This window comes from Ixodes scapularis, unplaced genomic scaffold (assembly GCF_016920785.2).
Source record: "Ixodes scapularis isolate PalLabHiFi unplaced genomic scaffold, ASM1692078v2 PGA_scaffold10__122_contigs__length_95168666, whole genome shotgun sequence".
In the NCBI taxonomy this organism is placed as follows: Eukaryota; Metazoa; Arthropoda; class Arachnida; order Ixodida; family Ixodidae; genus Ixodes; species Ixodes scapularis.
Window position 1 is genome coordinate 58438057 of NW_024609836.1, and position 142265 is coordinate 58580321.

General features: G+C 46.4%; 5 protein-coding genes and 1 non-coding gene across 19 annotated transcripts in view; 2 read left to right on the top strand and 4 right to left on the bottom strand.

Moving 5' to 3' along the window:
• Positions 1 to 1597: 1597 nt before the first annotated feature.
• Positions 1598 to 65440, top strand: LOC8044016. 6 transcript variants are annotated; one of them, XM_040209070.3, is made up of 31 exons: positions 1598 to 1686; positions 3942 to 4013; positions 19427 to 19525; positions 20729 to 21619; positions 22469 to 22575; positions 22683 to 22763; positions 23564 to 23741; positions 24050 to 24143; positions 26626 to 26838; positions 27528 to 27680; positions 30051 to 30157; positions 30703 to 30869; positions 32160 to 32284; positions 32826 to 33014; positions 35953 to 36125; positions 36749 to 36883; positions 43006 to 43110; positions 43739 to 43849; positions 44391 to 44634; positions 45437 to 45653; positions 47380 to 47430; positions 51569 to 51796; positions 52615 to 52831; positions 53879 to 54088; positions 56427 to 56671; positions 58152 to 58346; positions 59368 to 59464; positions 59545 to 59577; positions 60263 to 60390; positions 62554 to 62864; positions 65239 to 65440. In XM_040209070.3, the coding sequence occupies exons 3-31, from the start codon at positions 19433 to 19435 to the stop codon at positions 65409 to 65411; spliced, it is 5271 nt and encodes a 1756-aa protein (XP_040065004.1). In that variant the 5' UTR covers positions 1598 to 1686; positions 3942 to 4013; positions 19427 to 19432; the 3' UTR covers positions 65412 to 65440. The 6 variants fall into 6 exon arrangements, with proteins under 6 accessions (XP_040065004.1, XP_040065001.1, XP_040356447.1 ...); XM_040500513.1 differs by lacking the exons at positions 1598 to 1686; positions 3942 to 4013 and adding an exon at positions 15261 to 15457 and having other exon boundaries at positions 24053 to 24143; positions 62554 to 62644; positions 62726 to 62864; XM_029993787.4 differs by lacking the exons at positions 1598 to 1686; positions 3942 to 4013 and adding an exon at positions 15267 to 15457 and having other exon boundaries at positions 62554 to 62644; positions 62726 to 62864.
• On the bottom strand, positions 5668 to 14159 carry LOC8044017. 2 transcript variants are annotated; one of them, XM_029993793.2, is made up of 3 exons: positions 14026 to 14159; positions 8403 to 8720; positions 5668 to 6995 (listed from the first exon to the last, which is right to left on the bottom strand). In XM_029993793.2, exons 2-3 carry the CDS (start codon positions 8700 to 8702, stop codon positions 5907 to 5909), a joined length of 1389 nt encoding a protein of 462 aa, XP_029849653.2. In that variant the 5' UTR covers positions 8703 to 8720; positions 14026 to 14159; the 3' UTR covers positions 5668 to 5906. The 2 variants fall into 2 exon arrangements, with proteins under 2 accessions (XP_029849653.2, XP_042144379.1); XM_042288445.1 differs by lacking the exon at positions 14026 to 14159 and having other exon boundaries at positions 8403 to 8964.
• A 73-nt stretch (positions 65441 to 65513) lies between the features above and the next one.
• LOC8044025 (BRO1 domain-containing protein BROX) lies at positions 65514 to 79782 on the bottom strand. The gene is made up of 11 exons (XM_002416517.5): positions 79572 to 79782; positions 76413 to 76616; positions 75387 to 75482; positions 74739 to 74811; positions 74085 to 74190; positions 73693 to 73782; positions 72042 to 72127; positions 71019 to 71100; positions 70580 to 70730; positions 69247 to 69415; positions 65514 to 67665 (listed from the first exon to the last, which is right to left on the bottom strand). Exons 1-11 carry the CDS (start codon positions 79670 to 79672, stop codon positions 67561 to 67563), a joined length of 1263 nt encoding a protein of 420 aa, XP_002416562.2. The 5' UTR covers positions 79673 to 79782; the 3' UTR covers positions 65514 to 67560.
• A 32825-nt stretch (positions 79783 to 112607) lies between these two features.
• On the top strand, positions 112608 to 136746 carry LOC8044013 (serine/threonine-protein phosphatase 4 regulatory subunit 3). 5 transcript variants are annotated; one of them, XM_029993784.3, is made up of 16 exons: positions 112608 to 112672; positions 113047 to 113269; positions 113771 to 113826; positions 119286 to 119384; positions 122091 to 122375; positions 122697 to 123050; positions 123654 to 123803; positions 125100 to 125144; positions 125718 to 125834; positions 126218 to 126272; positions 126673 to 126749; positions 127407 to 127500; positions 128645 to 128973; positions 130466 to 130877; positions 133821 to 133987; positions 135241 to 136746. In XM_029993784.3, exons 2-16 carry the CDS (start codon positions 113128 to 113130, stop codon positions 135343 to 135345), a joined length of 2487 nt encoding a protein of 828 aa, XP_029849644.1. In that variant the 5' UTR covers positions 112608 to 112672; positions 113047 to 113127; the 3' UTR covers positions 135346 to 136746. The 5 variants fall into 5 exon arrangements, with proteins under 5 accessions (XP_029849644.1, XP_029849645.1, XP_040356446.1 ...); XM_029993785.3 differs by having other exon boundaries at positions 112619 to 112753; XM_040500512.1 differs by having other exon boundaries at positions 112619 to 112753; positions 127410 to 127500.
• Trnap-agg lies at positions 124385 to 124466 on the bottom strand. Its single transcript has one exon. It is a non-coding gene; the product is annotated as a tRNA-Pro (tRNA).
• A 2300-nt stretch (positions 136747 to 139046) lies between the features above and the next one.
• Positions 139047 to 142265, bottom strand: part of LOC8044012 (cilia- and flagella-associated protein 36) — a 9352-nt gene continuing 6133 nt past the window's right edge. For 3 of the 4 annotated variants that reach the window (XM_042288466.1, XM_029993781.3, XM_029993779.4), the window contains 2 exons: positions 141396 to 141678; positions 139047 to 139501 (listed from right to left, as the gene is read on the bottom strand). In XM_042288466.1, coding sequence (XP_042144400.1) covers positions 139494 to 139501; positions 141396 to 141678 — 291 coding nt within the window. In that variant the 3' untranslated portion in view covers positions 139047 to 139493. The remainder of the gene's footprint in view (positions 139502 to 141395; positions 141679 to 142265) is intronic. The other variant, XR_005798122.2, reaches the window with a different exon arrangement.

The window sequence follows — 142265 nt, forward strand, 5'->3', positions numbered from 1 at the left end:
TGAAGCTCAAGGCACTATGGAACTATAACAGATATGAAGTGGTCAGGGGTATATGGAAAGGAGTGATGGTACCTGGACTGTCTTTTGGCAATGGGGTGCTCTGCATGAAATCAGAGGTTCAATCAGGATTAGAAATTCGGCAAAGAAGCGTAGGCAGACTGGCACTGGGAGCACATGGAAACACACCAAATGAGGGAGTGCAGGGGGACATGGGCTGGTCGTCTTTTGAGAGCAGGGAAGCAATCAGTAAGTTGAAATTTGAACAAAGGTTGACTGAAATGGATGATACGAGATGGGCACGTAAGGTGTACAAGTATTTATACATGAAGAGCATAAACACAAAATGGACAAACCGAACCCGAAAGCTTACATTTAAATACCTACTCACTAATGATGGGGCTGAGCAGACTACTTCAGTGAAAAAGGGAGTGAAAGAGGCAGAGAGGAAAATGTGGGAGGGAAGAATGCAGGAAAAATCGACTCTAACGGTTTACAGGTCACAAAAAAAGGACATACGAAAGGAAAATGTGTTTGACAACTCGCTGGGAAGTTCTTTACTTTTCGAGGCGAGAACGGGAGTTTTGAGGACGAAGACGTATAGGGCTAAATTTCAGGAGATAGACACATTATGCGCTGCATGCCGTGATGAGAGTGAGACACTTGAGCACCTAGTTTTAAGGTGCACGAGGCTTCGTCCTGCCCCTCCTGAGGGTGTAACGGGTTTGGCCGGGGCCCTGGGCTTTGCTGGCGACGATGGAAGGACGGAGGAGAAGAGGATCACAATAACAAAGAGGCGGTTAGAAGATTGGTGGAAATTATCTAGGGAAAATTGAATGATGCACAACTAACTAGCACAGCTGGGGACAGGCGGGACAGAGGAAAATTGGGACTCCCTCCCGCGTGGCTCAGGCCCAAAGTCTCAACCCTGTCCCCCAGTGGGTTGGGTGCAGGGGTAACGCCGACAAGGTTTGACCAGAGGAAAATTGGCGACTCCCTCGCCGGGGGGAAGAGGCGGGGTGTGATGTTTTTTAGTTTTTTTTGCCCGATCCCCCAAAGGTCAGCCTGGCGATATCCCGCACTACCTGGTGATAGTTAGGAGGGGGGGGAGAGAAAATTGGCTTAGAAGGGCGGGGGAATCAAATGTTTGTCTTTATTAGACGTAGGCTAGGTGGCGCAAGCTACCGCCCGATACAAAGGGTATAGCCAGTAGCATCCATCCATCCATCCAAACGCCGTGGAGCGCACTGGAGCGCACGCGCTCCGGCGCTCCGGCCCGCGGCACCGCAGAAAGGCAAAAGCCCGTACCAAGGAGGCCCGCGGTGCCGTGTCTAGGGATTGTGATTATGTGATGATGTAATGTACAGATGGAAGTGAGGTGATTATGATATGGTGTGTTAGGCCTAGCAGCAATCTTCGCGGTGCTGCCATGGGCTGCTTACTTCTGGCAGGCCGGTTGGGCCGGTCTCAAGCGCCTGGAGAGGCGCTTGAGATCGGCCTTTGCGCACACATCGTCTAGTTATCGGAGATATCGGGACGATCTACTAAAACTCTCTACTGACCCTTCAAAGACAGCATGCGGAGCTTAGGCGGCGATCGAGGGAAGCTGTTGTGGCTGCATCCGAAACCGTCGACGCCCGGTAGAACACACTGGCTCTCCAAACACAACAGTACGCAGACCGTTGCGAGGTTAGAATTCCCATCTTGCGCAGAGTCAGAACCGCCGCGCTAAATGCCAACGCCTTCTGTCGAGAATCAGCGTACCGACAGCAGCGATTTCAGCATAATTTTTTTCTGGGTACGACCGATTACTTTTTTAGTGGCTCTAGGGGTACGACCAAGCATTCTGAACAATTTCTCTTTTTATGACCTCTGATAAGCTTGGATTAGACTTCCTCTTGACCAGTGGTCAGTAACCTTAGGCCCGGGAGGCAATTAATACAATGCAGCCCCCGATGAACCCCTCGTTTCTTCCCCTCCCTCCCTCCTCTCTCTCCTCTCCTCCCCCCCCCCCCCCCCCGCCCCCCAGCTCAAAGTTAATTTAGCTGCAAATATGGTACAATAGGCCATATCAACTCTCAATTAATTCAAGAAATTCGCTACATAGTTTGCTGATCAATTAAAGTTTTTAGACACTAAATTTCTCAGCAGCCTTGATTGAAGTTTTCGCTACAGTATGTGTATCTGCAAACATAATTTTTCAAGCCTTTTCAAGATGAAGATCATACTGTCAAACAGGAGTCTTGCGAAATATGCTTACATCTATTAATTTTGTATACTTACATAGCAGATATAGTTATTTGCATGTGTTGAACTGAATGGGTTAATTAGACTTATTGAGCTAGAACACAAGCATGCCTTTCTTCAAACTTGCATTAACAGTAATTTCTTATAGATATATAGCAATAGTTGCTGCATAACTTTTTAATTTAATTCATATACATACTGAATGGGTTCAGTAGAGCTTTCCATTGAACAAATACATGCGCAATAAATGTTTGTCTTTTCTACTTAGATCGTCATACTGCCCCAAAGAGAAGCCAAATGGTCCAGTAGAGCTGCCTATACATATGCCCAATTAGTCCCATAAAGACTCCTATTGGTTTCATACAGTCCTATTGGTCCCCATAGAAGGCCTTACTGGTCCTATAGAAAGTCCTATTGGACCAATAGAAGCCTCTATCAGTCCCATAGACCATTCTATCGGACCAATAGGAGCCTCTATCAGTCCCATAGGCCCTTCTATTGGACCAATAGAAATGTCTATCGGTCCCATAGGCACTTCTATTGGACCAATAGAAACTGGTATGGGACAAATAGAAATATCTATCGGTCCTACAGAAGCCTCTATTGGTCCTACAGAAGCCTCTATTGGTCCTATAGAAGCCTCTATCAGTCCCATAGACATCTCTATTAGACCAATAGAAATGTCTATCGGTCCCATAGGCATTTCTATGGGACCAATACAAATCTTTATGGGACCAATAGAAACTTCTATCAGTCCCATAGAAATATCTATCGGTCCTATACAAATCTCTATTGGTCCCATAGAAATTTCTATCGGAATTTTTGCTAGGGTGATGAGTTCAGCACATCAAAAAATGAGATGTTTACAAATCTCTGTAACGCAAAATTAGAGCGCAGCTCTCGAGAAGGGGAGGGTACGCCCCACCTTTTCCTCCTCCTGTCATCCTCTGCTCCTCGTCCTCCCCTCCTCCCCCTTCATACCGTCCCCTCCTCCCAGCTTCCCCGCTAAATTAGACTGAAAAATGAATGCCATGTACGTCACCTCAACAGCAATTCAATTCTCCACTAGATTTAGCGGGGCATTGAATTACTGTTTAGGTCATGTGACGTCAATTTTCCTGGCAAATCTAGGAGAGAGTGGATATGTTTATGGGTGACGTGACACAAAGTCATGCGACGTCATTCCCCCCCTAAATTTAGTGGGAAAACTAAATTGGTGTAGAAGTCATGCAAGTTCAATCTTCCCGCTAAATTTAGCAGGGAATTGAATGGCTGTTGAGGTCATGTGACATCAATTTTCTCGCTAAATCTGGCAGAGAAACTGAATCTGTTCATAAGTGACGTGACGCAAAATCATGTGACGTCACTTTCCCCGCTAAATTTAGCGGGAAAAATGAATTGGTGTTCATGTCACGCAACCTCAATTTTCCCGCTAAATTTCGTGCAGTTATGCTGACTAAAGGGGTGTTCAAACAGGACACTACAAAACGCATGACTCCGACAAATCGTGAAAATTGAAGCGGACGCACCCGCTTCAATATTCACGATTTGTCGGAGTCGTGCGTATGTAGTGTCCTGTTTGGACACCCCTTAAGACGCCGTGAAACCCGGCATTTCATAGGCTGGACTGTAGTCCAGCCTCTGAAATGTGTTCCCCAGAAGGGGGAGGCATGACAACCGTTCACCTTGCCCAGCAGGCCAGGCGAGCCCTCAATTCTGCCTGCAGGGCGAAGCGTCATCTGCAAGTCGACAGCAGAGAAGCAACTGCAGTGAGTGATATACTCTATTTCACATTAAAGGGACACTTCAACGAAATTTGAAATATTCCCGTCTTGTTCAAAAATAAGTTGAATATGATCCACAATATCCGTAAATGACAATCGCACGTTTGTATTTTGAGCCTGGTGGCTGTATCTTTCGTTATAAATGGCCCACTATGGCAAGCGCTGGAAGAAGGCCCAGCGGAGACCACGTGACATCCAACGTAATTGTGACGTAGGTCGTCTCAGGACGAGCAAAGCTACGGCGAGGCTGGCGTCGAGAGGATGACCTAGTCGTTCCAGCCACCGAAGCGGCTGCTTTTGTACGAATTTTGAGTAACGGGTTAATCTTCTGTAATCTTGAGGGACAATAGCAACTTCTGCGACATACAAAAGGCATTCTCGGGAAGAGGGGAGTTCCTCCTTCCCCTCTTCTCTTGTCGTGGCCGGAGGCGAGACAACCTCCGTCACTAGCTGTCAAGGTTCCTAGACGGGCATTACAAGCGAGGCGTTAGCGACATCCACCAGGTGCTCTTTGCTGATCGTTTAATTCGTTTTAAAATTTCTTTTCGTGACTTTTTAAAAAGATATTGGTATGTTCGATGTGATGCTGCTCCTTTGAACACACATAGACCAAAAAATGAGCGCCGAAATTTCGTTGTAGTATCCCTTTAAAGAAACAACCCCCCCCCCCCCCCCCCCCCAAAAAAAAAAAAAAGAAAAACTTATTTTAATTTTTTTGCCAGGCATTCTGTTATGGTGTTGCAAAACTACCCAATCAATGTTTGCTACAGCATCAGATATATTTTTAATAAAGTCAAAATCTGCAACTGCTCAAAACCGAAACTGGACTGGGAAGGAAGAGAAACATAGAGAAAGTTACCAAAAGTCACGTAGCTTTTTTTATTTTTTTAAATCAATGTATTTGCAGTTTTTTTAGAAGCCACAAAAAATGGCTATCATATTTTTTGTCTACTTTTAGTATTGAGTGTGTGCCTTTGATGACCCACAACTTTGATTATCTTTGGTGGTTGTGTCTAAACCAGAGAGAACGGAACGTGACGACGGAGAAGAGAGTGAGTGTGACTAACCGTCAGTTCTCGATCGGCAATTTTCGGGAGGAAGGAAAACAAACTTCGAGCCGCAAATTGTGTTCAGGGTAGTTGGGCCTTATATGTCGTGTACAAATAAATACCTTTGCGAGCATAAATACCCTGTCCCAGTTTAAGTACGACCACAGCCAAGGCTATGATTCAATGAAGCCGATCAAGCAGAACCGAAAGTGAAGGATCGTGGCACACTCGTTATGCGTTATTGGCTTAGCCGGTGACGGCAGACGGACAAAGACGACAAGCGCCATGACACGTGCTTTCAAGGCTGCTTGATTGGCTCCACTGCGTCGTAGCTGTCGGCTGCGATTGGACTTGGAACGATGCAGTGGGATTGCGGAGTGACACAGCTATAGATTTATGAATGATACTCCACGGATCTGTAGATCGAATTGGGGAACAGCTCTCGCGTGCCCCAATTCAGCAAATGCCCCCTTCAAGTCTGCCGTACTAAGGATTCCTTAAGATTAGCAAAAACATAGAAAAGTAGAAAAAATGAAGGTGCACACACAAACATGCTAATTCCAGAGTTGAGAGCGGGACGGCTTCGATTGTTTGTACATCAAGTTGAAACCTTTTATTTGTGATTGAACAAAGTTTAGGCAAGGCTCACTGCCCTAAAGATACACACCAGCAATTCAAGGTTAAAAAACTACATATTCCCGCTGCTCGTGGGAGGGCTTTCTTCCCCAACGTTTTACCAAAACGCTCTGTAAAAAACAAAATTGTATTACAATATCATTCCCAAGCGGTTTGACCATCTTCAACTGAATGACACAGTGCAATGAACAGGCTATGGCATGACCTGCAGAAACATGTGCAGCCTGTTGCTGCAAACAAACCCTCCGTCTTCAAGTTCGGTTGCAGAGCACAGGGGGACTACTCCGCACCCCAGTGCCTTCTTTATTTCTCCTCTCGGCCTTTGAAAGCAGGGGTTTTCTCGATCCACACCAGCGTCGAATTTGTAGCAAATATCCATTGACCTGTCCTGGGGATGAATGATCCCAAGCACAAAGGACTTATTAAAGGGCCATTCAAGGTCAGGATCACTGCTGCCAGGATGGAGTCTGAAGTAACAGTTGAAGTTGAAATTGTTCTCAAGCTCGAGGCAAAGACTGACACTGTAACCGAAGGCATTCCATGTGGGACTTTCTAGGCACGCGGTCAAACCTTCCAAAGCGGTTGTTTTCATGACTGTCCAATGTCTGGCATACCAGTGATAACTCTTGGATTCACAAAAACAAAAGGGGCTTTGAGACACCCTCTCTGCGGCTAAAATCGGCTGGCCTCTCGGTGCACGCAGTGCCTCGGTCAAGAATTCTCTGCCGATGTTGCCGACTGTCATCATGGCAATCTTCACATCTTCCGCAGATTTCTGAACCAGCTGTATATCATGTGCCTGCAGTTGCCCAATTAAGGTCTCTACCCCATTGTTTACATCTGCCAAAACTCTTCGAAGTAGCGTCAGTTTTACGATGGAGCCAGCAGTGCAGGTTACAGTGAGGTCATCGTGCTTACAAGCTTTATCTTCCAGAAGCCGTCTGCAGCTCGTATGTGTCGCTTTAATGCCTTCACAGCACAGGTTCAGGCCCCTCTGCAGCGAGATCAGGTCTCCAGATATCTTTCCCACAGCTTCTCCGAGCTCATTTTGCACCTGTTCAATGCTGCTGCGATCAAGGTCGAGGAAGTTGACGGCAGCTGTATCCGTGACTAGATGTAGGCTGCAGCCTTCCCTGCAGTGCCTAACGATGTCGCTTCGCAGCACAGAGGTGTGACACTGGGGGCAGGAGACAGTGTGGAAGGCGCACTGCTGAAAGTGCTCCAGGAGACCCGAGACAGGGCCGACAAACCTACAGCCACTGTGTGCGTTCCAGCAGGCCACCTTCAGAAAGCAAAGATTAGATGCTAGTTATATTATCAGGATATTGCAGTGTCACTGACGCCTATCGCATGTACGTCATGAGGGCCTGGTTCCACAAAATAAAAGAGGTCCCCTTTATTTTATGGCTCCCGATTTCTATGCATTCATTTCTCGGAAAAGGAACCAACCGTTCAATCCGTTGCATTCATTGACTCGCATGTTATTTCGGTTCTGGTAAGCTGACGCTTAATTCGCATAATGTTCCTGTGAACTAAAACTAACATAACAGATATGCCAAAAGCCCCATGACTTTTTCCTTACCACACAAGGAGCGAATGCTTTCCGAAGAGGCGACATTACTAAAAATAGGTCCACCCTTGCACGTAACTCTGCAACTACATTATCAAACAAAATGTGAGGTTGCAAATGAGATAATGGAGGCTAAATAGGACGAAAATTAACCAGACTGCCAGATTAATGCCACATTTTTCGTTGTAGTGTCTGGCCACGGTTGGTTGGAATAGATTACGTGCGTTACCATAAAGACAGTTCAAGCTGGCCCAAGTTTCATGATGACCAACTGCATCAAGGACCGCCAAGCATGTTCGGACAAGAGTCTGTACTTCTTCCTGACCAGGGCCCACTCAAACTTGGAAAGTTTACAGCAGACTTGATCTTAAGCTGCTAACTCTGTTCAAGTTCAATTATCCATGCCTATCTTCAGATTATCACATTTAAATTATCACGCTAGAACAGATGGAGTGATCAAGCTCGCAAAACCACTGCTTGGGGCACAATTTCTGCTTCTGGTGTCGCACGTCTAGTACCTTCGCCGGGCAACGTTAGCAATGTTAGTCTGACAGCTGAAGCTGCTCATAAGACCATTCCAATAATCGCCTTTTATGCATCGATATTCCTTCACTCATTACGTCCACCTTTTCTCTTACGGGATGGAGAGAGTACTCTGGTACGCCTTCAATGATGCGCCGCAGGAGGGGAGGGGATTGAGCGGCCGTGGCAGTTGTTGATCGTGTTCTAATCAATCAAAATGGCGCTCTGATGCAAGCTAGGGTACCTCATGCGAATGTCCACAACCCAATGACTGAGTATATTGTGCCTAGAAGTTAAGTATTTGGAAGGTGTATCTAGCTGCAACTAGTAGAGACAAAGATTGAAAAATGTTTAAAAGCATCTGTCACACAAACTTTATGACAGGCATGTGGAGAGTTGTGCATACCCTGATATCCCGCTACCATCATTTGCACATTTCGCATCGCCTGCAATTGACCAAACTGGTTGACTGAATAACCATCAGAGATGTGGGGTGCCACAGTTGCTACGGCATCGCAGGTAGTACAAAAATCTCGTTCGTAAGCTGGGTCCGCACTCCTCGGAGGCCAGGCGAAACTGAGCTTCTGGTCGACTCACCTTGCGCTTGCCAAGGTAGCCGGTGGAGTAGTTTAGATGAACTAGGTCGTCCTCACAGAAGGGCTTCTGATCCAGCGGACAGATGCCTCCTTGTTTGACGCACTCTGCGTGGCAGTCTGAGCAGACAGTGTGCTCACAGGACAGCCTGACCGCCCCCCTGCCCGCCGTGCCGCAGAGTATGCAAGCTCTCTCCGCAACAACCGGCTCTAAAAAAAGCAGTGGCCTCCAATCCAGGGCATTGGAGAAACCAACCATACGGAGGAAAAAGGCTTTCACAGGGCCACGGCCAACCGTCTCCATCTTCTCACATCAGAGAACCTGGAGGGTGCAAGTTCACGACTTTATGCGACAGAAGACCCAGCCTAAGGACTAAATGACAGGCCAAATCAGTCTTAACACAGAATGTGTTATGTGGCCTGCTCGTTTTGCACTCCCGTAACGGACTGAATTGCTTTTGCGACCCAGCTTCGAGTCTGGGCGCAACTACCTGATCCGCCTTGGTATGATAGCAGAGGGAACATACTTCCCCACCCACTAACATAATGTAGAAAGAAAAAGACAAGTCTTTTTCTTTTTACCCCACTTTTTTTTTTTTAACCCTGAATTGTGTTGCCCCCTTCCTTCTATTTATACTGAGTTGTGAGGGCACCCTGCAGAAAGAGCTTTTCTTGAGGTTGCAGGGTTATCGAGCCTCATTGTTCCGCTAGTTCCACCCGTAATGTATAATAATCAACTAGCTCAACTCATCCCTGTAGTAATTTTGAGCGCTAACGAAACAGACGAAACCGAAATGGAGGAACGGGAATGGGATGGCGTTCCATTTACCCTCGACAAAAGGAGAAAAAAAGTATAGTGTGTTTCGGTGTCTCGCCACAGCCGGTGCGCCTGTTACATGACTCTCCCCTTATTTGTTGCTTGCCGCTCTACTTTTTCACGTGACTTTCTGCCAGGCTTTGTCAGCACAAAAAAGGCTATTTTTGTGCTGACAAAGCCCAATTTTTGTGCTGACAAAGCCCAAAATTGGGTTGTGCTAACACAACCCAATTTTTTTTTTCTTTTTCTTTTTAGAGCGCAGCTCTTAGGGGCCCGTTCTGAGCTTGAGCGGCGTCGCCGTCGGCGTAACCAAGGTCATTTCAAGGTCACTTGACCCGCAAGGTCATCCCAAGGTCACGTGACCCCTCCCCAAGGTCACGTGACACGCAAGGTCACGTGACCCCTCCCCCAGGGTCAAAGTCACGTGGCTCCCCAAGTCACGTGACCCCGGGGTCACGTGACCCCCGATGACGTCATCAGTGACGTCACTGATGACGTCACCGGCATCCGCATCGTCATTGTCACTCATGACGTCACCGGCATCCGCATCGTCATTGTCCTCATTACTGATGACGTCATCAGTGACGTCACCGGCATCCGCATCGTCATCATCACTGATGATGTCACCGGCATCCGCATCGTCATTGTCATCATCACTGATGACGTCATCCGTGATGTCACTGATGACGTCATCGGTATCCGCATCGTCATCGTCACTGATGACGTCATCGGCATCGGCATCGTCACGTGACCCCCACCCAAGGTTACTTGACCCCCCCCCCTTCCCCCCCCCAAGTACCCTTGCCTCCTCCTCCTCAAGAGCTGCGCTCTAATTCGGCGTTACAGGGAGTTGTAAACGGCTTTCACTTTTTTTTACAGTCATTACAGTAGCCAAGGTGCTATGGGTTCGGATATGGATTTACGGCTAACCTTGGCCATCGGCGATAGGCTAACCTTGGCCATCGGCGATATCTGGTTCATGTTATCTTTTGAATGATTTTCCGTTTCATCAGTTTGCCAGTATTCCCTCTGCTCTCTTTTTCTACCCGTTTTCACTGGTAAAAGTGAGACTTGCTCCCTCTGCCAAATAAAAAAAAAATATATATTCTTAACTTATTGCCAGAGCCTTATATTGGGGGTGTCTGGCCAGTGGGTGTGGCGACGAAGGTACAGGAGAGGAGAAAAGTGAAGGAAAGGGAGGCAACCAAAAGAGTGGGAGAAAGAAGGGAGCAAAGAGGAAACAACGGCCATTTTGACGCAACGCTGTTGGCGCCGAGCACTGTTGAGGCTAAGCATCGTCTGCTATGGGCTTTTTTTTTTTTTTCGCCCGAGTCAAAGTTTGCGTTCAAACGAGGAGAAACTTAATTCCAAGGAATAACACTAGAGTATATCATTTTCTTGTCAGAGCCTGCCAAATAAAAAGAAAGAACCGAAATTTGGATGTCGATCCCATGCATTTTGCCGGGCGAATGAATGAAAATGGCGGCCCTCCCTGCTTAGCTGGGAGCAGCCTGAAGTTCACGCGCATGCGCTCGCGCCTCTCGCTCTGCGCCGCAGGCGGATTGGCTCACTCAGGACGGGGTCGTTACGGCGGCGAGATCATAGACTGGCCAAACTCTCCCCATACACGGCTCTGCTTATTGCTTCTTTATGAAGCCCTCTGTCGACAGAACTATTGCACACACAGAAAGAGATGGCACAAAGTCAGTGCGGCTGTGCACCGCGATCACACGGCTTTGGCCTGCCGACTCACTTGCGCTTGTGTACTTCCGTTTATGTTCACATAGTTGTGTTCACCCGTGTAAAAAGGTTGCACAAAGTTGGTGCAGCTCCACGACGCGATCTCCGACTGCGTTGTGGCTTGCCAACCTGCCTCCAGTTGTGTAATTTCATGTGTGCTCTGTAACTTCACTCATGGACTGAGTGATCTTTTATTTCATCTTTTTTTTTTTATCAGTCACATGTGTGACATTTTTCTTAATGCAATAAAAGTAACCCTTTCATAAATTTTTTGGGAACAAAAAAAAATCCCAATTGTGGTAATTTTGATTGAGCATTCTTGCTTAATTCACATAAAATAGAAAATATTTGTTTTATAAAATGTTCTTATTCAAAAATATTTTATTCAATTGACCCCGTAAGTGATGACGTCACAACATGGCGTCTGGGTCCAAACAAACCGTTGCTAGGGACGCTGCTATGGACTAATGCATGGAGACTCCACATGAGGCTAGATTTTTGCTTACAATTAAATAATTTTTCGTAAGCAACCTAACTTCTTGATATCTAATTATGAAAATGTTCTTGTCGTCTCAGTGTCGTATTGCAACAATGAAAGCCATTTCTGAAGTATTACCACTGATGTGACGACACGATAGATTCGCTGGCTTCTGTTGCAGCGGGTGTCTTCATTGAATTGCGTCAGTAAACAAGCGACAAAAACAAGTGCATTGCCGTGGCCGTAGAGGCCTCCGCAATGTGCGTTTCTTTCTGTGAAGAACCCAGCTTAGTTCAGAGGGATGAAAATGCCGTAAAATCAAACCACGTCATGCAGATCAGTTACGACGACGACCTGAAGTGCATTACCAGCGTAGTGCAGGCCAGCATGAGAAACAAATTGTACGCCGTCAAAGTAATTCGTTTATTATTATTATTATTGATGTTGTCAAGTTATTATAAAATTCCATGTCTATTGCGATTTTTCACCAACCATTGCAGCGATGGTTACAACGAGGTGCGACGCACTTTTACATAGCGCGAGTCCACAAACAAAATTTGGGATCTCGACCGATAGCCTGAAGTGCTTTTCTCACGGGTCCAATGCAATCTTTTAGCAGACGATCATCTCGATCGACGCCTGGACTTACGATAAACCATATTTTGCATCGCACCCAACTATGAATTCTCTTAAGTTACTGAAAATCATTATATTTAGAACAAATGCAATATCAGAATATCGTCCTTATTCACACGATTCAAACGACGGCGCCGGCTTGTGGCAGACGGTTGCATTCATCGTCTGCTGCAGGCATCTTGAGGACCGGAAGTTGCAGTCGTAAATATTTCAGAAACAAGTGATTACTGGCACACCTCTGTCGAAATATATATGACATTCAAGCTTTCTATATCTGTGATTTTTAGAAGTTTAAATCCTACTCCCGATTTTTGAACGGTCGGGTTTTCGTAGCGAAACCTAGCCACATGTATTTGTCCATAACAACGACCCTAGCAACGGTTTGTTTGGACCCATGACGTCACACTTACGGGGTCAATTCAATTCATAACCTTTATTATGCAATTCGATTCGCTTTATCTCTAGGGTGTCGCAAACCGGCTAAGGTTCGTGTTTTTCAAACCTTTAGTGGAGAATTTGACGAACCCTGTATTAAGGTTCGACTCATGTGCGCATGCGCAAAAGGCTGGCCAGTTGGCTTCGGATTGGATGGTGATGGCTAAGCGATGAATTAAGGGCAGCACTGATTGGTTATTTCAGTTAATGCAGTACAAAAAAAATTAAGTTATTAACTTCTTCAGTGATTGAAATTGGTTTCTTTTAATTGCAACTGTTCATAAAATAAAATAACTCTTTGCATAAAAAAAAAATTCTCCAAACCAAGATATGCTTGTATCAAGGTTTGGCCACACTGCCCACAAAGCCGAACCGGTCGAATTTGGTGAAAAGTTCGAAGGTTCGTCGACCTGGTTTAACTTAGTCGAACCCCGAAAGTTCGACCTAAAAGTCCGGTTCGACAAAAGTTCGCGACAACCCCTATTTACCTCTAATTCAGAAAAAAAAAAAATAATGGGCCCGTTTTTTGTAGCTGACAGCATTGAAATTGTCCAAAAATAGCTATAATCTAATTTTTGAACCGAAGCTCTGAAACTGCATTTGGTCCGGATTGCCAATGGGACTCCTGCACCGAAGCTTAGTTGGCGAGTATGTAGGCTCCCTAGCTTTGAACAAACTGTGGCGCCCTCGTTTTGGGTAGTACAAGGTCACCTGGTAGGGACTCCCACTATTGTGGCGCCTTCGCCGTGATTTGTTTCCTTCTGTGTAGTGCAGAAGAATGGAAAAACACCTTTCGACATTTGAAATCGGCTACATTCAACGCCGCAAGGCAATTGAAAGTTCCGGATTCATGCCACCACCACTAGGGTATGCATCTCGTATCTCTATGTGGTGACGTTAGAGCATCTGGCGTCCCAACGTTTTTGTTTTTTCTTCCCCATTAATGTTTCTTTGGGATGCGCGATACGTCGTTTCTTGGTTCTCGCTCTTATCGTCCTAGCTTTGGCCTGTGCTTCGACGGCGTTAGCATTTTTAGTTTTTTTTTTTCTATTTTCCTTGTTATCGTGTTCCGCGCCAGAGCAGGTATGCCTATATGTGTGGCAGTTTGAGTCCCTCAAGTTTGTACTACCCAAAACAAATCCTAACAAGTCATTTTTCGCAGCGCCTCCTGGGCAACGCAGGACGCCTATGCTACGTTTAAACAAACTTTTTTTTATGTGAATGAATGTTTTATAACTCTGCCATGTTGGAAAGCTCCGAACCAACTCAAAATCGCCGCCGAGAAAACGGAACAGGAAGGAGGATCAACGGGATGGCAGTTCCAACAGAATGCGGGAATGGGGCACTGGGTTTTATGATACTCAGGGAAGGTGAGACGACGATTTTTATGACGCTGCCTTTTCTACTCGGGGGACACGGCCCGCGGCGTCTGAAACAACGAAACATGTGCCACAAACTAGAAGCGAATGTTGAGAGTTTCGATCACTTCGTGGATGATCAGGAGAAAGAAAATACGCTTACCAATCCACGAACCTCACTTCTTAAAATGACAAAAGAGCCTCGGCACTACCGATGAAAGCAATTAGTCAATAACTCTTCTGATAGTCAGATAACGCCGGTCCACTCCTTTGAAAAAGCGAGGGGAAAAAAAAGGTAAAAATATCACTGTGGTAAAAAAGTAAAAAATGTATAAATGCGCTACGGCTTAGCTTTCTACCTCTCGACCCTGTCTTAAAACTTATTTTATGTTATTATATTTCAAGCTATTATTTTGTGTGCCAGAGCGTCTAAAATATTCTTTATTACATCTATCTTTGTAACCTGCCTTTAGCACATTAATAGATCTCTTAGCATCTTCGATCAACTCGCACCGGAATCGCCCTGAAACCAGCACAGTGCACAGCGCTCCTCGGTCGTGCAGCGCGATGTCAGTGCAACATCGAGGACAAACTGCGCCGCGCCGATGCACCGCGGCGAGCTCCACCTTGCGTCACTTCGCGTTTTGTTCGTTTTTTCTTGCGTAGGTCAGCGCACGGTGCCCGTCTGCTGTCAATTTCTTCTATTGTTTTACTCGCGGATTTGACGGTCCCACAGAAATAAACATCGTGGACGTGACTGTCGATGGGGTCACGAAGTGGGTGACAATTCCATATGTATATGTTGGCCATCATTATTGGTTCAAGAAAACGAAACACCAGATAATAGCCGTACCTCGCTGTCATCGAAACGCCTCGCGCCGCTTTCCACGAAGTTCGTGCTTTTCGGGCGCTCCTTGCCACCGAAGCAATCGCCAGTAATCGCGGCGATGGTGAGAAGCTCGTCGTCTCGACGTCAGAAGACCCGAGGAAATCATCTAGTACAGCTGCGAGGCGTGTTCGTTTTTGCAAGATCGCCATCTCGATAATCTGCGCGTCTGCTACTCCCGCCATCTTCTCGATTCCCGCTCCTGGGCGCAATGCCTGATGGGACTGCCCCCCGGCGCACCGCCGATTTTCTTGGTGCGCGTTGGGGCAACGGAAAGCCGCACCGGGAGGGTGCGCTTCGTTGATCGAGGACGTCCGGTGCGCACCGGTGCACTTGATCGAAGATGAAGGGGCGCACCTCAGTGCCCCGGTGCGCACCGGTGCGGGTGATCGAGGATGCTATCTGATATCTTGATACGTACACTAGCGCCACCAGCGACTATTATCCCATGTTTGTTTACTGTTTGCCATTGCTTCGGTTCGGTACTTAGGGCAGCTTAGGGCCTTTGGGGCCTTTGGGTACTTTGGTTGCACGTGCTTTGTGTTTACGCTAGGCTATGAGAGGATCGTGAACTTTGTGAGCACAGCCCGTGGGAAACAGTTAAAAAATGCTGAATAACGCTGACGAGGAGGCACTGGCGTCCTTAGACGTTCTGCTTGGTCGACGTAGCTGCGACGGCGGTGACAAAAACTTGCAGGCGAAGATTAGAGTAAGCGGACCCTTTCCATTAGTTACGTTATGCTCAGAGTTACTTGTTCGATGTTTTTTTTTAAATTTTATTATTAATATTATATGGTTATTAAGAGGATGAGAGCGGTAGGACCTAGGGAGGCTCCCTAGTAGGACCCTGCCTCCAGCACGCCCTCTTTGCCTTCCGTCGTGCTTTGACTGCGCGTGTACGCTCGAGGCTCATGAATCATGAACACCGAATCATGATGCGCCGAAACGAAGCTCTTCCTCCGTTCTCATCCTTCCAATAACTATTATTAGTTAGCTTTTTTTAATTTTCTTATGTCAGTTTAATAAGCAGATACTTGTTATTTGAATGCGCTCTAATCATAATAAAGCTGTACAGCACAAAAAGAAAAAAAAAAACGACTGTATGGCTGTAGAGCTACCGCAGACTGTACTTCAGAAAGTGGTCATATCGGTAGAAAAAGTGAACAAAGAGAGAATAAAATATTACTGCAAGCAGTATTAGCAACCAAAATAAAACTTCGCTATACAAAAAAAAGAAAAATCATTAGGAACAATCAACGAGTGCAATTTGTCTTTTTGTTGTAAAAAAAACAGTTTCTTTTTTCTTTTTGCTGCTGTGGCTAGCGTTACGTCCGGGCGGAGCACTGAAACGGGTATACCTAACCCTCCCCCCCGCCCTCCTCTCTTTCCCCCGTGAACCTAAGGAAGGCGAAGTTTGGACTTAACTTGGGTTACGCCAAACGTAACGTTAGACACTTTTTTTTTCTTTTTTTACATAGCGCAAATTTTAGAGCCAATTTTATTTTCGAAATGTCAACCACGTTCTGGCCACACCACGGAGACACCAATTTTTACAGCAGAGCTGTTAAGGGCTAGGTTCCCAAGGATCGTGTCCGGTACAAAACACTTGTCGACAAAACGCCTCTGGACAGCTATCGCCATCTATAAGCGACGGCAGCAAGCACAGAACCAGTATGGTTGCTGCCGTCGCTGGTAGATGGTGCCAATCTTTCCACCTATCATAGAAGAATGGATAGTTGGGCGGCGCGTTGGTGGGAATTCACCTTAGGAAACAGGCGCGAAAAACAGACAAAGAAGAAGCACACGTAATGAGCGCAGCGCTTGTCACGTGTGTTCCTTCGTCCTCGTTTGTTTTGCGCGCTGTTTCCTACGCTCTTATCAGTTTCGGTTTGGACTCGGGATGGGTCAGCCGTGTGCCCTTTTGGGGAAAGAAGACTGGCTGCGGAAGGAGCGGTGACGTACACAGCAGCGCGAACGGGTTCGTAACTGCCGCAAAGCCGCTGTCGCCTCGACTTCCATTGCGTCGAGTGCTTCGGATTCCCTCGCCAAAGAAAAGCACATCGCTCGCCGGAAAGCCGCCGCCGAGAACAGAACCAGCAATGTAAAGGGCGCCGGCGGGCCAATGCCATGGACGACGATCGTGCCACGGAGGCCAAGTGCAAGCGCGAGGCTCGGCGACGACTGCACTCCACGCCGGCTGAACAGTTCCCGGGCGTGATGGTGATGTTCCGGAGGGAGTTCGTGGATTACCCGTTTGGCGTCAGTGCGCCGTGTCGGACCGACTCTGGGTCGCCAGAGACGTATCCACGATCGGCGGCGTGTCGGACGAGAAGAAGCGGGAAACGGGCGCGTGCGCATTGTGGCAGTGTATCAAGTGCAGTTCCGCTGGTCTTTCTTCTTCACGAGAGTGGAAAGGCTGAATGTTTTTTCTTAAAAAAAGACTGCAAACATTTTTTAAAGGAATAAACCGAATGTCGTTATGTCGCTTTGCACTTAAAAGCAGTGCTGCTCCGTGGAAGTACGGCGGCAAGCTGCGTGTGTGTGAGTCCTGTCAAACCGGATTTCCTTCCTCTCCCGGCCTATTCAGCTCTTGCGGGGACTGGGCAGGGGCAACTAAAAACAGCCAGATTGTAACGCGTTGACTGCGCCAAGTGGCGGAGCTCGTAACCACGCCAGCCCCAAGAAGCTTTGCCCGTGTTGATTCAATTGACGTCGCGTCTGTGACGTCAATTGGTCTAGCGCCCGTGATGCATTGCACTCTTTAATAGCTAATCTTGGAGCACTTGCTGAAATCGGTTCTTTTGAACAAAAGGCAAAAAATGCAGCCATCCATTCAAAATACAAGTGTGCGATCGTCAGTAGCGGGTTAAGTGATTATGTGTTAACTTGTTTTTGGACGTGAGATGTATATTTTAAGTTTGGATTCGGTAGCCATTTAACCTGCAACAGACTGTTGTAGAGCATTGGCTCAAGGCTAACGTAGAAACATTACCAGCAGCGAGCGACTTCCGAGGTTCCCATGGGCGTATCCCAATGTTGCTAAATCTGAGGCAAGTATGCCAACCCACAAAGGGTTGTCCACCAACAGGCAACTATGCATTTCCCATTCAAAAGTAAACACCTACAAATTAGTCCATAAGCGTCAGCAGGATTATATTTTGGTAAAAACAAAATTTTTAGCACCCAACATCTTTTTTTTTTTTAGGCGGGGAGTTATTTAGCAACAAATATTTTTTTTATAATCTACAGAAATATATAATGACCAAATTGAGCAAGGAGGTTGTTTTTTACTTGATGCGCGCAAGCAAGGCCTCGGCGGTCGGCGGTTGGACTTCGTACAAGTTCTTATACGCCTAGTCGCGGTATATTCCTGGGCGCACCGCAGGATACTAGCAATATATATCAAAAAGTTAAACTGAAAAACTATCAATACACCAAATACAAATATCATAAAAGCAGAACCCCAATTATATAATTAATTTATGGGTACAAATACTTATCAACACCTACCTACTCAAAAGGAACCATTAAGGTTAAAATAAACCTAGGCTTCATCCATGGCATCAATAAAGTTATGACGGGATATTTCGACAAAGAGGTGGATGCAGATGTAAGAGTAGTACACAAAAATGAAAGGGCTTGTTTGTCGGGCAGTTTCACCAACTTTCTACTCACTGCTGTCTTCATCACTATTGAGTGTTCTAATGTGGAGAGTTGGGCTAGTTGGTATTCATTGATCAGAATGTAGAAACAGCACAAAAACACGGACGGAGCAGAAGAAACATGCAAACAAGGCAGCATTCGCCCTGTTTTTGTGTTCCTTTTGCTCCATCCATGTTTTTACAGCGAAGCTGTTTATGGCTAAGGTTCTGCGGAACTTTCGTGTGCGTCAACAAAAACTCGGGTCCTGAATTTGATGCAAAATCGCTTCATTCTATGCAAAAGCTTATGCGTATCATCACTTGGATATGCATTTTCAGTAGATGAGTTATCAATAGGCACCATTTTCAAGATCAGTAGACTGTCAAGTAGATAGTGAAGGTTTCTCAAAGATTTGCCCCTTTGCGACCCACGTCGCCCATGTCTACGCTCGCACCACCCTCTCTTGGCCGTCGTTCCAAGTGCTTGCGTGCCTAGTTCCCTTCCACTCTCCCAGGGTGGTGGTCTCGTCGCGCGTGTCTAGTTTTCTCCGGCTCATCAGGGGCGGGTCTGTGTCGTCCGCTAAACAGCTTCGCTGGCCATCCACCTTCACAGAGTTGAATGGCTGATGATTTTTGCTCTGTTTCTGCATTATTGTCACTGAGTGTTCATTGCGGTGATTGCGTTGTATATTCAGAAACAAATGCACCCCTAGCCAGGTAAGGGGTTTGGGAGGTCGCTAAGGCAAAAGTACAGCTTGGTTTCTTTTTTTCGTTTCATATGTTTTTTCTATGGAACATGGGGCAAGAAATCTCCTTTTTTACATGTTCTAGTAGTTACTTTTGATATATTTTTAAATGGCCTCGGTTTTAATTGCCTTGGGGCTGGCAACTGCCCCTTTTGCAACCCCCCCTGCCAACGCCCATGCATTAATCTGGTAACCTTGTTTGCATTTATGCCCACTAACTTGTGGCTAAATCGGTGAGTTGCATGTGTTTCAACGATGAAATACTGAAGGCGACCTCACTTTGTTTTTAAGGCTGTGATGAATGCAGTGGCGAAGCTGCCCAAGTCGAATCTCGAGACTGTGCCTTTTCCGAAGGTGGCTTGCACCTTGCTGGAGCACATCAGCCTGGAAGTAAGTACATGTTTTTTTCTTTGCACCAGCATTACTTTCCATTTAGCTTTCGTGTTGCCTACTTTGATACCTTCACCACCCCTAAAGCTCCTCAGTGTTTGACATTGCAGAGGGGCAAAAAAAACTTTTGGCAGTAGTGTATCAAAAGAAACCAGGAAAACAAAGCTGTATAAGCATGCCTACAGATGCAAAATTTATGCAAGAAGAACTCTCGTAGGACACATTTTGTGCCCTTCCTACTTCTCCAGCAGATTCCTCCCAGGAGTCTGTACTTTTCCACGTTACCTGGTATTTTCCAAAATTACCTTTTCCAAAATTACCTGGTATTTTGTTTTTGTTTTTCATTCATTCATTCATTCAATGCTTTATTTTCATACTTGCTTCCAAAATACACAAAAACTGTTTGGACCCATAGCCGTTCAGGCTATGGGTCCAAACCTCGGAAGCAACGTTGAGGGGTGTAGAAAATAAATAATTGTGCCGAGTACCTATATGAAATATCTCTTTTTTTCTAAGCACCCTTGACTAGAAGAGGTGGAAATGGTTCCTGCTATCTGGCCCAAAGAACTTATTAAAATCTAAACCTTTAGTTGGTAGCTGGTTACCTGTGTATCGGGCTCTTCGAATGAGGTGGTGTTTGCAAAAGCACCATGCTGTAGTTCTCCATCCTTTAGCGGTTGATTCTTGCTTTTACTATAGTAACTTACAAGGTGAGAGTGTCATCCCACCTTCAGCACTAGCTTTCTACCTTAGCCAATGCTTCGATGTCCCCTGCATCTCAAGCACGCGTGCGCAGTCAAAGCGCGGTAAAAGTCATGAAGCAAGTCCTGGAGGCCGGGCATTCGAAAGACGTGCCCTGCCGTTCTCATTTTGTCACCTGCTATAAAATTATTAAGGGGCTTTACCCATGAGTAGCAGTTCCATCGTTGTGTTTTTAGACGGCAAGATAACAAACACTACGCCTTGCACACAGTCCCAGATATAATTTGCCGTCGCAAACCGAAATCTAGTTCAGAGATTGACCACCGTTGCGGTGTGGCACTAAGAGATGCTTGTCTGCCGTTTGCTCCTCCTCCTTTTTTTTTTTTATGAGGGTGGCGTGTTCTACCTATTGGCCAGATTACCCACGTATAGGAGAGAATTTCTAAAGCAAGAGGACTTTTCGTGTTGAAACTAAGTCTACGGTTGTTGCTTTCATTGCAGGCTCGGAACTTGGATGTGGGCCTCCTCGCGGGTACCTGCGTTTTTCGTCTGCTTTCTCGCTTCCTCTCGCCCCTCGCCACCGCACAAGCAGTGGAGGACCTCATTCTCCGTCCATCGTGCCACTCCAATTACCCTCGTGCCCCGTGCGCGGACCAGACCTTTCCCGGCAAAGTTTGCGAGCATACAAAATCGATAGAGTGGGATGGCCTAGAATATCCGACGCACTACCACTTGTGTTTGATCCACGGAGCCCTCAGCTGCGGACCCGACGTCCGTTTCATCTTGACCCGGCATGAATCACGGAGCCGGAAAAGACCGTTGATTCTCGAATTCCTCCCGTTCTTGGTCTTTTTCGCGCACAGCTGTGGCGAGTCACACTTTCACGTGCTCGCCACTCTCGTGCTGTGGCTGAACACAGTGGAGAATCTTTTGACAACAAAGGTAGGGGTCGTCGACCTTGTGTCATTAAAGGATTGTGAAAGTTCCCAGAAGAATTTAGCACTGTCGGATGGTCTTCATGGGGCAGCAGACTCATCAAGTGAAACGTCTGTTATCACCGGTCCCTTGCCAGAGGTTCCATCAAAAATCCAGGGTGAATGTTTGGGCGTTGATGTGTTTACTCCGGGGTCGAAGCAAGTCGACTTAATCCTGTCGGTGTGTGATTTGTTTTGGGAGTCGTCGATCAGCGGCGTTCCGGAGCTCGTGAGGAAGGCGTTCCTGTCATTGCTTCGATTGGGTTGTCTGAAGGAGCATCGTAATGACGAAGGGAAGTTTTCGGAAGTTCCGGAGCTTCACAAGTTCCTGCTGAAGCGAACCATGCAGCTTGACTGGAGGACCAAGCCGAAATTTCTCAGCCTGTACTGTCTGTTGAAGTTTGTGCCTTTTGAGGTGGTAAGTATAGTGGAAACACTCTTCACACGAGTTTCGTGCTCTAGCTTTTGAAGAAAGATACTCTCCTTTTTTTTTTTACAAAACTTGAAAGTATAAAACAGTGAGGACGAGGACGGGAACAGGACATCTTTCATTTAGCAACAACATAGAATGGCACAACGATAAAAACCACCCCCCAAGGGTCTCCACGTTCTCAAAGAGGGAAAGAAGATACTAGTTAGAAAAGAAAGGGAATACGCTAAATAGAAAAGTTGGAAAGCGCATCAGTAATCTAGTTATCTCCGATTACTTAGAATTCAACCTTTGTCATTGTCAGTGATAATGCAGAATTATTCTTGTTTGCAGTTTTTATCGTTGTGCCGTTCTATGTTGTTGCTAAATGAAAGATGTCCTGTTCCCGTCCTCGTCCTCACTGTTTTATACTTTCAAGTTTTGTATCTATTAACCAACACGCTCGTTTTCAATTGTATCCTTTTTTTTCTTCCCTCATTTCTAATAAGCGCACTAAAACTGACCTGCCGAGTTGTAACCAAAGATGCAGGATAGTTTGAAGTGTCAAACGTTTCTTCATTTGATACGGCTATACCGTGCACCAACTTTTCCGTTTGATGTCGGGGGTAGTGCACAGTGTCCGCGGTGCTCTGATAAAAAGCAACACCATCTATACCATATTTCGTACGCAGCATAGAGCGCTGTCGAAGCTATTTGTGCGAGCTCATTGCTTCGTTCAGCATCTTGTCCCCTTGGGAGTGAAAAAACGTTTCCCCACGTATATTTCAGCTTTCATGTTTTACACTCATTCTAGCCATTTTGTGAATGCTGTTTTTACGTAACTCTTCTTCTCTTCAGTGTTTGGAGATGGATCCCGAATTTACTCGGAAGGCCATCTGTGGCCTGCAGGCGAACCACCTTGTGTCATCCGCTGCAGACGTTTACAAGGCGTCTCTTGAAGGGGGGTGTGTAGTTTGGTTTGATCTTGGCCGCCTTCGGGTGATTTGCGTTCTCGGCTCTTTCGCCAGGCGAAAATTCTTTGCTCAGAATCGCTCATCTTTCAACCTTGCAGAAGTGCAAATTCGGCAAGCAAAGAGTTCTGGCGGGATCACTGGAAGGACGTGATCGTGAGGACCATCAAATACTGTGACAGGTTTGCACTTTTATTTTTAACACAGAATCTGTTATATGGCTGGCACCCTACCGTATCTGAAATCGCGCACGCGAAGATTGAATCCCTGCTTACTCAAGCGTGTCATGGTGCCTAGGATGGTATTCACTGGTGGCCATAGTTTTGTCCTTTTGTAGTTCTTCTCTGAAGATAAGTGGAAGCACGTTCTGAGCCTGCGTTCATTGTGGCAAGTATGCTTTTTGACCGGCTGCTTTATGGATGCATATTGATCTTTGCTACAGGGATGAAGCAAAGCAGTATAAGAGCCTTAGGATCTTTCCTGACTGATCGGAACTGCTCTTGCAACTAGGCCAGTTTCATATATTGTAGTATTGTGGCACAAACTTTGCGTCACACAGTGGCCATGCAACTGATCACAAGGGTTGCCATCATGCTCAAGCCCGTAATTTCGGTTTCACTGTGGATCCCCGAAACAAAACTTTGAGATAAGATATTTACAAAACTACACAAAGCATCGAGAAAAAAAAAGACACCTCGTAATTCAGGGATGCTTTCTCGTCTAAAAACAGTCGTAACCCTAACATCGAGAAAATGCAACGGCGTTACCTTATGAGAGGAGGACAGAGTGCCCACAATAGCTGTCAAGTCATAAAATAGTCTTCCGTTTCAGAAATTATGCTATTGAAACTTTAAGCCTCTATTTAAATACTACCATGTTTTAGTGTGCATATGGGACCTGCATCACACCCAGAAAAAGAAAGAAAGCTAAGAACTTTTAAGGATTTTGCAAAGAATGCTCTTCCTACAATGTGGTTTTGCAGGGCATGCCTTCAAAACCTGGTGACACACATACTGCCGTGGACGGTGGCAAACGTACCAGGCAGTTTTGATGAGCTGAGGGCCGACCTTGAAGGCTGCCGCAGCGAGGGTGCTCTCGTGGCTCTCGTGGCCTTGATGCGAATAGCAAAGCAAGCAGGCAGCTTCTCACCAACTGCGGAGGTGGGTTCTGCCGCAGAATATTGGGCGCCTATTCGCAAAACGTTTGGGGCTGCAAAAATAAAGTGTTTTGCAGTAAATGGTGGCCCCTCTACTGCTTGTATACTGCCAGACTGGCACCTCCATGACCTAGATTAGACTAATGGTCCTATAGTTTATTAAAACTTGGTAAGGACTACTGATGCTAATCAGTGGCTATAATGCTGCTTGGCTAAGCATGTTTTAACATGTTTGTTTGTGGCGACATGTTTGAATGGTTTCGTGCTGTCTTTGATAACACTTCTGAAGATTTCTTGCTCTTTACATTTCAGCAGGAAGAGCTGATTGCAAAATGCCTGAAACATGAATCAAACATTGTTCGTGCAGAAGTGTTCAGCCTTCTCTGTTCGTGCCATTTTAAATCAAGTAAGCCTCCTGACAACTGTGATTTCTTTTATATAGTGTCTAGAGTACCATCCGACGCCACTCTAGCAGAGCGTTCAACTGCCGTCCGACGGCACTTCACTCACACCTTCAAGTGCAGTCCAAAAGTCTCGTATAAAACGAATTGTTAAAACAAGTTTTTTGGAGCTGTAGCGTAGCTTAGTGGTAAGATGTCTGCTTTATACGCAGCGGACCCGGGTTCGATCCCCAGTGTGAGCTTACTTTTTTATTTTATTTTCTGAAACATTTTTTGTCGAGGCGTTAGGCAATATTTACGACATTTCTTTTTTACAGTCAACACTGAAAAAAACTTCTGTTGTCGATGAAACTTTGCTGAACAAAATGGTGTGGGACTCCCTTTCTGGAGGTACATGGGGGACATCAGGGCTTGAGTTGCCAGCTGGACACCGTGAAGCGGCGTGTACGACAAGGCCAAGCGGGTTATCGGTTTTGTGATTAGCAGCCGCATACTGTCGCCGCGAAGCGGCGTGAACGCAGGCGGGGGGGGTGGGTTAACGAGCTCTCCAGTAACACACGCGCCGTCCAACTTCCTTTCGGACGGCACTTGTAGGCGCAAGTGGAGTGCCGTCAGACGGCACTATAGACACAGCCTTTCTTTTAGAGCGCAGCTCTTAGGGGCCCATTTCCAGCCTGAGCGGCGTCGGCGTAACCGGGGGGGCGGTCACGTGACCCCCTCCCCCTCCCCCGAGGTCACGTGACTACCCGCAGGTGACGTGACCCCCCTCAGTACCCTTCCCTACTCCTACTCAAGAGCTGCGCTCCAATTCGGCGTTACAGGGATTTGTAAACGGCTTTTTTTTTTTCCTCATTTATTTGTGTTTCTTTTATTCTATGCTTAGCGCGTATGCCGCAACCGCTACTAGAATGCTCTGAGCCAATAGCATTTTTCAATCAATGGTTTTGCGCATCATCTTCTGGCAACGTCATTGAGAAAGATCATGTGACTGTTTGTGCCACGTGGTTAGCCATGTCTTTGACAATGCAGGACCAGTGTAGCCCTTGAAAGCTGAATTTTTGGTTTCGGTTTCTTATCATGTCTAGGGCAAGGTTTGACGGAAATACTCTAACATCCTATTGAGGAAGAAATAACATAGATCTGTCCATTATTGCTTTTCTATGTGAAATTGCCCATAATCCCATACTGTATGGAACGGAGTAAAGTGACTCTTGCACAGCAGCAATTTTGTTTTTTGGCATCTGTCCAACTATATTGCATGCATCATAACCCTGATGTAATATTGAAATCATGTTTCCATCACATTGTGATTTTTACTAGTCTTGTGTGAATAGTGGATTTTGAGTTCGAAGCGAATTCGAAGCGAATAGCGGTTTTGGCCGAATATTTTCGATTCGAATATCGAATAGTTTTTCTACGCCTTTTAATACCATTGCATAATGCTTGGACGAAAACCCAGCTAAACTTGTAAAGGTTATTCCACTTTTTCATTCATAAGCTTAATCTATCGATATTTGTGAACTGTGATCTCAGAAGGTCTGGTGTCTTGGGATGGCAGGTAAACTACGGATTTTACATAAAATGAATCGTATATAGATGGCCAACAGTACCAAATGAGTGAATTTACGAATCTTGATATAAGAAATATTCTTTCTTTAATCTCAAGTTTAAAAAAAAATGAGTCGCGCATGATGAACACAGATTGTAAAAGCATTTCTGCTTAACATAGTATACTCTTCAATAAAAGCTTAATTTTGAAACTTTTACTACAACGTAGATATACACATTCACAAAGTTTCCATTTATTTTCAGATACAGCCGGCACAGGTACACTATCCCGCTTTGAATGTATGCTTTTATGGAGCACGCAATTACGATATTGTTTATCGCGGTGAGTTACCCCGTTAAGTGCGCTTCTTCGCGAGCACCGGTCTGATGCGGAGAAGCAAATCCCGCGGAACTCAATTTTACGGGTTTCGCTTCTCCGCAGCGCACTGGTGCTTGGTAAGAAGCGCACTCAATGGGGCTCACCCGCCGTAATAAACACTTCGAAAAACGCGAATAGTGCAGTTCTCTTCGAAGCGAATATCGAATAGTGTATTATTCGGAACTACTATTCGAAATTTTGAATATTCGCACAACCCTAATTTTTACCCTAGTTTTCGTTTGTTTGGGCATCCTCTAACAGCTGTTAATGATGAAGACAGTGCAAATTATAAATAAGGGCAAAAGAAGAGAGGTGAGTAACAACTGGAATTGTTTTATGTATACTGTTAAACAGGTGTCACTCTTTAGGGACACTGGAATTAACAAATGAAGGTTATGTCAACTGCTTAATTGTCTGTCATAACTCATATGGGAACAAGAGCCACTTTGTCCTCGTTTTACATTGTCATTTGGTTTAAAAATAATTCTAGCCTCCTGTGCACATTTGTGATTGATTAATAGCATACGCAGGCTAACATATTCCTTGTTCCTGTCTTCCAGAGCTTCCGAATCGGCAGGAACTGCAAGGTGTCTGCGAGTTTCTGGAGCACAACTTGAACATTGACGACGCTTGGTTTCGTACTCGGGTGACCGTGCAACTGGACAACCTGGTTGTGCGGCTCAGGGAGTGTCTGCTCACACAATACGTCCGGTCTAAGCAGTCGGATTTGAAGAAAAGAGTTGCCCTGGACGACTCTTTCTATCACACGCTAGGTATGTTGCGCTACTAGAGTTACTCTAAACGACTGTCCTTAGGTGCATGACTCGACTAGAGTTTACTCTAGGCAACTCTTACTACGAAGCTTTAGGACCGTCACTCCTCAAGTTACCGTGGGCGATCCTTTCTATCGTCCCTTAGGTGCACCATTTCTTTAGAGTCACTCTGGATGACTCATTCTATCGTACCTTAGGTGTGTCACTCCATTAGGATTAACTCTAGATCGAGGGTTTTTAACATTCTTTAGTCTCAAGGAACGCCTATTGTTCTGATTAATAGCTAAAGACTTCTTCCCGGCCTCAGCAGTGATGCAGTAAGGCAGTGCAGACCTTGTAAAAAAGTAACACACCTTGTAAACGATAATACACATTATTAAAGAGTGTTTGGTACATAGCTATATGCATCTCTGAGTGGCCCAGATCTGCTAAAATAGTGCTTGAACTGGAAGAACATCTTAACTGAGGGGTAGGCATCCCCGGGTTCATTTTAGATGACTCCTTGAATGTATCTCAGGCGTGTCACTCTAGTAAAGTTACTCTGGACGACCCTTTCTATGTTGCACCCTAGATCTGTAGCTTCCGTTAACTGCCAAGATTTGTGTCAATCAATATAGTGATTGTGCAGCTGCACACTGCTACAACGCATGTTGGTATTGAAACTGGTAGGAAATCCGACGTGATTGCAGACATCATGGGCGGCATCGTGTCTCAGTCGGTCAGCCACCTGTTCCCGGGGGCCAGCTACCAGCGAGCCGTCACGTGCCTCCACATCCTCGACGCAGTTTTCGGTACTTTCTGTCGAGCCCCGACTGGCAAGCGGAGAACGATCCACAAGGAAGGTAAGCGGCCTTGAAAGTTTAATTTTGGAGTGTTAAAGAACCCCATAAAAAAAAAATATATATATATATATATTTTTTTAACAATTTGGTTGGGACATGCGTGAAAAAATAATTTTTGAGGAAAGAAAAATTTTTTTAGAGCGATATTGACGGCGCGAGACATGCTTTAGTTGGCAGTCACCTCCTTTCCACTTGTTTTCTCTCTCGGCTTTTCGGGCGCGTGGAGGAGAGGTGGATCCTTCACTTTCATGACTGAAATGATCATTCGGAATGATCCATGACGTCATGGATTTCGCGTGCAGAATTTAAAATAAATCTCCCGCCGTCATTACTGCTCCCAAATGTTTTTTTTTTTTTTTTTTGCGTAAAATCAATTTATTGTTGCGCGTCTCCCACCCAGACTGTTTAAAAAATACTTTTTTTTTTCTTTTCAGGAGCCCTTGCAGGTCTAGTTCAAGCCACACTGACACCCTCCAAAATTTTTAATCTGAAAGCATTAAATGGTTTATGGAGCGGTTCGGCATCCTCTGAGCTTGAAGCTGGCGTTATCGTTGTTTGTAGCAGTGATAAACGGCGCCGAAATTTCCCTGAGTGAAACGCGACCTAAATTCCCATTAGCTGCGACGCGTCATGTGGCGCCAAAGCAACGGCGTCATCGTTGCTATTGAGCCAGCTGAACTGCCTGTGGCACAGCGGGAGGAGGGGATGCTGAGTATGCGCTGGATCGTTACGCTTTGATGCCTAACGTCGTCAACCGGTTCGCACAGCTGTTTGACGTGAAGGGGGGGATGTGGGTATGCGCTGGCCTGATGTTAGGGCTAACGTTATGCTTTGAGGTCTAACGTCGTCAACCAGTATCCGCGGCTATGGCGATGATGATGATAAGAGGACACGTGACTTCAGTCGCGCCGAGCTTCGCACTCCCATTGCTGCCTCACCCAGCGGCGCACCGCCATACTCCCTGCCGGTGCTGTGGCCGCTTCTGATCCATTCGGTGCCGAGAATGCTTTTGCATTCACAACTCATAAAAAGTGCTTAAATGTCCTCAAGGATTTCTCTTTTTTTTTTTCCTTTGCTTGGCAGTTTAGTCTGGTGTCAGAGGCACAAACAACGCACGGTGTCTGTGTGCAGATCGAAACCTAGAAGCCGACCGTGGTGTAATAAGCGACCTTAAAGTTCAATGAGGTCGGCCATCTTACAAGTATCTGATCATAATATCAGACGTCAGGTGTCATCCATTGACTTGTGTGCGTGACGTCATTATGCCGTCGCTGTTGGAGCGATATTTGACGCTCTGGCTTCACCCATGGAGTCCGGTCTATATTGCCATTTTGTGCAGACAACAAAAATTCCCTATTGGTTATCTGTCATGACATATTTGTGGAACTGAGAGGGAAGCTCCCCGGGAAACTAGAAGTTTTTTTATTCTGGTAAATGACTTTGGACGATCAAAAGAATTAATGTGGGTTGTAGAATAAAGGACAAGGATTCCAATTGACATATAACTCAAAATTTGAGAAAAATGTTCAACGACCACTTTGAAGGTTTTTGGAAGTACTTCAATTGAGGAATTGTATTCTTGGTCTTGCCAGGTGATGATGCAATGACTCTAAAGAAAGGACTTTTATCTTGAAATACTCTTAGTTTTTATTAAATACAGAGGGAAAGATTTGACGCTATATCCATTGCCATCTTTCAACAGCATTCTTTCCGCATTAAAATGTAGAACTGTGGAGAATTCATGTTGTTGGTAAAGTTTCAAGAGACCTTTTATGAACATTCTGCTCAGACTGTCAACAACCTAAATTATGTTCAACATCTGCATGATAGTCGGTGCACTAGGGCACCATTTTTCCAGAAAGTAAATGGCTACAACCGTAAAATACCGGGAGAGTACGTGAAAACTGAAACCCACTTTCACTTTTCACTGAAAGTGGGTTTCAGGGAAAACTGGGTTAATCTAGACTTGTGTACTTGTCCGGGAATTTTCAAAGTTTGGGGAATGTTAATACAGTTGAACCTCAATTTAACTAAGTCACCGGGACCCGCTAATTATTTCGTTAAATCGGGAACTTCGTAAAATCAGGGAAGGGAGACCTCGCTCATAGGCTCCGCCGGGAATCTGATTTTGTCCGTTAAGTCGGGAAATTCGTAAAATCGGGTTTCGTAAAATCGAGGTTCAACTGTAGTGGGCGCTTGAATGAAGTGGGCGCCTCCGCCGCATTTTACGATAATTAGTCTTAACAACTGTTCTGGGTTGATTATTGCATCACACGCCCACTCACACGCGTGCCAACCTTTCCCAAGCAAGTTCTGCATCTTTCAGAAATGAAGGTCAACATTGTTTTTTGTCGTTTATTCTTCATGCAGCGGACCTGGATGCCTTTCTTCGCCAGGAGGCAAACGGAAGACTTCAGCTGGGCTCCGCACGCATGAGGACAGCTCTCCTTCACTGCCTCTTTCATAGCGTAGAGGAAGTAAGTTATGCCAGTTTTGTTCACACCCAAAATTAGGTACTTTTTATATTATAATTACAAAAAGTGAACTGAATTCTTATTTGAGGACAGCTCTGGTAAGGGATTTTCTTGACTTTCCCCGATTCTGATAAGACTGGCCCAGAAGTTGTACTTTTTTGGGTTTTGTCTGTACATACTGGAAACATGGATCCCTGTAGTCTGTGACAGGTTAAAATTACAGGAAAAGCTACCCCTCCCCCTCTTTTCACTTTAGCAGAGCGAACGCTGGAGAGGAGGTTGCCTACTCTGCAGCATTCACTCTGTTGAAGTAGAAAAAAGTGGGAGCAGCTTCCTCAACCTATTTACCTGTAACCAACTATAGTTATTTCCCCATGTGTCATTGTGTGTTAGCTTGATTTTATACAGACAGGATTGGTTTAGGATAGCAATTCAAAAGGGTAGCTCGACGAAGTAGAGCAGAGCAAATCTTTTGAAAGTTCTCACGCATTTCTAACTTGGACGGTTCTAGTCGGTGAGGATTTGTCACGATTTGATGATCGCTTCAGATTCGCCTCAAGGCATTCAGCCTCCTCACGAACGAAGCGTCCCACTTTCTCGAGTCTGGCGGCGTCGTACATGAGGAGCTCTGGTCCCTGGCTCGGCGACACCTGTCGAGCCCGCGGCCCCAGGACGGCGCCATTGGTGCGCTGCTCGTGCGGCTGTCTCTCGTCTGGTATGCATACCTTTCTTTTCTTGACTTCGTGTGGTGAATCGTAATAGATATAAGTGCACCATGAAAAAGAAAAAGTACCATATTTTCCAAACGACAGTCTGCGCTCTATCTAAAGTCCAGAAAAAGAAATTTCGGCTGAAAAATAAAAAGCTTTTCCTTGGTAGGCTTAGTCTGTACCCTTTGCTTGCAACAAATTTGCATGCAAAGCGCACCTTGAAAAATATTTGCTTTCCGCTAATCACGAAATCTGTCTAGACTTAATGAATGATCTTGAAAAATTAAATACTTGTATACCGTTAAATCCCTCCTCCGAGAAATCGCCCATCCCGTTTTTCTGGCTAAATGTCTGTAACATAAAAATTCCGAAACATTGCCCACCACTGATTCCCGTCGGATGTCAAGCTATGTCCGGCGGGAATCGCGCATCACCGGCGCGATCTGCGGCACCGGTACGTGTGATATCGGCTCCCGTAACACGCAAGTTGTTCCCGCGTATATATTGCATTGTGAAATGCTATTCTGCTGTGTCTGCGATCTGTGATATTCGTTTCCGTGACAAGCGAGTTTGAATCAGATTTGCGCGTTTTTGTCTGCCATCTGCGCTCGCGATATCGGTTTCCATGACAGGCAAGATTGTAGCGGGTTCCTGCATGTTTCTTTCACCGTAAAACTTGAATCTGCTGCGTCTGCGATCTGCAGTATCCGTTCCCGGGAGATGCAAGTTCTTGGCGGGTCCTTCGCGAGTCCTTCGCACCGTGAGATGCGAATCTGCCGCGTCCGCAACCTGCAGTATTCTTTCATGTGACACAGGCGTTTGTAGCGAATTCCCATGTGTTTATCGCATCGTGAAACGCGAATTTTCCCTGTCCGCGATCTTCGGTATCAGTTCCCACATCATGTGGTTTATAGCGGCTGCACCGGTGCTTATTAATTTTCAATGAAGTTTTGCTGTGGCATCCCCAAAGATAGCCCACCCCATGTTTTTTACCATTTATCTCTTCATTTTGGGTGGGCGTTCTTACCGGATTTTACGGTAGTCCACACCTGTAGAAAGTTCATTGAAACATGTATAATCTGCAAACTGTAGTTCGGAAACAAATGGTAAGATAATTGTGAGATTTTTAGACCATTTGGTTGAAGCTTTGCGGGCTTTTTTTCTTCGCTAAGTCTTTCTAAACCCCTTCACTGAGCCCCAGATTATATATTTTTTTGCAAGATGAACTGCACTTATTTGGCTTGCTCCTGGAGCATTATACGACATCAGCTTCTTTTCGGCCTCTTTTGACTCAGCCTCAAACAGGTCAGCGATGCAGAAATGACAAGCAGACTGCTGGAAGTCTGCGATCAGGCTGTTACAAACTTTGTTGCCCTACAGCGTGACATTGCCTCATCATCTGCCGACTGTCCCATTCACGGTAAATATCACTTCATTTTTTTACTATTTGTTCTCATCTATGTTAATCTGGAACATCCTTTTCTTTCTTTTTTTAAGGATGCTTTTATTGATGTTGTTTTGTGTGAATCAATTGTTTGACGTTTTTGTTTCCGTTTTGTCCTTTCCTCGAGTGTTGTATGGTAGCCTGTTTTCATTCAATAGGAATGACAGAGCTGTAAAAAGATGGTTGGGCTGAAAAGAAGAGAATGAAGTTAGTAATGCCATTATGGTGTTACAAACGTATACATAGTCACGGTTTCTCTCAAAGAAAATAGAAACCGCATTACATTGCTAGTACTCGTTAGATATTGTGTAGTGTTGAGTTATATAGATGCCTTTTTAGTGGCAGTTGCACGTCAATTCTACACACGGTCTACGGCACACTTTGTGTATTACGAGTAGCACGTTAGAATTAGGTTTCTGTGTAATTTCTACGGATTACGTTTTGAATTAGCTTTCACGCTGTTCACAAGTTTTTCGGCGATTCACGGTTGGAGCATTTAGGAGTCTTTTGCTTGCAGGTTGGCTTCTCACCTTGACAACTTGTCTGAGCGACGTTGAAGGCATTCTGAAAGCGGTGGAGAGGCACAGCTCCCTCACCGGCGTCGACTACGGGGGCACCATTCTGAATGAGGCCCTGAGTCTGTCCCAGTCGGTTCTTCAGTATGTCTTGCGCATCATGGTTCCAAGAGACCAGCACAACGTCGCAGGTCAGTCCTTGTCGACGATAGCTCAGCACAGTTGCGAAACTCCCGTAGTAAAGCAAGACTTGCCCCTCCTCCCTCTCCCACAAAAAAAACACCTGTCGATCGAAGTGCCATCTAGGGACTGTGCTTCGAAACCTGTGCATTCTGTGGAGCCCACTGTAGTTACCATAACAGCCGTCTCCCAAACCGTGGCGCTTCGTACGACAGGAGACTAACCTTTGGGGGACAGGTGGGTACCGTAGATGAGACCAGAGTCTATGCGCAGTTCTGCAACCGAGTTGATTTAGTGGCATTAAGTATGTCAATTTTCTGTTGTTTATCTTGGCAGAAGTGAGAGAAAACGCTCCACTCTTCACCAGAGTAGGATACCGTGAAGCCACATTGTCTCCCAACCTGCGCTTTTATAGTTCTCGCGACACACATGTGAACAAAAAGTTATTGGTTCACAGTCTGTGCAGGCACCCACTAAAATTGAAACTGTTATTTCCTAAATTTAGTATATAGGTAGACAGAAGAAAAGTGCAACAAGGTCCTTGCATTATCGGAAGGGTCTTATGAAATTATGTTGTCGGTGGTGCCATTTGTTTGAAGTAGGTGAATCCACTCGGACATCTCGGAGAACACGGAGCAACTTTAGGAGGGATTCTGTCTGTCACACGACTGTTGCTAGAAGCCACTTGATACAGGAGACAGGACCAGAAGTTCTGCACTCACATGAATACTTTGCCACATGCACGACTCAAAGGCAAAGTCAAAGTTGAAGACAACTGAACGATTTAATTTGTCTTTTCTTTATTAGACCAAACCTAATGGTTGTAAGCAAAGGCTTTTCTGTTTTATGTTATAATGTTGTAAAGCAGACAACTGTGTGTTGTTGATAGTGTCATTTTTAGGTAGCTATGTTCTGATCTTGCACTTAGTGTCAAATTATCTCTGGAAAGAAGTGTGTGTGTCTTTCTCAAAAATGTCCCATGCACTTGAGTGCTTTGCAACTGTTAGAAAAGTGGTTCTCAACCACCGACATTTCATTGACCCCTTTTGGGTCGGCTGAAGGGGGAGGGGGTATTGGATGATTACAGTGGCAAAGGGGGTAATTGAAGAAAAATAAATGTGTGCAAGCACTCGGAAGCTCCAAAACGGACAATAATCAACCTACTGACTTGGCACACGTAGTTTGGTCTATTTGGCTTTGTGAGACAGCCAGCGTCAATTAAAAAAAAAGGCTCGAGGTACACGTAAGCACTTCTTATGAGTTGTGAATGGGAAAGCATGCACTTTGCTCTTCCACCTCTTTATTTTGTTTGCGGAGTACTTGTGTCGACCGCACGCTATCCTCGGCGTGCTGACCCTGGGCATGAAGCGGTGAAGCCGCTGCCTCGCGAACACGCAACGCCATGGGGTAGCGGTCGTTGAAACTGACGTGCAGCGGCCAAAGGGACTGAAGTCGAAATCCATCAGCTTCACTCCGCTCCTTTGGGATCCGGGAAATTATGTGCTATCTGGTTAGGCTTTTTTGCGTGGTTTCAAAGCTGGGAGCTGGCTTCACTTGGAGAAAGGATTTTAGGTGCCGTTTGGCGTGGCTTCAAAGCTGATGACGTCGGCTCGCGCCATGAGACAGTTAATGCTCTCGCATTAAAAAAGTATTTTTGCTCCGCTTGATGGATGGTAAAGGCTTTGAGGACTCCAAGAAGGCCTTCGGGGACTCCAAAGGGCCTCTGCAGACACCCACTTGAGAATTACTGTGTTGGAATTTAGTTGAGAACAACGAACCAAACCGCCATCTTTTTAAGAAACAAACAGAAGGATGATGTTTATTGCAGTGGTCATCTCTGTCTCTTCACAAGTTTCCCAGAAAGCTCGGTGCTGCCCGACAAGAAATGAAAACATCAAACTTGGGGACCTTGTTCAGCAACTGTGTGCAGACGTGCTCTCCTGTGTCAGCCACGTGGCTGGCAGTACTAATCAACTACCGTAAAATCCCGTAAGGATGCCCATCCAAAATGAAGAGATAAGTGGTGAAAAACACGAGGTGGGCTATCTTTGGGGATGCCACAGCAAAACTTAATCAAAAATTAATGATAAGCGCCGGGGCACCCGCTACAAACCACGTGACGCGGGAACTGATACTGTAGATTGCGGACATCGGCAAATTCCCGTTTCACGATGAGATAAAACACTCGAGAATTCGCTACAAACTTCTGTGTCACGGGAAATGATACCGCAAGTGGCCGACGCAGCAGATTTGCGTTTCACAGTGCGAAGGACTCGCGGGTAACTGCCGAGAACGCGCATCTCACGGGAACAGATACCGCAGATCGTGGACACAGCAGATTCAAGTTTCATGGTGCAATAAAGACGCGGGAACCTTGCCTGTCATGGAAACCGATATTGCACGCACAGATCGCGGACAGAAACATGGGAATACGCTACAAACTCGCATGTCACAGAAACAAATACCGCAGATCGCGGACACAACAGAATCGCATTTCACGATGCAATATACTTGCAGGAACAACACGCACGTGTTACAGCTAAAAATCGATATCACATGTACAGATCGCGGACAAAAACACGGGAATCCACTACAAACTCGGGAACGGATACCGCAAATCGCGAACGTAGCAGATCCGCATTTCACGATGCAATATACACGTGGAAACAACTAGCGTGTTACGCGAGCCGATACCGCCTGCAGATCGCAGATAAAGACGCGGGAACCCGCTATGAACTCGCTGCTCGGACACATTGGTATTGTTGATCACGCCGTTGGTGCACGATTCCCGTCGGGCATCGCTTGATGTCCAACAGGAATCGGGGCGGTGGGCAATGTTTCGGAATTTTTATGTTATAGATATTTAGTAAGAAAAACGGGATGGGCAATGTCTCGGGGGAGGGCGCCCTTACGGGATTTTATGGTAATGGAATGATTGAATGCCCATAGAGGAGACGGCGACCCAGCCCCTGCACCGGGTTGCCCCCTCGTTCGAAGACACCGAGCGCGCCTTCCTGGCCCTCGTGGAAAACAGCAAGCGAGCCAGAAGGACAACCTTCACCGAGGAGGAACGTCAGCTGGCGATTGAGAGGATAACCTCCTGCTGCTGGCTTGGCATCAAGGTGCTAGCTCGGTCCGTACTGCTAGCACGTTAGTTACAAAGGCTGGATTTCTTTTAGGCTCAAGGTCATTTAAGACCTGGCACACAAATGCTATTTTACAAACCGTGTTAACCGAGTAGATACCAAAGCTGTTTGAGTCCTTGGCGGTGGGAGTAAGCTCCTCTAGGCACTGGCCTGATTTTGGAAGTTACACTTTAGGCTGCTGCATGCTCCGAATACAAACGTGCCCATATAGAACCTCGTTATTGTAATCAAATCATGTATTGTCATGTACAATGTTGTATTAAAATTTACCACCACCCAGTCACCAATGATATTAATAATGTCAAACAAGTGCTGACAAAACTTGTAAAACCTTGTGACTGCTTCCTAAACTAAGAAGGGTGTAAGAGGTATTGCACAAATGAAATGTCTCGTAGGTTTTTTTCTCCCATCAAGATAGCAACAAATTGTAGCTCTCGTGTTGTTTCTTCTGTCTTCTAACTCGTGGCTACACCAGGTTCGTTGCACCGCTTATGTGTCGATAATTTGGGGATGTACATAGCGGAGGAAGCTTTTGGTAGCCAGATTCTTTTTTGAAATCGCATTGTTTTAGTTCTTTTATTTTGTTCCCGTTTTTGCAGAATGGCTGCTTGCTGCTGGAGCAAGTTGCTCGCATCTCGCTCGGAGCAAATGGGGTCAGCTACCCCCTGGACTATTCCTCGCTGAAAGGCATCATGGACACTTTCGTCTCCGTCATGACTGCGTGCCGGCATCGCGTAAGCTTGGGTCCTTCTCTATGTTGGCCTAACGTTTTCCAGACATAGTAAACATACGTAGGAAAAACTACCGTATTTTCCGGACTATAGTTTATGGACTAAACGGGTTTAAAAGTTGAAATTTTACCCGATGCTGACTTTCTACAGATGCAATCTTTACAAGGATTTTTTTTTTTGGGGGGGGGGGGGATGGGGGGGTTGTTTACAGTGACGAGACATGAAGGATTATATGAATAACGGAGTATATTAATGTTGATTTATGTATCATACAAGCTTGTTTCAGAGCTAATACAGCAGGCATTTGTCAAGGTGTGCTGTGAATGGTACTTTTTTGTTCGGACTAGGCACTTAGTGTGGACCATGCATCCGGTGCGGACTTTAGTCCGGAAATTATGGTACTTAGTTTTATCAGCAGAGAGGCTTTATGTAGTCCGTCTCATCTCATAAAGGGGCACGTTTGTAATGCGGACGTTTGCCGAGATTGCCACAAAAGGCGATTTTGTAGGCATATGCATATATTGGATTTTTACTTCGAAGCGAATAGTGGTTTCTGCTAAACGTTTTCAAATCAAATATTCAATAGTTTTGTCAAGCCTTTCACTAATGTTGCATCATGCTTAAACAAAAACCCAATTGAACTCGTGAAGGCTGTTCTCAAGCTTCCACTTGACCACTTCTATGCTATGTTAACTTTAATCTAACTGTATTTATTGACTGGGATGTCGGAAAGTTCAGTGCCTACATTAAGCTGGCATGTGAATGACACATTGGACATAAAAATAAACTTATAGAGATGCCTCGGTGCACCTAATCAAGTACATTTCTAAATCTTGATATATCCAATTCTTTCTTCAATCTCGAATGTGAAATAAAAAAAAAAAAAATTTGGCAGAGACATTTAAGATTGCTTACGTGTAGGAATGCGAAAGCATTCCTACATGCAGCGCATTCCTGCAAGCAGCGCGCCATGTCTTCCTATCGCACATGGCACTGAAGCGGTGACATCACGCTCTCTTACTGCGCAGGTGCGGCAAACTTTGCCAGCTTTGTGACTGCTTTCGTGACAGGCATTGCGTTGCTGTGCTTTTCTTTGTGTTTTAATGCAAAAGCATTAACTGTCCCATGGAGCGAGCCGACGTCATCGGCTTTGAAGTGGCACCAAACGGCACCAAAACTCGTTTTTCCAAGTGAAGCCGCTATCTCCCAGCTATGAAACCATGCGAAAAGCCTAGCCAAACAGCACCTAGTTCCCCCGATCCCAAAGGAGTGGAGTGAGGCCGATAAATTTCGGCTTCAATCCCATTGGCTGGCACGCGTCATAGTTTCTAGGCACGAGGTTCCCATTGGCCGCTGCGGGTCAGTTTTAAGGACCACTACCCCATGGCGCTGCGTGTCTGCACCACGAGCACACCGGTAACACGAAGCGTCCAAGGTCAGAGCGGTTAAGAGAGCTGGGAGAGCACGCGCTCGGCCGGTGCAAATACGCCGCAGACGAAATAAGGGAGCGGAAGAACGACAAGCATGCTTTTGCATTCACAACTCGTAAGAAATGCTTAGGTATACCTCGAGCCCTTTATTTCTGAAGCGTGTCCGCTTTAACTTTGAGCGCACCCGCCGGCTTCCGTGTCGAGACATCTGCATTGCTGTGCTTTTCTTTGTGTTTTATTTCCGAGGCGCATCCGCCCTGACTTCGTGCGGCCGCACCGGCTTCCGTGAAAAAGTATCTGATGTGACGCGTCGCAGCCAATTTAGGTGCCGTTTTTCACGGTTACGGGTTTTTAGGTGCCGTTTTTTTTTTGCGGTTACAGGCACCACCAACTCTCGCTTATTGAAACAGTTAATGCTTTCGCATTAAAAAAAAGACAACCACGAATGGCTACTGCAGGTTGTCAGGGTATCTCTGCCTAACATATGCTCTTGCATAGTTGCCACAGATAAATTAAAAATTTTTTTACTGCAGTGTGGATATCAACAGTCACAAAGTTTCCGTAAAATTTATTTACACTAGGCGCGCTCGCGCCATCTCAGTTTCAAAGGGCGCTTTTCTCGTAAACACACGAGTGCAACATTTGTACCTTTCGAAGCGCTTACTGCGTCAAGTTAGCTCCATCGAGCGTGCTTCTTACCGAGCATTGGTGCACCGCAGAGAAGCGACACCAGCAAAAGCGAGTACTGCAGGTGTTACTTCCCCACAGCACGCCGGCGTTATGTAAGAAACACTCTCAACGGGGCCGACGTGCCGCATTCTACACTTCGAAAAATACGGCCATCACAGTTCATCTCAAAGTGAACATAGAACAACATCTGATTCGGATATTTGCACGATCCTATTTTGCTTTGTCTACAAACGGACAATTGTATCCGTCGGGCTAGTTGAAGTTCACTGTAAGCAATGGCGTTGCGGTGTTGCTTTGAATTTGACGTTCTGGTGTTTATACTACCCAGAAAAAACACTTCCTGCAAAAAAAAAAATGTTCATTTTGAAAAATGTTATATTTACATCCACCAACATCGAGAGGGTAATCCCAGAAAGTTTCATTAGAGTGTACTGCATAGTTATTTTTTTATAAATTAATTTTGGTGTACCGATGCTAAAGAAAAGGTAGAGGTTGGAGCACTTTGAATGCATTTTTCTCCATTCCACTTTCTGGCATAAATTTCACTTTAGGAAAACTATTGTTTTGTTATTGCATAACTTGGATTCATTTTTATGAGTTTTTTTGGGGTGAAATTTTAAGGGGAAGATAACTATGAGCTTGTATTTTTTAATTTTGTCATTTTTCGTCCTCAGAAACAAAAATTTTGCACAAAAGATGGAAATCTAAAAAACTGTATTTGTGTTTATGTGGCTTTTTGGTCATAAAAGATGGTATAAATTAAAAATATAACTCCATAGTTATCTGCTCTGAGCTGTCCTAATGCAATATAACACATGAAAACAACAGATTTATAAGTAATTTCAAAACCATAGTTTTCCTACGCAGGCACGCCCACTTTCATCTTTGAACCTTTGCAGTTTTTTTTTGTACTTCACCCAGTTTAACAAACTTTGGCAGAAATGTTCTCAACATCAACAGAAACAAGCCCCTGTAAATTTAATTTAAATCAGACAAGTGGTTCAAAAATTTACTTTTTTGGGTAGTGTCCTTAAGTCCGACCGCAGCCAATATTACGACTCGAAGGGGCCAATCAAGCAGCACCAAACGTGTATCATCCTGGCACTCATAGTTTTCGTGTGATTACTATTGCCGGTTAAACCAATGACGTGTTGTGAATGCTGTGTGATCCTGCGTTTTTTTTGGTGCATGATGAGTGCCATGACGATGCACTTTTGGTGCTGCGTGATTGGCTCCGTCAGATGGTAGTGCTGGCTGCGGTCAGACTTAATGTGAAACAAAATGTAAAAAATGCAAATAAAAAAAAAATAAAAATTTTTTTTTTTAGTAGTATTAAGAAAAATTTATCTTCAAAAAAGGATCAGAGGCCAGATTCACGAAGAGCTTCTTAGTTTATGACAACTTAGCTAAGAAGTTCGTAAGTTAAGAACATCGTAAGAAGAGGAGAAATCGGTATTCACGAACGCATTCTTAAGTGAAAGGAGGAAAGCGACGTTGTCGTACGGAAAAACTAAAACTTACCGGTGCTGTTGCTATGGCGACGGCGTCTTCTGCAGCACGAACAACCAATCGGAGAGCTCGGCATTTGTTCGGAGCCGTTCGGAGCACGTGGATTTTTCATAACAAACACAGGCGGCCTTTCTGCCACCGCTTGTCTGGGGTTCGTATCCGTGCAGTGATATGTCGACGCTAACACGATTTAAACTCGCCCGAATGCCGAGGCCGGGATGCGTAACCACCCCCATTGACTGCTACGAACTCGATCGCTACCAAGTAAACACAACTGTCATCGTTGGTAAAAGACGGCCCGCAGTCATTCGCAAAGCGACGTAGATGGGAAGAAATTGCCGGGGCGTTTTTTGCGGCCTCGGAAATGCAGGAGCGAGCCGACGTTAAAAAAAGATACGTTTGAACTACGACAGTGTCAGGAAGAGCCACGTAAATGCCTGTTCACACTACGGAGCGGACGCGCGCGTTTCATCGAAATGCTGGATTTGCGCTGTTGGACCGCGAATTGATAAACGCTTCGGGACCGATCCTTTACAATTGCAACTCGATGCTGACGTGACACCCGGCGAAGAAAGGTTGGACCGGCATTGCGACCCACGAACTGTTACAGCGATCGACAGTGAGGTGCAGTCGTGTCAGAATAAAATGGAATGCTAATAACAAAGTGTACATACCATGTTGCAAAGGTAATCCATACGGCGTTTATTTGAGCTTGATATCACACAAAACAGAGATAGAATCGATGAGAGCCCCTTTTCGACGACAGCGTTCGTCACCGTTGCCTCGGAAAACAAGGGGATGGCAAGAGGAAGAGATTGACCTCTTAATCTAGAATTGAGATCAGCGATCAAACTATAATACGGGAAGAGTTCACAAGGGTCGTGCGGGCATATTCCATTCAGCACGCCAGCCGGTCGTGGGCAGACGGTCTTCGCCAAGGACCGTCAGATCATCGCTGCGCCTAGTCGGAGTGCCTGCTAGGCCTATCTGTCGATCGGTCGGAGTCCGTACTCGTGGCCCTTGAAGTTTTTCCCGGGTGTCCGTGGATCCAGCGTTCTTGTTCATTCGTCGTGGTCTGTTTCAAGTACTTTTTACTTGTTTCTTGCTGCTTGAAGTCGGGACGTGTGAGAAGCGCAGGTGGAAAAATAAACATCCGTTGGTTGCCGCGACCAACTGAGCGACGCTGTCGGCCATGCTGATTTGATCGTAAGAAGTGCGCAAGACAGCTTCGGAGCTGTCGTAGGATTTCGTCGTAACCTGCGCAATACTTACGAAGATTTCGTTTCGTGAATACGGATTTGTTCTTAAAGGGCCCATGAAACGATTTTTGGGTTGGGATAAATCAGTTTAGATTGGGATTTTACTAATAGCACATCGTTCAGTGGACCAAAAGAAAGAAAGTAGAAAGTCAAAAGCCTGACTTTCAGCGCGAAAATTTGAAAACAGAGCGGACTATTTCGTACCTCCTCCCCTTCGCAACCTCTCTGCCTTTTTACTGTGATACATCCGCGGTCCCAAAAGCGCGTCATCGGGTCCAAACTGACGTCACACGCAACCGGACCTCACTTATTCCCTTCACCCCTAAGCTGACATTTTGGTGGAAGCTACGCGCTTGCCGGACCAATCAGCCGCCTCTCTTTCATCACCTGACTTCATTCTCTGCAGCCACATTTGCCACGCTCACGTGGCAAGTGTGGCTGGCCCAACGAGCACGTAGCTTCAACAGCACTGTCAGCTTCGGAATGAACGGGGTGGGGAAAGTAACTTTTGTCTGAATTTTGAGCGACGGGCTAATCTTCAAGGGGGACAATGGCTATGTCCGGGTAGACAAACCAGATTCCGAGCGAGAGGGGCCTCCCTTCTTTTCGTCTTCTTTAACTGTTTGGTGGAATGCGCGATTTATGAGTTGAGGAGGAAAGCTAAACAGGAAAAAGTTGGAAAAGCGTTTCATGACCCCTTTAAGTTTTGTCTTACGCACATTTTTGGCGTAAGATCGTTTCGTGAATCTGGCCTCTGTTTTTCTTGCTGCAATAATATTTTGGATGAGGTTCAATAATATTTTGGATGAGGTTCACTTCATAGTGGTCAGCTTGAACTAAAAAGAAAAAAAGTCTTTACTCTGTCAGTATTTTGTAACGCTGGCAGAGGTGTTCACACACCACTGGATGGCAAATATGCCGACACTAGAGGGACTATCTGATTTTAATATTGTTTTGTCATAGAAAAGTTTTCTTTCTGTTTGTAATAAAAAAAAAAAAAAAAACTCTCTTCGAGCCCCACTTTTTTGTTTCATGCTTTAGCCACCAGGTCACTTCTCTTTTTGCTGCCAATATGGAAATTTTTGCCGCTTCAGAAACTTTCAACTGGATGGCACCGCCATACATTCAAAGTGGTGATTGCAGATCGTGCGCGGGTTACGTCTCGTTCGACGGACTGACTCGTGCTATTTTGTGCGGACGCAAACAAGCTGACTGATTAATTGATTGATTTATTCAGGGTGCGATAGAGAGCTGTGCTGAGTCCTTGCGACGCTTCTGCCAGCTCGTGTCCTCCTGCGATGACGCCAGCACAGCTGAAATGCCTTTGGCCGTCTTGAGTGAGGTATGTGTCATCAGTCCCCTTCTTAATTGCATTAGTGGGGTCAGATTTAAGTACAATGGGTAAATTGCTCGTGGGTTTTCAGATTACTCACTGTCAGGGAAGTACCTTTTAAAGCAGAATGCTTTCATGTCCTAGACTTGGCACGTTTTCATGAAGCATTACACAGCAATGTGTTACGCATGACCTTCGACCCTTTCCACGCGAGACAATTCTGCCGTAATATTTTTTGCAGATTGATATGCCGTAGTGCATAATTATGCACCAATTCAATTTTACAACTGTGCTAATTTAGGAACCAATTCCAAACACAAATACATTCTGCAGTCCACTGCCTTTACTTGGCTTGGGTCAATGAGGCATACATTTTTTATGTCCCTTTGCTTAAAAACAACAAACTTTGAGAAAAAAAAATTTTTTTTTCATGGACATTTTTGGAGCTGTTATCTTTACCTTTGTGTTCCGGTTGGTCGGTCATTCGCATTAATTATGCGGATGTGTTAACTAACAAGTATGTAACTGTCTACCATGGGTCTTCTCTCGTGATATATAAAGAAACCTTTAATCACTGCATGGAGTGCCATGCAAAGTTCAAATCTGCTGTTTTGTTTTTGTTATTTTTTTGCACCAGGCCCTTAAACACTGGTCGGAGAAAAAGAGCCGATCCTCACTCACTCGGCGGTCCGCCGGACTTCCCCTTCTCGTCAAGGCACTGATTGAAGGGGACAGAAAGGACGCACAGGTGAAAAGGGATTTTATTGCATCCGTCCAAGATCTGCGCATTCACGTTGGAACCAGAGAATAGAAAAAAGCTGTCTTTTTAATGGCTAAAATCACACATGCAGCCACCCAGTTCTATACTTTGTTTCATTATAACTTGGCGAATGAAAAAACCTATAACTCCAGTGAATAAGTCGGAACGTCAAAGCGGACCACGCGACAACGTACCGGCGCAGCGCACTACTCTCGCCAAGAGCTGTCACGTGCTTTGCTTCGTTGCTCTAATTGACATGAAGAGACCGTAGCATTTGCTTGTGCCAAGCAATATGCAGAAACAGAGCATAGCTTGTTCCATTGCATTGGTACGTACATACTCTGCAGCCTGAATTCTCTCTATTCCTTGTTCTTCAGTAAGGGGGAAGGTAGGGAAGCTACCATTGACAAGGTGCTCGAGAGACTTTAAGTCTTACGAAGAAGAACTCTGTAGCTCAACCAGCTTTCCTTTCTATTAACCTAAGAATGACTTCTCCCTCTCTTTCTTCCCCCCTGCCCCCGCCCCGCAGTCAAGCCTACGCAGAGCAGTGTTGTCTGTGACGCGACTCTTTCCCGCCCGGACCGGCCACCTGACCCCGGATAACAACCTGGACGTACCCGCGGCTGAGAAGCTGCACCTTCTGTGTGCCCTGGCAGGCTCCTCCCCATTGGGGGAGGCCATGCGGGTGCACCACAATGCAGTGTTCGAGGCCTGCCTCGAGGGCCTCGACTCCTCCGTCTGGGTTGTTAAAAATGCGGCCTACCAACTCTACGGTGAGTGATGATGTGGCGCCATGCACCTCCGATTAGGTTCCAGGAGCCCAGGGGCTCCTAAGAACCGAGTTTGAGAACCTGTGTTTCGGAGCAAAGCTTTTTTACCTCGAGAAACTCCCGTCTCTCTTGACTGACGGCCAAGGACCGTGAACGCAGCGGCGGGTGCGTTGCCAGATCGAAGTCAGTTGACAAGCATCTTAGAACGCCTAGCGCCTTGTGGTGGTGCGTCCGCCCGTTGGCGTTCGCTGTGCTATCGGACAGAAGCGGCGGAACCAGTGCATATTGCCTGCTGTGGAAAGTGATTCTATTATGATTTTATTGTTGGAAGCTGTGCAAAATTTTGTACAAAAAGAGCGTCGTTCAAAAATGGTTTTTCTCCAATGCCCGTGGGAGCGGTGCTACTGGTGGCGCTAGGATCGCTATCCGCCCATACATACTCTTGTGCAGGCAACAGAGAAGGACTGTCTTCAAACGACACTCTTTTTGGAGCTCATCAACTGGGAGTCCTAAGAATATTGGGCGTCAATGCAGTAAAGAAGTTCAGGAGCCTACGGACTTTTTAAAGAGTAATGTACAGAGTTATGCATCAATGGGTATCTTAAATCTGCTGAAACGGTGCTCGAACTGGAAACACTTTACATTGTGGCAGGGACGGTCGAGAAAGTTTGGGTGCTCAAGGAACTCGCACGGGTACTCTGGAGAACCCCTGCGTTCCTAGAAACCCGGTTCGTGAATGTTGTGCTCTAAAAAAAACGGCTTTTTGCGTGTCTCTTTTTTTCTTGTCCCTCTTGACCGTTGGCAGGTACGGTGGCGCCGAGGATGCTTGGACAAAAGAGGACAAGAGAGGAATTTGCGGGTCACGACACCCTCACCCCTATGAAGGTGTTCACGCAGTTTCCTTGCGTGATGGCCGCCCTGAGTGGTTTCGGCGAACGTCCACGGGGAGACAGCGAGCAGCTTTTCTTCATTTTGGACTTTCTCTCGCGCCTCCGACCGGCGAGCCACGACCAGAACGACAGGTCAGCATTTTTCGTAGGAAGATCCGATGAACCTGTCCCCACTTGAGATGGCAGTGCATACTAGAAAACACCCCCCGTCAGCAGACGTTTGTTTTGTTTTCCGAATTCTTGTCTGGTAGCATCACGATCACGTGTCGCGAAGCTGCTCGTCGCAACACTGACTGGCTAAATAGACTAGTGCCGAACTAATTAAGCACCCCAAGGAATACCTCAAGGATTAAGTACTTTAAGGAATATGCTAGAGAGTAGCAGAAAATGAATTTTCGTGCTCTTGAATGTCGAGGATCGAGACACGGGATGGAGCAGTTTTCGAGTCTTGAAAAGTCACTTCTGTCAGCGGCATGCCTGTCTCTGCCTGGACATACCAAGCAAGCTTGCACAACCGTATTCACAATTCCCAAAGCTGAGAATGAAGATAGCGGAGGTTTCCTCCCAAAATCGCCGTTCAAAGCTGAAATCCCACTGAATTAATTATTCTCTCGTCGCTCTCATCACTCTATCGGTTTTAAAATGTAGAAAAATGAAATACATAACCATATTATGCTTTATCTGTTCTACGTACATCATACCGTAGAATACCGTGCATCCGCTCAGTCCGTACCAAGTGCCCACCCCCAAAGTTTCAAACATCTGAAAAAATATGTGCAGTACATATATATGTAAAATTGATGACCTCATATGCGCCCATCCCCCATTTTTTCACGATTATCTTCAAATTTTGAGTGGGCGCTTGCTCGGTATTTAACGGTATGAACGGTAGAAAAAACTTGCGACAAAAAAGGAACGAAAAAGTGGCATTTTTTCTGTCGAACGCATCAGGAGGAGGTATGCTATTTACTTTTATTTTGACGCAATTTCTATAGATATTTCATATTTCAAGCATAGCTCTGTCAAGTATCCTGGATTTTGAATCAAATCATTGTTAAATGAAATAGAAAAGTACTTGTTCTTGGCTGAAGTGGTCCATTTGAGGAAACAGCCCTGTTACAAATTTTACTTGGGCTTGCTTCAACCTACTCCTGCAGTAACACTTTGAAGAAACAATAAAAAGCAAGCTTGGGTGATATGTCGAATGGAAAGCCACAGAACTGGTATTTCTTGTCAAGTTCAAGTATTATTATGAACACTGGAACGTTGCAACCTCCTAGAAAGTTCCAACATTCCAGATATATTTGTTTCCACAATGTTGTGTACAAATAATATATACAAGTTCTTTGCTTGTACACATGAAATCAATGGTGTACCATATTTTTCGGATTCGCACCCAATGCGTAGTCCGCAAAGATTAATTTAGAATAAAAAAAATTAAGAAAATTTACTCATAGTCCGCACCTGGTGCATGGTCTGCACGCCGTGCATAGTCTACATTTAGTGCCTAGTGTAAACATAAAGATTATTATACATGGCATACCTTGACAAATACCTGCTGTATTAGCTCTCAAAGAAGTTTGTACAATACATAAATCAACATCAAAATACTCCGTTATTCATAAAATCCTTTATGTCTTGTCACAGTGAATGATTCATAAAAAAAAAAAAATCCCTTTATAGTCCTCACCTGTAGATAGTCTGCGGACTACACACCAGAAAATACGGTATTTTTTTAAGCCCTGTTTTAGAGCAAGGACCTGTGTTGCACGCAGCCCATTAATCATTTCTATGCTTGGCCACTTTTTACCTTTTAGGTACCTCGGAAGTTTTCACTCAACGACCGTTTTATTTCCAGAACTGTCCTCTTCGATATGGACAAGTGTGACATCTACACTTCGTCTACGCGGTGAGGAAGTGATTCTATCCCTAAAATCTTACCGGGGTTGTAGAGACGTTAAACGTTTCTGTCATTAATAGTGCCAGAAAGCTTGGCTCTTGAGCACTGAATTGAATATTGAATCTGTGGCCATGCAATAAGTGACTCAAATTCTTTGGAGGCAGCTAGGTTTATGCTCTTTCCGTTTGATGCTCTGCAAGGAATAAGATGTACCGTATTTACTCACACAGTGAACGCACCCTCCACAGCGGTCATCAAAATTTGAATTTTCTTTTTCCCGCGCGTCTTACTTTTTGGCTCCGCAATGGAAGGGAGATCGGTGGTCGAGTGGGCTAGCACACGCCAGCTTTGAGTATGTGGAGCAAAAGTTTGCGCTGCAGAACCCAGGGACCCTGGGTTCAATCCCTACTTACTGATTACCAGCTGAACGTAATGAAAAGCGACGAAGAGAGAAAGAAACAAACTGCTGGACTATCAACCCTTTTAATAAACTTCCTTCTCCTCAACCCAATCCTTAACGGGTAGCTTCATCTTCTTCTGTAAGAGCTTAGACGTAAACTTCCTTTTTTTCCCCTCACGAACCGTGGAGTTCTCCCCTTCTTCGACTTTCCCCATCTTAAAAAGGTAGCTTCTTCTTCAGTAAGAGCTTAGACAGATCCGTGGAGTTTTTCTCTTCTTGGACTTTCGGATCTTGAAAAACTTCCTTCTTTTTGTCTTTTATACTTCCGGTGGTGTCACCCTCGTTTTACTCGGTCGGATCTCGGAGTCACTAGGTCCCAACTTGGTTCATCCGAGGTGCCGCTCTCCTCAGATACATTTTTTCTTTGGGCAAGAGCGCAATGGAGGCAACACTCACGCATTCTCCCTCCCCCTCGTCAATGGCCAACGCCTCAAGGAGCTCCCTTCCAAGCTGCTTTCGGTGTTTTGCTAAGACGGTAACGCTTGTGAAATCAGGAGCACATTTGCAGACCCGACAATGTGCCGAAAGGTGGCCCGCCGACGTTAGTGCGGTCACAGAGGCTGCATGTTCTCTGGTGCGGTCGTTGATGCACCTCAATGTTTGTCCTATGTAGCTTTTGCCACGTGACATAGGGATCTTGTAAACAACTCCTTTTTCGCATGGGGCGTAGGGTGTTCGATGCGCAGTGCCGCAGGTCGTCGTCCCGTTCTGGGCGGTTTTCCGGTTCACCCTACGGCACATGGCGTACGCCTTGTTGGGGGCGGAGCACACAACGTGGATGCCTTGTCGGCCGGCGATCTTTTTTAACCTATGGGTAATGCCGTGAACATATGGGACCACTGCAAAAGGCTTTGGGGGCTTCTTTTGCGTTGGTTGATTCTTCTCAGGATTTTGTCGCACCTGCCTACAAAGCTTTTCGCATACCGGTACGAGGAGGGTACTCGAGTACCCAGAATCCTGGAGTCGACGCAGCTGTTCTTGAAAGCAGCTCCGCACCTTATGAGGGCAGGACTTCTGTAGCGCCGAGACTAAAGCTTTGGTGGCCAGCCCTCGTTTTACGTTTTTGGAATGCTCCGAGGTAAACGGAAGGAATCCCCTACATGAACGGGGTTCATAACTCTAGCACACGTGGGAAGGCTGAAACTCTAATGAGAGGTCTAAAAACCGTATGGAATTGTTGACGGGAAGTTCATGGGTAAAAGCCAATCCGTGGCAGCTATGTTCGAAGCTACGCATGACCACGTCTAAGCACCCATATGTTCACGGCATTACCCATAGGTTAAAAAAGATCGCCGGCCGACAAGGCATCCACGTTGTGTGCTCCGCCCCCAACAAGGCGTACGCCATGTGCCGTAGGGTGAACCGGAAAACCGCCCAGAACGGGACGACGACTTGCGGCACTGCGCATCGAACACCCTACGCCCCATGCGAAAAAGGAGTTGTTTACAAGATCCCTATGTCATGTGGCAAAAGCTACATAGGACAAACAGGGAGGTGCATCAACGACCGCACCAGAGAACATGCAGCCTCTGTGACCGCACTAACGTCGGCGGGCCACCTTTCGGCACATTGTCGGGCCTGCAAATGTGCTCCTGATTTCACAAGCGTTACCGTCTTAGCAAAACACCGAAAGCAGCTTGGAAGGGAGCTCCTTGAGGCGTTAGCCATTGAGGAGGGGGAGGGAGAATGCGTAAGTGTTGCCTCCATTGCGCTCTTGCCCAAAGAAAAAATGTATCTGAGGAGAGCGGCACCTCAGATGAACCAAGTTGGGACCTAGTGACTCCAAGATCCGACCGAGTAAAACGAGGGTGACACCACCGGAAGTATAAAAGACAAAAAGAAGGAAGTTTTTCAAGATCCGAAAGTCCAAGAAGAGAAAAACTCCACGGATCTGTCTAAGCTCTTACTGAAGAAGAAGCTACCTTTTTAAGATGGGGAAAGTCGAAGAAGGGGAGAACTCCACGGTTCGTGAGGGGAAAAAAAGGAAGTTTATGTCTAAGCTCTTACTGAAGAAGATGAAGCTACCCGTTAAGGATTGGGTTGAGGAGAAGGAAGTTTATTAAAAGGGTTGATAGTCCAGCAGTTTGTTTCTTTCTCTCTTCGTCGCTTTTCATTACGTTCAGCTGGTAATCAGTAAGTAGGGATAACCAACCGGCTCAGCTACAGGCCATCAATCCCTACCCCTGCTTGTTTGGATCAGGGTGAGCATCGCGCCGGCGTGCGGTCGTGTATCAATACTGTGTGATGCACATTGAAGACCCCAGCCTAGCAGTTGTACTGCACTGGCTAAATGTCTCATTTACACCTGAGACGCCAGACGCCCACTGAGGCAGACTAACTTCTGGCTGTATGAGCATACACACAACATTATTATTATTTAACCTAGTGCCCATGACGAGCCATGGGTGCGCCTTCATCAATAGAGATGTGCCTTCCATCAGTGGAGACGTTCCTCCGCCAGTGGAGAAGTGCACCAAAAATGACACTTATGCAAAACGTGTAAATGCACAATATTTTAACCCACATAATGAATGCACCCCCCAAATATGCATACCTGCCAAGGTCTGAGAAGCCAAATCCAGAAGAATTTCTAAGCGGGGGGGGGGGGGGGGGGGGGGGGGGGGAAGGGAAGGGAAGGGAAGGGAAGGGAAGGGAAGGGAAGGGAAGGGAGGGAGGGAGGGAGGGAGGGAGGGAGGGAGGGAGGGAGGGAGGAAGGAGGGGAGGGAGGGGGAGGAGGAGGAGGAGGAGGAGGAGGAGGAGGGAGGGAGGGGAGGGGGAAGGGTAAGGAAGGGAAGGGAAGGGGAAGTAGAGACATGCAGACAACTTTATTACATTTATATTGCACTGCTCATGCTAGCGAGAAACAGCTGGGCCTCACTATTATTGCCGCCATTTGTTACGACGGCAGAAACTCTTTATTTAAGTGCAGCGAGGGAGGGGGTGGGGTGGGGTGGGGGGAGGGGACTGTAATTTGTGTTTTTTAGTAGATTTTTGTGTCAATTATACAAATATAAAAATTGGTCAAAATTCGGTATTCTCCCGGGTAATACAGGAAATTTGGCAGGTATGAATATGAGTCAATTTTTTGGGGAAAGAAAGAGTGTTCATAAATATGCAAGTAAATACGGTATACCCAAAAGGATACATGGCAAAGAACTAAATGCCAACAAACCTGAATGCTAAGCAGCTAGTGCTAGAAAGCAGTCTTTCAGAAAAGTGCAGGCGGGAGGTACTACTACTACACTACTTTTCAAACTTGGCATGCAATGCTTGTCATAGTTGGTGACGCGAGACTGCGTATAACTTTAGCATTCTAAACCTTGGACATGAGTGATTTGTTAGCATTCCGCTGGTACTCGTGACCTCACCGATTGAAATTGAGTCCCAGCTGAACGGAGCACTCTTGCCTAATCTGTGCTCTATGTTGGCCTTAGGTAGTTGACGGTCCAAAAGTCCAGCACTACGGCTTTGGTATCTAGAAAGGAAGTCGTCCATTCTGTCTCACGTCATGCCAGTGCGAGACTTAAGTTAGAAGGCGACAGACTAATGTGGATCCTTCCATTGCTCGCAGCGACTGCTATACGTCGTTCCCGATACACGGAGTAAGAAGTGGCACAAGCGTCATGAAGCGAGTTTCAAGTGTTTGTAGGTGTGCATTGCATCGAACGAGCCCCTCTCACTTTGCAGGGAGAAACTGGAACCTTTTGTGGCAGTCGTGAGGACGCAACTCAAGAGCCGTTCGTGGAAGTTGCGTCTCCTCGCGGCCAGGTGCCTCGCTTCCCTCTGCCATTCGCCACAGGACGAGGTGCTGTCGGCTCTGTCGGCCCTGGCCAGTTCTGGCGAGACGACTTCGTACAACGAGCTGCAAGCTCGGCTACGTGCCGCCAACGTCCTTCTGAGAGTGGACCCGAACTGGTAACCGCATTTCTCGTCTGGTTTCGAGACTCTTTTGTCGTTGTTAGTGTCCTGCTCGTCAGGCATTTTGGGAACTTCACCAGATATTCACCACTACAAGCTGAACCTTTCATTGTCATTAAAAGAAACACAAGCCATAGACACTTTGCACATGCACCAGATAACGGGCGCCATTGCCGACCTTCTGTCATCTTGCCGAGATGCCGAGCCACGGAAGCCGGCGTTACGAGCCTCTGCAAAGGTCTATGCTGGAAAGAAGGACACAGTAGAATCTAAAAAGGCAGTAATGTGTCCTGCTTTGGTGACGATGAAGTAAAGTGAACGGAATAAGAGGAAACAAAAACTGAAGGTCGCTTATGGTGGTGCCCATGCATGGCCGCTGCAAGGCGTCTATATTTGAGGACTCCTTAGTTGGGTTATAAACACAATTTCTTTTCTAGCACAAAAAACGTCTCTCCTCCCAAGTCTTATTTTTACACCTCTTTTGCTAAATGGCGAGCTGTAATGTCTCTACTCCATGGAACTGCGAAAGGAACTGAGTAATTTCAACAAGAAACACCTGCCGAAATAAATCTAGCCTGCAAACTTACCTTACAAATTTTGGTTCTTTCAGTTGTTCCTACATTTGAAGCAAAATATTCAGCACAAACAGTCCAAAATGTTTAAATCGACAAGAACGGGAAAAAGAAATGCTATCTCGTTTTTAGAAATTTATTCTCCTCAATGTTTTGAAGTATCAAACCTGAAAACAGAGAACCCTATAACAATACTCCAGTTTCCCTAACCACCAATGGAAACTTTTCCCCCCTCTATTTTAGCATTCCAGCGGTGGTCGACTGCTTCGCAGACGACGCCGTGCTGAACTGGTGGGTGCTGGCGTCACGGAACTGCTTCGTACAGATGGAGCTACTGGACACGCTGAGTCTGCTGTATCCAGACCCCAACCACGCCTGGAAGTCAGACCTCTGCGAGGCATTGCTGAAGAAATTGGAAGGCTTTGCTGCCGGCGGCACTTCTGCCCCGGGTCATAGCAGGGTGAGAGCTTTTTGAAGTAGGAAAGGTTTGAGTTTTCGTTTTTATCTTTTTTAGGGTCCCTTGAAGGAACCACAAGCAAGCTGGTATATATTGAACATTGTGCTAAACACCGAGTCTGGAGAGGGAAAGAGTAAGAGAGGCAGACAGAGAAAGGGGGACAGACAGCATCTCAACCTCAGCTAGGATTTTAAAGGTCAATCAGCCTTTAAAGTCCTTGGGCGAAAACACGTTGGTGGCACGGAAGGTACCAATGAAACGGCGCCAAAAGTGTCTCATCATAGAGCGCGTTGTCTTCGGAGGTTCACTATCACGTTTACATCGGCGCTTGGGCTTTCGCCTTCAAGTCGTCTCGGGAATAAGATAAGAGACCCTGTGAATTTTGGCATACGCATTTATGCCTTTTATACCCGTTTCCGATTTTACTTCTTTACACCTCAGTCTCGGGGTTTACCATCGTATTCACCGTGAAACAGATTTTTTTTAAGTAACCCCTTTACATTGTTTTTTGTTTACAAACACTTTAAACTGTTTCATGTGGTTCGCATTTATTTTTTCTTTCTCAAGCAGTCATTTTTCTTGTTGAAACACGAAAAAGAAGGATTACCTCTGGGCAGCGGATAATCCACATAGTCAGGGTCGGGCTTGCTGGAGGCAGAATAGATTGGGAGCTGTCATTAATCAAATTTGGGGGGTCAAATGTGCCAATCACACAGAAGGCATTTGGTACATTCCAGCAAAGGACCGAGGATTAATTTAAACCAGCTGGAGATCTTCGAACGCACAGTCAAAATCTCGGTTTCACGGCGCCCTCCCCGCGATAGGCCTCTGTCGGATCACGGGAATACATGTACAACGAACAACAAAAGGAAACAAGCACTTTACAGAAAGCTTTCATTATTACATTCATCCTTTAATGCCAACATTCTCTTTACTTATTCGTCAACACATGTACAACAGGCTCATTTTGTACGAATCTCTATCGAATATGTAGCGCTTGTTTTCGGCAAACACGGCCAGACCCATTGAGACAATGCAAATTGCTCCCAGCCCGGCCACGAGCTCTTGAGAAAGCGGCAGGCCGCCTGGCTGCTGAGCACGGCGACGCGTCACCGCTCGCCCGATCTGACTCCCGTGGTCACATCTCTCATGAGGGTCGCCAAGGCAGAGAGTCACGTGATGGAAGCGCTGCTAGAATCCCTCGGGGACGCCTGCCGTACAGACTCCATGTTTTCCGTCGGCGTTTGGCGGCAGCTGGCGGTAAGTTGCAGGAGCTCATTTCTGTGGTCTTCTGGTAGTCACCGAGAACTTAGGAAATGCAGAGCGTGGCCTATTATGTTCACGCTCCTTGCTTCGCGATTGGTTCTACGACGTTCTAATCGGCCAATGCTGTGCTCCGATTGACTGGGGAGCAATGATAAGACTCCCGGAACTTGTCGTACCCCGAGATCCTTAAATGATGGAAGTGCTCGGTGCAAGACAGAAATATCTCTTGAAGATCGGAATAACCGAAATGAACGGGGCTGCAAATGTTTTGGTAGAGTCACTTTACTATACTCGTTTTCACCCCAATGAATTGTAGTAAAACAAGTCTGGCTCCTTGCAAAGCATTACTAATATCCCCCTTTAGGTGGAGAATTAAAATATATATAGGTGCATTTTAGATTAGATACACATTATCTTATCAAGACATACAGGTTTCAAACGGCAGAAGCATCCCTGCTCCCTTTGACAACCAAATCTTGCAAGAACTACTTTGCGTAACGTATAAGCAACGCGCAGAAGCTTTTTTCTTTTATTTTAGGTGAAAACGAGTACTATGGTAGTATTTTGAATTTGTTTATAGTGCCTGGTTAACAGCACAGCTCGTGAATGCCAACACTGTACTAACACAAAAATAGAGGCTGCAGCAGTCACTTTTAGAACACGAGGATACAGACAAGCCTACCGTAAAATCCTGAGAGAGAGCCCACCTAACATCAAAAGCAAACCGGCTGAAAATATGGAGTGGGCTAACTTTCAGTGTACAATAAAGAAAAGTTATAAAAAGTAGTTTTTTAGGTAGTGTCCCTTCCAAGCTTGTTAGGTGGCAAGGGGCAACGAAGCAAAGATGACTCTAGTTCCAAGTCAGCAATGCTTGCTTATATCCCGCCATAGCGAACTAGGCACATTTAAGCCAAGGCCATCATTGATCCCAACACTACTAGTACAAAGAGTGGGCTAGCTTTCAGTGTTTAAAAAATATAGCAAATCAAACCAAAAATAAGGGTGGGTTATCTTTCGGGGGTGGGGCATCTCTCGGGATTATTACGGTATAGTCGGTGAAAGGTTAAGACCACCTCTTTCCACTTTAGCAGCTCCTGCTCTGCTAAAGTGAAAGGAGCTTCCCCTGAACTTTTTAATTGTCACCAACTGTAGTGTGGTTTATTTGTATTTTCAGCTAATGCACACCCAGTGTTGCCAATTTAGCGTTTTTTCGCTAAATTTCGTGGTTTTCTGAATTGTCTAGCGGGAGAAATTGCCGTTTTGCACTTGGCGGTATTTTTAGTGGTTTTCGCGTCATGTTAGCGTGTTTTCTTGCAGTCGGAACTGTTGTTCAGTTTACATGTATCAATCATAAATAGCGAAATGTTCGTTGCGAGTTAGAATCACGGAGTGCTAATTATTTTGGCTTGCTCAGCAAAATGGTTTTCAGTAAGGATAACGCTCGCAACGCCATTGAAATATTATAACGGAGAACATTCAAACATTGTGTTAAAACAGTCATTCCTGGCCTGCACCTTAAAGTTAGCGGTATTCCGGAATTCCTTTGAGGGTTTTTTTGATTTCTTAGTTGGCAACACTGTGCACGCCACTTTTGCTTGCAGATGAGAACAGAAGAGTGGATGATAAGTACATTTTAATAGCAAACAGAAGATTGGAAAACTGGTGGGAATTATCTAGGGAGAATTGAACGACGTACAAGTAACACAGCTGGGGACAGATTGGACTCCCTCCCGCGTGGTTCCATCCTAAAGTCTTAACCCTGTCTCCCAGTGTGCCCAGTGATGGGGTATTGCCGACTGAATTTGACCAGAGGAAAATTGGGAACACCCTTGCCAGGGAGGCGGGGGGGTTATGTTTTCAGTTTTATTTCGCTCGACCCCCCAAAAATCATCCTGGTGATATCCCACACTGTCTGACGATAGTTGTAAAATTACAGAGGGAAAGCAAATTGGCTTAGAAGGGCAAAAAGAGGAATCATACTTTTAGTTTTTAATTTCTAGGCTAGGTGGCGCAAGCTGCCGCCCGTTATAAAGGGTACAGCCATCATTATCCATCCATCCATCCAGCGTAGGTTCACGAAATATTTGGGATATATCCCGTGACAGTGAAATCATTCTTAAATTATGTTATTCCTTTTACAAACACTTTCCACATGTTAACACATGGTTTATACTTCTATTTCTCTAGAAAAATTCTGCCTGCTGCTGTTTTAACATGTCTTTTTTCGTTTTCGTCTACCGTTTATCGATACTGTACCTTTTGGTATCATCTAATTTCACTCCTTCCTCTCTCTGTGGCGTGCGTATCTTGATTTCTGTCTTTCCGGCCGTAGACTGAGCTCGTAGCTTATGCCAAGAGCGGGGCGCACCACCGCACGCACCTGGCGGACACCGTGGAGCTGTTGGAATCGCTGCTCCAGAAGCAGGACGTGCCGAATCCGACGCTCGTCCGGGAATGCTTGTCAGTGTCCCAGCACTATGCGCTGGGCCAGTCTGCCGGCGGCACCACAGTGAGAGCGCTGTCCCTGGCATTGTGGTCGCAGTGCCTCAGGCTCTCCCTGGAGAATCCGGCGTTCGGGTACGGCTCATCTTTTTCCTGGACACTTTGTGTGGTAGTAGAGTCGTCATTATTTCCTTTAATTGCGGATTCACGAAACTACTAGCAGTTACGAGCAAGCACTTTCGGAACACACAGAGTTTATTGCACTGGTTACTCAGTGCAGAACAATTTGTTTCGTGATCTCTTTATTAAAGAAAGAGCTACATTTCAGAAAGAAATCAAATGTTTTTTTACAGCAGAGCTGTCAAGGGCTAGTTTTCCTAGTTTTGTGTCCGTCACCAAATAAATGTCGACGCAAAACTCTGGACAGCTACCGCCATCTACAAGTGTCAGCAACAGTCGGCTTGCTGGTTGTCTTGTTGCCGCCGTCGCTTATAGGTGGCGGCAATCTTTCCAGCCTTTCTGCTCTGGTTTTCACCAGAGTGGATTCACCGGAGTGGAAAGGCTGAACTTCTCTAGGTGTTGTCCTAGAAGTCATCCTCAAGGTCGTCCTAGAAGTCGGCCCTGAGGTCGTCCTAGAAATTGTTCTCGAGGTCGTCCTAGACGTCCTCAAGGTCGTCCTTGAGGTCGTCCTAGACGTTGTCCTCTAGGTTCTCCTAAAAGTTGGTCCTTGAGGTCATCCTAGACATCGTGCCTGTGGTTGTCCGTTAGGCGTCGTCCTTGAGGTCGTTCAAGAAGTTGTCCTTGAGGTCGGCCTGCCATAGTACAGCTTCGCTGGTCTTCCTTCTTCACCAGAGTGGAAGGGCTGAGAGTTTTTTTTTTTTAAGTGCTTAGTCTATGGAACTCAACATTTGTGTCGCATATTAAGTTTTCCTCCAAAAACAAGCAAGTTCACAGCACAATATTTTTGTTGCAAGTTTCGAAACATGCTTCAATTTTGAGGTGTCGACCCTGAAATAGAACTATGGTATGTTTTGGAATCACACCGAAAAAAACTTTTTTCTCTGTAAAGATTTTTGAGACATGTTTTTTATGCAGACACTTAAAACAATGTTTTCGGGAAGCCAAGTCAAGATGTGTGTTTATTTTCCTACAAGTTGTTAGTTTGTAAAATATTTATTCAGGCAGGGGTCCCTCAGATTGCCGAGGAAATTGTTGAAGGGACCCCTTGGTAATAAAGGGACTAGTTAGCGATCAAAAGTTTGCCCAGCATTTATCGTCAGTCAAAGAAACATCATTGTATATAAATAAGAACACAATTGCACAAAGTAAAAGAGAAGTCATAGTACATACATGATTGTAAAAAAAACGTCAGGCGACTCCGATGTCTCGGATGGAATGTTTTTAATCACGCGCACTCGCGACCACATGGCAATGTTGCTGCGAGATAAAAGAGAAAATAAAAAACAACTAAGTGTCTAGCATGGGGCCCCTACTATGATAAAAAGCTAGGTGTAAATCAGTGGGAACTGCAATGCTCCCACAACGCCGAAACACTGCCCGCTAGCTTTCTTTGTTTGTTCTTCTCCATTGCTTAGTGAAACCTCATGTCTCGTAGCACTCCTGCAACACTTGGGGAGAGCGTCCACGCGTGGTTGTCTTCGCTGGCAGCTGCGCTGGAAGGTCGTCCGGAAGCCGAGACAACCGCCGACATTGTCTGGTTCCAAGTGGCGCGGTCGGTACGGACGACCGGCCACGCAGCGTTCAACTGGGCCTCCCGGTGCGACCCCCCTGACCACGTGGTGCTCCAGAGGTGATCCCATGCTTCCATTAAAAGTGGCAAAGATATATATTACATTCATATGGTGTAAAATCATGTTTTACCCAGCAAATGCAGAGGGTGTTTCCGAGCGCTTTTAGGGCGTGATACCTACGCTCATAAAATTTGGGCATGATAAACACAGCACCTAAAGACACCTTTGTGAATAGTTTCAATGTACTACTCCGTTTGTTGGTACCCAGTTTTTGATGCGAGACATCTCTCAATTCGGTCAGTAGAAAAACAACACCCGCGGAGCTCGCCCCCCGCGGGTGTTGCTTTTCCGCAGCGCACCGGTGCTCGGCAAGAGTGCGCTCTACAGGGGCTAATACATAGACAACTCTTTTGCTGGATGAAGCAACTTAATTTTGTTTTGAGGTGTCGCACGCTGGCCAAACAGTCCACGATGGGCAACATTTTTGAGGGATGAATAAGCTTGTCTCGTGCATTTCACCATTGTTTCACGTGTGGCGTACCTGCTTATGATTAGTAAGCCTGTACTAGAGGAAATCATCAGATATCTGTTTTGTATGTCTAGCCATCCATATAATAAATCATATATTTATCTTGCAATAATTTTAACTGAATTTCTGAAAATTAAAAAAAAAAAATTGTGTCTTCTTGTTGTTCGAATTAACGAGATTCTACTGTACTCGAGGTGTGCGAGTTGTCGAAGCATTGTCGAAAGTGTGAATCTCCCCCTTGAGGCTTTAAAACCGAAGCTGACTCTTTTCCGGTCCCACCTTGCCAGTGACCATAGAATTTTGGTTTCTAACCAAACTTCTTGAAGTCATGAATTTGGGACAGCAACACGGTAGATTCGCCCCCTCGGGTTTCCAGATTAGGTTGCCGTGGCAGGCCACCATCTCTTGCAGACTCTTAGTGGCACCGACATTACGAATGCCACTGGCGTGCCGTACCATTGGCCAAAACGATGCGTCGGCCGGAGGCGTGCAAGGAAGACGGTTTGGCAGAGCGTTGCGTCTGAAGAAAAGCTTGGGATTTTCGCTTGCAGCGTGTTCGACATCACACTGCAACTCCTGCAAGACGGGGACCCCCGGATTCGGTCGGAGGCAGCTGCCGCATTTACTTATGAAGCCCGCGCTCTGCAGGTACCTTTTGTCGAAAAATCGTTTGCGTAGAAGCGTTTGCATGATTTCCTGTTTAACGGCGTCCTTGTTTCTGTGAACAGCCAAGTCCCGTGCAACCCAACCTTGCAGTTAGGGTGAGTAACAAAGTCTCTTAATTCAAACTGACAAGCAGGGTCCCGTCCTATGTGTTTCTAGGAAGGAATCTCCCGGTAAATCAAACTTTGCGTTAATCAAACAAAGTCCTGGTCTCCCTTGGGTTCAAATTAAGACTCCACTGTAATAAGTTTCGGTTCCGGTTTACAGAGATTGGACTTGCGAACCGAGCACGTGAATGCCGAGATTCAAATAATTGGTTGTTGTATTAGACATCCAAGAATAAATTTACTTGCACCCGAAATGGAGTGCCACTCGTGACCTCTAGGTGACTACAGCGCACGGATACAGCTGGAGTTTACACTTTTATTTTCCTCAAAATCTTAATCATAAAGTCAGTCAAGTAGGAATTTGGCAAGAGGGGAAAGTTTTTCATATATGAAACGTGGCAGCAATTCCTTCATAATGTTAACGTAGTACAATGCCCAAGAGACCATATGTATATCGTCTAATAACCTGCACCTTATAACATCGAGCCTATATCAGTGGAGAGTGTTTTCTTATTCCATAATGTTCGGTTGACGAAGTCAAAAACCTACGCTGCCGCAGTGTTTGTGCCGAATTATGGCATGATGTTTGGAGACATCTGCAGTCTAGGACCACTCCATAGTTTGGGCCCTTCTGTGCACTACTTTCGGAGTGTAGTGATTATTGTACTCTGCCCAGGATCTTTTCAAGAGGATGGTACAAGTTTGTAGAGGTCAGCTGGAAGTAGTCAGATTCCTCATGGACAAACTCCACGCATGCGACTCCTCCACTCACCTCGAGGTTGAGCGCCAGCTTGGTACACCCGAGTAAGGAACCTTGCATACGTTGTCCAGCCGTTGACTTTGCAAGTTAAATTTTCTGATGTTATTCGTAAGACTTTCTGGTTTCCAGCAAACAAACATTTAAACATCTTTTTTTTTCTTTTTTTGTCACGTAAAATTGGACAAAACAGCAAGGAAATAACCGTCACATTGTTTTGCCACAGCACACCTGCGCTGCGCGAGGAAGCTCGACGGAGGTAGAACGGTCCGTGCTGTTACCTTGAGCGAATCAAAATTGTTCTAAAATTTTAACACAAAATATTCTTTGATTAGGTGTTCAGCATTTCGTGAAACCCAAGTGTGAAGCCTGGATAAAAGCGTGGCTGTGGGGCTCTGCACGGATTGGTTGACGAGTGGCAAAGAGGAGCGAGGTGCTCAACGCTGGTTGGTTACGGGGAGGTCATGTGACTGGGAATCGAGTGAGGAGAGGTAGGCGAGGTGAGAGAGGGGTAGGTAAGAAGGTTCTGGGGGAATCGCGAGGTTTATCATTTCAAGTGTACACATGCCACGCATTGAATCTGATGAGGAGCACTGTGAACGTAGGCTAGATGTGCTGCGAAACAATGATATAATCATTTCTGATGCTAGAACGTTTCACGTACGCAACACTATTGCCTAGCAGTTTGCCATACACTTTTCTTAGATACTAGTACATTGATATTTGATTTCAGTAGTTCAGAATAGTCACACATGCTTATTCGCGAAAATATTATTGAATCAAAAACTTGCACTTTGGGGCAAAGATAGGTCAAGATTTCGATGGCGATGTCAACGAACCTGTGTTTTCCTGGTGCAAACCGAAGCAAGTGTTTTTATACCATTTGCATACCTGCCAAGTTCGGAGAAACTAAATCCGGGAGAATGTTTAAGCCGGGGAAGGAAGGAAGGAAGGAGGGTGGGGGGGCAGTTGCGGTGTTTAAAAATAAATATTGATAAATTTAGATGAAGGTAACTTCATTACATTTATATTGCACTGCTCATGCTAGCAAGATACAGCTGGGCCTTGTTATCATCGCAGCCGTTTGTTGCAACGCCAGACTTCTTGTTTAAGTGCGGGGAGGGTGGTAATTTACGTTTTCTGGGAGATTTTTTTCTCACTCGTACAACCGTATAAATCCGTCAAAATTCGGGAGTCTCCCGGGTAATACAAGAGACTTGCAAGGTATGCACTAGAGAATGGCACGAGATCAAAGCATGCCTCAACTACAGGAAATCGTGTAGGTACATATTGTCTGTGCTGCCTGACCAAAAACTATGGAAACAGTGCCAGGTATCAGCGTAGCTCGGAGCCACTCGATAAACTATGCTCGTATCAGCACTCAGTTCTTTGGTTTCCTTCTGTGTTCTGCCATTTTGGTGGCTTAGCACAGAGCAGGTACAGTCGGCAATCGTCACAATTCAAGAATGCCGATGCTTGAGTTTTGGATACAGTGTCGAGAAAGCTCGGGCGATATAGTTCTGCTTTATCGTGGTCTGTCTTAACAATTCTGGAAGATGAAAAATCATTTATAAATCCATCAGCATTTATGGCCTTGGCGCACGCAGCCATCTTTTGTTACGACGGTCGTGGTTTGGACTGGTTAGATTTTAGGAGGCCGACGCGCAGTTCTCTCCGTGCTCTTTTGCTCTTTTCGTTCGCTCGATCCTACCAACTTTTCCTCTTACGAGAGGGAAAGAGTCTCATGGCACACTTCCAATGACGCACCGCGGAAGCGAAGGATCGAGCAGCCGTGGCAGTGGCACAGTGTACGCGGCAATGTGAAACCGAAGTGCAGCGACGCCATCATTAGTGTGAAATCGTCGGCACCCGGGAGGAAAGATTAGCTCTTCCAAGAGAATGGTATGCGGAAAATAGGCGTAAATCGAGGGGAGCTGCGGTGGCTGCATTCGAAACCGCCGACGTCCAAAGGAACAAGACCGGCTCTCCAAAGTGTGTGAACCATTGCGAAGTCGGAATTATCATCCTTCCCCGAATCGGAACCCCTGCACCAAATGCGGATGCGTTTCGTCGAGAATCGGCGTAGCGACGGCAGCAATTTCGGCTTCATTGTTTACTATTTCAGAGAAAACTTTAGACAGCTGGCAACAATGAATTGCTTACCGTCTGAAATTGCTTTGAACCAGTCACTGACTCGGACAACTTTTTAGTTTCAGCACGAGCGGCCTCTTCGAGCAGGACGAGAGCGAAGTCTTCTTCGAGCCCATGGTTACCCTTTTCTTGTTCCGCGACCACTTGAAGGTATCGTCACTTTTGTTGATCCTGTTATCGCTGAAAACCACAGCGTTAATACGAATACGAGGCCTTGTCCGCGGTACGCAGGTTGCCGTGGACGACTCGAAAATTTGCTACGGGACAGAACTTGAAGCTCTCTTCTCGGAAGAAGAGAGCAAGCTCCTCGGGGAACTGAAAGAGACCTGTGCTGTCCTCGAAGCCTTCCTCGGCCAGAGTGGGGAACGAGGCAAGTGGAAAATCAAGACGCCTAACGGCGGTTCTACAAAAGTTACTAATAGTGCTGCAGAAAGATCGATACTACAAGCTGGCGAGTCTTACGCAAACTACAGGCCAATCTCTGTATCTGCACAATAATTTTTTTCTCGCTGTTCGATACCATGACTAATAGCTTGCTTCAAACCGTTTTTCCTTAATCATTTGGTTAATTACCACAGTGTAAATATTTTCCATCTTCTAACGTCCACTTGGTAAGAACATATTGTGTGGTCATCTGTTCTTTTCTGCCAATCAATCGTCAAATGCTTATGCTGCGTGCTTTACACCGTTTATATCTTTTTAGGCAACTGTGTATTTTTTACAACCATGTCAAGTACCCCGAGATGGCTTCCATCTGTCGCACACGTAGGGTACTTGTAGGCCGTCGAACGTTTGGAATCGCATGGCCCCTGTTAAATTTGTGGCCTAGATGTGATTCTGAAGTCAGTTCAAAGCCTGAAGCAGTCTGATATGCAAGATGTCTGGCATGTAAATTGTAGCTTTGTGAGCAGTGCTAGAACACAATCTGCCATCTCCTGATCATAGTCCAATAGCTGGCCAGTGCATAACGGATACCGGGAACACCGTTTTAGTGATTCCATGCGTTGGCAGTTTAGAACGCAGGTCCACGAAAGCTAGTATGGGGCCCAAGCGATCAGTATGCAATTAAATCTTGTCAGCCCCTCAACAGACCTCTAAAGCCAATATGTCAGTTTTTACTAACAAACACCATGCATGAACATTCTATTTAACCATTTAAACGGTAGTGCTGCACACAAGAATGGAAGTGAAGTGGTTTTCTGAACTGATGTAATGTATATGGCAGGCACATGGGTGTCGCAGTGCCATTTGCAGTGATGTGATCGGTCCGGCTCCTTTTAAAACAGCAGATGGAACTTCTGGAGCACAAGTTTACACATCGTTTTTATTCTCACCACTGCAATTATTATTAAGGTTAACCTGTTGGCCTGTCTATCAAGGGACACTGTCTACTTTTCCTTCCCACTTCTGTGCAACCTTTTGTTATTGTCAGTTGCACGGCAAGTTTGATTCCCTCAAACACAGAGCTAGCTGGTGCGTGTAGGAGCACCAAGCACGACAACAACGTGCTGAATAATGAAGGACAGCACGAACTGCTGCGAATGATTATTTTAGGTGCAATTACAAAGTCGAAGCTAAACTGTGTAGTATATCCCACAGAAATCATGTTAGGAAAGAATAATATTGAGCATCTAAGCGGATGTTTCATTGAAGTCCTAAAGGTGGTGATAAAACTGGAATTATTAATTCAGATAAAAACGAAGCTTTTGTCATTTGATTACTAGCATCAATGACAATTTACATGTGGGACTTCATGATAACTAGAATCGGCAATTTGAACGATCAATAAGCCCTAGAAACAACCCAGCCAAACTCACCAAGGTTGTTCCCCAGTTTCCAACCACCCATCCAGCTAATTTAAGTTTTAATTTTCTCCGTCCACTGTGCCACCACACAGATGGAACCTATGTAAAGGTAAAAACTAAACCAGAGAGATGACACAAAACGAATAAAGCTTATAGAGAAGTCTGTGTAAACTTTCCTGCAACGCACAAGTATCCTTGCTGGATCTCGAGTTTGAACGCAAAAATCGTCAGGATATTGCAGTCTGTCATGTATACTAGCCGCAGTTTTATTCAAAATTGTTTAGTGCAGGTAGAGTTGTTGCTTACACTTACACTTACTTACTTACACTTACAAAGTTCTTTTTTTTTTTTTTTTTCTTAATAGACATACACATTTGTGTGCAACGCCTTGCTTTGGAGAAGTCTTTCCCCTTAGTATGTGGCTGCACTGCAGCAAAGCACAACACAAAAAATTACTATGCTTGGCGGTTCTCGTTTTGCTGCAGTGCACCAGTGCGCAGGGAGAAGCACACTCAACGAAGCTACCTAACCCAACAGAACAGACCACGAGCGCGAGAATATTGCTGAGACCTCCGAGTACCGTCGGTGTTTGATACAGAGATCAAGTCGAATAAAGTTTGGACAAGCCTACCGTAACAATCCGGCCGTTGGCGGGTCTTTGGCAATTTTATTTTTAGTATTAATAAAGGAAAAGTATGTTTGGGCGCGACGTTGGAGAAAATTCATCACGTTTTGTCAAAATGTAGCGGGACATTGCAGGGTAGGCGCTTGGGCAGTTTGGTGCAAGTGGTGCAGCAATGGCATCATGATGTCACGTGGTGCGAGGTCGTGTGACCTGTGTATTGGTCAAGCGTGTCGCTTTTGTTATGAAACCCAGCTCTATATCACACATTCTCACGTTAAAAAGCTCTGTCGTGAATTCTTCCCTCTTCATTGCAGAACTGCAGCTCTACGGAAAACCCAAGTTGCACTACGTCTTGACAGCGCTGCTTTGCCGCGTGGACGTCACGGCTCATGTCCTCAAAGACCGCTTCGAAGCGGAGGGCACGGCGGGCACCCTACAAGTTCATAGAAGAAGGCTTATGCAGTTGTGGACTCCACCTGCATTTTAAATAAGTCAAATTTACTTTATTTTATAAAAGCGATTTGTTTCTTTATGGATAGAAAAATAAATATTACAATTATAGGCGGAAGAATACGACGACGACGCACAATGAAGGAAAGAATACAGACATTGCAAGCATTTTATTGCGGAGCTTTTCTTTGCCTCATGCCGTACAAAAATAGCGTTTGCATCTATGCGGTCAGCTTTAGTCTGCATATGCACATAGAGATGTACTGTGGAACCTGTTCAGTAGCCAGCTCGTTAAGAAAGAAAACAACGGCTTCACTATACCAGTGTATTCATTGCAACGACATGCAGCTCACGTCATCAATACCTTTTCCTTTACTACGTGGAGGTTCCACTGTATAGACAAAGTTAGTTCGTCCTAGCAGACGCACATTCTAGTACCACTTCTATGGTACAACAAGAAAAGCTTCAAATAATGGCTGCTCGAGGGCTTTTAATTCAGATGTTGCACCCGACTAGGAAGCAGAATACACAGAGAACCTGGGGTAGCCAAAAATACTCTGCACGCCGAGGGAACAGCGGCTTCCTAAGTCTACAACAGCAGTGTGGTCCTTTCTGCTTTCACGAGATTCACGGTGGTGTTAATACTGCCACAAGCAAACAGCGTGCTACATCTTTGCAAGACGTATGGATTAGATCCCAGGACGAGCAAAAATATTACTAGTAAACGTCTTGAGTATAATGGGAAGAAAAATATCTAGCACGTCGTCCATTCCCAGCTGTACAGAGCACGACGCAGTTCCGAGTTTGTTTTTCTGTTTATCTCCCTGCTGAAACAATGTCATCAAAAATACCAGTATGGTATTAAAAGTGCTGAGAAAAACCTCCAAATTGAGCAGTAAAATGTTTTGTTTGCTACTAAACTATATCGGTAAAACACAGCAGAAAAAATACCGTGGATGTTGCATTCATGCTAACATGTTGTGCAGCGTACATAAGATTGTGAAGTTGAACGGTTACAAAAAGCAATGTTGCACTTAAAGGCCGACGACCAGACTCGAGATTCTGCAAGGCAGAAGATCCTCCTCATCATGGGGAGGAGGAAATAGGAAACGATGGACAGGGTAGAAAGATGGAGGGGAGGAAGCGGGGGAAAGTGAAAAGTGCAAACTGGTCATCGGCCTTTAAAAGCACCAGTTACAAAGAGGCTCCAGCTTTGGCGAAAGCTTTCAGAATCGCAGCGTCACAACCCATTTTCAGCAAAATCAAAGATCTGGCATGCATATGAAGTGGGGCAGGGGTACAAACAACACACATGCACAGACACGCAGATGCAGACGAGAAAATTCTAGAAGTTGTGCAACAGCAGCGAGCTAACAACAAGGTGGCTCTTCCATCTAGCTGCCTGCTTGTATGGTAGTAAGAAATGCTTCCTTGTAACCTTTCAGCAGAGGAAACCGCAAGAACATCGGAAACGGGGAAAGCACAAATGCTGGTAAAGTGACGAAGGAGTGCTCCTGCCAAGTGGCACTAATAATTCAGAGTTGCTAAAATTGTGGCTGCGAGCCACATTATTGCATGCCGGATGTGTCAAAACTCGAGGATAAACTGGCGGCCGAGGAAAATCCAGCGATAAAAAACGAATATAAGAAAAAGTGACATCCAAAAAAGGCTTTACACATAAAATGTGGCTTGCTCAACCGCAAGTTTTCTGGACTAGCCTGGTAATGTCGGCACGGAACGTCGTTCCTCCATGTAAAGATTGAAGCGCGTTCCGCTTCGATGAGTCGTTTAGCAGAGGCGAGTCGACTCCCCCAATGGAACGTGCTGAATTGCTGCACAATGTCCAAAGATTGCAGTTCGACATACCGACGTCGTTGGTCGAGCAGGCTTTAGACTTCGCCGAGCGCTGAACCAAACGGGGACAAGCTACAGTTGACATTCTGCTCAAGAACAAAAAAATGTAAGCTAACCTCGCGCACTGGTAGAATCCATTTGATGACCATCAAACACTCGAAGGGGGTGGACAGTGCTCGAAAACGGCAACCGGCCCCTACAAATCGCACACTGGGCACGAGTTAGGTTCGGAGCACACATTATTTATACAGTATTGTATATATTTATATATATATATTAGAGGAAACTCTTTATGTCGGCCATCCTGGCCGTGTTGATAGCGAGTTCTTTCTTCACTGGAGAACGCACCCGCTCGACGTCTTGGGGTCCGCCGCAGAGTGGGACACACTCTTCTCCTGCACCGCCGGAAGGTCGCCTTCGGCCTTGATCGCCGCTTTCTGGTTCAGAAACGAAAGACGTTTGTGTTTCTGTTTAGCTGGAAATCCTATGTCCTCAGGTAAAACCCCGATTCGCTGACGGACAAAAACAGAACGGACATGGCAGAAATATGGGTTAAACTTAGTTCCAAAAGTTGCAAGACATCAAAACACGGAAGCACAGAGCAGAAAACAAAAGGTCGCGGCACACTCACTGTGTTGACCGTTTCCTCTGGTGATGGGACGAGCATGGAAAAGACTACAAATGCTGAGACGCCGAGGTTTCGGAGCTGCCCAACCGACCCTGTCAGCTCGTAGCATTGGCTGAACTTTTCAAGATTTAAAAGCTGACACGCGCAATGTGGCGCACCTATCTATTCGCCAAGTATAACAGCATTTTGCAATTCATGCGCTGAGGAGAGAATTTACGGGTGTGAAAGATACGATGACAAAAACGCTGAGAATGCAGCTGAGCATGTAATTATACACAGTGTCAAGACACCACTTCATTAAGTTACTGCTCCGGAGCTACATATCTGCTGAGAAGAAGGAACAAATGAAACAAAAAAATTGAGCAGTCCTGCGTTAACGTACAGCACAGTCGCAGCAACAGCTGCAACACGTCACGGCGAAGTCGTCGGGAACTGGCGTTCACGCAACGTGGAGTGAACAAAAGTGTTGTGAACAAAACAGACACCAGTTTTGTTCCGAATGCTTTTGTTGTGTTTTATTTTGTTTCAAACGCTTTTGTTTCTTTCTTGTTCCGGAACAGGTGAAAGCGTGTCTTCTGGCACACGCCCTTGGCACTGACAATGCTACGACGGCATTTTGTTATCTGCTATTTTCTTTTTCCAGAGAGCACGTGCACTGGGCACCAGGTACTATGAATCCCCCAAGTTAAAAGCGGATTTTTAATGCCGTGCCGTAGCTCAGTGGTAACGCCTCTGCGTCGCACGCCCATGTTCGATTTCCGCGGACGGCGGGCGATCTTTTTTGAGGATTCGCAAACATCGACGACAAACGCCCTACGTCGCCAACTAAGACATCAGCAACGGTCGTCATTTCCAGTGGTGGCAAGAGCCCACAATGGCTATCAGCATAAAACAGATGACAGGCAGGGAGGATGAGCCTCGGACAGTTTACCGTAAAATGTACCAAGTTTTGCAATGCCATCGAAAAAACCCCGTCGTTCTTCTGCAGACGAAAAAAGAAAAGCCAGATTTCGAGTTGCAAGTATTTTCTTCTCGATCACTTAAAACCTAGGCACGTGTGAAAGCCTCTTGGGAGACACTTTACGAAGTTCAGTCATTCGGCCCGTCCCATTAGCGTTATATCTGAAGCTTTCATTACGCACCCTTATCCCACTGCTGTGTCGCTAGCTGCGAGAACGGGACTGATCGTCCATCGCGTCGCCGTGTAACAAAACGCTAACAAACGTTTTGAGGACCACGGTTGAAGACGGGACTGCGTCCTCAAACGTGGTCCTTTTTTTTAGCACCTGAAAAAGAGGATGCGTCGGAGACACGTTTTGGGCGACCAAGGCTTCGGTGCCCGACCGGCTCGCAGAAAGAGCGCCGAGAGAGGGTGCGAGGAAAGACTGACCGAGTTCCCGGGGTCAGGACCGGCGGGCGGCGGGACGTAGAAGGCCGCGTACACGACGGGGGTCCAGGCCTTGTCGTGGGGGGGCAGCTGGAAGTCCTCGGGGCTTACGAGGCCGTACGTAGCCCTCAGCTCTAGCTCGGGTGCGTCCTTGGGCACCTTCTGGTGGAAGCTGCAGAAACATACCCACTAGACGTCGGTGGCACTTCGGTGCGAAGCACGGCGCTGTGTCGAAGTCGCCGCTCAAGCATTCAGCGCGAGGCCGACGGCGCAGAAACGTGGACGATGAGAAACCAAAAAGAAAACGCACAACCTCGTTGAATTTGAATGCATTTTTGGGACCCCCCAAAAAATAAAGCGCATGCTTCGAGTTGTTCTAAAATTGACCGATTTAGTGGATTTCATGGCGGTCTTCAGACGGGGGATCCACGGACCTCTTGGCGTCCCTGAAGGCCATCGGGCTCCCAGAAGCGTTAGAATATCAATCAAACCTGGCACCGAAACATTTTTTTATTGACACTGGCTGCCCCACAAAGCCAAGTAGACGAAATATGTGCACTAAGTAGAGGTTGATTATTTTCTATTTCGGTGCTGCAAAGATGGCATTTAGTTCCGTTCGTTTACCCTGTTGTCATTGCACTCGTTCAATGTGGATCGCAAGTTCGTCTGCTTCTTGCACAGGGGTTGCGATGATGCCATAATGCCGAGCTCTTATTGTTTGATTGAAAAAAATAGTGGGCAGATCTCAAGGCATCTAGCATTAAGGTCTACCCACTATCCTTTCAATCGAAGCCATTCAGAGCTCGGCACAATTCTGACGTTGCTGCAACTCCTGCGCAAGAAGCAGGCAACTTGCTCTCTGCGTACCGCCCCCTCCCCCTCCGGCAGATGGGGTACCTGGTCACTTCTGCCGATCCAGAAGGGGTCCCCGAAACATTGGTGGTCGAGAACCATTTCTCTAATGAAATCGTGTCCATTTTCAATAATTAAAAAGTTAATTAACGAATGCCCATGTTCCATCCCCATATTACGTCCCCCTAGCCGCATAACTCACCCGCACAAACTGCGCGTTGTACCTTTCACGACTTTTTTTATAAGGAGTCCGTTCGAATTAATATCAAACCTCCATATGTACCTTGCTTCATCTGGTCGAAAAGCGGTGCAGTACAGTCTGCCAAGCACTGTCGTACGATGCTACGCTTACTCAGCACTTTGGACACGGCGCTAACATCTTTCTACTGCAGTGCCGGACGTTCAAAAGACTCGCTCTGTCGGTGACTCTAGCCAGAGTTGCGCAGATGTGCAGTCCGGTAGCAGTTCGGGATCGTAGGCTCACATGAATCCATTCTCCCTTTCACACTTGTCGAGGGTGCGTTTGACGAGGGGGGCCAGCTTGCGGAAGAACAGGTGCTGGTCCAGCCTGGCCGTGGTGCCAGGCCCCTTCATGCCGGCATACTGCTTGCAGATCTGCACTGCGTCCTGGTAGCCTGGAACCCAGATCGGCGCACGAGAAAATAAATACAAGTTGGAACTATGCACGGCGCTGACCGAGAGCCCCTCGTAAGGCAATATACAATTTTTTTCAAGAACATTTGAAGGACCGAGAATTTAAAGCTATCTTAATCGTGCAAATAAAGCCGGGAGACACATCGTGTGCAGAGCGCCTTTCAAGCTCGTTAACTCCCGGCACAGCTCTAATTGTGCCGCGCACTCCGTGTCTCCGAGCTCTGTCCGTCGGATCGAGATGCATTTGTTCGCAACGGGGACACACTCACATTTGTGGCTCTCCTGGAGTGCCCTGATGGCTTCTCCACATTTCTCCTGAGCCAGGAGGTTCTCGCCAGCATAGCAGTAGGCCTGCATGACCGGAGGAGGCAGGGAAAAACAATTCGCCCCCTTTTTTGCACTATTGAGGCAAAGGCAACAGCAGCACAGAACATACCGCGCTTTCCTCAGTAGGTTATTTGCGCATCGAACGTCGTCGTGCAAAGCATCCGGAAAAAAACATCTGCCAAAGCAGAATGGACACAAGTGCTGCGTCGGCAATTGGCTGGGGTTTGATCGGTGCAAACACGAGCGACAGCCGATTGACGACACTGCGCTCTTTCGTTGCAGGGGTGCTTTACCCATGGGTGGCCAGGAGCCAGCCATACATGACACATTCCATCCTTAAGAAACCAACCTTGTACCATAGACCCGAAACTACGACAAAATATTGTAGAGCCCTTCCACTTCTTGTGAAGATGGAGGACGAGCGAAGCTGTTATTTTTACGACAACTAGGACGATGCCCAGAGGACGACGTCCAGGATGACCTCAAGGACAACTTTTAGGACAACGTCCGGGACGACCGCAAAGACGACATCTAGGACGAAGCCTATAGGACATTGCCTAGGATGACGACGTCTAGGACGACCTTTAGGACGACCTCCAGGACGATCTCGAGGACAATGCCTAGAGATGACAACAAGGGAGCAGGACCTCACTACTTAATAATGCCAAGGAAGGCTGACTCACGCTGGTTGCCCCCTCTTTCTATTTTTATTTATTCACACTTGTTACGACCAATGTGGAGTTTTCTGTCAACATCCGTGGACGCATTTTTTCTCAGATCCTAGCCCATAACAGCTCTGCTGTAAAAAGCGCATTCCGACGGAGCACAGATCAGCAGCGTGCGGATCAAAAGGCCCCCGCAGCCGTGCCACCAGTTTTGTCTTCCGTCTCGTGCGTTCTGGAAACTGTGCCTGCTCATGCTGGCACGATTTCCCAAATGTATTGGGACAGAGAAGGGGCACCTACGTAGGAGAGATAGAAGACGGCCTTGAGGATGAGAAACTTCCTCCACCGCCCAAACTTGGACGGCTCCAGTCCGGCGAGGGAGTCCGCTGCAAAGGGTAGAAGGCACGTTTTGGAGATGCGTCACAGTCCCGAGCAAAGCGGCGGTAGCCACTTTGGTGAGGAGTCACTTGCAATGACCGAGTGGCAAGATTTAAAACCTGGCTTTTCGGGGCACCTGGGTGGCAATAAAGACGACGCTCTAAAAACGCCGCACACATTCCCAGACCCCCACCAGAGTTGAGAGCTACGTTCGGGGATGTTGTCACTTATTAATGCGAAAGCGTTAACTGTCCCAGGGAGTGACCCGACGTCTGCAGCCGCGCCAAACGGCGGATAAATTCCCCTCTCCCAATGAAGCGAAGTGAAGCCGCGATCTGAGGCACCCCAGCTTTGAAGCCACGCAAAAGGCTGGGCCAAACAGCAAATAAATTCACCTCTCTAAGTGACGCTGACATCTCATGGATAGGGCTCCCATTGGCTGGCACAAATCATAGTTTCAAGGAACGAGGCTCCTGTTGGCCGAGGCGCATCAGTTTCCAGCCACCCCATGGCGCCACGTGCCCGCGCCAGAGTACGCCGGGAAAAGAAAATGTTTCAGAGGCAGGGCCTTCCAGAGGGAGCCCGCTTGAGCATACTCTGAAAACGGCGCAAAAACTTCACGAGAATGCGAGCAAGAACGACATTCGTGCTTTCGCATTGACAACTCGTAAGAAGTGCTTAGGTGTACCTTGAGCCTTTTTTCCTCCACTTTCTGCCAACACCGATTCGACAAAAGTTTGTCCTCGGCGGCATTACTATGGAAAGCATCGTAAAATCCTCGCCGAACGACCATCATGAAAAATTTCCCATCCCATATTTCTGAGATAACGTTTGCGGGGTGAAAATCGCAGAAACCGAAAACCACTCCGTCGGATTCGCGCGATGTGCAACGGGACAGATGTGGAATGAGCTATTCGTCGACTGACCTCCTCCAGCTGGCAAGCTCCCTTTTAAAAGAAAATATGCCGGCATTCCGAACTCCGTGGATTGTACATGGATGCCGATTTATGCCCCCGAAAATGAAGTTTCCAAGATTTCAGATCTATGACTTTCTATATTATCTCGTCATGATAAAAAAAAAAAAAAAAAAATCCTGCAACGCTTAGATGGCAAAAAAAGAAAAAAAAGTAGCGTGATCGCACACACCTTATTGCACGCACCACCGCACCGACTGCACCGACGGCGGATTGCAAATTAGATTCTGTGGCAACCGATAAAACGACTCGTGAAAACATTCTTGGAGTCCACCGCGGAGACATTCACCGCGTCCACAATCTGCATAATCGGATTCAGTGTCGTACAAGTTCATAGTGGGTGCCCACATGTCGGGTGCTCGTTTTTGTATGAATCCTTGGTGTTACAAACCGTAAGATTGCCTGCACTACATTTTTCACTGTTTGGCTCGCCATCCTAGGTGGGCATTTGTTAGGAACCTCACAGCAGCCTACCTGGTCTGGATCTTATTTTTTATGTACATTACTCAACTTGCCGGCCACTTGCACAAGAGAACGAGACAACTGAAAGCACGCAGCGTGGTGTCCCTGTACTTCAATTTGGTGCTCCGTACGCTTACCTGCAGAGGTATACATCTTGGATGTCTCATGCGCAAGGGCAGAGATGAGTCCCGGTGCATGCTTCATCTCGATCGCTCTGCCGATTGTCACTGCAGGAAAGGAGGGTCAATACCAACCAGTCAAAAAGATGGGACACAGATGCCTAAAGAAACCGCACTCGAAATAAGATGCCAAACACCTAGCCAAAGAATGTTTTATGTTAAAAGAACATCAGATTATGTTTTCTTTTTAAATTAAAAACATTCCGTTTATGTCATGGATGCGGTTTTTAAAAACAAAAAATGTAATGCATTTTAGACGTCATAGATAACATTTTGGAAAGGAAAATGCCATCCATGTCGTACATCGTGGACGACGTTTTGAAGATAACACGAGCGGAACACGTCCCTACCTTCCTGTGCTTCTGCGGTGCACTGGTTGGTGTACGCAGACACCACGCGGGAGTCCAGGTCAGACCCAGGAACTGGCTGCTCCCGGAGCTGTCCAACGTATTTGTCCTTGAAAACAATGTGCAAACAAAGAAAAACAATTGTTCTGTCATTTTCGCAAGAGTACAGACATTCTTACGCACTCTTTATTGTCATCATCCGCCGTGCGAGACGAATTACCGGGAACAATGGCACCGTTTGCCTAGTTTGCACAATCTGTCGTCCTCTATGCCTCTGCGGACTGGCGGCCGCATCCGGTATTAAAGCATTGAATGCTTCGTAACGGATGTCCCTACTACCGGAAGTTTCTCTCCCCGTGCATTTGCACACAGTTTTACCCGCCAAATTTAGTGTGAAATTGAACTGGCATGCAAGTATACCAATTGATGCTACGCAACAGGCTCGCGTGACCCAACACCATGGCGGGTATCTTGTGGCACCGTGACTTGACGCAGAAGCGTTTTCCCGCTAAATTTTGCGGGGAGATTGAATTCAAGCATAATTACGCATCGATTCAGGTAACGTAGCGCCACCCCATGTCTAGATATGTGGCATGGCACTATACAAATAAAACAGTTACTTTCGTTCTTGTTGGAGAGGGAGCATTGAACGCTTACCTTCATTGCTTGGAAGAAGCCCGCCGCTTTCCTCAGACACTTGTGAACGTCTTTAGCCTCGTCCATGTTGATGCTGAAGTGATTGGAAAGACAAGTTTAGCTCGCGCTGCTAGTCGGCTGAAGTCCGGCTTACGAAAGACCGGAGGCTATGTCCGCGCGCATGTTGCATGCAACTCGACTGTACACCCGTGATAAGATTGACACAAATGTGATGGCAAATCCAAGATGCCACCAGTTCCCGTTGTCGGCGAGCACTATTACCATTTTAAAACGCATGATACCTGTTTTTATACTGGCACAAACTGTTATGCGCTCGTCTGGGAGTTCCTTTCGACAATAAGATCGGCCTAAACCTGTTAAAAAAAAAAATAACTAGTTATCTTCTACAATGTTAAAAAGATTGAGAACAACTTAAGTAACCAATGACCTTTGTGCTCGTGTAAAAAGAAAAATGCTCCTTTTATTGCAGCTTGAAACGAGTTTGTGGGAAACTAATGCTGGCAGCAAATTTGACCCCGATACATTCATTGTAACTGTGCAAGCACTAGCAATCTTTGCCAGGCCTTTTCCACTATTCCGTCAGTTGAGCATGCAATACTGATTGCAATACATGAAGGAAAAAAAATAAGAAAAGCAGGTAGGACATACTCTTCTTTGGCAGCCACTGTGGAGGCACGTTTCATGTGCCAAATCCCCACATTTTGGCAGATGGAAACGAGCTCGAAGACTGCATCAGACTGGACCCTGGTGGCAAAGAAAAAGACTTGTTGTTTTTCCTCCAGAGCAATTATAACATTACAACACTCTTGCGTCTGAACCACATCCGCTTCAGAACATCAATTTAATACTAATCAGCACGAGTGTGTTATTGTAAACACAATTACCAGAGTTTGAAAGGATAGGAAACATTAACGACAAATACAGACCGCGATTAGAATGGTTCGTAATTTCTGGAGTCAGAAACTTAGCGCATTGACCCAGGTGCAAAAAAAGAAATTACATAGGGCGATTTTTTTTTTTTTTTTTATAGTCGGTTTAGAATTATTTAGAAAGGCAATTTGTGTTAGGGTTCCTCTTAGCCCTTGGGTCAAGTTGGTAGCCATTAGGAAAGAGGCAAAGTAGGTTAATTAGGCAGCTAATTAACTCAAATGTTTCACCAACTTTTTTTAGTTTCTTTTACGGGGGTTTTTCGGAAAATTCAGGCTCAGCCTTCATATGGTCTCGACATGCCGTGAAATTTTCATTAAAAAATATGTAGTGGGTGTTACGGGGCAAGATATGCGACCCTTGTACATGTCTTCAAACCAAAACTAAGCAGCCAAAGAGCACCAGTGACGACGATCCCCCTGCCCTCTGCCGGCTCTGCAAGATAAGCTGGCAGCGATAGACCATTCTGCTAAGGTAAGAGAGGGAAATGAGCACCCATGTTTGGGCAGTTCCGACGGTACAGCCTATCGAAAATGCCCTTTTTGACCCCGGCAATTTTATGAAAATGCCCAAAGCCCTTAGTGGATTGATCTATAGTGTGCATGTCTGCACTGCGGGTGATGTCACACAAGTGACACAGCGTCTCTGACCGCATGCTGAAGAGAGCGGTAATCCGGTTTCCGCAAGTCGGCTTCCGTTTCATCGCACCGAACGCACCGAACTCGGCAGGCGGCGAAGAAGACTCACAGCGGGGAGTTCCCAAGCATGCTCTGGGTCCAGCGGAAGCGGAGCGAGTTCCTCAGCTTGCTCTCGCCACCCTTCTCGTCGGGGGCAAGGAGGAGGCCCACGAAGAGAGACAGATAGGCGTTGAGGGATGTCTCCACCGTCCCCACGTCGTTGCCCGGGTCCGTGAGCAGGTCTAGCAGGTGATTTCTTGCCTGCCGCAGGTCGCTGCAGGAAAGGCACGAAACGAGAAGTTGTCAGCACAGCTGCGGTGACCGAGACATGTCCAAGTGGTGCGTCTAGCATTCTATGTCGCCTTTGCCCTACCCACTCTCCAAGTCGGGGAGGTCCCAACCATCTTGGCACCCCCCTGTCCTAGAAATAAATAAAATTTTGGTTACGACATTGCTATGCATTAAAAATAATCCAAAAATGGAAGGAAATATTTTTCTTAGTTTTCATATCGTAAATTGTATGACCCACGTAAAAATATTAATGACTGTTCTTTTTAATATCTTTATTTTAACTTAATTTAATTTGGCAGAAATTTTGGCAAGTAAAAAGATGATGATTGCATTGCTAACACAATATATAAAGGCTGTCCCAAGTCACCAGGATCAATCTAAAATGGACCGTGAAAATTAACACCTGAACGTAGCAATCTCAACTTTTCGTCAAAGGTGTATTTCACAGGTCGGTTTTTTCTTGTAAAATTAGAAAGCTTAGCTCCCTTTCTGTAAAAAATAGGGCCAAGAAACTTGACAGGGTCAACGGCGGGCGGCGACGCAGATGACCAAATCGAGTGGCATGGCGCGCTTGACGCTCATATTGATAGATGGCACTACCTTCTTAGTGAGACGGCTCGTGACCACCATGGTTTATTAAAATGAAGATAATCTTTTTGTAATCTACTTTCGGTTAAAAAAAATGTTCAGCCTTTCCACTCTTGTGAAGAAGGAAGACCAGCGGAGCTGTACTTGATACATTGCCGCAACGCGCATGCGCCCGATTCCCACTTCTTCTTGTCTGACACGCTGCCGATCGTGGATACGTCTCCGGCGAACGAGAGTCGGTTGCACATGGCGCACGTGACGCCAAACGGGTTTTCTATGAACTCCCTCCGGAACCTCGCCGTCGCACCCGGGAGCTGTTGAGCCGGCGTGGAGTGCAGTCATCGCCGGGCCTCGCGCTTGCGCTTGGCCTCCGTGGCACGATCGTCGTCTGCGGCGTTGGCCCGCCGGCACCCTTTACATCGCTGGTTCCGTTCTCGCCGGCGGCTTTCCAGGCAAGCGATGTGCTCTTTGGCAAAGGAATCTGAAGAGCTGGACGCAGTGGAAGTCAAGGCGACAGCGGCTTTGCGGCGGTTGCGGACCCATTCGCACTGCTGCATATGTCGCCGCTCCTTCCGCAGCCAATCTCCTTTCCCCGAAAGGGCGTGCGGCTGACCCATCGCGAGTCCAAACCGAAGCTGATAAGAGCGTAGGAAACAGCGCGCAAAACGGACGAGGACGAAGAAATAAACGTGACGAGCGCTGCGCTCGTTACGTGTGCTCCTTCTTCGTCGTCGCCTGTTTTTCGCGCCGTTTCCTACAATGAATTCCCACCCAACGCGCCCAACCATCAGTTCTTCTATGATAGCTGGAAAGGTTGCGGCCATCTACGATTGACGGCGGAAACCATACTGGCTGTGTGCTTGCCGCCGTCGCTTATAGATGGCGGTAGCTGTCCAGGTAGATTTGTGTCGACATGCCGAACACGATCCTGGGGAACCTAGCCCTTAACAGCCTTGCTATAAAAATAAATGCGAACAAAAAAAGCAAAACGTAAATTAAAAAAAAAAAAAAAACGCATCTGCATAACGAAGTTGCTTTTGCTGCCAACGGATTTTGTCTGCCTGTCGTCTGCTTTCTTTCGGTGGTCGGCTGCACCCAATGTTACTAGATTACCACAGTTGTGGAACTCCCGTGGAAAACGGTACACCCCCCCACTCACTTCAGTTCGCTTCCAGTTATTCGAAGCGCCATCTAGATTTTTATTTACGAACTGTGTGTTCCATAGAGTATAGAAAAGTGTCATCTAGACGCTGCGCTTTGAAACATACGTATCCCATAAAATAAATACATTGCATTTACAACAGCAGCCATCCGGCACATCGAACGACGGAAGGTGAGTCATGGTGAGTAAGGGAGGGTACTGCTCGTGCATGCAGCGTCTATGAGCAGTTCCGTAACTGAGCTGACCTAATGACGTTGGCTGCACCTCCAACAATGCTCCCGACGCCATCCATAAATATGCGCACCAAGCGCGCCCCGTAACTCGACTCGATCATCTACGTCACAGCCCACCGTTGACCCTGGCAAGTTTCCTGGTTCTATTTTACAGAAACCTGTGAAATAAACCTTTGACGAAACTTTTCCTGTGAAGTGTGAAATACACCTTTGACGAACATTTTAGATTGCTACGTGCAGACGTCGATTTTTACGGTCCATTTTAGATCGAGCCTGGTGACTTGGGACACCCTATAGATATATGTTTTTTTTTTTTTTTTTTGTCTAGAAGGCATTAGGCAGCCAAAGCACAGGATGAATTTACTGACTAATATGAAGATTAACTATACACTTTTATAACCCTCGTTTGCGATAAAAACAAAAGTGCAGGCAAGAGACATTGACCATTTCCTACACAGAGCCAGAGGGGATCCTCATTACGTTATGAGGACGTCTGCACAACCTTCAGCAGATAACCACTGATCATTTCCGTTCAGTAGTGCCATATTCGTGCTCGCGTACCGTATTACATGTCACATCCGCTCTTTCGCACACCTCGGACCAAGGCACCGAAATGTAAATTCGAGATCACTACCCTTGCGGGTACGGCGGGGAGTCCTTCCCAAGTTTAATGTTAAATGTAAAATAACCAAATGAGAATGCTTCGTTCGGTCACGCATATGTCTCGCGCCGAGGGAGCATCACAATTTAAAAGCCGATCGCCTTTTATGGCATTCTACCGATTCCAGCGTGAACACCATAACGTGCCCTAAACGTTCGTATTTGTCTTTTTAGGGGAGCCTGTGTTTGTGACCGATCAGGCGTAAACACCTGTCACAACTTGTGGGGGGATGTACTTGGGGGAGCTCGGCTAGCCAGAGCGAAGCTGGCACCACTACGGATGAATGCGACTTGCCTGCACAATTTGAGCGCTTGGCTGTCCATGGCAAGCATCTTGAGGTCGAAGTTGACGGGAGCCGTCGCTTTTAAAGGGTTTCTGTGGAACCAGAAGGCCATGGTGGCGTTATCGAAGCTAATCGAAACACCGCTACGCTTTCGGCGACAACAACTATCTCGACGAAAAAAGAAATAAACCGAGTACGAGACAAAAAAATAAAAACAAAAAAAGTAATAAACAAAAACAAACGTTAGCGACGCCTCGCGCCGAGACGTTGAAGTGTTCTTAACAAAATATTACCGAAGATTTATCTATTTTGATTTTGAGAGTTTTCACTCGTTATCCGTCAATAAAGATTTTGACATTGTCGTGGAGAAAAGTGCTATTCCTTTTATTTCGTGTCTGTCATATGTGTGACCTTACGGGGAAAAAAATCAATCGGGCCATGGCGCCCCCTGCATGAGCATTTTTCCTGTTTCTTCGTCTTTCCTGGGGAGACGAGCAATGTTTCATCCTAGTTCCAACTTTAAACATGCGCTTAGTATAACTTGTAAGCGCGTATGCCACTGTTTAAGCTAGTTAAATTTTAGTTAAGTCGGTTCTTTTGTGCCTGTAAAGACCAGCTGTACTCAAACTCTGGATGTACCTCTATCAATTTTCTGAACCAAACTATTTTTTTTTTTTTTCTGCGCTTGCTTTTTCGTCGCATTTTTATGTGAGCCAAATTAAAAATCGAAAGGTGTCTAGCATGCTGCGTTGCAAAGCCCTGTTCAACGTCCTACAGAGCCTGAGTTTCATGACAGGTGGCTGGCTGTGTACCGGCGACTAGAGAAAACTTCGGCGCGCACTTTATTGGATGAAATTTGGTGACGTCACGACCAATAGGAGCACGGAAACAGACGCGGTCTCCTCGGTCTCCTCAACGCCCGGAGAAACATCGGAAACATCGTGCCTGACGTACCGTCGTCGAACGAAAGGTGGGTGGTTTGAGTTTTCCTGTGATGTGATCTCTATGTGTGTTCGTTCCAGGCGTCCGAGCTGTTTCTTAGTTTCAGATCTATTTGGCGCCGCTGCCTACATTGTTTGAGCCTGCGTTCACGATTAAAACAACCATCGCAGAAAGCTGAAAGCCCGCCGAAGAACGGCTGACTTGCGAGCTAAACCTAATTCAACAAAACCATTTGATCCGACAGAATAATGTGCTTGATCTTACATTTCATGCCAACAAAGAACTGCGCTGTCTGTCTTCGTCCCTACATGTTTTATTCTTTCGTGTTTTTCAAATCTTTACCAACCCGCGTCCAATCGAATGCCCCGATCACAACAAATAGTTGGTCGTGCTCCGATGGCCCTTATCATCCGCCGGTAAGGCAGTTACGTCAAGTAACGTCATATTCTCAAACTGTGAAATACTATTACCACCTCTAGTTTCACATTCTGGTGCACCGTGCACTTGCAGCTTCCTGCACCCCTGCGAGGTTTCCTGCGATCGTACCCTGTATATGATGGATTTCTCGCCGCACGCGAGTGCTCTCGAAGGCGTGCTATACACTCTGTAACATACGTTGTGTGCAGAAAAGGCACAGGCCCGAGCACAAAAGCGCCCTTTTTGCACGAGCAGCCGTGCAAAAAGAACATTCTGCGGAGCTACGCCCTCGCACCCGTGCCTCTGCTGCACACAACTTATTAATAACCGAGCCGTTCTCGTTTTTGTTTTGCATATTACTGTGAAAGAAGTGTCATTGTTGTTTTCTTCTCAAACAAAACTCACACGCTAGACAAAAGCAAACAGATAGGAGTCTGCACATTCACACCCTTTTCTCCCTTGTGCGACAGGTTATAGCCGGTCGCGATTCAACACCGTTTCTTTTGAAGCTGATGAGCACCACAAGGCGTGAAAGAGGTGACTTGCAGCTTTGCCAAGGCAGCGGCAAGACACTACAAGCCTTCGCATTAACTGGCTAGCCAGTGCCGCTCTGTTCTGAACAGCACTGCGTGCCATGCAGAGGGTTTGTGCAAGCTCGCTGGGTGGCGACGCTAGCCACGGTAAGTTCATCCTATGCAGCTTTCTTTTAGGGATATATGTGGCTTGCAGGCCATGTCGTGCATGTGCCATTCGAGGGACAGCAGTGCCAGTGGCAAGGCTGTGCTGATGGTAATCACCACTGCACTGTGCTTTCATTCAATAACTGCTGAAAAGGAACCAAGTACTTCCGAGAGATTCTCGGTTGTGCTTTGATAACTCCAGCTCGCTTATGAACAGGTGGATGGCACAGCTGGCCTTTCCTAGTGGACTTGATGTCTGTGTTAACAATGCAACGAGACTTCTTTTTAGTCTGCATCGCACATAACTGCCATGATAGCCAGTGTGGACGTAGCTGGGGTAGCCCCCAATATGGCTTCTCTAGCTCGACACAAGTAATGTTCCTACCACTGTCGTGTATGATGCCGATCCAAGATTGAAATATACTTGTGCTTTTCATTGCCGTGACGTCACGCAGGCACATAGCCAGGATTTTGTTTTGGGGGCGGGGGGCGGCAGCGGCGGGCCGGGCCGGGCCGGGCCGGGCCAGGCCGGGCTTCATGAACCCCCTCTAGTTACGTGCTTGTGTCACAGGATGGGACAGGCTCACGGTTCGAGCGGCTGTGTAGAAATGAACTATGCCGAGCATTTGTTTCGTGCTGCTGGGTGGGATTTGGGGCGACCTTCCAAAGCATTCTTTTGACACCATGAAACTGTTTGTGATCAGTTGTGAACAAAGTCTACAGCCCTAAGAGTGAACCTTTGCCTTCCCATGACGTCTCAATTTCAATGTTGCCAGTAGAGCTTTTCACTTCGAAAAACACAATGATGACGAAAATTGTAAATTCTGTGACTGCGAAAAAAAGCTATTTCGGCCAGATATTTCGGTTACTATTTCAGCGATGTTTGTTGATGTGTTTAGCAAGTTTTTAGGCAAATCGGGGACAATGAAGAAAATGCCGGAGTACCCCTTTAAAACATAAAGTGCACGTAGTACACAATGGAGAAGTTGCTCGCCAATCATTCTCTAAGAAGTGCGAGTTGAGTCCTTTGGAGGCAGTTTACTGCCGCAGCGTGCACTTTAATCTGCCCGAGAAGAGAAAACGAGATAAATGACGAGTAGGATATCTTTGTTCCAAGGCTTCTTGAGACAGGAAAGGCTAGGGAACCAGTATTGTTGCTTCTTACTACCCGGTACGAGACTCAAACCTGACATGCAAGGAAGTCGAAAGGCCTCTTCATGTGCCCTCTTTCTGCTTCCTTGTGCCTTGAGTTTTAGCTGTGTCTACAATTCACGCTTGCCTGCATGCCTACTCTTTTGGTCTCTTTTTTGTTCACTGTGTTACTGAAGTTTCCTGTCGTTGCTGTCCCAGAAATGCTTTGTGGATGCACAGAAGTACAAGGTGCTCGACGCCTGCGGCTCATTGGTATTGCTTTTCCCCGTACCACGGCATGAAGGAGGTGGCCTCTCTCCCTTTCAAGCAGCTGCGATATACTACTAGCACTGGGTTACAACTGCAGCTAGCCCATGGGTACCGTTCTGCATCCTGCACTGCGTGTAGTTCCGAGAGCCATGTGAAAAGGCAGGTGTGACCTTTTTAGGCACTGTCACTTTGTTTTGTGCATTTTCTGCCGCTTTTTCGGGGCAATTTCTTTTTAAGATTCAAATATTAGAAAACGGACTCAAGTGAGAGAGGGGGTTTTCTGAGAAGACTGGCTTCTTTGCTAAACCATTGGGACTGGTATTATATCTATAGAGTTCATGTACACCTTACGTTATGTACTTTTTCTTTAGTTTTATTTTACTTGGTACTTGTACTTCTATGTTACACGACAGCCACTAAAAATGAAGAAAAAACAAAAAAAATGTTGACCTGTCGGTTTTTTGTTTTGTTTTTTTGCAATATGTTGGAAGAGTCAAAGATGTGGTCGGTCATTCATGTTATTTTTCCTACACGCACGTTCAGCCTATGTTTACATAAAGCCCCAATTGCCCCTTAGCAACGGAAATAATCTGTGCGACAGACTAGGCGGCAGCATTGTGGACGGAAACTGGCCTGATTATATCCGCCATGTTTAGAAACTACATTTGATGTCAGGTTATGAATTCAGTGGCAAATTCCCCCTGAAAGAATCTACATCACTCTGCCAGCCAATCGCTGCCGTCACTTGTCGTGACGTCACGTCCAGCAAAAAAGCTACAAACTAGTATTTTTTTTTTTTTTTAGTGGCAGGCCTCTGTTGTTGATGCCACATAGCACGTCAACACTCAAGCAATTCTTCCGCTCTTGACCTCTCCGGTTTCACCTTGCGAAGTCATGACGGTGTCTGCTTTTGTTTGCGGTATTTCCCATGTGTCGACGTGAGAAGGCAGCAGTTGTATCGCCAAGGAAGTAGCAATCAATCTGTGGATTTGCTCCAGCGGCACAGTGTTACAAACAGGACTCTTTCACCAAAGGCAAAGTCTAACAACTCGCCCTACAGTTGCCAGCATCGTGCAGCCGTGAATGCGTAACTTGTCCGAACGCTTTTATGCTTTCTTCTGTGTACAGTGACAAAATGACTCGCTGAATGCGAAATGCCGTACAGCAAACTACAGTAGAGTCTCATTAATTCAAACTCCAGGAAGTCACAGATTTTAGTTTGAATTATCAGAAATTCATCTAAATATGATACTAGACAGCATTATGATTTGTTACATGGATAGCTACTCATACAAAGCACATTTTTGCCAGTTTCCTCTACATAGGCCTAATTATAAGCAAGTACAGGCATAACACATTAGTGAAAGAGCTGTGACATTGAGTTTATTATCCGGCAAAAAAATTGTCGATTGTGGACTGTTTAGTCAGCACATACGATCTCAAAATAAAATTTTCAATACCAGCCAACGCAAGTAGCTCCTTACGGGAATCTTCCTTTGCAAACAGAAACTTCCGGAGCTGAGCGATGTGCTCAAAGCTATGGCTGTGACAGTTGGTAGCAAGTCATCCCTTTCTTCATTGTCATCTTCACTCTCACTGCTGCACTGTGCTGGCATTACTTCCTGTACTATGTCCTCTAATGAGTCATCACGACAAACACACACATCATCGTCAAGACTAGCATATTCCGCCTATGTGCTTCAAGGCCAGAAAGCATGATGCCAGTGAGCTGGTCCTCATCCTCGATATCGTCTTGGTCATCGTTGCTAGTCTTGAAGCACATAATGTGAACGCTGTTTTCCGCTAATGTGTGCCCGCTTGAGCCTTGAGTGTGCTTCTTTATGAGCACCGGTGCACTGCGGAGAAACAACACTCATGAAAGCACGCTCTGCAGGTTTGCTTCTCTGCGGTGCACCGGTGCTCGGAGAGAAGCATACTCAACAGAGCCGCGAGTACAAAAGTATGAATTAAAGGAGTCATGAAACGCTTTTCCAACTTTTTCCTGTTTAGCTTTCCTCTTCAACTCATAAATCGCGCATTCTACCAAACAGTTCAAGAAGATGGAAACGGGGCAGTCCCCTCTTGCTCGGACTCTCGTTTGAGTACCGGGACACAGCCATTGTCCCCCTAGAAGATTAGCCCGTCGCTCAAAATTCAGACAAAAGTTGCTTTCCCCACCTCAATCACCCCGAAGCTTACAGTGCTGCGGAAGCTACGTGCTCGTTGGGCCAGCCACATTTTTGCCACGTGATCACGCTCTCTCACGCATACCCACGCGCAGAGAATGAGGTCAGGTGATGAAAGGGAGGCGGCTGATTGTGCGGCAAGCACGTAGCTTCCACCACAATGTCAGCTTAGGGGTGAAGGGATTAAGTGAGGTCCGGTGCTGTGTGACGTGCGTTTGGACCTGGTGACGCGCTGGGGGGGCTTTGCAACGCGCTACGGGGACCGCGGATGTATCACAGTGACAAGGCAGAGAGCTTACGAAGGGAAGGAGTTACGAAATAGTTCCTTGTGTTTTCGAATTTTCGTACCGAAAGTCAGGCTTTTGACTTTCTACCTTTTTTCTTTTGGCCCACTGAACAATGTTATTAGTAAAATCCCAATATAAATTGATTTATTCCAGCCAAAATGTGTTTCATAGGCCCTTTATGCAAAAACGCCGTTTGAATTAAGTGGCTTATAAATACATTAAAAACATAACGGGACAACCAAAATTTTCAAGTCTGTTTGAATTAACCGGAAGCACGAAATATCAGTTTGAATTATCACAAGCCTATTGTATCAATTACTTTCTGCAGCAACTTTGCGCTTAAAATTGCAATAAAGTTATTTTTAGGCTAAATTCATTTTTCTAGACTGCTCGATTATTCTGAGCTTTGCGCGACCCCTTCATGTTCCGAAATATTGGTCAGTGACTGTTAAACTTAAACACAATGGTTACACACCACAGGTCCTGAGGACCATGACATCAATGAGCTGGCTTTCACTTTGTCCAAGGCAGCAGCGGAACACTATGGGTGGGACCCTGGGTCGACACACCGGCCGGCTCATGGATGCCGTCCTGTACCCTGCACGGCACTGCGTGTGGCTTAACTGGCCAAGCAGAAGGTCATCGCATGACTTTTATGAGGCGTCGCTAGCCATTGTAAGTATATTTTTTGACACTCATGTCTGGTGATGTACTTTGGTGCTGTACAACAGAACACATTTGGTGGCAGTTCAGTCTTGCCAATTAGGCCATTTTGAAACGGAACACATTTAGTGGTGGCTGGGTTAGGTTTCCTGGCTCGGCAATCTTGCAGCAGTGTCTAGACTCGGCACAAACCTTTTTTTACTTCACTGTCAGCGCTAGTGTAATCTCTGCAATGCTGTCAAAGCAACTTCGGCACGCGAACAAGATGCAAGACGAAGCCACATGCTCGTGCCCAGTGTACGACTACATGTATACATGGGCACTTGTGCCCATGCGTACCTACTCGCAATGTGGAGCGAGTTCGTTTTGGCCAACACTCCATGCGTTGATATTTGCGTAGTATATATTTTTTTTTGTTATAAATGGCAGGTCTTGGCTGTTGATGCCACGGAGCACGTTGCCACTTGAAGCAATAAACCCTTTGCAAAACTCCCAAAAAGCTGCGCGCACCGCGCGATGAATAATGGGAGCCCTCGGTACGCTCCTCCCGCTACCACGTGATTACATGGCATACGCGAGCAGGTGCAGGTTACCACGGCAACAACTTTTGAACAGCCGAGTCGGGCGAGCGACTAGCCAACGGCTACCCCTTTCTCATTTCTCTCCTTTGTACCAACGCTTCGTCGAAACCTGCCACAGTTGCGGCGCTCCATCACTCAATTTTTGCGGACTATATTACGTTATCGACAGCACAAGGAAACCCCGGACAAATCGAAGAAACTCTTCAACGGGGCTGTGATGCGGTCGAAGTCTACACCTCCACAATAGGACTCACCTTATCTCCCTCCAAAACTCAACTACTGGTCACATCCTCCAAGAGAGGACCTGACCCCGACCGAAAACTCATCAAAATCAAGCTACAGGACAAGGGAATTCAACAAGTTGATCAAATCAAAATTCTAGGTGTAGTATTCCAATTCAACGGTAAACCAGGATCACTCAACCACCTTCACGCCCAAATCAATCAGATCGCACACCTGATACAACGGACCACAAATCACAGAACCGGACTCGAAGAGCATAATCTACTCCATATCATCGACGCCTTCGTCATATCTCGTCTCCTATACACACTACCGTACCTCACGACAACATGTACCCAAATCAGAAAGCTCGAAGCCAGTCTCCGTAAACTGTATTGACTCGCCTTGGGAGTGCCGCACTACACGTCCGGCGAACGCCTTCTCAACACGGGAACTTTCAACACCATTACAGAGCGCATACAAATGCACAAAGACGGGTAGATATTACGACTCTACCTCAAACCAAGGGCAAACAATTTTGCAGACACTAGATATCAGCACGGACTCACTTCCCTTAGTCCCCATACCTCCCCCTTTGTGGAAAAGCGCCAACCCAGATGTTACAGTGGAACCAGTACCGAAAAACATGAACCCCCACAACCCTGAGACACAAAAACTCCGCGCCAAAGCCCACGAAAAGCGAATACGCTACCTACATGAGACGGATCACGATATGTATTTTGCTGATGCCAGTCACCAGGTCACGCATGGCAAAATAGCTTTCGTTAAAGGGCAACTCCGCTCAATTTTGAAAAATTTAGGCTTACATGTGATTCCATTTCACAAAGCACTACTAAACAGCTCTACGTCTTCGGATTCGCGAAATGTGGAATATTATTTGTGTAATCCTAATTTAAACAACAGCTGATACCGAAACTTCGGTTGCGTCGGGCATCATTGGTCTCATGTCGTCAGAGTCATGGCCACGTCACGTCGAATCACGTGGTCTTGTGACGTTTGAGGGGGCGAGGGACAGGACACGCGACGCGGGCAGGTTGCTTCGCATGGCGTGGACGGTGATGGCCCGGGGGAGAGGGGGAAGGGGAGAAGACGAAAGAGAAGGGGAGCGGAGAAACAGACCGATGAGCACGCAGGGCAACGCAAACTAGCGCATCCACGTCACAATAATCACGTGGACGCCGTTCAGCCAACACCGGGAGGAGAAACTCATGACGTCATCGTTCAATTTCGCTCTGAGAAGTAAAAACAAACGAAACGTGAGAATGATGTAGTCATGCCTCTGACATAGTGGCTCATTGTCGGCTACTCGAACTCCGTGGCATTGACTGCGCTGATGATTGCGCCTCCCGCCGCATGCTAGGGTTTGCAGATTTCGGCCACTTGGCTCACTTGTAGGTTTGCTGGCCAGTTTAATAAATATATAGACGGAATTAGATTGTAATATTTGACATGGGGTCTTCCTATATGATACTGAAGGGGGCTACATAGTTTTCTAAATATCGAAAATGAAGCGGAGTTGCCCTTTAACACACGCACTAATACACAGTACTCCGAAACCTTCACAGAACCCCGAACGATCGACGATTTGGAAGAATAAGAAACTACACCGACAACACCTTACACTTAAAACGAATAACCTAGTCTGTGAAATACATGTCCGCTACCCGGACAAAAAGTTCCGCCTCGTATGGACGCCCGGCCACCAAGGCGTGGAGGGTAATGAGACAGCCCATCGTCTCACCCTCGAAAACTCCCCGGGTCCCGTCTCGTCATGGCCAGCTATCTACTCGGTAGGCGCAACAAGGAACGCTCGCAGAGCCCTGCGGAAGTCGAGGTTAAAAGAACAACGTGAAGAGCGGACCATTTACCCTCACCCTCCAAAGACCATGTCTAGGCAACAATCCTCCCTCGTCAGGCAAGCCCAGACCAACTCTCTTTCATCGCACTCCATCTTCCACCACATCTACAAACGACCCGACTCCCCCACCTGCCCAAAATGCGGAGAATACCCTTCCATCCCTCATACCTACTGGTCTTGTAACCCACCTACCCTTCCCCCTCTCACACATCATTTCTTGGGAGGAATGGCTGGCTCTACCCATGGGCACCGACATACCCACCGCACTAGAAGCACTAATTAATCACTCCAGTCCCCTTGCGGAATCCATCCGCGAGACGTGCGCCGGACGGACCGTCCGGACCAGGACGTAGGCCCTTACACAAAGTAAAGTTTTGCTTGCTTGCTTGCAGTGCAAAGTAAGTGGATTCGGTGACACTTCAGTTACGACGAATAACGTATTCAAATAAGCTCACCTGTCGCGATGCCTTTACGCTGTTACAGATACAGTACGCTGCCAATGACAAACGACTTGGCGGATGGGCGGGATGGCTGCAACGGCTGCTGGCGGTAGCTGCCGGGACACGTGGGCAGTCGCAAAGGTGCAACGAGAAAGCGCGTGATCTGTACCGAGGGTTCCCGAAATTCCCTGTCGTCGTGGCGCTGTACGTTTTGCAAGGGGTCTATTCTTCCGCTCTTGGCCTCTCCGGTTTTACCTTGCAAAGTCGTGACAGTGTCTGCTTTATTTTTTTGCGGTATTTCCCGTGTGTCGACGTGTGCGGTATTTCCCGTGTGGCGAAATATTTTTTAAACTGACGTTCGCTCAAGTGAGAGTTTACTCTATACTCGACTACTGTGCGTTGCCCCAGAGCCGTAAATGTAGAGAGTTTGGCCATTCGTTGGGAAGTATACGAGACAAATGAGGAGGCGCCATTGGCCGAAAGCGGACTGGGCGTGCTCCAGGGCGTCTTCAGAAATTTTAATGTGACCAACCAGAAGCCGGAAATAATACCCTGGCGGTGGTCGCGAGAAACAAACCTGATAACTGCATTGGAGTAACTCTCAATGGCTGAAAATATGGTACACGTGATGTCTCAATCGCGGTCATCCAAAAAGATGGTGGAAAAGTGCGACTAGCGGAACGATCGACATAATCCTTACGCCAAGCACCCAGGGCCGGGAATCTGCCGTCCGAACGGTCACACTCTGTCCGCGCAAAACAGAGTTGCGCGGCGCATTCGTTTCTTACATCTTTCTGCATGATTATGATCAAAACAACACGTGCACCCTATTTTCAACCACGAAGAGTTACTACCACTTCACTCTTACGCGCTTATTAAAACCGTATACGAACATAGACTTTTGATCAAAACTGTTTGCGGCTACCACCGCTAGGGGATTCTTTTCGGCTTCTGGTTGGTCAAGAGAGCATGCCAAGCCGTCTTTCCGACTCTGCCGCACGCCCTGACTCTACCAGTGCCTCCCATTGACCAAACTCTCTACATATACGGCTCTGCGTTGCCCTACATGTTCGGATAACGTACTGTTTCTGTTCACCTGGTAGGCACTTTCATTGTCTACATACACCGTAGGTTGAAAATGCCCTGAATCATAGATCAAGCCTTGCAAGATGGAACTTCTCTTTAGGCCCAGTGCCTGGATCAAGTAGTGTCCCCCATCCCCTCAGGTCTTTCTGTCATATAAATTATTGGTATTTCTTAAGACGGTGCGCATCACCTGCCGACCACATCTTACAGTCAAATCTTGTTAGTTTGAACCCGAGGGGGACCAAAACATTGTACGAGTTTAAATTACCGGAAGTTTCCTTTCTAGAAACATATAGGATGGGACCTGCATGTTAGCTTGAATTATTTGCGAGTTTGAATTAAGAGGGCTTGAACTAATGAGATTCCACTGTACAAAGAGTGTGGTTAATCCAAGGTTCAGATTACTCTGAAATATGTCGGGTGATTACTGAAAGGTTAAGATACAAAAATTTTGGTAGAAAGGAAATGAATCTCCTCAGTTTTTAATTTTTTTCGCCACTTTAACTGCTAGGCACGCTATGTCTGAAGTTTTTCAGAAGATCATGGCATCGGTCTCCGCCCATTTACACTTGGAAAGAAATGCTACCGGCAATAAGGGCTACGAAGTTTTCTTTGTGTTTGAAGTTATGTACGCTAGTGTGTATCACTTGTGCTACCTTTGCACAAGCTTGGCCGGCGAGTGAGGAATAGGTAAACTCAACTGGACGTGGTGTGCTATCTTTTACACGAACTCGGTATTTCTATAGACCTTTTCATCTCGGCAGTTACCTGACTGGTGGACACGGGGCATTGACACACATGGTGCCATAGAATGGCTTTAGTTTGGTTGGTTTTTGGTTTCAGCGGGCTCGCGGCTGTGTTATGTGTGATAAGAGACGAACCCGCCAATCGAAGTCTTATCTTCTAGTGTATAATTTGTGAAATAAAATTAAATTGTGCAAGAGAATTGGCCTCCAGCAAGCTTGGCTCAGTCAAATGCCAGGTACCCCTTCATAGATTTGTGTAGACAGATGTTATTTGTTTGAACATGTACTAGTGATTCAAAACTATCAATAAATTGACTATCAATACTATTGATAGTTTTGCACCACTAGAGCAAACACAGATGCCGCACCGCCGCTCACCTCCCTTCCTCCTCTCCGCCCAAACTCCCGTCTTCATCATCACTGAAAGCTGAACCAAAGTTGGGATGGTAAGTGCTTGGGCTAGTTGGTGTCCCATTTGAAAAAATAAAGTGAGAAAAAGTAGAGAGCGACGCAAACTACTAGTGTCGCAAGACTATCGATAGTAAACCGTTGACAGTACTATCGATAGGTTTACGATAGTCGACTATCGATAGTACTATCCATAGCTTTTCGACAGTAGACTATTGATAGTAGTGTCTAGTTTTTCGATAGTCGACTATCAATAGTTGTTTTGCTATCGTGTCAGATTTCTGGCTACTTTCGCTACTATTGATAGTTTTGCATCACTAACAGGTTCGCTATTTCAGCGGCATCGAGGGTAAATCCGGCGCCGACATCGCTGCACCCGAGCGATTTCCATGATGATGGTCTCTTTTCAGCGTCGTGCATTATGTGCCTCGGGCACTTTTGCCAGGCACAAGTTTTCTTCGACACGTTTTTCACCCCAAGAGGCAACCCTGTGTGTCTAAATAAATTATTTGTAGTTTATTTAAATTCATAAATAGATCAAACAAATGTTTCTACTACAATCATGATTCCCCCATATAATCAAAAGTAACTTTTGGATTCGTTATGAAGGCAGAGCACGATGCTTTCAAGAAACAGTGACTATTTGCAGTCTTCTTTAAGATCGTAAATGTGTAAATATACCTTGTGCTTCTTATTGCACAACTAACACTTAAGCAAATTTCCAGTGTCGTAAATAATTGGCCTCTCAACCCTTGTCTGACTTGGGGACCTCTCCATACTCTATGTGCGCCAGTGCTAACGCTGATTCCCTTCCCCGACGGTGCATATATAAAATAATGTGCAGAAGATGCACGCATAATGACGGCATGCAGTTAGGTAGTAAATAGTATCAGACAGTATCAGATGTGAGTATCAGACAACACTTCACAAAGCAAGACAAATTAAAAAGTTGGGGCTCCTATTCACACTGTAAAGACAGTTAGTTGGCCAGCGAAGCTGTGGTATCACCTGCAACGATTGCCCACTGCACTATACCAAAACGTTTTTTGTAAAGACCCTTTTCTTTGCAAATGCCACCAGGCGGTGCTCCAGTTTGACGTCCCAGCGAACTTCCGATTCACAGAAAGAATGAAAACCCACCTTGACACAGCTGCCTGAAATGTCAATGAAATGTTTAACCACCAATTCTTCAGGTGAACACCAAAAAAAAACAACAAAGAAATGGGAGATGCTGTAAACAACTTATTTTTTGCGGGCTCAATATTTCGTAATTCACGTTAAAGCTAAAGTTTTGGAATAATTCGGGGGTTCTAATTTTCGCGATGCGGTGGAATCTCAATATAGATTCCAATGTATTTACGTTTTACCAGAATCGTTCGCGTGACCTATTTTTTACGAAATGTAGGCGGTTTGCAAAATTTAAGTCTGTTAATAAGTTTCGAATATTTTGTAAACAAACTTTCCTCCTCCAAGACATTAAATTGTACAGCCGAATGCCCTCATTAAATCTCCAACCTTGTTGTCCATGTGGCATTTATCCTTTCTAGCACGGGTGACATAAGCAAGCTCGACAGACTTGCAAAGACTGTGCGATCAGAAGTCGCTTGGGACGCAAGCAGCAATTCATGTTCGTAAACAGCGAAAGGGCCTGTGTGAGAGACTGTATGGTGCCGTTACCACGGCAACTTATGAAACCACAATTTTTACCGAGAGACGCATGCGGGGAGCACTATGTGTTTCGCATTGTGCACGCCTAATTTATCATGTGGTTCCGACACTTGTGGTTTTCTTATTGAAAACTACAAGTGTCAAAACTACACGATAGAAAACAAGGAGCGCACAATGCTTTTCTGTCCACTACTGTTCTGTTGACAGACACAAAAGAAAACTTACCAACGAGTCAGATGCGGTAAAACTCAACGAAAAAACAAATGCAACGTGTTCGCGAAGGTGAGAGAGGAGCTACGATTTGAAGCCACCTTATGGCGGCTATGTGACATGATTTCAAGATGGCAGCACCCATGTGACAGTGTGAAAAAAAATATAAAATTTTAGAAATAAATTGAAGGGATGCCATAAAACCACTTGCTAGGGGGATTGAATAGCTTGGGAGCCCAAGCTACTGTTGCATTGGTAGGAGACTACATTTGGAAGATGGAGTGGCGGTAGCTGGCTTCAATCGCTGTGTTGGCATATGCATCTGTTGACATTTGGTGACCATAGCAAGCAGAATTTATTGTCCAGGAGGAAACTGGTGTGGCGAGATCAGGTGCATACTTGCGCTCTTGCAGTGCTTTTCAATAAGGCCGCAGGACATGAACATAGAGTAGAGTTCTCAATAAGGACAATGTGGATGGCTTATATCTTCCAGCACCTAATATTTTGACAAGCCTTGCATGAAAAACATTTTTCTTTTCTTACCTGGAACATGGTGCTGAAGTATCAAACTGCCTCTGATGTTGTGAATGAAAAAAAGATGCCACCAGAACATCTCTGTGCTAATAGTCGCCGACAAGATGAGAAACGCAGGGCATCTCTTGGCGCTCAGCCTCCAGCAAGCACTTGTCGCCTTTTCTCATTCTCTGTCTGCGTGTGCGTTCTGGAGGCTCGCAAGATGCCAAAGCATTGCCGAATGTAGGAGGCTCCTCCCTGCAATTCTTGTTGTCCTACATTTAGTCCTCCAAGTCAGTACAAAAACATACAAGTCTATTGAACACCCGAACACGATTTGGGCGATATGTTAGATATTATAGTCCCTAACCGAATGAGAATGTCTGGGCGTATCTTACAAATGCCCGGGCTTGAAGCATTGCCAAAAGTAGGAAGCTTCTCCCTACCGTCCTCATCTTGCGAGTTGCTAGTTATTAAACCATTTTAAATGTGGCAATGCTACACCATACAATAACGGTTTTTACAAAAGCAATTTCTGGTTGATCTTATCAAAAGCTTGCTATAAATCGAAATAAATATCGACTTGCTTCCAAGAAAGAAATGGCGCCGTGTATTCAAGTGTGCAGAAACTAATTTCTAAATCTGGGGATATGCATGCTTCAATGATGGGGCAAACAAAATCAGTGCTGTTTTTAACAATAAAAGAAGATAAATCTGGACCCAAAAACAGCCTAGCTTTAATTTCTTTATTGCTTTCAACATTTCGGTGTCAACTTCCTCGATTGCTGAAATGTTAGTCAATATTACTGAAAAAAAAAAAAAAAAAAAGTGCTTTTATTGACCAACGTGTGAACGCTGTAAAAACATTTTTAGCAAACAGCAGATCTCCAACAATATCTGGACCCACTTGGCAATGGTAGCAATGTGTGTACATATGTTCTTAGATCTAGGTCAGTTGACAAGCTTCGGAAAACGCCAGACGCCTTTTTGCGGCGCACCCGCTTAATGGCACCTGCTACACAATCGGCCCGTCATATGGACAGATCCGGTGAAACGTTGGATGCACATTACCTGCGACGGAAAGTGACTTTATTACAATAACACAATACCTTACAATAAACATAAGGTCTTCACAATACTTAATGCAAAAAGAGCGTCGTTCAAAAAATGTTCTCTGTTGACCATGGAGGCATTGACGCTGTGGCGCTAGGAATGTTATCTACCTTTACCTGCTTGCGTGGCAGCAACAGAGAACTGTTTTTGAACGCTGCTTTTCTGTGGAGCTTGTCAACTGATAGATCTAAGAATGTTGGCAAGTAGGGCCTGAGTGGAGGCACTTATTTTCTCAAGCACCAGTTTCGAAACCCCCATTTTATTGAATCCTTTCAAAAAGACACACAGTTTAGAGAAAATGGCAACAAACTTGCTTTTCGCAAATTCAGGAAAACGCAATTCACCGAACTCGACTGCTTGCTCTGCCTTGGCCGACGGTAAAGCCGAGCCAGTCAGCGAATCGCTCGCTTGGGCGGCCAGCCCATTCAGAGTATGATAGACATGTTTTGTGCATGTCACAACCCTGCCGTTTTTGCAATTACATTCTGCCTGGTTTACAGCCTAAGAGAAAAGAGCGAGTGCTCTAAGCATAGGCAAACACGCCTCAGTGAATCGCGCTAGCATTTAGGGGCTTCCAGATTTGCTTATGCCAATTGAATAGATTCACTAAATGGCCATCCTTTCTCAATAACTGATGTTGCTGTAAACTGAGCTTCGATAAAATGGTCCCGTTCTCGAAAACATGCTTCTATGGAATTGTGTTCGGTCAACTGTCGTAGACCTCTGCACGAGTGAAACTGAGCAGTAGCTGTAGGTACAGCACATTCTGTAAGCATAAAATAAAAGCACACGGCCAAACAAAGCACCTCAGTGATGCCTAGCAGACCACCAAACAAATAAATATTTAACACGGGGTACTATTCTGTTTCATATCTCCAACATTACCGTCCCGCTTCGGCTCGTCACTATACCTCGTTTCAGCTTCGGTCCAGACAGCCAAAGCTACAAGCGCGAGCTCCGGGCTTTCAGCATCCCTGCCAAGCACGCGCGCTCGTGCAGTGCAAGCACTGTTCTGGGTTACATGCTCGCGCTTGTAGCATCGGCTGCGTCTGGACCGAAGCTGAAACGAAGTATAGATTGTTGACAGCTGCCCCGGAAGGATGCTTTCCGGACATGCGGAAACATCTCAACACAAGCGCTATCCACCCCTGCTTAACCACATGTTCTTTACGAACATAACTCGGCTTCCTAGCGATATTTTAGAACGCCAGAAGTTAAAGAATATTTTCAAAATAGTAAAAGCCTATCTTGCAATTGCGCAACATAAACAGAACAGTGCAGGTAGAGTTCCATGGGCACTTTCTACTTGTCCGGATTCATACAAAATATGATTGTCGTTAGCAAACTTTTAGGTAATGAAAACAGGAAAATGAACAAGAGTGTGTGATGGGTTTGGAAGGGAAAGAAACGTGGACAAAAGGCAAACACAAGCAATTTAGAACAGACGAGACGACCCACCGTGCTAATGCTGAACAGACGAAACGACCCACCGAGCTAATGCTCTGTACGAACAATCTCAACCTTAAATACTACTTTCTGTACAAATACAAGATACCCACGATATTACGCGATAAATAGCCACCAAAATTAACGTACCGATTGGGCAGTGCTGTTCGTAAGTCAAGTAAATCGCCGAAGTCACAGAACGTTCACGAAACAAAACGGCCATCTTGGAAAAATAAAAATAGTGATGGTGATAGCGATGTGTGTTTTGTAAAAACTCCGAGGACAGAGGTAGTCAATGTTTTTTCTTTAAATTTATGTATGGCACCTGCAAACGCTCTGGAAAACATACTTCATCTAGCAAAACTTCATTAAAATCATGGTGACAAAATAGTCTAAAGTTTAGGCATTTAGACGTGTTGAAATACACTTGGCAATGTCTATGTGGAGTGCAAGTTCGTCCGTTTCTTTTGCAGGGGTTGTGGTGATGTCAGAATGCAGAGCTCTGATTGAAGGATAGTGGGTAGACCTGAAGGCAGCTAGCATTGTGTACCCACCATCCTTCAATCAGAGCTTGGCATTTCGACGTCACTACAACCCCTGCAAAAAAAAAGCAGAAGAACCTGCACTCCGCATAAACGTTTTCTCAGTAATTAAATGCAAACAGAACAGACTTGGGAACCCTTCTTGCTGATAGCCTTTCCTTGAAAGTGTGAATGGTCAAAAGTCAATGCCATGATAAGGTGAAATACTTCGGACATAGCATGCTAAGGTGGCAAGAAAAATTAAACAGGGATAGCTATCTTCTTTTTATCAAACTTTTCGGAGCTTCATCTTTTGTATAATTACTGTCGTATAAAGAAGACAAAGTCTGGCGGCATGTGAGACGGTGAGCTGGCTGGGCCACGCGTGAGGGTCCGAGATGCGCATGACTGGCAGATACGCTTAAGGTTCGATAAAGGACTCACGGGTATTGGTTTGCGGCCCCGGGCTTTGACCTTTCTCTCGCCTTGGAACACGACATGGTGGCAGCAGTGGGATACTACTGAACAATCCTCCATCGTTGCTCGGGACCTGAGAAGCCGCACCAAACTCTGCATTTCGACCGAACGGCCAGCAAAGAAGATTCGAACCGCTGCTAGATCTACGCCGTGACTAGCAACGCAGACGGTTCGGGGGCTTCAATCTCCCAGGCCAGCGGAGGACTTTCCTTCTTCAACCCCTTTGCGGTCAAGCTACCGGAGAAGCTGGATTTCAGGAATCCGAGCGACTGGAAGCGATGGATCATTCAGTGGGGCCGCTACCGGATCATCTCGGGGCTTCATCTCTGTGACGCTTCGACTCAGGTGAAAACCTTCATCGAAGCGATGGGCAGAGGATGTCCTTTCTTCGCTCGTGATAACACAAGAGGAGCTGAACGACTACGACATAGTCAAAGCTAAGTTCGACACGCACTTCATTCCGCGAGTGGACGTCATCTTCGAGAGAGTGAAGTTCAATTCTAGAAAGCAAGAGCTGGACGAGCCTGTGGAGGTCTTTATCACGGCATTGCACAGATTGGCGGATACCTGTGACTACGGCCCTTTACGGGACGAGCTCATATCGGACCACATTGTCGTCGGACTCCTGGACAGGAAACTAAGTGAGAAACTCCAGCTCGATGCTAAGCTTACACTGCAGCGCGCGACTACGGCAGCTTGATCATCAGACGGTAAAGTGCCAACAGACTGAGCTACGCAGCACAAAGACAAACGGCGACGTTCTTGAAGAACTCAGAAGACAGCCGAAAACAAAAAGCGAGAACAAGGACTTTCGACGTCCGAACATGTTGCCTCTCCAAGCCCTAATATAATTCGCCATGGACGTGCCGATGGTGTGGCAGTTCACGGAAACACGCCAAGTCTCAATGTGCCGCAAAAGACAAGAAGCGCAACGCCTGCAAAAAGCTAGGCCACTTTGAGAGTGTCTGTTTTTCCAAACACACTCGAGAAAACTTCAGTATACAAGAGCACAGACAAGGACTGAATGAAGTCTTCCTCGGCAAGTTGGTACACTCAAGCAATGGGCAATGTACCAGGGGAAGCCTGGTACATTACAGCCAAAGTAAACAACCAAGACATCACATTCAAGATGAACACGGGGGTGGACGTCACAGCTATCCCTCCCAATATGTGCGACGCGACAACGTTTGCAACTTTGCAGACAAGTTGCAAACGTTTGGAGCAGGCCACACTCCGCTGAACACGCTAGGCAGGTTCACGGCGACGGTAACCTGGAATGGGCGCACTACTAGAGAAATCATCTGTGTCCGACCAGCTAAAACACCCATTGCTGGGGCGGCCTGCAATTGAAGCCCTTCAGGTGCTACCTAGTTTGAACGAAGTCAAAGCCGAAAGCAAGCCGGAGTATGACCACATCCGTAAAAAGTACCCCTTCCTTTTCCAAGGACTGGGGAAAATGAATGTGGAGTACAAGATCGCGCTTCACCCTGATGCGAGATCATTCGCAATCACATACCCGAGACGGGTACCTCTACCTCTGCTACCCAGCACTCAACAGGAATTGCAACGGATGCAAGACATGGACGTTATTGAAAGAGTCGACCATGCGCACCCATGGTGGTGGCTTAAAAGCAAGACAGTTCTCTTCGTATCTGCGTGGACTATACACAGCTAAACCCGCAACTGGTGCCGGAGCGGATTATCATGCCAACCGTAGAGGAGAGCTTGGCAAGACTCGCCGGGGCGACTGTATTCAGCAAACTAGATGCCAATGCCGACTACTGGCAAGCACCACTAGCCCCAAAGTCAAAGGAACTGACGACTTTTATCACACCAGTGGGACGGTTTCAATTCAAAAGACTCTTGTTTGGCATTGCGACAGCGCCCGAAGCCTTTCAGCGGGAGATGCTAAGGATCCTAGAGGGAATCCCAGGACAAGTATGTCATATGGATGACATCTTAGTTTTCAGTCGTGACAAAAGGGAACACAACATAAATCTTGAGTTGGTACTCCCCCGCCTCCACGATTCCGGAGTGACCCTGAACACCTCAAAGTGTGAGTTCTCCAGAAAGAGCATCAGGTTTCTGGGCCACCTTCTGGACAGCAGGGGCATTGCGGCAGACCCCAAGAAAACGGAAGCGATCGTCCAGATGTCGGCACCTGGAAGCTTGGCAGACCTGCGATCATTCTTGGGGATGGTCAACCACCTTGAGAAATTTCTTCCCGACATAGCCGAGAAAACTAAGCCGCTTCGAGATCTGCTACACGAGGATGCTAGCTGGCTCTGGAGTGAGCCTCAGGAAGAAGCATTCCTTAACATCAAAGATCTCCTATGCAAGACTCCTGTGCTCACACTCTATAAACCGGATGCACAACTTACATTGTCGGCAGATGCGTCTTCGTTTGCACCGGGGGCGGTTCTGCTCCAAGAGGAAAACGGAAAAAGACGCCCAGTGGTATACGCATCGAGAGCCACGGCACAAATGGAGCAGAGATACGCCCAAAGTTGAAAAGGAGGCTTTGGCCATCGTATGGGCCTGTGAACATTTCCGGACCTACTTGGTAGGAAAGGGATTCCACATCGAAACAGACCACAAGCCTCTGGTGCCACTGTTCACAACGAAACGTCTTGACGAAATGACACCAAGGCTACAGCGTCTGAGGATGCGCATCTTTGAGTATGACTTTGCAATATCCCACGTACCGGGCAAAGAGATGTTCACCGCGGATGTCTTCTCCAGGAAACCCCTACCGACCACACGCCAGTCTACAGACTCAAGGCACACCGTGGAGATCAGTGAAACGTTTGTTTACGAGTATGAAATGCTAACATTGGAGCTCCTTCCAGCCTCTACCTCATTTTTGTCCAGACTGAAGGCAGAGCTTTCAAAAGACCCAACCACATCAAGGGTTATGGAATACTGCGAAAAACAATGGCCGGCAAGGAACAAACTTCCTCCGAACTTAAGCAAATTCGCGAGTCTCGCCGCAGACCTTTCGGTTGTGCAGGGATTACCAATGCGTAACGACCGGCTGGTGATCCCGCCTAGTCTGCAAGGAGAAGTCTTGGAGCGATTGCACAGCGGCCATCGGGGTGTTGTCCGATGCCGGGCAAGAGCCAGACACTCCGTCTGGTGACCTGGCTTAAGCACGAAAATACATGACTATGTGAGTCGCCGTCCTAGCTGTCAGCAATATAGACGACCACATACAGAACCCCTTCTTCAGACTCCACTACCCGATCGTCCCTGGCAGGAAATTGGAACGGACCTTTTCCAGTTCAGGGGGAAGAAGTATATTGTCATCGTCGACTACTATTCGAAGTTCTTCAAACTTGAAGAAATACCTCGAACAACCACAGAGGACATTATCAAGGTTTTCAGCCAGAACTTCGCTAGACACAGTTGCCCAGAAGTCATCCGCTCCGACAACGGTCCCCAGTTTGGCTCAACCAAGTTCCGGTGATTCGCCAGAGAGTGGGGAGTCGAACTGGTTACTTCAAGCCCGTATTATCCCCACAGTAATGGAGAAGCGGAGAGAGCGGTGCAGACTGCAAAGAAAACCTCGAATTCAGCACAAGCTCTTCTGGCCTACCGAACCATCCCTGGGCCCAAAGGGTTTTCCCCTGCCGAACTTTTGATGGGGCACAAGTTACGCTCCACTCTTCCAACGGCGCCCAGTACCTCTCTGGCAACACTCCAGGAGGTATCGGCAATGATACAGGAAACGGAAGACAAGAGAGGCGTCTAACTATAATAGGTGCCACCGTACAAGAAATGGCAGGGAGCTACACCCACACGCAGCAGTGTGGATTCACGCGGGAGCGGCCGGACCACCTTGGTCTTAGCTTGTAGAAACCGACCAAGGAACGATACGACGCACACGGCACCATCTCCCGCCCGGGATTCCCGACAGCGACAGCCAGCCGGCCGGTTACTGGGAGAACGATCCTCAAGCAACCATAACACGAAGTGGGAGAATTTCACGACCACCGGAACGCTATGGACGATGAGGCTGAAAGGGGGAGGCGTCGTATAAAGAAGACGAATTCTGGCGGCATGTGAGACGGTGAGCTGGCTGGGCCATGTGTGAGGGTCCGAGATGCGCGTGACTGGCAGATACGCTTAAGGTTCGATAAAGGACCCACAACTATTGGTTTGCGGCTCCGGGCTTTGACCTTCCTCTCGCCTCGGAACACGACAATTACCTTCTCGCATGTTTCACAGTAATCTGTGGCATGGATTTACCACACTCTTTTTGTGACGTGTACCAGTAGGTGTGCACTGTCATGAGAAAAAAATACAATTTATTTAATTACGACAGGGAGCCACGAGAGGGGAAGATGGCAAGTCCCGATCCACCAAAAAGGACAGGGCATAAGAGTGAAGTCTTGCAAGGCTTGGTCCACGATTCAGGACGGTTTGAAACCTATGATGAACGAAGAGAACAAAGGAGTCCATCAGGTCAACAGGAACAATATCTGACCTAAACATGCAGGGCAATGAAGAGCAGGGGCGAATTTATAGGTCAGGCTGGGTGGGGTGGAGAGGGGAGAAGGGGGAGTTTGCAAGGAGATACTTATTTCACGGGCAAAATGCAGCCCAGATGTGTTTTGTTGACCTAATATTTGTTATGTCACCAAAAACTAATAATTTCTTCCTAAGAAAAGCTGGGGTATGTTGATTTTTCATTAAGAAAAAGTTAACATGAAAAAGAAACAACTCCCCCTCCTTTAAAAAAAAAAAAAATCTGCTAATGATGCAGAGCATTTGAGTATGCACCAAAACACTGAGGGAGAGGGGGAGACGAGAACGTGTGTGGACGTCAGAGCACAGAGCTCTGGTTGGAATGACTAGTGGGTAGACCTAAAGGTAGTATACGGCTAGCAGTTCAAGAGGAGGAAAAGAAAGAACTCCGCTCTTGCTCACAGTGCTTGGACCCTTATTTTTGTACCCGCACATCACCATTCTTCCCTTGGAAAATTAGCCCCTTGATGCTCTTCGCTCAACATTCGGACGAAATTTGCCAATCCCCCCCCACTCCGGCCTGTGGCTTCTACAGTACTACGCACAAATATCCTCCGTGAACCCCTAAACTGACAGTGCTGTGGAAACTATGTGCTCCTTGGGCCTGTCGCGCTTGAGAATCTTTTGCCACATGACCACGCTCCCTCGCTTATAGCCACATTCGCAGAATGGGCTCAGGTGATGGACAGGGGGGCGGGCGAGGTTTGTCAACTAACGTCCCAACTTTTCACCCCCGCACGGATTGCGACAGATCTCGCGGTAGCTGACGTTTGTTCTGAACCTATCTTTATCCGCTGATGTAATTCAATGTCTGTCTGGCAACAAAATGACTAAAAACTTGCAAATGAAGCACAGGTTGTCGATTACTTGCTTCACAGAATGAATAGCACAGCTTGCGTCCGATTTTGTTGCCCGTCGGACGTGCTTTCTTTTTTTTTAGGTTCTCTCGTCTCTTATGGCGGAAAAACCCCAGTTGTCTGCTCTCGTTCCTCTCCTGAGTGCTGCATGACGGGAGTGCATTGTGGTGCACACTTGACTCTCAAGGTGCAGCGAGTGCATGGACGCATGGAGTGGCAACGCCGAAATGAACTCGTGAAGTACACTGGGCACAAGCACTGGGCACAAGCATGTGGCTTCGTCTTGCATCTTGTTCGCGTGCAGAAGTTGCTTCGACAGTATTGCAGAAATTACACTAGCCCTGACAATGAAGTACAAAAAGGTTTGTGTTGAGTCTAGACACTGCTGCAAGATTGCCAAGCCAGGAAACCTAATCCGAGCCACCACTAAATGTGTTCCGTTTCAAAATGGCCTAATTGGCAAGACTGAACTGCCACCAAATCTATTCCGTTGTACAGCACCAAAGCACATTGTGTCAAAAAATATACTTACAATGGCTAGCGACGCCTCATAAAAGTCACGCGATGACCCTCTGCTTGGCCAGTTAAGCCACACGCAGTGCCGTGCAGGGTACAGGACGGCAGCCATGAGCCGGCCGGTGCGTCGACCCAGGGTCCCGCCCATAGTGTTCCGCTGCTGCCTTGAACAAGGTGAAAGCCAGCTCATTGATGTCATGGTCCTCGGGACCTGTGGTCTGTAACCATTGTGTTTAAGTTTGATAGTCACCAACCAATATTTCGAACTCGATGGGGATGGCGCAAAACTCAGAATAATCGAGCAGTCCGAAAAAATGAATTCTGCCACAAAATCACTTTATTGCGATTTTAAGCGCAAAGTTGCTACAGAAAGTGATTGATACAATAGACTCACAATAATTGAAGCTTGGATATTTTGTACTTCCGGATAATTCAAACAGGTTTCAAAACTTTGGTTGTCCCGCTATGTTTTTAATGTATTTATAAGCCGCTTAATCCGAATGGCGTTTCTTTTTGTTCTCGCGGCCCCGTTGAGTGCGCTTCTTTCCGAGCACCGGTGCACCACAGAGAAGCAATACCTGCGGAGCGTGCTTTCAGTGCACCGGTGCTCATAAAGAAGCACACTCAACGGGGCTCAAGCGGGCACATATTAGCGGAAAACAGCGTTCACATTATGTGCTTCAAGACTAGCAACGATGACCAAGACGACATAGAGGATGAGGAACAGCTCACTGGCATCATGCTTTCTGGCCTTGAAGCACATAGTGTGAACGCCGAGTTGGCGGAATATGCTAGTCTTGACGACGATGTGTGTGTTTGTCGTGATGACTCATTAGAGGACATAGTACAGGAAGTAATGCCAGCACAGTGCAGCAGTGAGAGCGAAGAGGACAATGAAGAAAGGGATGACTTGCTACCAACTGTCACAGCCATAGCTTTGAGCACATCGCTCAGCTCCGGAAGTTTCTGTTTGCAAAGGAAGATTCCCGTAAAGAGCTACTTGCATTGGCTGGTATTGAAAATTTTATTTTGAGATTGTATGTGCTGATAAACAGTCCACAATCGACAAATTTTTTGCCGGATGAATAAACTCAATGTCACGGCTCTTTCACTAATGTGCTATGCCTGTACTTGCTTATTAGGCCTATGTAGACGAAACTCGCAAAAATCTGCTTTGTGTGAGTAGCTATCCATGTAACAAATCATAATGCTGTCTAGTATCATATTTAGATGAATTTCTGATAATTCAAACTAAAATTTGTGACTTCCTGGAGTTTGAATTAATGAGACTCTACTGTAGTTTGCTGTACGGCATTTCGCATTCAGCGAGTCATTTTGTCACTGTACACAGACGAAAGCATAAAAGCGTTCGGACAAGTTACGCATTCACGGCTGCACGATGCTGGCAACTGTAGGGCGAGTTGTTAGACTTTGCCTTTGGTGAAAGAGTCCTGTTTGTAACACTGTGCCGCTGGAGCAAATCCACAGATTGATTGCTACTTCCTTGGCGATACAACCGCTGCCTTCTCACGTCGACACATGGGAAATACCGCAAACAAAAGCAGACACCGTCACGACTTCGCAAGGTGAAACCGGAGAGGTCAAGAGCGGAAGAATTGCTTGAGTGTTGACGTGCTATGTCGCATCAACAGCAGAGGCCTGCCATTAAAAAAAAAAATACTAGTTTGCAGTTTCTTTGCTGGACGTGACGTCACGACAACTGATGGCAGCGATTGGCTGGCAGAGTGATGTAGATTCTTTAGGGGGGAATTTGCCACTGAATTCATAACCTGACATCAAATGTAGTTTCTAAACATGGCAGATATAATCAGGCCAGTTTCCGTCCACAATGCTGCCACATAGTCTGTCGCACAGATTATTTCCATTGCTAAGGGGCAATTGGGGCTTTATGTAAACATAGGCTGGACGTGCGTGCAGGAAAAATAACATGAATGACCGACCACATCATTGACTCTTCAAACATATTGCAAAAAAACAAAAGAAAAAAACCGACAAGTCAACATTTTTTTTTGTTTTTTCCTTATTTTTAGTGGCTGTTGTGTAACATCGAAGTATAAGTACCGAGTAAAATAAAACTAAAGAAAAAGTACATAACGTAAGGTGTACATGAACTCTATAGATATAATACCAGTCTCAATGGTTTAGCAAAGAAGCCAGTCTTCTCAGAAATCCCCCTCTCTCACTTGAGCCCGTTTTCTAATATTTGAATCTTAAAAAGAAGTTGCCCCGAAAAAGCGGCAGAAAATGCACAAAACAAAGTGACAGTGCCCTAAAAAGGTCACACCTGCCTTTTCACATGGCTCTCGGAACTACATGTAGTGCAGGATGCAGAACGGTACCCATGGGCTAGCTGCAGTTGTAACCCAGCGCTTGTAGTATATCGCAGCTGCTTGGAAGGGAGAGAGGCCACCTCCTTCATGCCGTGGTACCGGGAAAAGGAATACCAATTAGCCGCAGGCGTCGAGCACCTTGTATTTCTGTGCATCCACAAAGCAATTCTGGGACAGCAACGACAAAAAACTTCAGTAACACAGTGAACAAAAAAGAGACCAAAAGGACTGCAGTAGGGTGGGAAGGTGGACTAGTTGGTAGTTATTCATCTTGGTTTTAAAAGCGCACAAAAGACGAGGACAGAGTAAGGAACACAAACACAAACGAAAGCGCTCGTCCGTCGTTTGCGTTTCTTACTCTGTCCTCGTCTTTTGTGCGCTTTTAAAACCAAGAGACCAAAAGAGTAGACATGCAGGCGAGCGTAAATTGTAGACACAGCTAAAACTCAAGGCACAAGGAAGCAGAAAGAGGGCACTTCAAGAGGCCTTTTGACTTCCCTGCATGTCGGATTTGAGTCTCGTACCGGGTAGTAAGAAGCAACAATACTGGTTCCCTAGCCTTTCCTGCCTCAAGAAGCCTTGGAACAAAGAAATCCTACTGGTCATTCATTTTGTTTTCTCTTCTCGGGGGGATTACAGTGCACGCTGCGGCAGCAAACTGCCTCGAAGGGGCTCGACTCACACTCCTAAGAGAATGATTGGCAAGCAATTTCTCCATTGTGTACTATGTGCATTAAAGGGGAACTCCGTCGATTTTTTGGTAGACTTCGATTTGGCTGGAAATTTGCAGACCACATCAATAAGCCTTTTTTAACTGATAACCAAAATATTAAAAAAAATATATATATATTTCCGTGAAGTTACTGAACTTTCAAGTAACCCCGGCCGGGAAGGTTCCAGGAGGCGACCCTCTACTGGCATCAATGAAAAATCTCTACTTCTCCCTACCCGCATACGTCACGGATGTGCAGGCGGACGAGCGACTCGGGCAGCCGCCAAGTGGCTTTCTGAACGCCAGCGATCGAGGTAATTTTTTCGCAGCTTCAAGGTTGAAAGTTCCTTTGCAATCTGTGCTCCGCTATAGATTCTAGAAACAATGCCGGGAAAAAGCTTCTTTTTTGCCCTTGTTTTCGTGGGAGAAAAAAAAAAGCGTTCCCCAACAGCAATGGAGGCCAACCATGTCAAGGTGCTTTTGCGCGAGCTGTGTGCCGAGAGAACTAGTGTCACATGAAACATTTCCACTTTTGCTTGAAATACTTTATAGCCGCATGCTGAGAGTTGAGTATCCTTCAGCAGCTCAAGAGTGGCAAGCGCAAACTCAAGCCGGCTGTGACCATTACGACATCCGTTCAAAGAAGAGCGCGAAGAACCGAGAAAAATAGTACAGAATCTGGCACTATAGTCGACATTTTGCAAAGTCACATTTGTTATTCACAATTAGTTCAGAGATTTTTTTTGTTTTCTTAATTTTTAAAAAACACTATATATGTTTGAGACGTCGAATCTAGCTCGGGCGACTCTAGGAGTTCCACTCACGCGGCCAAAATGTTGAAAACGAGAAGAGAACTGTATAAACGAAGTTCAAGTCTGAATTTAGACATGACTTTTGACATATTGCTATTCCTGTCTGCTGTTACAGAGGTTCATGGATCAGGTGTTGAGCTCCATTAAAGGGTAGGAAAACGAAATTCCAGCGCTCATTTTCTAGCTTGCACCCTAACCTCAAAAAAACACCAGTCTTCCGTTGAAAGGCACAAGAAAACTAATTTTCAAACTAAATAAACAATCTTTCAATGTGCACCTGGTGGATGCATGCGGAGCCTATTTGGGAGGTAATTTAGCAACGTTGGGAAACTTGCTACGTAGTCGTGACATAGCAGATTCTTTCGGAGCAGCGCCGCTCTTTGGCATTTCAACATTTTCCTTCTTAGCTTCCCTCCTAGCTCAACTCACAAATCGCGCATTGTACCAAACAATCCAAGAAGACTGTAAGGAAGGACTCCCCTCTTTCTCGGACCCTCGTTCGTGCAACCGGACACATCCATTGTCCCCCTAGAAGATCAGCCCGTCGCTCAAAACTCGAACAAAAGTTGCTTTCCCCACAACGTTCAGCCCTAAGCTGACAGTGTTCTGGAAGCTATGTGCTTCTTGGGCCAGAAACATGCTCGTCACTCAACGGGTACTTCGAACGGCTTGGTTGTTATGCGCTGACACTATTGACACCACCACAACGCTGACAACGCCACCAAGGGCAAAGCTCATAACCACGCCAGCCTTGCTACGTCACCAATGCGGGGAATCTTTTCCTTCCGTTTTTGTTTGCGCGGGATATCCCATGACGCATCGCGCTCTCCGTTCACTTCTCTTTGAGCGCTTGCTTGAGTGCACCGTTTGGAACAAAAAATATAGCCAGTCGTTTAAAATACAAACGTGTGATTATCATTTACGGTTATTATCTGTCATGCTTGACTCATTTCCGAACGAAATTTGAATATTTCTATTTTTGTACCCCTTTAATATACGATAGATCCTTGCCTGGTTTGTCAAATGGTTGGCGTGCAATATTCGCTGCAGAAGAAGTGATGAAAATGTCTTTAATTTATTATATTGTGAAAAAATTTTATATAGAGCTGAAAAGATTTTTTTTTTTTTTTATTATGAAAATATTAATGTTGTTAAGGGGAGGCATGCAAATTTACAGCTGATGAAAACTGTGCCAAACGAACTTAACTTAAAAAACTTTACATAGAATTACCCCTTCCCTATTTTGAATTAAAAGATTTATAATGTCTTTCTGTACCTCACGCATTATTGTATCTTCAAGCAAATATTCTTTATTTGGAGATGAACAGTGTATTTGTGTATTTTATACGCATTCCCCTGCACCTTGATGTTTGGCTTGGTGGTTGCGAAGTTCTTTTAATCGTCATTTTAACACAATCGTCATGACCAGTAACCTGCCATCTGATCTACACGAACGCAGTTCATTCCATTCTATACTTTTCATTGTTTACGATAATCACAGTCTACATGTCTTAGGTCCCAGCCCAGCATGCACATGTTCATCGCTTTGGAAGGCAAGCAATGTATGTGCCACACGCACGAACGCTGAAAATGGCATCGACCAGAAGCGCTTTTCAGAAATGGTTTACAGATCTTTTGCTAGATTACTTAAGCACCAAGGAGCATATTCATGCCACAAGAATAGTCACACGTGCTGACGCCTGCAACAGTAACTTTTCAAAAGAAAATCTAAAACAAATGGCACGTTCCTTCAGGTCATATGAGCGTGTGGGCATCTGTACCCACATTCCGAGCATTTTCCGCAGTGCTTTGGCAATTCACAAAAATTTTATTGCGTGACTCTTCGACCTTTCTTCACCAGCCATCTTCTAATAAAAAGAGAATGGATTTACCAGCGATATCACGAAACTAGCGAGGCGCGGCTTGAGCGTAGCGAGTTGCAAAAATGGTTTTATGAAATTGTAATTGCTAGTTTTTCTTTTACTTTCTTATAGTTATGCACATAGACCAAGGCCATACTTTGTGCAAATACATATAATTATCAACTCTAAACAGCACGAACGCCCAGATTTTTTTGCTGTTAGACGCGAGAAAGGCGGGCGCGAGTGTACTCGATTGCCGGCCGCACGCCTCGCTGCACAAAGTGACGTGACGCTTGGGCGGCGGGGAAAACTGGGGAAAAACTAGGGAGAATGATGTTTCGGTTAACTAGAGTGAATCTGGGAGAATGACATAGCATTTCGGAATCAGGAAGCCATCCGCATTCAGATTATGCCCTTGGACTAGGTAGCTCGAAAAGTCGGAGTTCTCCTTTAAAGGGGTACTCCGGCATTTTCTCCATTGTCCCCGATTTGCCTAAAACCTTGCTTAACACACCAACGAACATCGCTAAAATAGTAACCCAAATATTTGGCCAAAATAACTTTTTTTCGCGAAGTTACAGAATTTACAATTAGGGTCATCATCGTGTTCTTCAAAGTGAAAAGCTCTACTGGCAACATTGAAATAGTGACATCATGGGAAGGCAGGGGTTCACTCTTTGGGCTGTAGACTTTGTTTTCAACTGACCACAAACAGTTTCATGGCGTTAAAAGAATGTTTTGGAAGGTTGCTCCAGCTCCCGCGCAGCACGAAACAAATGCTCGGCATAGTTCATTTCTAGACAGCCCGCTCGAACCGCAAGCCTGCCATCCCGTGACGCAGGCACGTAGGCAGGGGGGGCCATGGGACCTGGGCCCCACCCCGAAATCTTCCATTTTGCTGGGGCCTCCTCTCCCCCCTTGCCCTCATACAGCACTTTGTCATAAACAAGCCCCCCCCCCCCCCCCCGAAACAAAATCCCGGCTACGTGCCTGCCATGATGTCACGGCAATGAAAAGCGAAAGTATACCGTAAAATACCGTGCGCATCCGCCCATTCCACATTAAGCGCCCATTACCAAATTTGTGAGATCTGAGCAAATATGTACAGTACATTTATATGTAAAATTGATGACCGGACAAGTGCCCATCCCCCATTTTTTTGCGATTATCTCCAAAGTTTGAGTAGGCGCTTTCCCGGTATTTTACGGTATTTGAATTTTGGTATTGGCGTCACTTTCATTTGCCGATTTCATAATAACTATTTTGAGTTTCGTGATAGTAAATAGCATACCGGAAAGAGTAAAAGATGGCGATTTCGAAAATGTGCTTAGGTGGGGTTGCCCAAAAAATCGCTGGATTTTTTAAGCAGGTCTTTTTTCTGCCAACACGACAGTGGTAGGAACATTACCTGTGTCGAGCTAGAGAAGCCATATTGGGGGCTACCCCAGCTACGTCCACACTGGCTTTCATGGCAGTTATGTGTGATGCAGACAGTTTTCACTATTTCAACCGAGTGCCTTGGCAAACACAGAAGCAGCCACATAAGACAATCAGGAAAAGACGCCGAGTTGTACAGGCTAAGGAGGAAGGACATAGTGCAGCGAGCTATCTAGTCCAGGCTATTCCTCTGAGAAATGCAGTCGGTGGAAATGTAGGTCAGTTATTCCCGCCATTAATTTAGGTAACTAATGCAAGCATTACACTATTTTGCATATTTCTCTACTGCAACGCTAGTCATCCGCAGCAGAAACAACGCCCCAAACTAAAAAGAAGTCTCATTGCATTGTTAACACAGACATCAAGTCCATTAGGAAAGGCCAGCTGTGCCATCCACCTGTTCATAAGCGAGCTGGAGTTCATCAAAACACAACCGAGAATCTCTCGGAAGTACTTGGTTCCTTTTCAGTAGTTATTGAATGAAAGCACAGTGCAGTGGTGATTACCATCAGCACAGCCTTGCCACTGGCACTGCTGTCCCTCGAATGGCACATGCACGACATGGCCTGCAAGCCACATATATCCCTAAAAGAAAGCTGCATAGGATGCACTTACCGTGGCTAGCGTCGCCACCCAGCGAGCTTGCACAAACCCTCTGCATGGCACGCAGTGCTGTTCAGAACAGAGCGGCACTGGCTAGCCAGTTAATGCGAAGGCTTGTAGTGTCTTGCCGCTGCCTTGGCAAAGCTGCAAGTCACCTCTTTCACGCCTTGTGGTGCCCATCAGCTTCAAACGAAACGGTGTTGAATCGCGACCAGCTATTACCTGTCGCACAAGGGAGAAAAGGGTGTGAATGTGCAGACTCCTATCTGTTTGCATTTGTCTAGCGTGCGAGTTTTGTTTGAGAAGAAAACAACAATGACACTTCTTTCACAGTAATATGCAAAACAAAAACGAGAACGGCTCGGTTATTAATAAGTTGTGTGCAGCAGAGGCACGGGTGCGAGGGCGTAGCTCCGCAGAATGTTCTTTTTGCACGGCTGCTCGTGCAAAAAGGGCGCTTTTGTGCTCGGGCCTGTGCCTTTTCTGCACACAACGTATGTTACAGAGTGTATAGCACGCCTTCGAGAGCACTCGCGTGCGGCGAGAAATCCATCATATACAGGGTACGATCGCAGGAAACCTCGCAGGGGTGCAGGAAGCTGCAAGTGCACGGTGCACCAGAATGTGAAACTAGAGGTGGTAATAGTATTTCACAGTTTGAGAATATGACGTTACTTGACGTAACTGCCTTACCGGCGGATGATAAGGGCCATCGGAGCACGACCAACTATTTGTTGTGATCGGGGCATTCGATTGGACGCGGGTAGATAGATAGATAGATAGATTGATAGATAGGTTGGTAAAGATTTGAAAAACACGAAAGAATAAAACATGTAGGGACGAAGACAGACAGCGCAGTTCTTTGTTGACATGAAATGTAAGATCAAGCACATTATTCTGTCGGATCAAATGGTTTTGTTGAATTAGGTTTAGCTCGCAAGTCAGCCGTTCTTCGGCGGGCTTTCAGCTTTCTGCGATGGTTGTTTTAATCGTGAACGCAGGCTCAAACAATGTAGGCAGCGGCGCCAAATAGATCTGAAACTAAGAAACAGCTCGGACGCCTGGAACGAACACACATAGAGATCACATCACAGGAAAACTCAAACCACTCACCTTTCGTTCGACAACGGTACGTACGTCAGGCACGATGTTTCCGATGTTTCTCCAGGCGTTGAGGAGACCGCGTCTGTTTCCGTGCTCCTATTGGTCGTGACGTCACCAAATTTCATCCAATAAAGTGCGCGCCGAAGTTTTCTCTAGTCGCCGGTGGCTGTGTGAAGTTTGCATTTAGTTTGCACGTTCGAGGTTGCAAAATTCATCGCACTCAAGAGTCTGTGTGCTTATTTTCACAATAAAGAGTGCTTAAATGATAACTGAATCTAAATTAAAAAAAAAATGAAACAATTACAGTATTTCGTAAGTAAAAGAAAATGACGTCAGAGTCTTCAAATTTGGCGCCCCTCCGTGGCTTCACGGGGGAAGACCCCGTAGTGCCATCGGTAATTTCAAAATGGCGTTGTATTCACCCTGTAGGTGAAGTGAGCGATCGGTGAGTTTTTTTCACCTCGTTTGGGACGGTGTTCGCGCTCCGTGACCCGCAACTAATGCTCACGAACACATCGACTCCGGCGTAAGATCCGAATTTTTTCCGGACATCCTCCGAACCGAACGGCGAAACGGCATCTAAATTATCCCCGTGGTTTTGTTACTCTTTCGAAGCCTAAATCAGGCTAGCACAGTGGCATCTTTCGAGATACGGCGGCTAAGCCTAAAAAAGCTGCATACTTAACCCTAAAACAATTTGAATTTCGCCTGAGCGGACTGTCTCATTAGCCCGAGCTGGTCGGGTCCGCGCCGACGAATCGCGCTCGGACCCGAGGCAGCGCTCGTGGACGGAACTCCGACGGAGACGGGTTCTTTCAGCGGACCGAACCCGGGATGTGATCGGCGGCGCGCCAGTCGAAGACGGCAGCAGCCCGACGTCGTTCATCGGCGACGACGACCATGGCGGATACCCGAAGACGAGTGAAATTGTACGCCTTGAACGCCGACCGGCAGTGGGATGACCGCGGTACGGGCCACGTCTCTTCGTCGTACGTCGACCGGCACAAGGCGATGTCCCTCCTCGTCCGAGCCGAGTCCGACGGTGAGTTTCTGGGGCCCGTCGGTACCTCCGCGAAACCCCCTCCTCACTTCGAGGCCCCCCAGCGCGTCTGTGATCTTCGGGGGTTCGTGCGTGAGGGACCTGGGAGAGTATAAGGAGTTTGTGGAGTCTTCGCGGGTTCTGTGCGCTTGCTTTGGGGTGTAGTGAGTCAGCGTGCGAAATTTTGACACGTTCGTGTGTTGGGAAAGGGGGAGGGGGGGTCTATTGTTTACATTCCTGGATGTCTGTAACGCTCAAGTCGACAGCTTCGCGTTTTAAAAATAAAGAATGAAGAAGCGTTGAAATGGGTGAAGCGCGCCTTCCGCTATTTTTAATGTGCCTCCCACATCCCGTGAAAAAAGAAATTGTTCCTTTTTTATATTTTTTATGGTGCTTTTCTACGAATATTAGTCGCGTTTGACGTGTGGTTTTGTAAACGTTGTGCTTGCGTTGCGTGATGTTTCGTAACGCTAATTTTATTTTTTTTTCTCGTGTTTGTTTTAGGTTCTTTACTTTTGGAATCAAAGATTCAACAGGACACTGCCTATCAAAAGCAACAGGTATGCACTCGCTTTTTCTCCTATTGTCAGAGTTTTTGGGAAGGGTCAGAGTGAGTCGTGTGCACCACCCTGGTACGCTAGTGGTACAGCGATTCAATAACCGCTCTGACTAACCAGCGTCGGGACTGGATTGTACAGATGTCTAAATGGACCTTTTGCCAGATTGCGCAAGCGTCGGGGAGAATAGTGGGAACATAGGTACACGTGCTGCTCACGCTCACCTCACCTGTATAAATTATTAAAATTAAATTAACAAAATAAGGCCTTTGACAAACACACGTGCATGGTGCCATCTGTTTTAAGCTTTTGCTCCAGAAATGTTAACTGTGGCAGACGCCACCATGCACGGCGTATGTAAATGCACTCGCAGCATGCTTCTTGGCGTTTGGCTAATTTAGCGAAAGGTCTATTGTTTTTTTTATCTTGATGGATGGGATCGGCAAAACACTATAGGAGTGGTAGCTTGTGCCACCTAGCTTGGGGACATTTGCATCCCTCCCTTTTAAATTTTGCTCTATATTTCGTTGAAATTCCTAACACAGTGTGAACATCGTTGCCGGAGAAAGTTTTGAAAGGATGATGAACGTACACCCTTCATACCCTAAATATGGCATTCCAGATTACACAATACCCTGTTATATGCCTGTTGTCTGCAGACTGAACAACTGAAATCTTGTGTACAATTTCTTCTGTGGTGTGCTCACACGAAACCTGCTAGCATAGTAGTAGCAATGTGCCGACACCAACTGGGGTGCCGAAATTTTATGTTTGACACTAATGCGTGGGATTTATGTGAAGAATTGCTGGCATTCTTTTTGGGCAAGCTGTTAGAGCACATTTAGGTACTACCTGGATGCAGTAGCACCAGTGGAAGCTAGAATTTGTCTGATGCTAGATGTTGATATGGAGAGCTAGCGCTGATGCCTCCTTCATGACTTCATGCGGCTTTAAAGGGGTACGGAAACAAAAATTGAAATATTCAACTTTCGTTCGGAAATGAGTCAAGCACGATGGATTTTAACAGTTGATGATAATCACATGTTTGTATTTTGAACGTCTGGCTATATTCTTCGTTCTAAACGGTGCACTTGAGCAAGCGCTTGAAGAGAAGTGAACGGCGAGTGCAATGTGTCATGGGATATCCGGCGCATACAAAAACAGAAAGAAAAGATTCCCCGCATTCTTGACGTAGCAAGGCTGGTGTGGCTATGAGCTTTGCCCTTGGTGGCGTTGCCAGCGGTGTGGTGGTGTCAATAGCGTCGGCGCGTTACAACCACGCCGTTCGAAGTACCCACGGGATGACGAGCGTGTGGTTGGCCCAACAAGCACGTAGCTTCCACAACACTGTCAGCTTAGGGCTGAAGGAGGTGGGGAAAGCAACTTTTGTCCGAGTTTTGAGTGGCGGGCTAATCTTCTAGAGGGAGAATGGCTGTGTCTGGTTGCATGAGTGAGGGTCCGAGAAAGAGGGGAGTCCTTCCTTTCCGTCTTCTTAAACTGTTTGGTACAATGCGCAATTTGTGAGTTGAGGAAAGCTAAGAAGGAAAATGTTGAAATTCCAAAGAGCGGCGCTGCTCCGATGGAACTTGCTACGTCATGACTACGTAGCAAGTTCCCCAATGTTGCTAGATTACCTCCCAAATAGGCTCCACATGCATCAACCAGGTGCACATTGAAAGATTGTTTGCTTGTGCCTTTCAGCGAAAGATTGGTATTTTTGAGATTCTGCTGCAACATGCAACACATTGAAGCTAAAAAATGAGCACTGGAATTTGGCTTCCGTACACCTTTAATAATTTCTAGTGCAGAAATTGCATTGAGAGGATGTGTTTCTAATATGAAGGGTATTTACTGGTAGGGCATCAACCTGAGTATATGGGTAACTGCTTCCAAAAGTTTGAAAAATTGGCAGCAGGAAAACAAGCGTAACAATGACGGTAATGTGACATTGGTACCCCATTTGAAACAGTTTTAGTGTATAAAGTTAAACCATCTGCTTTGTAGTTGAATGGCTTGCATCACAGTCTTCAGTAATCTCTGTCTGTAATAAGATGCTGCTGCTCCATTTGAAACACTTTTAATGCAGAAGTACCCATTGCCTTGCACTGGGGTTAGTTCCGTCATATGTTTGGGAAATGTGCCATTTGCTCTTTTGTCTCTTACATACTGGTTGCGTTCATTATGTTTGATTGATTTTTTTTTTTTTAATTTGAGAGGTAAAAATGACAGACACTGCATTGAATTTATAGTGCCGCTGCCTTTCTGGTCATTCAACTGGTGGTAAATTGATGAATAGTCATTCATTGCGTGTGTTTGTTGACTCCGCCCAAACTCATTTTCGTCTAATGACCTTATCGATAGCACTTCAATTATATTATTTGTAACTGTCTAGGATGTCATTTTATTGTTGCTATTGTTGACTGTTTCCTGAGGTCTTTTGTTCGAGGTGTTCTCAGTGCTCATTCAATTTTAGGTGGCCTCCAATATGCAGGATTCGTGCTTAGGTAATTTCCAACTCAAACCTGAAAACATTTTTTTTTTTTTTTTTTTTGAGGTGTGACTCATTTGTTGAGTGTGCTCCTATGTTAGTGACAAATATGGACTGTTCATTTCATTTTAAGGAATACGGCAGCTTTCATGGAATTGCAGCATATGCGGTTATGTGTAAAACACAATTTTAACCATCAATATTGTGTTCAAAAGCACCTGCGACTGCAGTCTGGTTGGGAAGATCCATTCATGACTGTCCAAGCGAAGAAAGTGTATTCAAAAGTGTCACACGTCACACTTAAATTTGTATTGCTTTATCACCCTCGTGTGCTTGAGACCGGTTGAACCAGTTAATCATCATTCGTAAACTGCAGCCGTTGGATATCAGCTTCAAAGTTACTTGTGCAATCCTTTCGAAATCACTATTGAGGCACTGTTCTTTGTGTGTAAAGGAACAAATCATGACCTCATTAGTTTTAAAATCATTAAAAAATAGCAATTTAGGCTTTTTTTTTTTCTTTTTTTTTTTTTTTTCGTAAAATGGTAAGAAAATCTCACAAGGCGCAATTAAGAAAACAATGCTGGCATTGTGGCATGATCGCCAGGCGTGCCAAGTCACTCAAGGCTTCAGCTAGAGCGCGTTCCATTTTCCACAACCAACAGCGCTTCACCGGTCAGGTGATAAAAGTGGAGCAACGAGACAGCTTGTCGTCTCATCACCAAGGTTTTTTTCCATGATAACAGCTTGCTTTGTTTTATTTTATCTTTGCTTTGGGTGGGGACACTCCTCTGAAGCAGTCGCAAAGTGGGATTACCGATAAGGGGCATGCTTTGAAGGAGGGGAGAAAGGTGTGTTGCGACAATCTTGCATTCTTTTATTTTCTTTCCATTTTTGTTATCCTTCTGGTCTTGTTTTATCACAGAGGGTTTGCAAACTTTTAAGGGGGAGGAGGGATGTTATTTCTCCCCCTTGTTAAACCTAGATTCAGGATTTTTTTATTGTGCTCCCAAACAGCTCAAAGGCTTAAATAAGATTACATATACATAAGGATTCAGATGCGAGAAGCTGGCATTGTTTGATTTGCTAGGAGTTACAGTGAGCCACATGACCATGTACTTGCTCAGAAATCGTCAGATGTGCCGAAAAAAAGTATATTTTCCGGTCTATATGTTGCACCGTTGTGTAAACAACCATTTTTTGCAAAAAAGTTTTTGAGTCCCACTTAAATGTCGGCACGGCCTGGCTAAGTCAAGGATAGTTGATCGGATGACGGCAGCTTGCCTAATTCAGTTGCATCTGGAGCAGAGGCCAGATTCACGAAGAGCTTCTTAGTTTACGACAACTTAGCTAAGAAGTTTGTAAGTTAAGAACATCGTAAGAAGAGGAGAAATCGGTATTCACGAACGCGTTCTTAAGTGAGGAGAGGAAAGCGACGTCGTACGGAAAAACTAAAACTTACCGGTTCTGTTGCTATGGCGACGGCGTCTTCGGCAGCACGAACAACCAATCAGAGAGCTTGGCATTTGTTCGGAGCCCTTCGGAGCCGTTCGGAGCACGTGGATTTTTCATAACAAACACAGGCGGCCTTTCTGCCACCGCTTGTCTGGGGTTCGTATCCGTGCAGTGATATGTCGACGCTAACACGATTGAAACTCGCCCGAATGCCGAGGCCGGGATGCGTAACCACCCCCATTGACTGCTACGAACTCGATCGCTACCAAGTCAACACAACTGTCATCGTTGGTAAAAGACGGCCCGCAGTCGTTTGCAAAGCGACGTAGATGGGAACAAATTTCCGCGGCGTTTTTTGCAGCCTCGGAGATGCAGGAGCGAGCCGACGTTAAAAAAGATACGTTTGAACTACGACAGTGTAAGCAAGAGCCACGTAAATGCCTGTTCACACTACGGAGCGGACGCGCGCGTTTGATCGAAGTGCTCTATTTGCGCTGTTGGACCCCGAATTGATAAGCGCTTCGGGACCGATCCTTTACAATTGCAACTGGATGCTGACGTGACACCCGGCGAAGAAAGGTTGGACCGGTATTGCGACCCACGAACTGTTGCAGCGATCGACAGTGAAATGCAGTCGTGTCAGAATAAAATGAAATACTAATAACAAAGTGTACATACCATGTTGCGAAGGTAATCCATACGGCATTTATTTGAGCTTGATATCACACAAAACAGATAGAATCGATGAGAGCCCTTTTTCGACGACAGCGTTCGTCACCGTTGCCTCGGAAAACAAGGAGATGAGAAGAGGAAGAGATTGACCTCTTAATCTAGAATTGAGGTAAGCGATCAAACTATAATACGGGAAGGGTTCACAAGGGTCGCGCGAGAATATTCCATTCAGCACGCCAGCCAGTCGTGGCCCGTGGGCAGACGGTCTTCGCCAAGGACCGTCAGATCATCGCTGCACCGAGTCGGAGTGCTTGCTAGGCCTATCCGCCGATCGGTCGGAGTCCGTCGTGGCCCTTGGAGTCTTTCCCGGGTGTCTGTGGATCCAGCGTTCTTGTTCGTTCGTCGTGGTCTGTTTCAAGTACTTTTTACTTGTTTCTTGCTGCTTGAATTCGGGACGCGTGAGAACCGCACGTAGAAAAATAAACATCCGTTGGTTGTCGCGACCAACTGAGCGACGCTGTTGGCCATGCTGATTTGATCGGAAGAAGTGCGTAAGACAGCTTCGGAGCTGTCGTAGGATTTCGTCGTAACCTGCGCAAAAACTTTCGAAAATTTCGTTTCGTGAATACGGATTTGTTCTTAAGTTTTGTCTTACGCACATTTTTGGCGTAAGATTGTTTCGTGAATATGGCCTCTGATGTTTTAACGAAGAGGATATATACGTGCAGCAGCGGAGTTCACTTCAGCCCTCGTGTGAGGCAGAGGAACTTGAGGCTTGGAAACAAGCTGTGACGAAAATGTTGCGAGTTAGGTTTTCCTGATTCGAAGGGGCTTTTGTGCTTTGCAGGAGACGCTGATCGTGTGGTCCGAGGGTGACAACTATGACCTGGCCCTCAGCTTCCAGGAGAAAGCGGGCTGTGACGAGATATGGGAGAAGATATGCCAGGTAAGCGCCGTGCAATGGCATGGGAAACGGACTGTCTGAAGGATTGCATCTCTCGTGAGGGTTTGTGTCCTTCTTTGCCGTCTTTTGGTGCTCTGTTTCTTTGAAAGTGCAGTGATGTGATTGTTGCGCCAAACTGCGCCAAGGGGCTAACCCTGCTACATCCTGCTACATTTTGCCGAAATAGGGGTAATCTGCGCCAAGCCTGCGCCAAAAGACCAATTTTGGTTGTCTTTCAAAACCGAAACTAAACTGAGTACCGTAATTGAGCATGCATGAGCTAGGTAGCGCAAGCGGCCGCCCAACAAAAAGTACCCTGTATCAATCGTCCATCTGGTTTTACATAGTTTTTCCCGCCACCTCTCGTTTCACGCTCGCGTCGTTCATGTGTCTCGTCTCGCTTCTTTAAAAAAAAAAAAAAAATTCAACGATAGACGCGGGCATATGTTGACGCTTCAGTGCTTCAGTCGTTGTACAAAGCGCTCCAAGTGCTTAAGTGCTTTTTGACCCTGACTCGCGATGTCTTGTTTTGACCTGACTCGCTCAGGTTCTTTTTTCTGTGTGTTTAGCTTGTACCTCGCCTGCCGGCCAGGAAAGCACGTGCCGCTGGACTGTTTTTTGTCGTATTTTGCATACAATTTTGGAAACCAGTTGGCGACGGAGCGGAGTGGCATCTGTTTCGATCAAACAGCCATCTCCGCTCGCGCGACGAAGCACATGCAAATGAAAACCTGCCAAAGTTGCCCTCATGTGCGCGCGGACATGACTGCACGACAGAGGCACCAGCCGGGACACTTGCAAGCCATTGTTTTAAGTTTGCTTACTTTTGACAAAAATCTGGCACGTCGGGAACCAGTAAAACGGTGACAAGCGGTTTTTCGAAATTGCTCGGCAACGCCCACAGCGGGTCCAACCACATGAGCGAATGACGTTTTAGCGAACAGCGACATTTGAGCGAATCAACGTTTTAGTGAATAACCGGGGCGCGCATTAACCCATCCGCCGCGCTGCGCTTTACGCCGCTTTGCGGCGACGGTCTGCGGCGGCTCATTACAAAAATGTGAACCCATTTGGCCCACCCGAAAACGCCGCTTTGCCGCGTCCGACTATTCGCTAAAGTGTCATTCGGTGAAACGTGGGCGTTCGCTAAAACGTCATTCGATCAAGTGAGTGCCTCCCGCCCACAGCACTGTTTATTTGTGGGACGTCTCAATGTCTCTTTGGAGACATTGAAAGTGGGAATTCATTACTAGCCAAAGGCAAAGCGAGTCTTGCAGCAGCCTTGTAGAAAGTTTCGAAAAGCAAAAAGAAAAGCACCCGGTAGTCTTAATGCACCTTTGTCTGGTATACAGTTTTGCATTGCACTGCAGTAGTTACGTGTTTCATCAGTCGGAGACAGCTTCCATTTATTATATTATATAACTGAGTCGGTCAACCTAATGCTGTGATATTTACTAGTAAGCTGGTCATTTTCAAATAAATTTTAATATGTGCAGTTTGGTTATTATTTATCTATAACCGTACATACATATGTATAACTTAACTGAAGCATTGCGAAATGTGTCATGTCATTGTCTTTTTAGTAACATGTTGAAAGACTCCCAGGTGGTCGAACTTTACCATAATTTGTTTATTGCGGCAAGTGAAGTGGCCTTCGTTCGTTCAGCACTTAAAACAAATATGTTTATTTTTCTAAGAATATCTGCTCCAAAAGTTACTTTTACTGCTCCGAAACATTGTTTTGGCTGCTCCAAAAGCAACTTTTGCTGCTCCAAAACACTGTTTTGCCTGCTCCAAAAACCACTTTTTCTGCTCCAAAGCACCGTTTTAGCTGCTCCAAAAGGTGCTCCAAAACGGCTTAGGCCAATCACATCACTGAAAGTGTGAAAGCAAGTAATGCATGTGAGTGGTCGGAGGAAAACTGCAGTGGCTGGTTTATCAGTGGCTGCTAGATGAGGTAGTGTGCACTGTTTTTATTGTAAAAGGCTTTGACCTTTCGCAGAACGTGGGTGGACAGGCGAAAGATTTTGTAAAATTAATTTTTGGTAAACCTAGAAAAGTTGGGTGGTTGTGAGACTATTGGTCCAAATTATGGCCAGAGTAGGGGAAACCTGAAAGTGCAGTAGATTATGGACAGACTTTTGTATCAGATATGCCATCATGCCTTCGGGAATCAAAAGTGCTCCAGACAGAAAGAAATATGCAATTTGACTCGGGATTTCCAATGCTGCAATGGGGCGAGCACCCGTCTCCATTGATTGTGGACGTCGTCTTTCTTTCATAAAATTACATCCCCGTAAAACAGGCACATTCAGTGTCTCTTTAGTACCCTAAAAGCAGATGTTCGGAGTGTGCAGCAGAACCTCTGTGTTGCATCGGGTTTGCGGCAGCGTTACATCGTCGCTTTCTTTAAATGACATTTGAAGCCTCACGGTAACTCATTCGGCAGCTGAAGGCAAGATTTGCTGTGTGTGCTGTGGTGCTTCGGCGTTACATTGGAATTACGCCGGCGTTAGATCGACATTTTCTTCGAAAGACGTTCAAAGTCAAACATTAACTCGTTCTTGAGTCTAAGGCAAAAATTGCTTGCTGCTGCGCCTCGACAGCACGCTGGAGTTGTAGCCGGCATTACGTCGCCTTGCGTGGGCGTTACATTGGCTTTCGCCAACTTTACAACAGCCGGTGTCAATCCTTTCTCTCCTCTCTCAGGTACAGGGCAAGGACCCGTCGGTGGACATCACGCAGGACGTGGTGGAGTCGGAGGACGAGCGGTTGGAGGAGGGGGCGGACGGGGGCCCCGGCTCGTCGTCCCTGCCCCCCGTGGAGCTGCCCCCCTGCGAGGCGTCCCGGCTGGAGGAGCTGTGCGAGCTGCTCCAGAGCTGCCTGCCCTCGCCCATGCGCAGGGACAAGCTGGCCACTGCCCTGGAGGAGCAGGACTATGTCCGTCGCCTCCTTGCCCTCTTCCGCTCCTGCGAGCAGCTGGACGACCGACAGGTGCCCTTTCTCTCTCCCTTCCCGTCTCCCTTTTCGAATCTTGAGTGTGAAAGGGGCATTTTATGAAGGCGTCGAAATGTAGGCAGCCAGCGCAAGTATTTATTTTTAACTGGACGAGCAATCTTCGAAGGAGTTGAGGGTCGCACCAGCGAAGACTAGCTGTAGTCATTATCACTGCACAGCAAATGAAATGAGACTGGGGCATCGACCGATAAGAAGAATGAGGCGAAAAGTGTGAACATAGTAAACCATGGCCCGAGTGTGCGTCGTCGCGTCGTAGAAGTCGGGTGCTTCACCTCTCCCTGCCCGTCGCCGACCCAGGGCCTGCACCAGCTGTACGACATCTTTAAGGGCATGTTCCTGCTGAACAAGAACGCCCTGTTTGATGCCATGTTTGCCGAGGATGCCATCCTGGACGTGGTTGGGGTGCTGGAGTACGAGCCGGGGGGTCCCCAGCGCCGCCGGCACCGGGACTACCTGTGCCAGGTGTCCCGCTTCCGGGAGGTGATCCCCCTGGGCAACCCCGAGCTGTTAGCCAAGATCCACCAGACCTACCGGGTCCAGTACATCCAGGACGTGGTGCTGCCCACCCCGTCCGTCTTCGAGGAGAACATGCTCTCCACCCTCTCCTCCTTCATCTTCTTCAACAAGGCCGACATTGTGTCCATGCTGCAGGTGCGCCGTCCCCTTCTGCAGCAGAGGGTTTCTAATTTCTGAACGCACAGCGTTTGTAGGGCCGGCTTTTGGGCAAAAGTGGAGGGACTACATTTAAGGGTGAGGTAAACACGCCAGTTTGAAATGTGTTGTAGGCAGTGAAGTCAGTGCCTACAACAAAAAGGAGACAAGTCCTAGGAGAGGAAACTGACGGGTTGCCGTTTCTTGCGTGACACCGCGACGTCAAATGACATTGCAACGACGGAGCGGAGCTATTAATGGAACCCCTTTCAGTCTCGGCCTTGATGCGGTAAAGTGGTGCAGGAGCTTGCAGACCTTGTAAAGAACACTGCACTTACCGGGGAATGTCTGGCACATAGCCATACGTCAGTGGATGGCTCAGATCCTCTGGAATAGCCACTTATATAGCAAACGCACTTTGCAAAACTTGGGGGTTTGGTGCTACGAGCAGGTAACAACGAATTTGGAACCAATGCCACTACTGGTATTCTTGAATGGCTGAAAAATTTTGAAGGCGAACTGTCGAGTTTTGTGCGCCTTTGGTTTGTTACCCTTGTTGGGGCGACCTTCTAAGCGGTCCGTCGTTGCACGTTGTCGTTGCAGGAGGACGAGAAGTTCCTGAGCGAGCTGTTTGCCCAGCTGACGGACGAGGCGACGGACGACGACAAGCGGAGGGACCTGGTGCTCTTCCTCAAGGAGTTTTGTACATTCTCGCAGACGCTACAGCCGCAGTGTAGGGAGTCCTTTTTTAAGGTGGGTGCCCCCCTTCTAAGGTCCACGGGGTCCCAGTCTCACTGTCGCGAGCTAAGAGTCGCCATCAAAAGTGGTAGTGTGATGGAATGGGCTTGCCCACAACACCGTGGTAGGCAGTGGAATTCGGCGTCCTTTGCTACCTCAATAGGGGCAATTGCGGACAGACAGGAATGTTGTGTTCACACTAACTGCTGTGGTAGTTTGCTTCTCCTCATCTGTCGTTTGTGGCTACAGTGTTTTGGGAACACTGTAAGTATCGGAGGCTAGATCGACAAAAAGATTTTTAAGCTATGTCAATTTAGCCATGAATTTTGTAAGTTGCTATGAAATTGGCATTTGTGAATTGGGCTTTGTTGTTCAAGTTTTTCATTGTGAGATTGTTGTTTGAACCTGGCCTCTGCTCAAATTTCTTAGTAGAGTTCCAGGTTTTTCTGGTAAATTTTGTTGTTTCCGTGCTTTTCCTATTAGGGTCGAAGCTCTTTAGGGTCTAACCTTGTCCAGCATCCGTGCTCACATCGATCTTGCTGGTGCTCGTCAGCTCATGTGCTCGTGTAGGGAAAAAAAAAAAAAGAAAATGTTTGCGTAGTCGACAGGATTTGAACCTGTGCGGGGACACCCCAATGGATTCCTAGTCCATCGCCTTAACCACTCGGCCAAGACTGCGGGACGAGTAGGGGGCTTTGAGATGTAGTAGTAACTCAAAAGCTGGGGATGTAGCCGCTCAACGTCTATACAGGAGAGGGCGCTGCGGTCAAATGCGCATATACCATATTTATTCAAATATAAGGCGGTCACGATTATAAGGCGAGGGGGCAGTTGAAGGACCCAAGAAAAAGAAGAAAAATCGTCATATTGCTGAGCTTATATACTGAGCTTCAAATATAAGGCGGGGTGTAACTTTGAGACTACGGATTTCGGAAAAAAAACCTCACCTTATATTCGAATAAATACGGTAATTGCGTTAAACTTTGCATGCATTGGCTCAACATTTATAGACGAGAGGGCGCTGCGGTCAAATGCGTATATAACCACGTTCCATACCACACTCTCTTTCTGACATGGATGAAAACGAACGAAAGGTTCGGCATGCTGCGGCTCAGCGTCTACGCAGACAAGCACCACAAGAGCTTCGCCGCAATCACCATTATTCACCACATGGAGATGCGGTCATTTTTTTTGTTTTGGCACCTGTGTTGTTATGTTTTTATTGGGCTTGGAGAGACTGGCAATTGGAATAAACTTAGTGGCACGTTTCTAAGACTGTGGTTTTATTTGTTTTGTTTTCTATCTTTGCAGACACTTTCAAGTTTAGGCATTCTACAAGCATTGGAAATTACATTGGTAAGTTGATCGCTCCCTAGTTAACAAAGGTCGATAGATTTTGAGGACCGTATTCGTAGTGCACGCACGCTCCGGGCTATTTGTTGATGAGTCGAGCTGCATTGCATTCTGTTCAAACTAAAATTAAACTAAGTTTTTTTTTTTTTTATATAAACTTGCAATTACCAATGTCTACGTTAGTGTTTGAAGACAGTGAAGCTTCATGTTTTGTGACTCGAGCCTAGCTAACACGTTTCCAGGTCCCTAAAGTTTGCGAGCTCAGTGAATGTTTTGAACTTGCTGCTTGTTGTAAATACAAAACGAGTTACACGCACCCCACGCTTTCGGAAAAAATTGGTATCCGTGACAACGCCTTCGGCGACATGCCTTTTCCCGTTACTCTTTGATTGAACTGGGCAAGCAAGTAAGCGCAGTTGTGCTTACTTTCGTGTATCACATTCTTTTCTAGTCCCTGTGTCATTCAATGTTTAAACCTTAACAGCACAGTTTAATCGTGGAACGATAAACCAATTAGCCCAACACCGAGGACGGTTGTGCAGTTGCTCTTCTAACGGGTCTTCCGCCTTCTTGCAGGGTATGGAGGACCCCGTGATCAAGACGGCCTCCATCGACATTCTCTCCTACTTAGTGGACTACAGTCCGTCCATGGTGCGCGAGTATGCCTTCCAGCAGTCCAATATGCAGGACGACGTGAGTTCACTTTCTCTGCTAGCTCCCCTTTCTTTTCTTCTCTTTTTTTGGCAGATTGTGGGTTGCGTAGCGTCGGTCGCGCTTTTTCCGCTCTTGGACGCAAGTGTCTGCTGTGAACGCTACTCACCTCGCGTTTGTGCTTGGCTCCTCAATTCTAACGGTTACTGGAACGTATTCTAAGTTTGTGAGCTTGTAGAGACAACAAATTGCACCACAAAAGAAGCGACCGACCGTCGGGAAGGGTCTGGGAGCTAGGTTTGAATCTGTCCCCTCAAGAAAGCCGGTTCGGGATGGTTGTGCTCTTCGGGGATTCGTATCGCTGTGCCTCGGTTGTGGTGACGTAGTGCGTCGTTGATATCCCCGTGATGTTTTCTCTCTCCCAGGATCAACTTCTGATCAACGTTATCATAGAGCAGATGATTTGTGATCCAGACCCAGGTATGTCGATTTCTCTGGGTTCATCAGCCATTGATAAGGGTGTGCAAATGTTCACCGTTTAGGATAGTTGCCGAAAGTAGTGTGGACTCGATTCGCTATCCCTTTTTGTCATTTTAAATATTGACTTGCCTTTGTAACTCTTCTGGTAGTGCAGTAGGGACTGGCGCTCCATTAGTTTCAGCGGCATTGCCTTAGTTTTCAAGTGTCACTTCACAGCAAGTTTCTGGCGGCCGTCTTTTGTCTCACGATGGTTTGCACGTGCTCGATTAAATCGACAGGGGAGGCCTGTAAAGATGTCGACTCGTACCCGGTGTTCGTTTGGCTCGCACTTTTGCTAGTCCAGTGTGCACCTAAACGTTTGCACTCATTCCCCGGACGCCTTTTGCCCTGCACATTGCAGAACTTGGCGGAGCTGTTCAGCTCTCTGGAATCCTCCGGTTATTGCTGGACCCCGAGAACATGCTCTCGCTTGACACTGTGAGTCATTCCCTTTCCTGTGTACCACATACAGTGTGCGTGCGTGCTGCCTATGAGAAGGATTGGCACAGTGTGGTGTCGCATCTACACATCGCGGTGTTGCATCTGGTACAGCCTCTGGCTTGCGGCAACGTCTTTTGTGAAGGTGTGGCAAGGAATAGACACGCTTTGACTGCTTCTACTCTGTCTCTCGGATAGTGCCGCTGTCGATGTCAAGCAGACCCGAAAGCGAAAACACACCACGTCCACCTCTGCATTCGCATCTGCTTGTGACCGACAGAAACACCGTCTGATGAGTGCACCACAAAAGAGGTTCATGCCACACTCGTCTGCTGTTTGATGAGCCTGCTCGTAAGCGGAATCAGTTTTTTTTTTTGCTTTTCATATTTTATCTTCAGCCATAGTAACTTTTGAACTTTGGCATCTTGTCTGAATTGTGAGGGTCATATTTTGGTGGAGCCTGCGCATTTGGGAATACGCTGTTTTATTTGTATGGTGCAAAAGACGTGTTTCGTTTTTGTTGTCCGTCAGACAGTTGTGTTCACGTAAAAAATATAGGCATTTAGCTTGTTAATGCCAAATGTCCGGCAGGCAAAGGGATCCAGCTCTAACTAAAGTTGTGGTTGTGTCCGTGGTCCCTGGGTTCTCTTGTTGCAGAAGTCTGAATTCCTCAACTTCTTCTACAAGCACTGCATGCACGTGCTGATCGCACCAGTCCTGGCCAACACCACCGGTGATGCACCGAGCAGAGGTATGTAACCTTCCTCGAAGAGTCCTGTATTCTCACAGACGTAACGAACGGACGTAACGACGTCTTCTGCAGGCACAGTGTTCTTGCGGACATAATGTTGTCAACTGCAAGTGAGGTGTTTTTGTCCACGAGTAAAGTGTTATTGCAGACGAAACATTGTTGGCAAGTGTCGCTAAGGAAACGTTGTCTGCAAGTGGAGGGTTCTTGCAGACTAACGTTACTAGACCAACCCGGTTATGGAACTGTCCTTAGACGCTGCTTCTACATGAAGTAGCCCCCCTCTCTAACCCAAAGGTTTGCCTCTAGTCGTTTTGAGGACCACAATTTGAGAAAAAGGTGACCGTAAATAAATGAAGGACGACAACCAATCAAGTCCTCAAAATATAGGGACCCCACGTTTCGAGGCCTAATCGGCTCTTCTTCAGGGGCTACTATGGCGACGGTTGTGAGGTGCAGCAGTTTTTTATATTCTTCCAATGATCTGTCGGAGCCTGTGACATAGACGTCGGCGCCAACCTCAAGAGGGACTGGAGGGTTCGTTTGATCTAGCAATGTTATAGATAAAACATCATCTGCAAGTAGACTGTTCTTGCAGATGGAACATCGTCGTCCCCAATCGAAGCGTATTATAGACGAAACATTGTCAGGCTGTGCGTGGAGGCCAAGGAGGATAGAAGCGTAGGAGAGGGCATGACGACAGCCGTGTAGCCTCCACAAGCCATGCTCCCTTGACGCCTCGCCTCTTTCTCATTTTCCTCCTTATCCTCCTCACTTATCACGCCAACGTGACTGCATCACATGACCGTAGCTAGCCTTTGTCTAGCTATGGGGTACTAGAATACTCCATAGGCTAGCCTTCTATCTAGTAAAACCTAGCGGATGGAGTGCGCGCAAGCCTGCAAGGAGTCCTTCTACAATCAACCATCCATCTCACACGTGACATGTCACGTGCACCAATAGTCAGAGAGATCTACGGTCACGTTGGCCACAACATCGTTTAAACTTTTTATGACTAGGCTTCACCAGTATTGCAACGTGCCCTCTCCTAGTACTTCTAACCTCCTTGGTGGAGGCACAGGCCACAAGGTCTGCAGGGATGTTACTCTAGAAGCCCCTTAATTTTCGCGCAATTCTCCATCTGCAGAGTGTGGCCAGACTGCTCAGCTGCTGGGCCTCATCGTGGAGCTGCTGTCGTTCTGTGTGGAGCACCACAGCTACCACATCAAGAACTATGTGCTGCACAAGGACCTGCTGCGCAGGGTGCTGGTGCTCATGCGCTCCAAGTTCACCTTCCTGGTGCTGTGCGCCCTGCGCTTCATGCGCCGCATCGTGGGCCTCAAGGACGAGTTCTACAACCGCTACATCGTCAACGGGAACCTGTTCGGCCCTGTGGTGGACGCCTTCCGCCGCAACGAGGGACGCTACAACCTCCTCGACTCGGCTGTGCTCGAGCTCTTCGAGTTTATACGCGTGGTGGGTGGCCTTGTTCCTTTCTTTTCTGTCCGATTCTTTTCTTCTCCCTGTTTCTTTTTTGTTTTTGTTTAAAGAATGAAGACGGAACAAAGAACTAAACAGGACAAGTGCTGACTTTTAACTACACATTTAATTAATGAAAAAATCCGCAGCTTTTTGTCACAGTGCACAAAGAGGGGACACCAATAGCTCCATGAGCGCAGGCATTGACGCTCTGCTTGGAAACGGCGAGGCTTGTATTCCCTCTCTTCGGAAGGTGTCCTTCCCCCTAGGAGGCCTCCCTGTGTGCTCATGCTGAATTCCCTAGAAGAATTGACGTGATGTGATGTGGCACCGATGATGGTTGACGATTCTTTGTGACTTTTTTTTTAATCGGACGGTCTCACAGTGGTAGGGACCTAGCCTGCGGGGGTCTTTTTTTATTTTTTTTTTTGTCTTCTTTGCTTCACTAGCAGCGCATTTCTGACATTCTCTCGGCACTTTCCACTATTCCCCTCGATGCTCCATTGGCTATATGACATAGAGTAGGCGCATGGAACAGTCCCAAGGCCCCTTGTCCGGAGGGTGAACTGGAGCTGTCTGTCTAGCAATGCCGACGGGAAGTTCCCATGACAGTAAGTTCAGTCATGGCCAAAAAGTGCTATCCGTGTGCTATGCAGATTGACCGAAGTCTGGCTTCTTTTATGTCTTCGTTCCTGTTTTCTTTTTGTTTCTGTCTTTTTGTCCATATCTCTCTTTGTTTCTTCCTGTGTTTTACTGTTTTGCCCTCTTCCCGGCAAGAAAAGCTTGTGTACGAACGCAAAACCCCATTTTACAGCAGAGGCGCTGCTCTTCCTTTTCCCGTCGTTCCTCACACACAGAATAAGGCTCTCTCCCTTCTCCCCTTAGGCTGCCACTCTCCTCGCTCTAGCGACGTGCTCTCTTCCTCACACCTCCCCACTTACCCCTCCGGCAGCCGCAGTTGCGAAATGCCCACCCGTTCGCTCCGTGTAGACACGCTCCCTCGCCTCCCCACTGCCGCCACCCAGGTCCCATTCTTGTGTACTCTCCAGACCTTTAAAGAACAGCTCACGTACATACCTCCGCTTCTTCCACCGCAGGGTCAATCGCGGGCACCCTTATTCTAAAGAGCTATTCAGCCAAAACAAAAAGCCTGTCTCCTTGTCCTTTTCCAACGCGCGCAACATCTCGCACCCTCATTCTACCAAAGCGCACGCCTCGCACGCATCTTTTACATCGATTCTACCGTAAGCAAAGAACCCATTCCAAACATAGTACAGCACGCTGGTCAAAGGCAAAATCTTTCAACGTACCCTTCTGCGGCGCAACAACCGCCGCCATCAATCACAGCACACCTTGCGTTGTCGTTTGCAGTTTACTTTCTTCTTTCCGCCTTTACTCCTTTCCGTCCATCTCCGTTCCTTCCGTCTCCCTGGAGCAAGAACGCCGCCCCTCGTGGTGGCAATGCGCTGACACGCCCCGCCCTCCGCAGGACGACGTGAAGACGCTGTGCCTGCACGTGGTGGACCGCTACGGCAAGGTGCTGGACAAGGTGGACTACGTGCAGACGTTCAAGTCGCTACGGCTGCGTTACGAGCAGCACCAGGAGCGGCTGAAGGAGCGGCCCTCCCTCGAGAGCATGCCCTCCATCCTGCGGGGCGGGGGCGTGGTCGGAGGGGGGCCCGTGGTGGGGACCGGACTCGGGGTGGGCGGGGCCGGCCGCTTTCGGCGGGACCCCCGTCAACTGGAGGAGGACGAGGAGATGTGGTTCAACGACGAGGAGGAAGACCTGGAGGAGCCCCCGGAGGGGCCTGGGGGCACCGCAGTGGGGGCCGGGGCGGACTCCTTCAGCCGCCGGCTGGACGCCGAGTTCGACCAGCTGGGCAAGATCCTCGACAAGAAGGGTGAGGTCCCGTCTTGACCAACCCTTTGTTGACAAGATATACAATAATTGCTTAAAGCATTTATTTTTTTTTTTAAGATATTATGTTTAATGACATGAAATGAAAGAAAAGAGTTAGAACAGAAGAAAATTTGTTAGGTAAACTTGCAAGTTACGGCTTTGTTGCCCGTGGGCGACACCGGGCAGGAGCCGGAAAGTTGCTTCCTTGCGTAACTTCTATGGGTTACTGTAAAATGTCGTTAAAGGAAAGCTGAAACACTTAAAAATAAAAAGATAGATATTGTATATACACGTGTAGTGGCCGCAGGTATTTTTTTATGATTTCGGACGATAACTACGGGTGCAGCATTTACAGCGAAAAAAACAGAAAAGTTTTTTTGGAAATAATTTTTTTTCACCAAAAGCTTCACTACGTGCCTTCATTAAATTGAAGTTCATACGTCTGGTAGAACAAGAAAACATTTATCGGCATTGCATAGACAGGCATGCAAGTCCTTTTCACTCGTCCATAGTAGAGCACTCATCTTGGAACCTTTCTTGGCGTCGTCGACACCGAACTTTCGCCCGGCCGCTCTTTTGAAGTTGTCTTGAACAAAGGCAACAACTTTGAATTTGAAGCCGGCCATGTAACTCTCGTGCTTCCCCATCCAGAAACCTGAAGTGGATGACAACGGGAAACCGAGATTGTTCGAGTTAAAGCGAGAGGCTCAAAAAGACAGGATAGAGTGCCTCGGTGTCGTTGGCTGCCACAGCCCAGTGCGTGCCATCTGCCGGCAGTACTTGAAAAACCAAAAAGAAACAAAATTGCAATGAAACGGGACCCACTTTTTCGAGGTCGCGAGTACTGAGAACATTATAAAGTAATTTAACATGTATAGCTGCAACGGAAAACTTTCACCCTTTCCACTCTGGTGAAGAAGGAAGACCAGCGGAGCTGTACAATGGAAAGTGATGGCTTGTCGCCGTCACTCATAGATGGCGTTAGGTGTCCAGAGTTCAGTGTCCTTATTTCTTTGCGGGACGTACGATCCTGGGGAAACTAGCCCCTAACAGCTCCGCTGTAAAAAAGCTTCTCGAGTTTTTGCACTATGGACTAGATGACGATTCAGCCATTCTAAAATAGTAGGTGCGGGTTGTACGCGGGTAATTTCTAAATATATTTTTTTGGGGGCTTTTTTTCTTTTAAGGTTAGGGGTGCGGCTATTACACGAGTGCGGCCATTACACGCATATGTACGGTAGAGGTTGATTCTTGCATAGTTTTATCCTGTGAATCTGAATATCGAATTAGTTTTCCCCGAAGATGTAACTACAGTGCAACCCACTTATAACGATAATGAGCAAACCCGAAATTTCAATTCTTATAACCAATTATTGTTTTATCTGGACTAGAAACTGATCATTTCCAGTCTAGGAACCCTAGAAACTGATCGTTATTAGCGGTATATCGTTGTATCTGGTATCGTTATAAGTGGATTGCACTTCAAAGCCGAGAAGACACGAAAAACCTTCGATCGGTCGTGACGTCTTAAGAGGATCTTTCGGCCGCCGAGTGCGTGTCGCTCGAGGGCCGCACGTGCAATCACAAGCTTGCCCGGTGTATTCCTCTGCACTGGCACCAGTCGTGACGTCTTTTTCTGCCTTTTTAAATATAGCAAGAGTGCATGTGCATGGCTTTGATGGGCACCGAAGATGTGCGAGAGCGGAGACTCCGAAAACTCCGTTTGTGACGTCACACTCCGAGAAGGGGGTCCTTCAGCGGTACTTCGAAAATGATTTTCTGCAGCTTCCTGGAGGTCAAATAACGATTTGAGTGTGTTTCTTGAAATACAAAACAGCTTCAGCTTCCTTTTTATATCTGCGCATACAATCGCCTTGAGCAAAACGATCACCTATCGTAAAATATAAGTGGCGAGAGAAAAACAGTTATTCGTGCTTTTCACCATCCCACCATTCTCTGTTGCCGCATATTTGCGCATCAAACTTCTTTTTTTCGTGAACTATTTGCGTATCTTTTTGCCAAATGTTGCTGTAGTTTCGATCTTCAAAACTTGCCAGGCTTCTAGAATTTTTTTAAAATGTGCTAAAACTGAAACATTTAAACAAAAAAAACAAAAAAAAATGATTATACCGTGCGTTGCCCGAAGGCAACATTCGTCAATAAATAACGGGTTAACCGTCCTGGACGAGTTTGCGCGCTCGTGCACCTTGGACAACCCAGGCTCGATCGTAGCTCAGTTTGCGGCACTGCCAACAAACGGCAGCGCCGATTTTTTTAAATGTTGCTTCTATTATGTTTGTACCTAGAAATTTGATTTTGAAGGCATTCATGAAGTAATTGAGGGTGAGAAATTCCCAGAAATTAAAAACAGTTAAGGAGTTAATGCAGAAATCATGCCTACCAAACTAACTCTGATTTAACCTTGAAAAGTGAAGTGTGTCGTGCACGCGCATTCTACGCATCTGTGAAAGAAAAAGAAAATAACTAAAAGAGGCAAGAGAGAGCACTTGGAATGTCTTCGAGAAGGCTTCGCCAGCTGCTGAAGTTTCACAAAAAAAAAAAAAAAAACTATAGAGAGAGGACGTAACAATAGTAGACATGGCATCACGTGCCTCTAAGGTTGAGGCTGAAGTTAGCGTCTGCTGCATTCCTCATGAAACACAATTCTGCATATGACAGTTTAATAACTAAATGTAAAAAAAAAAAACTTTTTTTTCTTTTTTTTCTTAACAAGGGTAGGGTTTATTTTGCATCTGGGCTCACGCTGCTACGTAACCTCAAGACAGTGAGCGGGGCTGATGAAAAGAAATGAGAAAGAAATTTGCTTTGGCCCATTCCTTCAATTTACCGTAGAACTTTGGCTTCTCATTGCGCAATTTTGCGTGGCTCGTTTTTCTGGAGCAGCAAGAGTTGACCGTGTGTGGACATGCGCATGTTTGTGCAGCGCAAGAGCGGGAGGGCAAGGAGAACGTGCGGACGCTGAACCGGTCAGGCTCCCCCGTGCTGAACAACAGCGCGGGTCGGAGAAGCCCCTCCAACCCCGCGGGAGGCCCGCTGAGCCCCACCACCGTGGTGGAGGTCAAGTCCCCCACGGGGTCCCTCCCCAGAAAGGTACGGCCGCGGCGCTCTGTTGGGACTACCTGTGCTCCATTTTGTCATTTGTGGGTTTTAGTCTATCCTTTTGAGCTCCGATAACGGCGCAATGCACGCAGAAAGGTTCTGACAAGGTGTTGAGTATCATACTTGGAACGACGTACTACGAGTTTCTAATGTGGGAACGTAAATTCTGGTACGACCTTTGTCGTAAAGACGAGCATGGCGAAGTACGGGTATAATGGAGTAAAATTAAAGAAATGCTCGTGTTAATGATACAAGCATCTAAACTACTGATGTAGTTAACAGTTTCTCTGAGAAGACTCACTTTATTATGAAAACATTCTGCTATGTTCATTATTTTTTCGGTAGCTGTGCTAAAGTAGTTTAGCTAATTTCTTTCTCTCTGGACTGATTTGAGATGCTTTTGTGTGCATTTAAAACCATCTATTCAAAATTTATCAAAACGTATGTGTTTTAAATGCTGAAAGTGAAAGGGGCGGCAGCGGGGGCGTGGCAACGTGGAAGAGTTCTATGCATGCGCCGTTTCAGAGGGTCCTAAAACACACCGTCGGCAACATAAGACAACCACAGCACCGGGAGGGAGTAAGAGACAGCGCTTTCCCTTCTGCTCGCCGGATTGTGAAATGCCTCGCCGTTTTCGCGTTGCATCCTTGCTCCGCTCATCCCATCATTGTATCGTTTACCCTTGCTCTCTTCTGCGCGCCACTTTCTCCAACTAGTTGCTTCCCCAAGGATTGAGCATGCCACTGGTTACTCGCGCCTTTACCGCACAATTTTACGGTTTCGTTTCAATTTGTTTTGATGGTTTTTGCTTCGACAAAGTATAGCAGATTATTAGCCTAGACATCTAAAACCTCCGCTTGTCTTTATTGCGTGCGGCCAATCACTGTATCCAAAATTATAGTTTTTTTTTTCGAATGATACGACGATTTTGCGCGGTCCCTCAAAAGTCGTAGAATCGGGGTTCGACTGTATAAGGACGACCGTTTTCATCTGTGCTTGCGCCTTGAACACAGTAGAGAGTTGTCGAGGCTGATACTCGCCCAGGTGGAACCAAATGGAACGTTAGCTCGGTTTCTCGGCAGGTCGTTCTAAAGATCCGGAGCTTCCGCTGAGAGGTACAATTCTGCGGGGTTCAACTTAAGCCCTTTCCTCCAACACTTGTGAACTTGCGAGCGCTGCGGGAAGACGTCTAACGAAAAGCGACCGAAGTTGGCTGCGAGTAGGCAACTCAATGTAACTCGCAGGGCGGCCTGGTGGACTACCCCGACGAGGACTCCGACGAGGAGGAAGAGGAGGAGGAGGGCTCGGCGGCCATCTCCTCTCCCAAGCGGCCGAGGCTGTCCTCTTAGCGCCTCCTCCGTTCGGCCTCTGCTCCCGCCCCTCTCGCATCTCACCACGAACATTGACCAACCATCGTCTCCGGCCCCGCCCCGCCGGAAGCCTCGCGGCGGACCGCAAAGACGGCCGCCCCGGCTGGGGGGCACGAGGAGATAACCACCCGACGGAACACTACCGGAAACAGCACTGCCTCTCACCGCCTCCCCCAAACCCCTCCCTCCCCACTTTCCCGCGCGTCCCCTCCACCCTCTTCAAGGAAGAGGGAACGATCTCCTACGCCCTTCTCTCCTCGCTCTGCTCTCTCGCCCCCTCCCATTCCCCCCTCCCCTCCCTTGTACATAGTTATACATATTGATAGTTATACATATGTATACATACATGAAACGTACTTGCAGCATACATATTGCAAATTTATACATATATATATGTATATGCCGTACCATCATCGGACGACGACGACGACGCTCTTCTGTGTGTGCTAGCAGCCAAGCCCAAAAGCGTGGTGGCACCTAGAGGGGGGAGGGTACAAGGGTGTGTGTGCATGGGGTGCAAGAAAAGGAGGCCGGGATTTCGACAGCATGTCACTCAAGTCCTTCTTTTTCTTTTTTTTTTTATCGTAACTTTGGTTACGTTTTTTTTTGTTGGAGTCCTCTTTTTTTCTTTTAAGAAAAAGGAGGGGGGGTAGGCAGAGGGGCCAGTTGCCGTCAGGAAGTGTCAAAAAAAGATGTTAAAAAAAGATCTCTGTCGACAAGACAGAAGATGGGACCTGTGGTCTCTGCGACGAATTGCCGACAGTAACAACAATGCGGAAGCGACGAATGCAACGCCCTTGCCCGTTCTTTCATTCTGGTCTGTTTTCATTCCATCACTTTGCTGCTTTTTTTTTTTTTTCTCTCTTCTGGGGTTTGTCATTATTTGTCCCCTTCCTCCCTTACTTCCACTTCCCTGCCCGTCTTTTATTGTAATTACTCGCGACAGAGAGGCGGGGACTCGGACAGATTGTGTGTGTGCAGCGTCTCGAGTGCGTCGCGCAAAGTGAAGCGGCACCGTTTTCTCGAGGACCTCCAAAGTGCAAATGGGACACAAGGACAAACGAAGCAACGGAACGGCCGCATCCGTAAACCACGGGAACGTTTTTCACGGCGGCTTTTCCCCTGACGAGTCGCCGCAACGGTGCAAAGGTGAACCTGTGCGCATAGAAACGGCGACGCCGGAAAAAAAAAGAACAGCCAACGACCAGCGTTACTGCGTTGGTCCCCCTCTTTCTCTTTCCTTCTCGCCTTTTTTTTTCTCCCTTCCAAAGAATACAGTTTTTTGCTGCAGAGGTAGGGCTATTGTGTCCGTAGAGTATATTCTTTCCTGGTGTTGTTTTCTTTTTATTAAAAATAAAAACAAGTTGTTTCAGCTGTGAAGCAGTCGGCGTTTGGGTGCATTGCTTCGTCGTGCGACGGGCCCTCGAGCGGTTCTTCTTGAGCGAAGTCTCGAGACAAACTGTTCGAGAAATCCTGGAAAAGCAGTGACTGCACCAAGTAGGCTGCACTTCAGGGCGACGCCACCCCAGCCATCTTGGTGCCTGAAATCATTGCCAGATGTCTGAAATTCGGGGAAATAGTTTTTTTGTTTTCCAGAAATGTTCAAACAATATGCGGCAAAGCAAGACAATATCACCGAAGCCTCCTGACACTAGCTCAGAAAGTCGTATTTTCTAATCGTAACAATAGCCAATTGCACCCGCCCTACACCGAGCACCAAAATGGCGGCATCCACAAGATGGGGAGGCATGGATCGCAGATACTGGAAGCTTAGCTCAAAGTGGTTTTAGTGTTGCCTTCCCCGGATTGAGCAACTTCAGCCTCGAGTTGTGCACAAGCTTGCAGCTGCTGCAAGCCGTCGCCACTCTTCATCGCAGAACTCGTACAACAAGTACTTTTAAGAAACTGCATTGACTTTTTTGTTTGTAGTAAGACTATAACGGAAGATTTACCTTTTGCAGTCAAACCTGCCCTTAATGTTTCTAATGAAAGGTCCATGAGGAGGCCTGAAACATCCCTCTGGCTTGAGCTATACCTGGCCACTTTTCACGTGAAACATTCTTTGGCGAGGTGTTCGGCATTTCGTGAAGCCTGGATAAAAGCTTGGCTGCAAGCCTCTACACCGATTGGTTGACGGATGAGAGAAAAGGAGTGAGGTGGTGAACGCCGATTTAACGGGGAGGTCGTGTGACGAGGTGGAAGAGGAGAAGTGGGTTAGAAGTTTCTGAAAGATCACCAGGTTATTTCAAGTGTACACATGCCATGCGTTAAATTATCCGATGAAGGGCGCCGTGAACGTAGGCGCCTGGCTGAACAGTAGTGCTGCTAAACAATGGTGTAGACTTATGTGTTGCTAGAATGTTTCACTTTAGGGGAAACACTACACCGGAAGGCTAACTTTTGAACCGTTTGTCTTATTTGCATGAAATTTGCAGGGTGTACTCGTAGCGCTGGACAAGGATGCTGTGGAAATTTTCAACCCTATAAATTTATCCCACGATGAGCTACATAAAAGTTCATAATAAAAAAGTGTGCTGAGGAAAGCTATCCTTTAGAAAGGGTTATGAAAATGGCCAGTTTTTTTTGCTGGAACATACAGCAGAATACTTGCTTCAGACGACTATTGGGGAGGAGGACAGACCGTGACGCCCCAAGTGGTTAACTTTAGAACTACACGGATGGGGACAACAAATACAATAGCTCGGTGCTCGGCCGACATAACGGAACGCGGCGTCGGCGTTCGGCTGAAGTTTGTGTTCTCCGGTGAGGGGCTCTTTTGTTTCCACTACGGCCTTCATGAACAATGCAGCATGCACGGTCCCAGCTCAGCACAAAAGCTGAAGTGGGTCAAGCTTGCTTTCTCTGGGGTTAGATCCGGCACTTAACGTCCCTTCGTCGATTGTTAGTATTTTGTACATTAAACTGTGCCCAGCGCTCTATTGTAGAAGATGACATGGACATGCCCATAAGGCCTGTCGGCATGTGCACAGGCCTTGTGTTGAGTAAACACCGAGCGTGGGGAAAACAAACGGGTCAGAGTGCCCCCTATAGTTCGATCTCCTGCCCAATAAAAAGAAATTTCAAAAATTCTAAAATTCACGAAAAAAAAAATATGGAAAGTTTTTTTTTGTACATTTGTACACAAGAAATATAAACTTTTCATGACAAAAAAAGCATAAAAATGCAGAAAGTAAGTTCACAGTTGTGTTCTCCAGAAAATTTCAATATAGCAAAACCAAAATATATCTGCACGCATAATTTGATAATGAAATGATAGCTTCCCTGAGCTGATATTTGACAATAAAAAGTGAAGCTGAGATAAACGCGTTTGAAGTTTCGTGATGATGTTTTAAAAAATTATTTTTGAGTCTTAAACGTCAGAAATTCTTTCCACCAATGTAGGTGATGTCTTCCTCAAACTTCTGATATACTGACATTGCTTTCAGCTATTTTCATTTGTGGATGACAAGTGCTACACAGTGCAGCACACCTCACCACCATATAAAGAATAATTATTTTTGACATTGTTTGTTTGTCAGTGCACATTGACGAGACTTTGTGAGAGTGTTCTTTGTTATCCATACATGCCAAAACTTTGCAGTTCTGAATATGCATTTTTTTTTTTTAAAAAGGGTCAATTCAAGGTAGTGTCCCCCCTTATGTAACACAATGCCTACCAATTCAACATACTTTTGTTTTAAATTGTTTAGAAAGCTCCAGTGCTTGAAGTCATTTATCGTAAATTCAGAAAAATTTTGCAAGTGTGAGATAGTCTTGCCCTTTTGATGCATCCCTCAGTTCAGTCATGTGTGAAGTCTGGAATTCATCTGGATTCACCACAAGATGGTGTCGTTCTTAGTCACGAGGATGGATGGCAAGATGTTTATTTGTTCGGGAAAGCGGCGTCTAGTAGCTTATGCAGGAGCAGTCCTTGAGAGCTCTGGAATTGAAATGGATGGATGTTGGTTCCTTGCCAAAGCCTTTAGTCAATTCGTTGACTTGCCTGTCGTGGCTTGGAGTGGCATTCCAGTACAGGTGCACTTCTTTTGACAACATTCACAACAGGAATTCAAAGTTTTCTCGTTAACTTGGATTTGTTGCTGGAAGCAATAGGCTGCAGCTGGTGCTTATGAATCTGAAATGGACAAAAAATTGCTTGTAGTAGCCATCACCAGCTGTCACTTCTAGCAACAACAAAAAAATTGAGAGGACACCTAAGCACTTTGTACGAGTTGTGAGCGCGAAAGCATGAATGTCGTTCCGCTCCCTTAGTTTGTCTGCGGTGAACTGGCGTGGACAGCCACGTTTTGCTACTGTTGAGGTTGTGGCCACCGACGATATAGATGCCTCGGGCGCTGCCTGATGCGAGAGCGGTAGCAGAGCGCGCGCTGTCATGAAGCAGGCGCCAATGGTTATCTAGGAGCTGTTTTGCTCGGCCAACGAAAGAAGGGACATTTCTTTCACATTTTTTGCGGTTACAGATTCCGCTCCAAGAAATAGTTTATGTTTTCGCATTTAAGAAAAGGGTTAATTGTGCTGGGAGTTTCATTAGTTACATGCTTGCACGGCATTGAAGACAAGCTGTTACAGAAGTAAGATTTCAAAGGAAAATAATCCGGTGATCCAATTACTGCAAATTATATTGGACTGGTAGGCTTCATCTCGTGAAATTTCCGAAGTGACGCCTTTTTTGAACATAGACAATTCGAGCCGTTTTGCTCAGAGAATGGGAGCCACAAACTCTATTAATTGTGTGTCAAATTTATTGGTTATAAATTGTGCACTATATATCTACTATATATTTTATTTTTTTTGCTAAATACAAAATTTAGATTGCTTTGGGATATAAATTGGTTCAAGTACTGTCCTGTCCTCAACTCCCAAAACAAATTGTTTTGATAGAACATGTACTTCACAAAAAAACTTTCCCTGGAAAAAAAAAAATTATAAGGGTGTTCATAAACGCTATTTGGGTGTAAAAAAAAATTGTATGAGTCGATAAATGGAGTGCAATGAAACTTTTTACAAAAGAGTTTTTGAGCGGTGGATTTATCTCACTAAAATTGCAGAACTGTTTAAGGGCCACTGAAAAGAATAAAGTTTATTTTTAAACAGACTGAATGAGACATGCGTGTCAAAAAATAAATTTTACACTAAAAAAAAAAAAAAAGCTATATTTAGTCGCCTCTTTTTCACTTGTTTTCTCGGCGTTTTTGGCACGTGCAGGAGAGCTGGATCGGCTTGGCCGTCGAGTTTAGGTGGAGAGAGTGTATGACCATCTCGTTTATGTGGAAAGAGTATGACCATTCCGTGACGTCGTTAAGTTTGCGCGCAGAGTTGGAAATAAATCTCGCGCCGTCAATATTCCTCTAAAATTATTCCCGACACTTGTGTCCCGACCAGACTGTTTAAAAAAAAAAACATTTATTTTTCTTTTCAGTGGCTCTTTAAAAAAAAAAAAATGCCAGGCTGTGTTTTGGTTTTTTTTATGCAGAGTTGGGTAAAGGGCAAAAATTATGCAGTTTATCTCCCTTTTCGGATAGTGCAACATGAGGCAAAAACATGAAAGCTTCTTTGAAATGAATACCCGGCAAAAGCAGATTCAAGTGTGTGTAGCAGGCACTGTTTTTACAGTTTTCCTCCCTGTGCACAGAAGAAGAAAAAAAAAAGGGTTTTTCCAAGCTTAAACATTGTTTCCTGAAACCCACGCCTTAAAACGTGCCTGGCGCTCGACAACGCCCCGTGTATACGAGCACAATATTTGTCGCAACTCGATTCAGCAATTTTGAATATATGCTTCCATTTTGCAGTCGACGTCTCAGAATGGAAGCACGTTTCTGAATCCCAACTCAAAATGAGTCTTGCGGCATTACTATTGCGCCAATTCTTTTTTTTTTTTTTTTCTTTGTTTGGAAAGGGGGGGGGGGGGGGGGCAAGTTTATTTTGTAACAGGTCCTATCCAAGCACTAAAAAAAATGGGGGGGGGGGGGGGGGGGGGGGGGGGGGAGTTTGGTGACCCTTAATCTCACCTATGACCTCCGCCTTCAGCCGAGCGGCAAGCGACTTGCGGAAGGCCAGGTTTCCGGAGTCGTCGTTGGGTGCCTCCAGGGCAACGTCGCCCTGGAGAGCCGCCCTGGCCGCGCGAGACGAACGCGGCCGCTGGACGGTGTCCTGTTCCAGCGTGGAGCTCAGCTGCTTCTCGCGTTCGGCACGCTTCAATGCCACCAGCTTGTCCCGCTGGCTGCGCAGGTACTCCCTCCGCTGATTCACCTCCTCGCTGCTCACCGGCTGGTGTCGCGTTGCCAAGTCCTCCTGTCGACGGCGACAAAAGCTGCGTAGTCTCGGTGGCCTGTACCGTTCTCGGTAATGCCGCAACCATACTTCGGGACACTTGGGCAGAAGAGAAGGCCAAAACTGAATGCCTTATTTCACTAGGGCATGTTAACTAGTGGGCACCAGCATTTACCATCCCGAGTTTATTTTGCATATGTGCGCATGACAGCTGATTGCGTGATATTATGCTTATGGTAAGTGTTTTAAGGTTACCCTGTGTCCTCGCAAGCGGTCGCACTTTGGGCTTTCAGTGTTTCTTCCAAGCATGCACACGCATGCAGTGGAGGCATCGTTTGGGACAACGAGCTTGTAGCTTCGGCTTCACTCGCACATAGCTAGATGAGCTATAGTTTTTGCGTCAGTTTAGTGGCAGTAATGCGCTTGCCTCAACCGCGTCCCCATTTCGCAAAGTGCTGTCCAAACACTAGCATCTAATCTGCTTTTTTTGTTAATTTTCAGCGTTATTTTATCACTAACTCTCTGTCGCTGCTCCTTGTAAGTCACATTACCGCAAATTCATTCGCAAGTACAAGAGAGCTGACTATGCATCTATCAACTCTTAGCTC

What these genes read in the sequence shown, in the direction of transcription:
- LOC8044017 (XM_029993793.2), bottom strand. Translation starts at nt 8,702, where the DNA reads ATGGAGACGGTTGGCCGTGGCCCTGTGAAAGCCTTTTTCCTCCGTATG. An exon ending in GCTACCTTGGCAAGCGCAAG is followed by an intron (nt 6,996 to 8,402) that starts GTGAGTCGACCA and finishes TGCTTTCTGAAG; the next exon opens with GTGGCCTGCTGGAACGCACA.
- LOC8044016 (XM_040209067.3), top strand. Translation starts at nt 15,356, where the DNA reads ATGCTGAATAACGCTGACGAGGAGGCACTGGCGTCCTTAGACGTTCTG. An exon ending in CTTTGGCCGTCTTGAGTGAG is followed by an intron (nt 43,111 to 43,738) that starts GTATGTGTCATC and finishes TTTTTGCACCAG; the next exon opens with GCCCTTAAACACTGGTCGGA. An exon ending in CTGGAGAATCCGGCGTTCGG is followed by an intron (nt 56,672 to 58,151) that starts GTACGGCTCATC and finishes CATGTCTCGTAG; the next exon opens with CACTCCTGCAACACTTGGGG.
- LOC8044025 (XM_002416517.5), bottom strand. Translation starts at nt 79,672, where the DNA reads ATGGCCTTCTGGTTCCACAGAAACCCTTTAAAAGCGACGGCTCCCGTC. An exon ending in ACAGTGGCTGCCAAAGAAGA is followed by an intron (nt 74,812 to 75,386) that starts GTATGTCCTACC and finishes CAATCACTTCAG; the next exon opens with CATCAACATGGACGAGGCTA. An exon ending in GCTTCTTCCAAGCAATGAAG is followed by an intron (nt 74,191 to 74,738) that starts GTAAGCGTTCAA and finishes ATTGTTTTCAAG; the next exon opens with GACAAATACGTTGGACAGCT.
- LOC8044013 (XM_029993784.3), top strand. Translation starts at nt 113,128, where the DNA reads ATGGCGGATACCCGAAGACGAGTGAAATTGTACGCCTTGAACGCCGAC. An exon ending in CTGCCTATCAAAAGCAACAG is followed by an intron (nt 113,827 to 119,285) that starts GTATGCACTCGC and finishes TGTGCTTTGCAG; the next exon opens with GAGACGCTGATCGTGTGGTC. An exon ending in AAGCATTGGAAATTACATTG is followed by an intron (nt 125,145 to 125,717) that starts GTAAGTTGATCG and finishes GCCTTCTTGCAG; the next exon opens with GGTATGGAGGACCCCGTGAT.